Consider the following 140,559-nt stretch of genomic DNA (forward strand, 5'->3'; position numbering starts at 1 on the left):
TAAGATGACAACATCAATTCTTTTTTTCTACTTAAGTTATTGTATAGGTTTTTGTTATTAATCACATAAATATTTGTTTCCTATGAAATTGTCAATTAAGGAAAAATTAGAAAACACAGTTAAGTAAAAAGAAAAACAGTCTCCTGTATCTCACCCTTTAGAAAGAGTTTGTTTAGATATTGGTGCATATGCTTTCAGTTTCTTTTATGCATGCATCTTTACATATAGATCTGATTTAATGAAAATGAGATTATTTAAATATATATAGTTCGCAAAACAAGTCTTAATACATTTTAAAACACTAAGATCATAGAAAATATGTTCTCTGACCACAATAACAAAAGGAAATTCACAAATGTGTGGAAATTAAACAATGATCTCCTAAATAAACAATAGGTAAAGAAAAATCACAGAGAAATTAGAGAGTATGTTGAAATAAAAATCAAAGCACAGCATATCAAAATTTACAGGATGCAGGGCTCATGCAGTACTTAAGGGAAACTTTATACTTGTAAACACGTATTAAAAATAAGAATAATCTCAAGTCAGTAATGTAAACTTCTACCTTAAGAAAATAGAAAAATAAGAGCAAACTAAACTAAAAGCAAATACAAGAGGGAAATAGCAAAGATTACAACAGTAATATACGAAATAGGGAATTAAAAACAATAGTGAAAATCAACAAAACCAAAAATTGATTCTTTAAAAAGATAACAAAGTTCACCAGCTTTTATCTAGATTGACCAAGAAAAAAAAGAAGAAGACTGAAATTACTAAAATCAGAAATAAAGCAGGAGCATTATTAAATTGTCATTATGGGTTTTGTGGTGGCAAGATTCAGTTTCTTTCTCTTTCTCATTTGCATTTTTGTTCTACCAGTAGGTTTTATTTTTTTGTGAATACTCATAGTAGTGATTGTCATTTTTCAGATTCCAGATGCAGACTTCCTGGAGGATTTCTTGGAGAGCTGATCACGTGGTGATGAACTCCCACAGTTTTTGGTAACTACGGTATTGGAAAATACACTATTTTTTTGGAAAATACACTATTGGAAAATACACTAGTTTTTATTCATTTCTGAATGATAGCCTTGCTGGGTTTAGTATTCTTGCTGGCAATGTTTTTCTTTTAGTATTTTGAATACATCATCCCATTTTCTTCTGGTCTGTAGAGTTTCTGTTGAGAAGTCTGCTGTTAGTCTGATTGGGGTTCCCTTACTGGTGACTTTATGCTTCTTTTACTTCTGTTAAGATTCTTTCTTTGTCTCTGAGATTTGCCAGTTTGACTACAATGTGTCTTGGAGAAGATCTTTGGTTGAATCTGTATGTGGATCTTTGAGCCTCCTGGATCTGAAGGTCCATGTGCTCTATATACTTGGGGAGTTTTCCATTATTATTACATTGACAGATTTTTCATGCCTTTTCCTTTCTCTTCCCCTTCTGAAACACCCATGGTTCAAATGTTTGTGTGCTTAAGGTTGTCTGCTAGCTTTCTTAGATTTTCTTCATTTTTTTAAATTCTTTTTTCTTTCTTTTTTTTTTTTTTTTTTTTTTGTCTACCTGGGTTATTTTGAAAGGACTATCTTTGAGATCAGAAATTCTTTCTTCTGCTTTTTCTAGCCTGCTGCTTAAGCTCTTGGTTGTGTTTTTATTTCATTGAGTAAATATTTCAGTTCCATGCGTTCTGCTACATTATTTTTGAAGGTATTAATCTGTTTGTAAATTTCCTCCTTCATATCCTGGATTTTTTTTCTCATTTCATTACATTGTATAACCGATTCTTCTTGTATCTCAGTGAGTTTCCTTAAGATTGTTGCTCAGAATTCCTTTTCTGTCATTTCAAGGATTTCCTACTCTATAGGGTCTGGTATTTGAGAATTACTGTATTCTTTTGGCGGTGTCACATTTTCTTGGGTTTTTGTATTTTTAGTATCTCTACATTGATGTCTGGTCCTCTGGTAGAGAAGTTGCTTCTTCTATTACTCTGGAGTGGGCTTTGAGTAGAGAGATGTCCTCTTCTTTTTCAGGTCTCTGCTGATGACTCTCCTTGTGTTAATGCAGCCTAGTGTCTGGCAGGCCACCTCCATGGTGGCTGTGGCTACTGCTGTAGCATCGAGCAGCTTTTGTGGCAGCCATGGCTGTGGTGGTGGCTGTTGTGGGCCACATGTGGAAGTGGTGTTTTTGGCATGCTTCTTGCCTGCTTCCAGGCAGAGGATGCTGCCCTCAGCTCCTGCCTAGGACCCTGGGCATGCTCTGCTTCTTTACATTTTGATTTCTTGCTATTTATTTTTAGCATATCTCTTTTAAGTTTTTGTGTTATGGTTACCATGAAGCTTACAAAAAACGTGATAGTTATAACAATTTCCACCAAGGCCTGCTGCCCACACTGTGCCCCAATGTTCCCCTGGCAGGCCAGCCTTTCCCCTGCATTCCAACCATTTCCTGTGGGGCAGTCCATGTACATGTCCCTTGTGATGCCTCACCAGTCTCTGGGCAGCTCCTTTCTCTGGGTGGCTGCAGCTGCTCACTCCTATGCAGGCCCAGGGAAACCCTGCCTGTGGTCTTTCTGGCCAGTGGACTTATATTGTGCACTCCAAAGCCCTCCTCTCTTCTGCAGATTCCAAGCAAGTTCACATGAAGGGTGCCACTATGGCTTTGCCAGCTCCTGTTAGCCAATACATGTGCTGAAACCACTTTGCCCCATACCAGTCTGGCTCAGAAGCAGCAAGGGCTCAGAACAATTGGAGCCATCTCTATTTCCTCTTGTCAAGGCTTCTTGCACCTTCATAAACTCCCACAGGTCTCTCCTCCTCTTCCGCCAGCTCCAGCAGTCCCAGGTTGGCACTCCTTTCTTTTTTATAGTTGTAAATTGATACTTCAGGGAGTGAGCAATGCTGGGAATCATCTATTCTGCCATCTTTTTTTTAAAGTTTATTTATTTATGAATTTTTTTTTTGTACATCCTATGATGATGTTGTGGAACAGTTGGGGGGAAGGGGAGAGGGAAAAGGGGCAGGAAATAGGGTAGGAGAAAGAAGAAGGAGGAGGGGTGGGGTTGAGGCCTGTGGCACCCCCCTCATTCCTGCATGGCAGACCAGGGAGCTTCCAGTGGTGGCTTGGTCATTGCTGGACTGAGCGCAGATGTCAGAGGGGTGTGACTGAAGCCCTTGCCTCCCCACCACCACCCCAGCTCAGGAGCCCAGGGGACTTCCTACAGCAGCTCGGTGGTCAGGGGGATATGGCCGAGGTCCTTGGGCCCCCACTACCCTTGCTTGGGAGAGCATAGGGCACTTTCTGCAGTGGCTTGGTGGTCATCAATGGCTGGTTGCAGGTGTCAGTGGGGTGTGGCCGAGGCCCTCAGGTCTGGTTGCAGGTGTTGGGGGGCATGGCTGAAGCCCTGTGTTCTCCCCCGTCCCTGGCTTGGTAGCCCAGGTGACTTGCAGTCCTTCTAGGTTTTATAGGTGTTCTTTGGTGATGTGATACCTTTCCTAGTTAATATCAAACTTTGTCTCTGGTCTGTGGGTATTTTGGTTTTTCTCTCAGTTCTGTGTTGGATTATTTGCTGTTCCTACCACTTAAACTTTGCACTGGAACTAATTTGTTGTCCTTTGCTTACTTCTAAAATGGGGGAACTTCTTGTGGGGACCAGTACTTGAGCTCCATGGTTGAGCTAAGTTTTAGCTTTGCTGCTGATTCCCTGGGGAAAGCTTTTTGTGCAGCTTGGGTTTTAATGGTTGACTTTATAGGCACTTCCATATCTCATGAGATCCAGTACACCTGGGTTGTGTAGAAACTCTGGTCTAAGCCTGAGTCTTTTCACAAAACTGCACCTCCCACTGTTCTATATACCTGACCAGTGTCCACTGAGTGGTCCTACTCTGATTGGGGGGCAGATAAGCTGTCCTTGCTGTGCCCCAGTGTTCTCCCAGTGAGCCCATCTCCCCTACTGCCTGTCTTGCAAACACATCCCGTGGGATGGGCCATGCACCGGTCCCTTGCAATGACTCACTGGCCTCTGAGTGGCTCCTTTTTTTTCAGTTGTGTGGCTCCTCGCTCCTATGTGGGCCCACAGGAACCCTATTAGTGGTCTTGCTGGCCTTGGGGGCCACCAAGGCCCTCTTCTCCCCTGCAGCCTCCAAGCAACTTCATCTGAAGGGCACAGCTGTGGCTTTTGCCAGCTCCTTCTGTGTGCTCCATGCTCTCAGCAGCTCCAAACTTGAAGTGGCTGGGGCTCAGAATGGTCAGAGAAGTTCTTTCTTTCTCTTATCATGGCTTCTCCCACCTTATGTACTCTGTAGGTCTCTCTTCCTCTTCCCCTGATCTCTAGCAGCTCCAGCTCGACTGTCATTGCTTTTTAGTAGTTGTAAATTGGTTGATTGGAGACCGTCTATTTCACCATCTTGACTGGAAGCCTATCCTGCCGTCTCGATGACATCACTCCCTCATTGCATGGGGTAACATTTCTGTCTCTTATGCAAGAGTTTTATTTCTGATATCATGTGCCAACCATCAGCCTCAGATTCTTATGGAGAGAGACCCATATCTAGCCTCCTAGTTGTGTAGAACTGTTAAAGTGTGAAAGCAGTAGGGGGCTATTAAGTTAATGGAGAATACTTGGCATGATCCTAGCGAAAACGGAGGGAGCCCAGAATCGGGGACCTCTTTTTTCTGACAGCACATGCCTATCAAGAGGATAGCTGCCTTTTGGCACCTTCGTGAGTCTAGGACCACAAAATGGAGTCTTGAGCCCACCAAAGGTGAAGTCACTGGTAAACTCCCACACTTTGAGTTGGGAGTCCAAAAGGCTATATCCCAGGACTGAGGATGAATCAGAAGCAAAACATTTCTTGCACATAATTCATCTGGGTGGCCCAGAAAAATTGAATCCCTGACTGTAAATTAAGGTGATCTTAGAATTTTAGTGCCCTAACCGCCCAAGCCAAACCAAATTAAAAACCACTCTGGAGGAAAATATCATCATTCTAGGCTGCAATTATTTCTACAAACAATTGTTCAAATATGTTTTCTGGTATATAATCAGTCAAAGGAGGAGCTAAGAAAGCAAGGATGAGAACAAGCAGAAGGAACAAATAACAGAAATAGAGGCACATGAGTTCCAGGTTCTGGAATATCAAACACAGACTTTAAAATGACTTTGCTTGCTACGTTTAAGTGCATTAAAAAACAAGAATGAAATGTTTGGTGCTATAAAATGCAACCAGATATTTTAAAAATTTAGTACTAAAGATACAGTAACTAAATGAAATACTGCCATTTGCAACAACATGGATGGACCTTGAGAGAATTATATTAAGTGAAACAAGTCAGGCACAGAAAGAGAAATACCACATGTTCTCACTTATTGGTGGGAGCTAAAAATTAATATATAAATTCACACACACACACACACACACACACACAGACACACACACACACACACGCACACAAACCGGGGGCGGGGGAAGAAGATATAACAACCACAATTATTTGAAGTTGATATGACAAGCAAACAGAAAGGACATTGTTGGGGGGGAGGGGGGGAGGGAGAAGGGAGGGAGGTTTTGGTGATGGGGAGCAATAATCAGCCACAATGTATATTGACAAAATAAAATTTAAAAAAATAAATAAATAAATAAAATAAAAATAAAAAAAAATAAAGATACAGTAACTAAAAGTTAAGGGCAGTGTCATCTGCACAGCTGCTCTAGTAAAAATTCCAGGAATTGTCCTTGACTTCTTTCTTTTCTTAGGTTTTTTAGACAACCATCTCCTACACCCAGAGCATCAGTAAAGTCTTGTAAGTCCTACTGCAAGATGTATGTCAAATATTTTTACTATCACCACCATCATCTCTTACCTGGATTCCTGTAATAGCTCCTGAATATTCTTCCCCCTTGTGCTCTTGCCATGCATTTTTCACATTGCTGGATTCAGATCTTTTTAAAACATTAGCTAGCTCACATCTCTCTCCTGCTAAACACAGTTCAGTGTCTTCACATTGCTCCTGAAATCCAAACTTCTCACCCTGGATCATTAGCGCATGATGTAGACTTTGTTTTCCTCTCTGACTTCATTCATGCCATCCTCCCCAGTAATCACTACACCCCAGCCACATTGGCCTCCTTTTTGTTTCTGGAACAAACCAAGCTCTTTCCACTTCCCCTTTGCAGTTGTTCCCTCCACCTGTAATATTCTTTCCCAAGCTCTCGTCATGGTTTGTTCATTCTCATTTTTCACATTTGACCTCAAATTTATCTCCTCAAAGATAGTTTCCATGACCTCCCTATATTGGCTTAGCTTTCTCTATACTCATGTTTTAAAAACAGTTTTATTGAGGATTACTAACTTAATCTCTTACTGGCATTTATATTTACCTATGTAGTCAACTTTATTGGTGTTCTTTGTTTCTTTGTGTGACTCCCTTTATCATTTCTTGTAGGGAAGGTCTACTAGCAACAAATTCCCCACAGCTTTTGTTTATATGAGAATGTCTGAATTTTTCCTTCAACTTTGAAAGATGGTTTTCCCAGATATAGAGTTCTTGTTGACTGGATTTTCCCCCACCCCTAGCCCCTTAAATATATCATCTAACTGCTTTCTGGCATCCATGGTTTCTGATGAGAAATCAGTTCTTAATCTTATTTAGAATCCCTTGTACATGATGAGTTGGTTTACTTTTGCTGTTTTCAAGATTCTTTCTTTGCCTTTGTCTTTCACCTTTTGATTATGATGTATCTAGGTGTAGATCTCTTTATGTTTATCCTACTTGGATTTTGTCAAGCTTCTTAAATGTGTAGATTCATGCTTTTCATCATTTTTGGAAAGTTTTCAGTCATTATTCCTTCAAATATTTTTTCTGCCATTTCTTTTTCTCTCCTCCTTCTAGGATTGCCATTATGCACAAGTTGGCATGTTTGCTGGTGTCCCACAGTACTATGAGGCTCTCTCTTCTTTTTTTTTTTTTTCCTGCTTCTCAAACTGAATAATCTCAAATGAGCTGTCTTACAGTTCACTGATTCTTCTTTTGCCTTCTCAGCTATGTTGTTGAGCACTGCTATGAACTGAAATGTGTCCTCCAAAAATTTGTGTGTTGAAGACCTAACACCCAATGCATCTGTATTTGGAGACAGGACCTATAAGAAAGTAATTAAAATTAAATGAGATCACAAGGGTGAGGCTCTGTTATGGTAGGATTAGTGTCCTTATAGGAAGAGACACCAAAAAGCTGTCCCTCTCTCTCTCCATATGCATGCACCAATGAAAGGTCATATAAGGACACAGTAAGAAGGCAGCTGTCTGCAAGCTAGGAAGAGAGCCCTCACCAGAGACTGAATTGGCCAAAATCTTGATTTTATAGGCTCCAGAACTGTGAGAAAATAAATTTCTATTGTTTAAATCACTCAGTCTATGGTCTTTTGTTATGGTAGCCAGAGAAGACTAACACAAGCCTTTTTAGTTAATTTTTCATTTTCATTTTCAGTTATTGTACTTTTCAACACCAAAATTTCTATTTGTTTTTTCTTTTATAATTTCTATCTTTTTATTGATGTCTTCTATATCATGAGACATCATTCTCCTGGTTTTCTTTAGCTGTTTGTGCATAATTTCCATTAGTTCTTTGAGCATATTTAAGATAGTTGATTTAGATTCTTTGCCTGGTAATTCTATGTCTGAGATCCTTTGGGGACAACTTCTATTAATTTCGTCTTTCCTATGAATGGGCCATACTTTCTTGTTTCTTTTCATGCCTTGTAATTTTTGGTGAAAACTAGACATTTTAATATTATAATGTGGCAACTATGGAAATCTGTTTCTCTCCACTCTCCTGGATTTATTGTTTTTGCTGCTTATTGGCTTATTGTAGTAGTGGTTGTTTTGTAACTTTTCTGAACTATGTTCTTTGTCATGTGTGGCTTGAAGTCTCCATTTCACTAGTTTAGTCATCACCTAATGATTAGACAGAGATTTTCTTAAATGCCTGAAACAAACAAACAAAAAATCTTCCAGTCTTTGCCAAGGAGCTCTGTGTGTGTGTTGGGGCACAGGTTCAACACTCAGCCGTACACTTTACAACTTTGACTTAACCTTCACTTCCTGCTTCTTCAGAGCCTCAAGATCAGAATAAGGTGAGAGCTTAGAGCATGTGCACAGCCCTGAGGATGTATGTGGATTTCTATATTTCTAGAAATATGTCAGAGCTTTTCACAGTCCTCACAGATAACTTATTCCCCAGACTTTTCTCCCAAGCTTTTAGGCTAGTTTGTTGTTTGCCCCAACTGTTATCTATCTGTCACCTCAGGCAGCAGCTAAGACATCAGCCTATAAGTGTTTTCAACAAATGCCTCCCAGGAAGCAGCTTTAGCACTGGATCAGGTCCAACTTAGGCAAAATAAAAACAAAAAGTTTGATTCAGTCTTCCAAGGAGCCACCAGACATGTCAGAACAAATAATGAATTACAATTTTTTGTGAATATGGCTCATTCTGTGCCCTCTGGTACCAGGAATGTGGGTTGTTAGTTTCATGAGTACATCTGAAATGGGGAATGGGAAATAGGACCAAGATAAGTTGAAACACTACAAAGTTCACTGTTGTTACTGAGAATAAGCTGTTTTTCTTGAATAAGCATCCTCCAAGTTGCTGCAAGCCTTTGGTTATTTTCCCGAATTTCAAAAAGAGTTGACTTTCACAGTTTTTGCCCATTTTTTGTTGGTGGAGTTTGGAGAGCCTTACTCCGCAATTTTTGCTGTCATCCTTACCTTTATTTTTGAAAGATACTTTTTCAGGTTGATAGTTGTTGTTTTTTTTTTCTTTCAGTACATTAGAGATGTTATTACACTGTTTTCTAGCTTACATTGTCCCCAGCAAGAAATATGCTGTCATTCTTATCTTTGTTCACATGTTCCTATGGTTTTGTTTTTTTTTTTACCTCTGACTGCATTTAAGATTTTCTCTTTAACACCAGTTTTATGCAATTTGATTATGATGTACCTTGGTGTAGTTTTCTTTATGGTGTGTGAGTGTGTGTGTGCATGCGTGCACACGTGTGCACACGCACATGCTTGGGTTTTGTTACTCTTCTTGGATCTGTGGGTTTATCATTTTTATCACACTGGAAATTTTTTAGCTATTAGGTTTTCAAGTATTTTTTGGCTCCCTCCTCCCTTCAGGGACCCCAAATATAGTTACATTCGACTACTTGACTGCTTGAAGTTGTCCCACAGCTTGCTGGTGCTTCATCCTTTGTTTTTTGTTATTCTTTTATTTCCTATATATTTCATTTTGGATGATATCTATAGTTATGCATTCAGGTTAATTAAGCTTTTCTTCTGCAATGTCTAATCTGCTGTTGATCCTATCCAGTGTTTTTTCATTTCACACAATATGGTTTTCCTCTGTAAAAGTTCAATTTGGGTCTTTTTTTTAAGCTCTTCTATGTCTTTATTTAACATGTTCATCCTGTACCTTCTTGAAAATATGGAGTAAAATCATAATCCCTGTTTTACTGGCCTTGTTCACTAATTCTGTCATCTGTGTCATTTTTGGATCAGGTTTTATTGATTGATTTTCTCTTCATTATGGGTTGTATTTTCCTTCTTCTTTGCCTGCCTGATAATTTCTTATTGGATACCAGACATTACAAACTTAACTTGTTGGATATTTTGTATTCCTATTAATGTTCTTGAACTTTGTTCTGAGACACAGTTAAATTGCTTGGAAACAGTTTGATCCTTTCATGTCTTGCTTTTAAGCTTTGTTAGGTGGGACTGGAGAGTCATCTAGTCTAGGGTTACTTTTTCTCACTACTGAGGCAAGATCTTTCTTAGTACTCTTAAGGATGCCCTCTAAATTATGTGGTTTTCAACTCTGATTTTTGGTGACAGGCACTATTACACCCCTTGGGTGAGCTCCATGCACTTTTTCTTCTAACCATTTTGAGTGGCTGCTTTTCTAGCCCCTGATAGTTTCCTCACACACAGTAGTCAGACGAAAACTTGGGAGTTACCCTCTGCAGATCTCTAGAGTTCTCTCTCTCTCTCTTTGAAATTCACTCCTCCCTGGTACTGTGCCCTGAGACTTCTAACCCTTTATAGCTTCCCCAGATACCAGCTCCATCTCAACTCAGGGAGATCACTGGGCTCTGCCTGCATTTCCCCTCCTTAATCACAGCATGAGAACTTTCTCCAGGCAGTAAGCTGGGGCAATCATAGAGCTCACTTCATTTGTTTTCCATTTCTCGAAGATCACTCACTTGATATTCAGTCTTGAGGGCCAGGGTGTCATTTATTTTGTCCACATTGTTTTGATTAAAACAGGAAGGTAAATCCAGTTCCTAGTACTCCATCTTGACCACAGATCCCACCCTAACTATTCTTTATCACACCGTCTTATTCATTTTTTTTTTCACAGAACATACCACACAAATTATTTTACTCATTATCTCTTTACTTAGCTATCCTTATCTTACTCATCATAATATAAGCTACATGGGGCAGAAAATTTTCCTCCTGCATTCATTGTATACACATTTATTATCTGGCATATGCCTGGCACATAGTGAATTCTCAATAAATATGTGTTGACTTAATAAATAATGGAGCCCACGGCATCCATTCTGTACCTTCCAACTAAGCCAACAGAGGTCTAGCCACTCCTAGGTGGCTCTTTGGGAAAGAAATACATCCTATTACTAAAAGATCCCATTATCATATCTCCCCACTTCAGCCAGTCAACCTCCCTCTCCACATTCTCGCATGTCCCTTTTTTCCATAGAACAAAGGGCCAGATTCTCTCTCAGACACCTTTTGTTTGGATTGTACAAGGAATGTAATTCAATCTGTGCCAAGATTTTATAATTAGGAGATCTCATTGACAAATATGGGTTTCTGGCTTCTCTTGGTCCACCAGAGCTGGAAACACTGGTTACTACTTGGAAAGAGTGCCCCACAGATGTGCACAATCAATTATGTTTAAATAGAAAAAAAAAGTCATCTTCTGACAGAGAACCATCCTGACCACCCTTTTAAAAATTGAAATCCATCTGCTATCCCCCACCCCCAGCTTCTTTTCCTGCTCTACCTCTTCTTTTCTCTATGTAGAAAAATATATGTATCACTTTATAACATTAAAAAAAAAAAGCTTTTGCAAAATACCAATTCTTACCTACCACCTTGGTAACAAACTAAAAGTTTGACAATATACTCTGCTGATGAGGCTTTGAGGTAAAAGGGAACAACTGCTGTGGAGGGGAATCTAAAAATATATTCTGTAATTATAGATCTATTTTCTCTTTGACCTAACAGTCCCACTTTTGGAAATTCGTCCTACAGATATCTTATATCGGTGTATCCCTATTGATAATGTTTTGACCTTTGAACATTGTAAATGTATTATTGATCGAAAAAGTAATGATAAAGATAAAAAATCTTTTACTTGCATTGTCTCTATTTCTTCTTCTTTCTTTTTACTGTTTGCCTGTTTGGTCTTTTAGATGCTGGTGTTATCACTGAGTGATCCTGAAATGCCAATATATAAAAAATAAAAAACAAAAAAAGAGTAAGTTCAGCTGTGAATGACACCTAACCCAGAAGGACATTTAAATAAACTAGACAGAAGTTGATCTCTCTCTTTCCAGGAACCTCAGAAGCGAGCAATCAAGAGCTGTTATGACACTCCTCTTGGGGGGTCTCCAGGTTCCTTGTATGTAGAACTCTGCCATGCATGGCCACACATCCACTGCCATCTAGCCCCTTTGTCTCTAGTCTCATGTCCACATCCCAGACAACAGGAAGGAGGAAAAGAAGAATGTCAACACTTCCCAGAGGCTGAACACTAATCCTGTTTCCATCCATTTCTGGTCAGAACTTCACCACTTGGCTACCCTTAGCTAAGAGGAAGACATAAATATACTCTTTATTCCTGGTGTCGATGTGACCAGCTAAACACCAGGGATTCTATTACTATATAATAAGGGGAAAATGGATACCGAGGAACCACTTGAAGTCTCTGATGCTCCAGTGTACAAAAATACAGAAGTGGAATACCTCAGAAGAATGCAACTTGCTTCGTGGATGATTTCTCTTATTCCAAAGCCCCTTATCCCCATCATACATCCAGATCCTTTCTAATAAGCACTGGGAATCAGTCAGTGTTGCTGGAAGATCCAACATAGAACTCAAAACCTTGACGTAATCAGGAAAATGGGGTGGGGGGGATGAAAAATGGATGAACTTCCCTACTAGCCTGGTAGAATATAAGATTGTACTGGTAATTAAGTTACAATATAGAAAATAAAGGAATTTCTATTTTTCTTGCCTCTGGGAAGACACTAAGCAGGAACATTTGTTACTGCTTTCCCAGACAAATTCTGCAAAACAGAGCTCTAAAGTTGATGGCACACCTCTCAAGGTGGAATCAACACTTTACCTGGGACAACGGGATTGGCTTGTGGGCCAGCTATAGGAGGTTCCCTTGATCCCATTTGGTATGGGAAACAGGCTGAATACAAAGACAGGCAATACAGAGAGACATAATCTTGCAGGAAGAACTCTGTGGGTAAAGTTGGTGTAGTGGATTGAATTATGTCCCCCCAAAACTATTGAAGCTTGAATTGTCTCCCAAGTTTTATGTACTGGAAACATAGTCCCCACTGTGACTGTTAAGTGGGTGGGAAATTCTATTATGGTAATTGAAAGGTGGAGCCTTGAAGAAGTGATTGGATTGTAGGACCATGCAGTAGTGAATGGATTAAAAATGGTGGTCAGAGATGTGGTTCTAAGGGCTTTAAAAGAAGAGGAGAGTCTGTCTTTCTCTCTTTGCTTTCTCTGCTTCCACTCTCGCACAATGTGAGACCCCTGGGTCACTGTTGCCACCACCAGATGGACTTTGGACTTCCCAGCCTCAGAAACTGTAAGCAATAAATTTTGTTTTTCTTTATAAATTACCCAGTTCCAAGTGTTTTGTTATAAGCAACAAAAATGGACTAATACAGTTGATAGGGGAGAGACTGAATTACAAGCATTTCTGCAGCTGTCAATTTCTATCGGCTTAGCAAAACACATACTGCTGTATCATAAGTGACTTCATTGTGAACCTACCAGGTGAAGACACAACCCTGAATTCTCCCTCATTGATTCTTCAGGCAATAGCTGCCAGGAAGAGCAAGAAAAATGATAAACGGCACAGGGACAAAGCAACTGGAAGATAAAGAACGTACACCAGAAGCATGTTGCCTTTGAGCATGTGAAAATTGTGAGCAAATATTTGACCATGACCTAAGAAATTAATGAAACAATCATCCTTTTAAAACAAAACCTCAAAGCCAAAATAAGACATGTAAAGAAGAAACAACATTAGAAGACAACATGAGTTGACAAAACATTTCAACTCAGGAAAGAAGAAATAAACCAACTACAGAAATACAAGCCAATTCAGGAGCAAAAAAGACAGTAAGGAATATAGAAGACAGAATAAAGAGATAAAAAAGAAAGGAAGAAAGAAAGAAAACTCTGTAAGGCAAAATTAAAATCTAAACAAAGTCCAACTACAAACTGTGATGAGATATTTGCAAGACATGATAAGAAGCTAATTTTCTTTCACATAAAGGGAGTGTTTGCTATGACACAGGCTGCTATGGCAAAATACCGTAGACCAGGTGGCTTATCAACAACATAAATGTATTCCTTACAGTTCTGGAGGCTGGAAGTCTGAGATCAGGGTGCCAGCATGGTCAAGTTCTGGTGAGGGCCCTTGTCTAGGCTGCAGATGGTGACATCTTGCTGTCACTCTCACATGGAGGGAAAAGGGTGAGAGAATCTTCTTGGGCCTCTTTTTTAAGAACACTAATCCCATTCATGAGGGCTCCATCCTCATGACCTAATTACCTGCCAGAGACCTCATTTCCTAATATCATCACACGGGGGGGGGGGGGGGGGGTGTAGGATTTCAATATGTAAATTTGGGGAGACACAAACATTCAGTCTGTGTCAAGTGCCTACAACAAATAAAAAAAAGACCAGTAACCCGATAGAATAGTCAAAGAATATGAATAGACAGTTCACTAAAAAATATGCACAAATGGATTTTAAATGTCTGAAAAGGTGCTCATAAACTCACTAATATTATGAGAAATGAATTTTAAATCTCAAATTACAAGATATAACTATTTCATTGATAAAGGTCAAAAAATGTAATAACACATTGGCACGGATATAGGAAAACACGTTTCTCATACATTGTAAAAGGAAGCATAAATTAACCATCAGTGGATGGCAATTTGTCAAAGTCTAACAAAATCTCAAATGCACATGCTCTTTGATGAGCCAATTCCATTTCTAAGAATTTATCCCATAGATTTGTTCTCATATGTATGCAGAGATGAATATACAAAGATATTAACTACATCATTGTTTGTGATAGGAAAATACTGGAAACAATCTAAATTTCTATTAACATGAGACTTGTTAAATTACAGCATAAACATGTTATAGTTGTAAAAAGAATGAGACACATTATATACTGATACATACAAATATGTTACTGAGTGAAAACAGAAAGGGTGATAGTGTTGGAAAGAAAACTAGGAAGTTAGAAGTCAGGGGAAGAAAGAAGATTTAATTTTCATAACATACTCTTTTGTGTTTTAATGTTTTAACCTATGTGCATAACTAATGTGCTTATAGATAAAAATCCAATCAAAATAGTTAATTTCAAAATTCATTATCCAAAACAGTTGTTTGAATCTCAGTGATAAATAATAAGAGGTGGTTATTTAACAACCAATCAAAACCATGACCAAAACAAACTCTTCAGAGACAGCAGCTGTTGAGAAATATTGTGGATTTGTATTAACAACCCCAGTTCTATCCTCCTTGTATCCATGCCCTCTGTCTTTCTCAGGTAACTTTCAGTGGTCTGTCACCAAGGATGGGACATACTTCCCCACCCCTGACACCCATGTGACTTGCTTTGGCCAATACAATGAGGCAGAAGTGATAGGGTGTCAGCTCTGAGATGAGGCTTTAAGAAACTCTATTGTTTCAGCTTGCTCCTGGTGATTCTGCTATCTCCTGGTGATTCAGGCTAGCCCATTTGTCCCGGGAGGTGCATGAGAGACACATGGAGCAGATCTATTCAGTTAACACTGCTTAGCATGCTCAGCCTGGTACAGAACCCCCAGATGACCCACCTGGATGCATGAGCAAGCCTAGTCAAGATCAGCTGAACCCAGCCTCATGACCTGTGAGCTCCAATAATGAATGATTGTTGTTCTAAATGGTTGTTAAGGTGGTTTGTTACACAACAACTGCCAACCAATAGGGATGGTGTCAAGGTATTTTAATCATATTACCTGGGGTGTGTTATGGTAAGGCCAGAAGCAGATCAAGAGAGAGAAACCAGAAAGAATTTTGCAGTTTTGTTACTCACAGGTCCCTGGGGATAACTCAACATGCCATCCAGGGACACTCAAAGGATGTACCAGGGTTGGTCATGAGGCAGAGGGAGAAAGGGAAACTGTGGGGAAGTGCCTTTATTGTGGCTTCTGTGGGAAGGAATGGGCGAGGCAGGGCAAGCAGGCTAGTTTGGCTACTTTGAATAATTCTAGAATTAGCTAGTGTGAATAATTTCTGGGGCATAGGGACTGTCCCTAGTTATCTGGTGATGAGGGCAGCTGTATAGTGACCCTGAGAGTGAAAGCCTGATAAAGGAGGTGATTGGGGATATGGACTTCATTGGCTACTCAAGAAAGAGAACTGACCAGACTCTAGCCAGGGCCTCAAACCTGGATCCTGACTGTCGAGAGCCATGCATCTATGGGAAACAGCATGGGAGTCTGAGGAGAGACACCCCTTGTTCAGCAGGCTGCAGGGGGATCCCACGTGTATGGCACAGCTACATGAAATTTCCTATCTGTTCGCCTTTTGTTACTTGACAAGGCCCTTAAAAATTAAAAGTCCAATCTTTGGCTTGGTATGGTTTTGGGAATCCAAGGGCCCTGGAGTTTCTCAAAGAACATTAAACACATATTAGAATTAATTGGCTTATTTGATAAGGGGCACTGTCAGTACTAAGGGTGTTACAGATATTTGTTTCTAATATAGATGGCTTGATTCTTTTCTGGTCTTGACCCTCCCCTTTAGGCTGTATGTGCATTGACCCAAGATTTTGGAGCGTTTTGCTCTTGTGCGTGTGGTATGAAATCATTATGTTAGATTCTTGTGTTATCCCGGAAGGAACATATTCTTCTATAATAATTATAAGAATGACGCTGTGTACTTGAGAAGGATCATTAAATTTTGCTTTGTTCCTTATGTTGTTCCCGGAAACTTTTGGCAAAAATACAGAAAGTTTCATTGTAAAGTTAAAATAGTTATATAGAGATAGACATAGAGTTTGATATTAATAAGTTTTGTTTAAATCTGTTTGTGATACAGAATTTTTAACAATAATAGAAATTTAATAAAGATTTATAGTTAAATTTTATTATAAAAAAGCATGTTATAAACATTGTAATTTTGATTATGAATCAGAATGATCAATATAGAATATAAGCAATATTAAATTGTTAAACATGATCAATCAGTGTTATTAAAATTAAATGTAGTAAGTATAAGTAAGATTAAGAAAGAGTTAATATGGGTTAAAATACAAGCTAAGAAGGTTAAAGATTTACACTCAGACCAAAAGTCTGACATTTTAAAGCCAAGCATGCTGCTATTGTATAGTTTTCTGGCCACAAGCCACAGGCTTTGGGGTGAACTATTGATGCATGAGTAGATGTTTTTGTCAGAGCATACGGGCTTTGGAACATTTTGACCTTTCTTTTCAGTAGAAATGAAATAAGAAATGTTTTGATTAAAAGATAAATCATTATGTAAAAGACTAAGTAAAAAAATATAAATAAAGCAAGATTCACGTGGTCGTGCTCCACACTTGCACTAGACTTTTGTGGTCCATGTCTTCCTTTCCTTGCCGACTCCACACCACCTATTCAGGTCCAAAGAATCCTGTGGAGCTGGACTCCAGCACCTGACAGTATTTTTAAAAAACGAATACACAAGGTCATAGTCCTTGTGGTCTTATGGATGTTATCTTACAGGATATGTACTAAGTAGCAGCTAGAGGCAGGGGTCCTGGGGAAAAAGTCAGAAAAGGAAAGCATCAAATATGATTACTTATTGATTGGGATTAAAAGTTCATTAAGGGTGCTCCAGTTACTATGGCTGTATAATGAATTACCCAAAAACATGGTGGCTTAAAAAAACATTTATTTTGTTTACAGAGCTGCAATTTGGGTAGGGCTAGAGTCATCTGAAGGCTTTCTCACTCACACTTCTAGTGATTGATACTGGCTCTTGGCTGAGACCTTATCTGGGGCTGCTGGCTGGAACACCTACATGTGGCCACTCCATATGGCTACTTGGGCTTCCTCACAGCATGGTGGCTGGGTTCTCCAAGAAAGAGAACCAGGCAGAAGCCATATTACCTTTTATGAACCTAACACTTGAAATAATGCAGTTTTTCCCCTGCTATATTCTATTCCTTAAGGTAGTAACAAAGTCCCACCCAGGCTCAAGGAGAAAGGAAATAGACTCCATCTCTTGATGGGAGTGTGAGAACTGGTAGAGCATGTGAGACTAGAAATATTTTCTGCGCCTGTTTTTGGAAAATACAATCTGTCACTGGGGATGGGGGAGCACAGGAGAAATACAGTAGGAGGTGTCTCTGAGGTGAGAGAAGTGAGTAGAGGTGATTAAGCTGGGCTGCAAAGAGCCTGAAAGAGGACGTGCTATGGGTCAGATGTGTTTCCCAAAAGTTCATGTGTTGGAAACTTGATCCCCACTGTAACAGTGTTAAAAGAATGGGGAATCCAATTATGGTCATTGAAAGGTGGGTCCTTTGAGAGGTGATTGGATCATGAGGACTGTGCCCTAGTGAATGGATTGATCCGTTCCTGGAATAATGGGTTGATGGTTTAATGGGGTATCATGGGAGTGGTTCTGTTGGTTTTTAAGGACAGCAAGTGAGAAGGTCAGCTCTCTTGCTCTTGTGATTCTTGCCATGTGATACCCTGGTCACCATGGGACCCTATAGAGAGTACCCACCTAGAAGAAGGCCCTCATCAGATGTGCCCGCTGGACCATGGACTTCCCAGCCTCCAAAACTATAAGAAATAAAGTTCATTTATTCTTTTTTTTTTTACTGGTAAGGGGATCGCAACCCTTGGCTTGGTGTTGTCCGCACCATGCTCAGCCAGTGAGTGCACCGACCATCCCTATATAGGATCTGAACCCGTTATAAGCAACAGAAAACAGACTAATACAAGAAGCAAGCAAGCAATGCCCTGCCTGTGGCAGAGACCGAGCTGGGAGAGGTTGGTGGGCAGCACAGAGCTTTCATGCTTGACAGTTGTCATCTTTCTTTTGGGGCGCCTGTGCTGGGTGCTGCTTAGGACTGTTAATGCCAGGGTGTGGTGGGACAGGTAAAGGTTTAACTGGATTGTGGGAGTCAGTGGTACCTGAGGTTGCACCAGGTCCCAGATGGTCTGCCCTGGGCTCAGTCTTCGCTGGTAGGGGGTGTAAATCTGAGAGGTATCATGGACATGGTAGAGCATCGGGTAACGTCCCTCTTGTCAATATACTGCTGATGGGGTGTGGAGCAGGGCACTGAGAGGCAGTGAGGAAAAGGTGCAGGCAGGTGGCTTAACCTCTTTGACCTCAGTTTCCATCTCTGCAAAATGGGCACCGCCTACTTTTCAGGGTTACCAGGATGATTAAGTACAATGATATTTGTGGGATGCTTTGTTCTCAAATAACAGTTAGCAGGTGCTCCCCACAGAGGCTGTGATTGCTATGTTTGGATGTCTCATGAACATTCGTAAAGGACTTTGACCAGGAATAGATTGATTCGCAGGTGTCAACATTACTTGTGACATTCATTCCTGGGAGCATTTACAGGGAAGGCAGCAGAGTTTGGTAGGGGAGATGATCCACTTTTTGAATTGAAACGGACACAACTCAGAGCCGCCCACTCACCGCGGAGGTCTCACTGCAGGGGAGGGGCCTCTGCTTGAAGCTGAGACTGACACACAGCCCCAGATTCCCAGACCGGGCTGGGGAAAGGCCAGGAGCCCCGCTCTTCCCTCTCCCCATGGGCCTCCCCCCATTTTCTCCTCCCTCCGCTTTTCCCCTCTTAGGAGCTCAGCTGAGGGTGGCCTGGTCCTGCAGCAAGCTGCCTGTCTTGTTGGACAAAGTAGAGGAGCGTGGTAGGACAGGGAACAAAGGAGGCAGCACTCAAACGTCGTGACAGTCTCAGAGGCTCCCACTCAAGTACACACTCTCGACCCCGATTCTGTGTTCAGCTGTGAGCCAAAATTGTGTCTCATCTAGACAAGAAAATGTGTCTAGGATAGCAATTGTCTGCACCCTGCCCATACACACATATACCACACTAGACACACCACGCACACACACACCACACAGGCACGCACACACAGCCACACCGCACACGCACACGCACACCCCATCACCCACACCAAACCTCTGGACTGTATGCTAGGCCTGGCAAGCAGTAGGTGCTCTGCTCTGGCCTTCCCTTCCTTTCTCTCCTTTTTTGCCCCTCAGGGACACTTTGGTTCACGTAGGTTCACTTTGGAAGTCTGCAGAGCTGGTTCAAGAGCTCCAAAGAATTTTTTTAATGGTCCTCTGGTTCTCTTACTCCCTCTAAAACATATGCTCAATTCACTTCAACAAGTATTTATTGAGCAACTACTACGGGCCAGCCCCATGCTCACTGCCAGGACAGGCGACTAGGAGCTCTCAATCTTGAGCAGCACAGTCCAACAGAACTTGGGCAATGGGAATGCTCTACATCTGTGCTGTTCCATATAGTAGCACTAGCCACGTGTGGCAATATAGCACTTAAAAGGTGGCTACTGTGACCAAAGAGCTGAACTGTCCATTTTATCAAATTTTAATTTTAATTGCCACAGACGCCAGTGAGTGCTATGTTGGACAGGGCAGGCTAGAAGGATGCAGACATGTGCACAAGAGCCCTGTTCCACCTTCCACCCTGAAGTCCGACAATAGAGGCTTGGAGACCACATGCTGGGGGAGGGGAGCAGAGCATCAGCCCCTCACCTCAGAAAAAGAGGTTAATTTCCACATGGGGATAAGGGAAAGATTCCTGGAGGCGGGGGGTATCTGCCAAAGGGGGATTAAAAGAGCTGGAAGGGGCAGGTAGGAAAGGGGGAGGCTGGAACCCCCTCCTTGGGGGCAAAGGAGGTAAAGTTAGGCATGAAGCTGGACGAGGGGGTGAGGAGAGCTTGACTGGCAGGTTATGCATGGGGTGGCCTGATGCCTCTGAGCAAGGGAGCCATATAGCCCAGCTGAGCTTTAGGAAGCAGGTAACTGTTTCTAACCACACATAAGGGCGGAAGCTGGGCAGCTCTGAGAGGTGAGTGCCGTGGTCCAAATGAAAGGGAATGAGGGAATGAAGACCTGAGTGAGGTGGAGATAAGGATTTGGGGAAGGGGGAGTGTGAGCCTGTCCTCATGGCCATTCCTAGTAGCTCCTGTGCTGTCTTGCACCCCTAGCACCCAGCTAGGTTTCAGTGGATAGAAGGGATCGAAGCACAGAGTAGGTGTCCAGTGTGCAGGAAGGATGGATGAAACTGAGCAATGTCTCAGGCTTGGTGACTGGTGAGAATTTAGCCACGGTGATGAAAGAGGGACAGAGATTCATTGCCTCAGACTCCAGAGAGCTCTGGGCTGAATACTAATGGCTGCTTTCATTGGCACAATGTCTGCAGTAGAAAACAGCCCCAGTCCTGCCCTCGGGGAGATCACAGCCTTGTCGAGGGGTACAACTAGCGTCTTCCGAGGCTCCCGACTGAGAAGAAGATGGCCCCTAATGAAAACAGAGAAATCAGGAAGAAAAGCTGGCAGATGGGGGAGAACATCTTGCTTGGGGCTTCTGAGTTTAGTGGGCCAGTGAGACATCAGGGTGGAGAAGCTCAGTAGGTCCTTGGAAGAAGTGTTGGGTTAGCAAGACTTGATCGTGAAATCCTGAGCACAGCAGAGAAACTGGGACTATGGGAATGTGGAGATGTTCAGGGAGTAGAATCAGGAAAGATGAGAGGGAAACAGAGGACAGAGCTCGAAGAACAGCCTTTATTCCCTCCCGTAGCCAGCCAGTTGTCTGAGCCCCACTGGCACCTGCAGCATATTCTGTTTATCCAGATGCCATAAATCCTTCAGTCCCCTTTGCTCAGCCGAAACTTCACCATCACAGACTCTGGTCTCTGCAATTTGACAACTGGGGCTGAGGGTTCAACCAGACCCGTTCTTCCTCAAATGTTGCTCAGAAAAGTTGATGCCTTTACCCTGTGTTATGGACTGAATTGTGTCCCCCAAAATTCATATGTTGAAGTCCTAACCCCCATACCACAGAATGTGACTGTATCTGGAGATAAAGATAGATTTCTCCTTAAAGAGGTAATTAAGTTTAAATGAGATCATTAGGGTGGGCCCTAATCTGTTATGACTGGTGTCCTTATAAGAGGAAATTAGAGCTCAGACAGGCACAGAGGGAAGACGTTGAAGACACAGGGAGAAGACAGGTATCTACAAGCCAAGGAGAGAGTCCTCATGAGAAATCAAATCTGCTAATGCCTTGATCTTGGACTTCTAGCCTCCAGACTAAGAAAATAAATTTCTGTTGTTTAAGCCACCCAATCTGCAGTACTTTGTTATGACAGCACTAGGAAACGAATGCACCTAGTGTTGCTGGTGGGTGACAGCCTTAGGTAGGAAGGCCTCTAGTTCTCTTCTCCTTATGCCAAATAGGCAGCCCCCTCCCCATTGAGCAGAACTTCCCTGCCCCTCTTTGTAGGGCCCCATGCACACGCACCTACTCCCATCAGTGCCAAGATCATAATAGGATTTTTAGATCCTTTCAGATTTCAGGCTTCCGCTTTATTTTTTTAAATATATCCTATAATAAGGGTAGATAAAACAATGTTTGTCCCTTGGCAAAGACTCCTTCTCAGATATATTTCCGGATTGCAGTTCATTTGGACTAAACTGCTGTGGCTTTAATTCCTCCTGGACACCCTCAGGCAGCCTGTGCATTTTTTCCCTTTGAATTAAATGCAAAGAAGGAACAGAAGGGATGAGACAATCAGCCATATGCATCCTCTTCGTCTGTGGCCCAGTCCTACACACACACACAGACACACACACACACACACACACACAAACGCAAACACACACACACACACAGTCACGCCTGCAGAAATGCCATTCCCTTCCCCTGGCAAGTGTCCTGCCTACTCAAAAGCTGTGCCCCTGGGGCCCAGGCCACATTCTGCATCGTCCAGCACACACAACCTGACAGCCCAGCATCTCCAGCGTCTACTTCTGTTATAACAGGATTTCTGCTGCTTTAAACATTTTACTTGAAAGCCTTGGTGGAAGGAAGATGAGTGTTCTTTCTGGCAAGTGCCTCAGTTGCAGGCCAGATCTCCCTAAAAACCCTAACCTGACCTGGGTTCTTCAGAGCTGAGTTTTGATGAGCCAGAAGGTCGATGACCAAGGTCAGCAATTCTGCAGTTGGAACCGAAGACTCCAGTGTTTGGTATCAGGCACACAAAGTCACCAGAGGACGGACTGCAGGACAGACTGTGTCTTCTACCCTTCATCCAGCTGTTCCCACCTCCTGCAGCAGCAGCCACAGGGGATGAAGTGTCTTCCCCTATCTCTGGCCCAGAAGCTCTGAGTAAAGTTGAAGAAGTCACCTGCCTGATCTGTCGTTCTGTTCCCCACCTTGTGAAATCAAGAACATTCAATGTAAGAGACCCTTGCTCTCCCCTGGATGTGGCTGAGCCCCATGCTGTCGCAGGGGGAAAGAATCCCCGACACCGGGTTCATCACTGTGGCTGTCACCCAGGAAGGTGCACTTTGTGAGCAGCCCAGCCTGTAGCTGACAGGTAATCACAGCTGCCTGGGTGCAGGGCTGGGGAGGGGGGAAGGAGATCTCAGCAACAAAAACCAGGCTCTCCCACCTCCTTCCCATTGCCAAATTAGCACCTGCGAGGTCAGCAGTCAAAATTGTCACAGGACTCCAGAAAATTGGAAGCATGCTGACATCTGCTTGAAGGAAAGCTGAAGGGAGGAAGAAGTTGGAGTAGGAAATGGAAGAAAAGCATTCCTATCCTCTAGAAAACTTCCACCCTGTCTATTTCCGTACACTTCAAACAAACTTACTGGAGATCCACATAGACTACAACTAGAGTGAGAGCCCTGAGGGACAGGCTAGATAGGGTTCTCAGAGCCTCAGTTTCCATCTGTGTAATGGATGGAGAAGTGGCATCTCTCTTGTGGGGGGTTATGAGTGTTCCCTGGGGCAGTACCTGTATGAGCCAGTACTGCAGGACTCAATTCAATAATCCATGATAGGTGTTGTTACTGAAAGAAGCCAGAGAGGGTAGCAGGAGGATACTATCAGTTTCGAGACTCAAGGCCAAATTTGCTCTCAGGGAGTAAGACAGGTGCTGTAGAGTCAAGATTACTAACGGCAGGACATAAAAGGATCCGGTGATAAAGTTCAAGGTGTAAATAATGGACAACCTTACATGCTTAGATTCTCTCTTACTTACAGGTGGCTGGAGGTGCAGGCCAGTTGGATTTGGGTCAGTGGGCTGAGAAGCATAGGAGCAAGCCAGACCTGTGCGGGACCTCAAGAGGGGACTAGAAGAGCATCCTTTCCTCCTGGGTTATCATCACCATGGAACACATGACATTACCTCTTAATATTGCTTTGTAAACACCTGGTTCTTTTATGACAACTTTTTGGACTACAAATATTTTCCCTCTTGTACCTCTCTATTTTGATTTCTAAAAATATCTTTGTTGATTTTTGTGTCCACAGGTATAACCCAAACTATTTTTAAAACTCCATCTCTTACAGAATACTCAAGACCACCACAACCAACAATTTAGAACTGAATTTTTATTTATTTTTACAAAGTGGACTGAACCTTAGAGCCTCTTCTGCAGCTTGAGTTTTCAGTGAGCAATTGATCTTTGCCATATTTCCATATCAGCATCTTTAGACCTTTTTAAAAAGTGTTTCCAATTTTGTACTCTCCCATACACCCCGTAGTGAATATTTATTTGGGCACTTGTAGGAATGTTTCTCTTATATAAATCCCTAAAAGTAGGAATGCCAGTTATATAATACAGTGGAATATTATTCAGCCTTTAAAAAGAAGGAAATTCTGACACATGCTACAAGTGGATAAACCTTGAAGACCCTTGTGCTGAGTGAAATAAGCCAGACACAAAAGGACAAATACTATATGATTTCACTTATAGGAGGCACCTAGAACAGTCAAATTCTCAGAGACAAAAAGTAGAAGGGTGGTCGCCAGGGGCAGGGAGGCAGAGGGGAAAGGGGAGTTGGTGTTCAGTGGCACAGAGTTTCAGGTGGGGGAGATGAAGAAGTTCTGGGGGATAGTTAAACAACAATGTGAACATATTTAACGTCACTGAACTGTACACTTAAAAATGGTTACACTGGAAAATTTAAATTATCTGTATTTCACCACAATTAAAAAGAGTAATAGAAAGGAAACAAAAAGTGGAAATGATGGATCCAAAGGTGAGTGCATTTTTAATTTTAATAGATATTATCGAAATGCCCCTGTGAAAGTCTGCTCTGATTTTTGTTCCCGTTACAGTGTGTGAGAGGGCCCTTCTCCCACAGCCTCTCCAACACAGGTATCGTCAATCTTTTCTCCATCATGATTTAGTAAATGTCAGTGGGGAGGGAAAGAGGACAGAAAATGATACACTCTACTTGAAGCCTAGCAAAAGAATGTTCATCAGCTCAGCCCCACCCAGATACCCAGAGCGGCCACAAAGTAAAATTGGGTTCCTGCTTTCTGCAGGGTAGGTGTAGATCTCTGTGGATGCCTCCGGAAACTCCAGAGTTATTCTAGTTCTCTTCCCCCATCCCACTCCCTAACCTTAAAATGATGACTCCAAGAATCACAGACTGGCCTACATATTTCCCTGAAACAGCTGTCCTGCAGAATCACTAAAACTTGGGTTAAAAACAGTCTCAGTCTCTAAGAGAAGGTTGGGTCCCTGAGAACAAAGCCCTCTTAGAAATGTTCCCAGCTCCATAAAGGGCACACAAAAGCTGACCCAGCTTCGTCCCCGAGTTCCTCATTGCTCATGGATCCCTACCCCCACTATAAACAGATCCCTGTGTGAAATGTTTTCATATTCTTGATCATCTGTGGAAGGGAGGCAGGGAGGGGGCGAGGATAATGCAATTACGACCAAGCTACAGGCTTGTGTCATTATTTCCATCTTATAAATTCCCAAATGGGCTTATCCAAATAAGCTGTCTGGATTCACACGGTCAGTATAAGAAGCCGAATTTTATTCTTAGGTCTCACTTCAAAGATACTATGGTGAAAGTACCCACTTCCCCATTGCAACCCCTCGCCTGATAAGGTCCCATCACACTCAGGTCAAATCAGCAAAGAGAAGAGTAAGTTGCATGTGTCTTAAGCAGAGAACATAGAATTCTGAACGGGGTTAGAATTCTGCAGCACCAGGAGACAGGTTTCTAAACAACAACCCACCTAAAGAACGCTGGGTACCTTGCTGGTGGTCTCTCCCTCCTTCTTAGTGAGTGGGGAAGTGCATTGTCCTGGGTGGTGGGTGGGAGTGTGGATCAGCTGTCTAATGTTGTTGGCAGACCTGGTTTCTCTGCTGCAATAAGGAATTAAAGTCTTATCAGGTTAAACAGAGAGACTTCAATGAACTTGTAACCTCTTAACCATTATGGGGGTTGCTGGGTGGGAAGACAGCCCCTCAGGCCTCCCACCCAGCCTTTTGCTCTACAATCAGAACCTTTGAAGCAGATATACAGTGACAAGATCAGGTAAAGCCGTTCTCAGTTGACTGGGAAAGATATGTGTGGCAGAAAAGACAGCAGTTACCCACTGTGTTGATTTACGCATCCTCTGAATCATGAACTTAAGGATAACCCCAAGGACACAGATTTCAGGCAATTACATGGTATTGGTCCAGGAACACATTTAGGGCACCCCAAACCCCAGAACAGCCTGCTGGAGAAGGCGAGGGAGAATTTGTTTTATTTTAGTGTGTATGCATGTGAAAGAGAGAGAGATGTTAGGCATTCAGAAGATTATGATGGTATCATGCCTGAAGAATCTATGAATGCCAGATTCCTGTCCTGCAAGGACCATGAAGGAAATAGATGCATGAGAAGAAATGACCAGGAAGAGTGGTCCAATGCTGTATTGTTAGCTAACTATTGTGCCCCAAACCTGCAAAAAGAATACATATCCAAGGCCCTCTCCCTATCACATTCCAGTACCCAGGAGCCTCCTACCCAAATAGCCCTGACCCTCTTCCCCGCTGATGTACTGGGTCCAAGGGGTGCAAGGAGGAAGAGTGGCTGTGTCTGGGGAAGAGGGGGATGCAGGTAGGGAATGAGTTTGGATGTGTAGCTGGAATGGCCATACACAGATAAGGGAGGCCATTTACAGTATAGGATGAAGCAAAGGGTGGGAAAAGAAGGGGTGGGGGGAGAAGCCTCCATTTGTGTTCTTATCCCAGGTCCCACAAATGTTAGGAGAAGGCCTGCCCTTATGTGACAGCCAGCAGTGTTGGCTGCCAGTGGACCGGGGGAATCAGAACCAAGGAGCTGAGCGGAAAGAACCCTGTAATGATGGTCAGAGGGACTCACTCTGCCTGCAGGTTTCCCTGGAGATCAAGTTTCAGCTGCTGGTGAAGGCCTGCACAGCCAGCTCATTGCCAGGGTCCACAGGGGAGACTGCCAAGATGACAAACATTTGGTTCCAGGGGTGGGCTCAAGGATCCCCTCCAGGTACCAGGGTCGTATATACTACGGTAATGGGCACTCCACCATGCCAGGGGAAGAGGTGTACAAACCCTTTCCTTCCAATAGCAGACTGTGTAATAACATGGGCTCCAATAGGGAGTTCTCTCTGCCACCTGCCTGCTCACTGGCCTCAGACACCTTCTTTACACATATGTAAATTAGTAGTTACTCTATATTTTGGAGAATTATTGTAAGATTTAAGATATCATAGATGAAACATGCCTAATAGTACCTGACACACAGCACAACCTTGTTTTGATTACCTATTGCAGCATAAAAACTATCCCAAAACTTGTAGCTTAAAACAATAATTATTCATTAATTCTCATGATTCTGAGGGTCATAAATTTAGGCAGGTCTCAGCTGGTGGTTCTTCTGCTCCATTTGGCATCAGCCAGGGTCACCGACTCAGCCACATTCGGCTGGCACCTGGTCTGAAACATCAAAGAGGGCTTCACTCACTGATGATACCTTGGGGCATGGTGCCTCAAGGTACTCGAATTCTTCCATGGCAGCTGGGTTACCCCAGAAGGTGCCAGGTGTCTTAAAGGCCAGACCCGGAAATGGCACTGTCACTTCTGCTGCATTTTATTGAACAAAGCAAGTCGTGGGGGAGGGGAGACAGAATCCGCCTCCAGATGGGTGGACTGACACACACACACACAGGATGGGAAGGAATTGATAGTGGCCGTCCTTGAAGTCTACCTAACCATCAACTCTTTATTCAGCTATGAATTTGTGTTTATCTCTGTATTTTCCTCACCCTTTTTCAAAAAAGGAGGTAGGACTTTAGGCTCCTTCAGTTCAGGAGTGAGACAGAGGCCAGGAGGTTTTATGACCAATAGGGATCTGAACTGACCATCATGGCAATCCAATGGGGAGGTGAGAAAACGTCAGAAGGATGGCTCGATGGCTCAGCTACAGATGCCAGACCAGATGCCTCTGGGCTCAGCTCAGGTGGGAAGGGGAAAAGTTGCCCATGTTCTCAGATACCCTGCCAGCTTGGACAGAGTGTGTCCATGGCAGCCATGGTGAACTGAAGGAGAGAGGCCTCCCTCATTTTGCCCGTACCACCTCCTAATACTTAAGAGACCCCAAGGAAGCAGAGGTCCTAATAATGACTTAGGTTGAATTTCACACTACAGAGGGAATAGGGCTTAGAGTAGAATTTGAATTCATTTAAATAAAATGTGACACTTCTTGCACAACTGAGATTCACGTGTACGAGTATTAACACTGTCGTTAAGCCAATAAATCCCAGGATTATCAAAGCCACACAGAAATCAGAAGCAAACGCAGGAAATTCATATCCAATGCCATTAACATTTAAAAATAAAAATGAAATACCTTGTATTAGTCCACTTTTGTGTTGCTATAACAGAACACCTGAGACTAGGTAATTTATAAAGAACAGAGGTTTATTTGGCTTATGATTCTGGGACAGCTGCATCTGGTGTGGGCTTCAGGCTGCTTCTACTCATGGTGGAAAGCGGCAGCAGCCAGTGGGTACAAGCAGATCACATGGTGAGAGGAAGTGAGAGAGAGGGGAAGTGTCAAGGTCCTTTTAAACAACCTGCTCTTGCACGAAAGAGAACTCATTCAAGACCCCACCACCCCAGCGCATTAATCTGTTCATAAGGAATCCACCTCCATAACCCAAACCACTCCCAACATCGCCAAGTTGGAGATCAGATTTCCACATGAGGTTTGGGGGGTCAACACATCCAAACTCTATCATACCTCGTATATATATTGGGTAAAACCTGGAAATTGCTTTGTTGAGGTTTTAAGAGTGTTTATGGCCCTGGTCATTTTCCTGGGTCTCAGGAGTGATCTCTCTGTTGAGGCCTGGAAGACCCCTTCTGTGAGCTCCAGAGAGTGCAGTAGAAGCCTGGCTTCATCCATCTCCTGGCCTCATCTCTCTCACATCTCCACAAGCTATGTGCCCACCTGGCGGCACTGAACTCAGCCCCTTGGGAGGAGCCCAGAACAATTCACTCCATGGTACTAGGGAAATTAATATCTGATGCACTCTGGCCACCACTGGGAGACCTTGGTGACAATCAGAACCTATGAGCATTAATATTCCCTCTTTCCATGTGATCTGAGAGCAAGTGTAACATAATCTATAAGTTACACAGAGTTCCATGAGCAGGATACTCTTGTGATCAGTGCTGGTGAGGGAGTCCAGGAAACCTGGGGCTCATTTTGAACTGCAAGTGGCCACTCTGGGGAAACTGAGGCAGGCTGGCTAGGGAAAGGTGAATTACAGTATCTTCAGCCCTAGGTTTGGGGGTAGGAGTGCAGGGATGGGATTCCTGCATGTGAACTGCAATGCTCAGGGTAGTTGCCTTGGGTTGAATGTCCCCTCAAAACTTAATTCCCCCTGTAACTGTTGAGAAAAGGAAATCCTATTATAATAATTGAAAGGTTGGGCCTTGAAGAGGTGATTAAGTTGATGGTTTAATAGTGGTCATGGGCATGGTTATAAGGGATTTAAAAGGAGAGTGCATGAGGAGCTCTCTCTCTGCTCTGCCATTTTCTGCCAGATGAGACCCCTGCATTGCTGTAAAGCTACCACCAAAGAAGACCCTCAGCAGATATGTTCCCTGGACTTCCCAGCCTCCCAAACTGTAAGGAATAAATTGTGCTTTCTTACAAATTACCCTGTTCCAAGTATTTTGTTATAAGCAACAGAAATGGACTAATATAGTTGTGAAGGGACAGGGCACTGAAAAGAGAATAAAGCCGGCAGCTTGGAGCAGTGCTGTGCTACACTATGCTATCCACTGGGAATGACTGTGGGCAGCTGCTTTGTCCTGTCCTTGGAGGTCAGAGGCCAGGCTGCCCAGGGTGGATAACAGTAGGACTCACGTTTCCTTGCCAGGCATTGCATTTTCCTATAAGAAAACACTAATGCCAAAAGACAAGTGAGAGGCTGAAGGGAATAGCTGTCTAAATGCCCAAGGGCTGGCACACTCTACGCACTGGTAATGGGCAGGAGTGATGGGCTCCCAAAAAGAATTGCTGGAACTTGTTCTGAGCTTGGTACCCAAGTCTCCAGTAGAAAGAGTGCAGCTGGCATTGGAAAACCCACGTCCAGGTCTCAGCCCTGCCCCAAACCAGCTCTGTTGACCCAGGGTAAGCCACATCATCTGGGCCTCAGTTTCCCCACCACTGATTAGCTAAGGTTCTGAGGTGCTAGCACAGAGCTTGGGATGCTGTCAACTCCCATGTCAGTTTTTCTCTTTCCTTCAGTCACTGGAAGACTGCTCATGTCTCAGAGAATTTGAGGAGAACAAGGCCTTTTGGCTAAGAATGGTCAGGCCTGACTGCTGTCCTTTGAAAGACCTGTTTACAAGGTTGGCCCTTGGCTGGTGTCTGGAACTTGGACTTCAGGAGGGTTCCCACCATTCCCAGAACTGAGGGGTGGCTCACAGTGCCTAAACGGTACAAACAATATGATTTATATGGAATACCTGCTTTCCCTCTGAGACTCTGACTGATGCGTGCTAGGCAGAAGATGCCTACGTGACCAGCCCCTAGTAAAAACCCTGGGTGCTAAGTCTCTAATAAGCTTCCATGATGGGCAACATTTCACACATGTTGTCACAACTCATTGCTGGAGAATTAAGCATGTCCTATGTGACTCTGGAAATGACCCTTGGAAGCTCTCACCTGGTATCCCCCAGAATTTACCCCCATACCTTTTTCCTTTGCTGATTTTGCTTTTACTATAGTAAATCAGAGCCATGAGTACAACTACATGCCGAGTCCTGTGAGCCTTCCTAGTGAACTGCAGAACCTAAAAGTAGTCTTGGGTACCCCTGACGCATATCCCCATCCCAGACTTCCAGGCGAGGCTTGCTACACCAAAGCCCCGCTACTAGACTGGGCCCCAGGACTCAGGTCACTAATGGAAATTACTGATCCTTCTGCTGAATTCTATTCCCCTCTCCCAACCTCCACACCCACAATCTAAGGACTCTTACAAGTTGAGGAGATGGATTCTTGGGGCCTGGATCTCAGGCAGTTAATTCTATTGGACAGTTCAGTTCTGACACTCACATAGAAGGCAGTGGGATCATCTGTCCCCAGTTCTGAGCTCTTTAATCTTGAACAAGATCAAACACTTTGCTGTCTAAGACTCAGCTGTCCTGCTTACCTGACACAAGAAAACACTGACTTCACAGCACCAAGACCTGAGGGAATTCAAATCTATGGCAACAGCTTACAGAACCACTTTGTGTCAGGCAGGAAGAGATCATAAACCAATTTCCCAAAAGGGGAAACTGAGGCCCGGCTGGGTTATTATGTAATGCTACCACCCCATGCAACACACATTTCTACCACCACTGTTTTCTCACATCTCCATCTCTCTCCTACACCAGATCATGAGGCCCCCAATGGTGATGTCACATTTAGGCACTCAGTGTTGAACAGATTTAACCCACCCCAGGTTACACAGCTCATTAGGGGCAGAAGGAGGCTCCAATTCCAGGTCTCCTGCCTCCCAGGACAATGTTCCTTGTTAGGGGGAAGCCCTGGTACATGGCATTGACAAAACTCCACATAGTCCAAATCCTGCATGCTCAGAAGCACCCAAATTGGAAAGTGTGTACAAGGCAGTACCTCAAAAACACTCCAGCCATCTGAGTCCCTGGACTGAGGTATATTTCTCTGTCTCTGGATTTCTTAATTTCAGAAGGCCCATAGGCTTCTGCCCTGGCCTTCATAAACCAGTTAAGCAGAAGGAACCAGCTCAGGATTTACCTCTTTACTCTCTGGGTAGAGATTGGAAACAAACACAATGACAGCAGCGGTTAAGAGAAATGATTGAACTTTATAAAAATGTGATAATACAGCAAGATTTGATTGGTTTTTTCTCTTTCTTTTTTTTTCCCTGGCAAGTAAAGTTTATAAAAAATACCTGGAATAAAAATTAGAAACCTAATAAACCTAACCTAATAAAAATTAAAAACGTAAACAGTTCAAGGAGACAGAGTCATTTAGAAAGACCATAAGGAGAAAGCAATGAGCAGCAAAAGCAGCAGCAACATGAGAAAAGGCTGGTCCTGTTCTAAGGAAAAAACAACCAAAGACCAAGGTGAACCTGACCTTTCTCACTAGGCTTAGCTGAGGGGTGGGGTAAGGGTGGGCAGGAGCCATCAGAGGCATGAAGCCTTCTCAAATGGGACCATACTGACAGCTGCTGGCTCAGTGGGGTGGAGGGGTGGGAAGCAACAGCCTCCTCAAACAGGCCCATCCTCTGCTCTCTTACAGGGCCTACCAGCCATGTGGCAGTGATTCACAGCCAAATCCCAATGGATTGGCATTGTAAGGCTGGCTTCTTCCTCTGTCCACTTGTTCCTAGCCTATAGCTCTGTAGGTCACCATCCCTCTGTGGTGAACTCAGTAAGGGGGAACTCATCAGAATGTCAACCTAAACTAGGGTAGCAAACTTGCCAGAGAGAACCAAGAAAACTAGATGTATAGGGCTACAAACAAAACACTTTTCAGAGTGTCTGCACCATGGCCAAGGCAAAGTTAGGACCACCTTGGAGAAGCAGGTCAGGAACGCCCCCAGCAACATTCCCTAGCCTTTCCCTCTAGGGAAAGGATGTCCAAAGGGCCCTGGGTGAATTATGGACTACATTCTGAAGTAGTCTAGCTGTGACTTGCACAAGTAGCTGAGAATAGTCACAAAAAATGGAAGGAGGGAAGGCAGAAAAGTTGCCACAGAGAAAAAAGGCTAACATGTGTAACATACGAACGATGCTATAAGTGGGCCCAGAGATGATTAGAACGCAGTCTGGGCTCAGGGGTGGCCGGTGGTAGGGATGGACCCTGGGCACACACAGCTCTTGTACGACTTGAGGTTGCAGCAGTGAGGCAGGAGATGAGGGACTCTGTAGAGGGATTTTCTGGCCCAGAGCAGCTGCAACTGAGGTGAGGGATGTCTGTCTTAAACACCTAGTCCCCTACTACTGACTCATGTATGTCATGATGGGGATGAGCCATAGAGCCTGGGGGCTTGGGTTAGGAGTCCCAAGGTCCCTTCAGGTGAGAGAACAATTAGACCCTAAGCTTCCACTGAAAGAGAAATAACAAGTACAAAAAGCAAAGGTGTTGTTAGACTCCCCTACATTTTTTTTCAATGCTAATTCACATTTTTTTCCTCTTTTGCCCCAGCACTCAGAATTCTAAGTCAGGATGGAATGTTCTGAAGGTTTAGGAGCCGGCAGCTGTGTGGACATTAGTATTTTCTCTGCTTTCCACATTTCCGCGAACGCTTTCTAGGACGGAGTTCACCAAAGTCTTCAACTTCATTTTCGTAATTGTCTTCTTGAACGATACCTGTATAAAGAGCAAAAAACAGAAACAAAGTACAGAATGGTGATTTTTTTTCCCCCCACTCCACTGTAAAATATAACATCCTACTAAAACCTAATGTCTCGGGCCAGCCCATGGCTCACTTGGGAGAGTGTGGTATTGATAACACCAAGGCCACGGGTTCAGATCCCTATATAGGGATGGCCAGTTAGCTCACTTGGGAGAGCGTGGTGCTGACAACACCAAGTGGAGGGTTAAGATCCCCTTACCGGTCATCTTTTAAATAAATAAATAATAATAAAAAATAAAACCTAATGTCTCTGTAATCATTGTTTTAAATTAAAGAAATAAAGCTTTCCACCAGGGTGCTGAAGAAAGAGAATTTTTCCTTAGAGCACCGATATTGCTTCCCAAGAAGAGCCAAAGTAAACACCCTTCTCCAGAATTAAATTCTTTTGTAGGCTGGTTCCTCTGGCATCAGAGGCCCTTTAAGTGACAAATAAATCAAGCAAAACCTAAACTCAACCAAATGCCTGAGTTGGTATATCAATTATCTTCCTTTTGAAACAATCAAAAAATTGTAATTCCTAGAAGGGACTATAAGCTAAAGATTTTTTATTGGCACAGACATTTGGGCCAAGTCTCTTCAAGTTTTCCCCAGCTGTGTGGTCTGGATTTTCCAGCAGCATGTAGAATAGGAGGACTCTGGGGTTGGCGAAGTACTTAGAGTAGGAGAAATGTGGTCTGGCTGGGAGGGGCAGCAGTTGGAATGGGCAAGAGGGAAGACATTCCAGATCACATAAAACTTGGCAAGACAATTTTGACTGCCAGCAAAGAAATCTGACTCACTCCATCCACACAAGCTTTAACCCTCTGTAGGAAGATGCATGCAAGTTTCCCCAATGATTTTGCTTGTTTTGTTCACAGGGGTATCTCTAGGCCCAGAATAGCACTGATACATACTAGACACTCAATAAATATCCATCAATTTAGATGAATTATTGACACAGGCAAACATATTTATCAGGGGATGGTTTTGTAATACTTTGTCTATCCTTAGGAGCCACTGTATTGAGTTTGAGCAGGGACTGAATGTCACCTCTGCTAACAGTTCATGAGCAGCAAAACAGGTTTTTAGTGACTAACGAGAGCCCAGAATAAAGGCGCTTACCATCAGATGGGAAACTCATATGCTGTGTCACTCATAATTTAACTCACTGGAGGTGATGCTCCAGTGACGGGCCACTATTGACATTACTAGGAAGCCACCCTTCAGATTCACCAGGGAGCCAGCAGTATCGAGAACCACAGGACTCAAAGCATTACCCGTCCCTGGAGTAAAGGACTTCTTACCTTCTTCCTTTAAGCGGAGCTCTGTTTTCATCAACCAGTCCCGTGCATCCCTGACTGACAGGATCAGAATGTTGACCAGCCGAGTCATCGCTGCCTCTGCTACAGAAAGAACAGGGTGAGTGAAGAGGCAGCTTCAGGGACTAGCACACCTAGTACTGGAGCCAAAGCTCCACCTCCAAGAACTAGTCTTCACTTGTGCTTTCTCTGCGGAGATCCCTCCTTACAAGGGTAAGGACCCAAAGCCAACTTCTGCTGTCACAAATACAGACTACAATTAAATGATAGCTTGACACCATTACCGTGTGTCTGTAGAGACTGCCAACAGTAAACCTTTCAAGGAAGCTTGTGTTCAAAATGTTATTAAACCTTAAACTGGAGAAAATGTATGGATTATAGAATGTTTTTAAATATGTAATTTCACTAATTTTATACATAACTTCCATTCAGTGTTGCTAAGAAATAACTAATAAGGAAGCTGGGGAAAATCTGATTCAAAGACCACATAAGAATTCTTATTATTCAAAGATTCACACAGCGTATGACTTAAGGAGCCTCCTAAAAGAAATAGATCAGCTATGTACTTCCGGATCTTAGTCAAGGGTCTGGCACATAGCAGGTACTCAAGAAATGATCACTGAATGAATGAATATGGAGAACCTTCACGAGTTTTCTCAAGATTTTAAAGATTCTCTCTCTTCTCTTTAGAATTAGTCAGCAAACCATTTTTTCATTTGTAGTGGCCAGAGAAACCATCCCCGCCAAAGATAAACACAAATTTTTGATTGGGGAAGGTGTGGTCCAAATAATGTGGTTTTTCTGTAATTTGAGAATACACATTCCTCACATGTATATATGCTAATGCCAAGACTCCGTCATTCCCAAGTCAGACGTCACTACAAAAAGACTAAACTTTGAGAAGCGTTCGCGAAGCCTGGGTCTAACAACATCTAGGCCCTCATCTCAGCAGGCCCTTACCACCAGCCCAGGCCTTCCGCCTGTAGAGGTCCTCCACCATATCCAAAACTCTCTTGATGTGCTCCTGGACTTTCCTCTGCAGCATGTGGCTGTGCTCTTCAGAGCCTAGGTGACTGCGGATCCACATGCTCTGCTCGATGTCCTGCACCACCAGCTTTCCTTCGTCGATGGCTGGGTCCACCTTCTCATGGAAAAATTCCGAGTATTTCTGGTAGGCCACTTGCTGCCTCTGGTGGCTGTCTAGGCAGATGTGCTGCTCATAAGATTCGCTGTTCCTCTCCAGGCACTCCTTCCCTTCCAGCTCAGCCCTGAAAAGGACCACAGCCTCTGAAGCAGCTCCCTCAAATGTTTTGCTGGGGCTGAAATAGCTCTCAGGGCTGCGGGTGAACTTCACTCCACACAGGTCGCACTGGGTCCTGTCCACATCAGCCTTTTTGAAGTTTCCAGCCCCAGGTTCTCGGGCCTCCTCCCTGAGGTGCTCCACCTGCGTGCTCACTCTTCTCCTCCAGCTGATGCACAGAGACACCACCAGGCATGCTCTCCTCAGCTTCCGCTGGATAGAAGCCTTCCGCTGCTTTTGGGAAAGAATGGCGGCCAGGAGGTGGTCTCGGTCTTCTAATGCCAGCTCATCTGTCTCTTCCTGACCAAACTCACACTCAGGTTCAGCAAAGTGGTCCACAGGGTCCACACAGATCAAGCGGTTTAGTTTGACCTCCTCATGATAGAGGCCACGGACCACAGACCCTTTGGTGTGCACACTGTCCCATCGCCAGTGGCAGTCCATCAGGTACTCTTCATCCCGCTCAAAGAGCAGGTCCTGTAGGGCCTCAGCCACGGACTTCACATTGGCTGCCATCAACACCCGCCTCACCACCTTCAGGAGCCTCTCGGGAACCTGGTTGGGGCAGTCCATGCTCATGAGCTGCAGCCTGGTCTCGAGCTCCTGGAAGTGGCGGTAGAGAAGAGGCTTGCAGTATGGCTGCAGGACTTCCTTGGCATTCACTAGCATCACCAGGCACAGCACCAGTGTCCTCTCAGCCTCACCCGAGACCACATAATCTATTTCACTGAAGGCATCAAGCAGGACATTGAAGTTCACATTCTCATAGCCACAGAGCACCTTGACAAGGTAGGAGAGGTGGAACCGGAAATCCTGAATAGCTCTTGTCACGTCTTTCGGTTTGTATTCCTGAATGATGGAGAACACATCCCCGAGCTCCTTGTCCTTCTTGCTGAACAGGAACTCCCAGTAGTGCAAGAGCGCAATGTAGCTCTTGGGGAGACACAGGATGGCGTTCTTCCAGAGGCGGGCCAGCACCACCCCGCAGTGGACAAACTGGAACTCTAGCAGGGCCACTGTGCTTCCAATGCTGGGGATGAGCGGTTCTTTGCACCTCTTGACAAGGACATTCATGAAACGGAAAAAGAGCCTCTTGTAGTCTTCTGGGTTCCTGTACACATAGAACTGGTCAATACAATTCTCTAGCAGCCGGATGAAGCACAGGTGGGTCTTTTCCATACTCTCATCATCTTTGTTGGGCACCAGCATACCGAATTTCCCTTCTATTCCTTTCATCCTGCTGCCTCTCCCCCTGCCCCTTTCCTCTTTTTCAGACTCTAGAGCTTTGAGTTCCCTGTTGTAGTTGTCTTCCTCCTGGTGGAGCAGCTTTTCAAACTCCTCCGGGTAGTTGGAGGAGAGAAGAAAAGCCTGCATGGCACTCAGCCACAGGTCTGTGGATTCCCGGCGGGTGCGTGCCCTTTCGTTTTGAAACAGAAAGTGGATGTACTCTTTCAAAGCAAACCTGTAGAATCGGAAAGATTTGTAATTTGGTTTGAGGATTTCTTTGCATGCCATGGGGTTTTCTGACAACACTCTCTGATGGAAATGCTTAGGGAAGAGGACATTCAGAAAGGATTTGCAAAGACCATACATATCTGTCGATAAAATATAATCAATTTCTTCAAGTTCTTCAGCTAAGATTTTAGGGAATACTTTTTTGGCTTCCAAAAGCAATCCGTTGATTGCCACCAGGTGCATTTTCGACTGAACCAAACACTTGGCCTCACAACGCCGCAGAGGCCTGTGAAAGTCTTCACAGTTTTCATCCTCACATTTTAAGCCTACAATAAATCTCATGCAGACCCCTGGGTAGGTCTTCCCAAACAGGCTTTGTGTGATCTGACACAGCCTATTCAGAAGGTGTTTGTTTAGGGCTAATTTCACCTGGTCGGTCATTATCAAGAAATGGTCTTTTGTTTTCTTTTCTCTCAAGTTCAAATCCAAGTCAACAATTATTCTTAATATGGGTCCAGGGTCATTCTGAGCTATCTGGCAATACTTGGCATCCACCTGGGAAATCCCAAAAAACTCAAAGCAAGACTTGACCATTTCTTTCTCAGCATTGTTAGTCACTCTTTTGAGGGCCCGGACAAGATTGAGGAGGACTCCCAAGCCCCCTGGAGCCAAGGCCAGAACCTTCTCAGGCTCAGCCTCACACTGGCTGGCTGCTTCATAGAGTGCTTCCACCACTCCGGCTGAGTGGTTGAGTGTGTCAAACTTGAGAAAGGCATCCTTGAGCTTCTGAAAGTCTCTCAGGATTACTCCCTGCAGGAAGTGGGCCTCAGCAATGCCAGACAACTGGCTGGTTTGATAGCAGAGATCAAGTGCTTCTCTCAGAATGGCCTTGGTATGTTCTATGTCGGAATCCCTGGCCACGTTGAGGCGGGCAGCCCCGAGCAGACATGAGGCCTGGAAGTCCTTGTCAGCAGTGAGCCTGGCAGCCTCCAGAAGGCAGCCGTGTTGCTTCATCAACAGGGCAGCCTCTTCTCGTCGACCTTCCCTGTTCAGCAGGTCTGCAGCTTCTGCTATGCATTTCCGAGACTTCAGGAACACCAGCTGGTCTTCTATGTCTAGCTTTGAGAGGACAGCCATCATTTCTTTGATCTTATTTGCACTCAGGTACTTTGCTGCGGCTTCCAAGTAAAACTGACTAGCAGAATAGGAGAGCTTAGAAATGGGAAGGGTCTTGGTCTTTAGCATTTCTTCATATCTGCAAAGACAAAGGTTGCAAATGCCAACTTATTATCACCCAGTCAATACAAATTTCCTCCATACCAGCCAGCCACACACACACACACACACACACACAATTTCCTCTAAACTATAGCACAGAGCAACTTGAATAAAATTCTCACATGTAGATATTGCAAAATAGGACCTAAACTTATCAAACATTTGAACATTTTATAAATGTTTCATTTTACCCTGTTATCAGTAAAATCATAATAAATTCTTTTTCAAAAATATCAGGTATTAGTGTGCTTAATTGATGAAATATAGTAGAGTTGCAACTCAAACAAATGGGAGTTAAGTTTGAAAGTCAATCTATAGGGCAAAATTTATGCATAGTCAAAATTATCCTTGAAAAAAATCCCTTCAGCTTTCTTTTTTTTTTTTTTTTTTGCATGCTTTAGACTTTATTGTAGTACATGAAAATAATTACCAGATTATTAACATAAATTAAAACAAAACCACCACCACCACTTTAAAAAGTATGTCTTGCTATAAATTTACAAAGACAAGAATATGGTTGCTCAGCATGAGTGAGGAAGGTTTGACAAGAATATTTAGTGAGTGTCATTAACTATCATCACTTAAAGTAACAACTGCTACATTTCATTTAATCTACATAATAAACCAAAGAGGCAGACAGGGGATAGGGAGTGCTGGAAGGTAGGGTGGGAAGTGCTGCTATTTTTATGTAAAATAGTCAGGAAAATGCTCCCTCATAAGGAAATACTGTAACGGGGACTTCAGTATATTTTCATTTATTAAAAAAAAAAAAATTATACAAAATATCGGTATATCATTAGCCAAAGACTTCCCTGTCCACAACCTTCAGCTTTCTTAAAAGCATTTCAGGTATAAAACTCTGTTCAGTTTGATATGTGATTAACGATAAAGGATGAAATGGGTTGTATACACATCAGCAATTACATTAGTCTTCCCCTTATTATCCAACTTGTGACCCTTCTCATTTGTATGTGGTTGGATTTGTGTGAGATTAATGAAGCTCTGAAGGACTCCCCTTTATCTTGCTGATCGAAGTATATCCTGTTACATACATACTCACAACACACCCTTTATCTTCATCAACCCCCTCTGTTCATGACACTGTGTCAGAGCTTATAAAGCTCTGGAATGGAATGGAAAACAGAGTCCTGCTCTCAAGGAGCTCCTGACCCAGCACCCAGGCCACTACTTAAGTGGAAGGAGGGCACATGGTCAAACCACCTCAGAAGCAGCATGATAACACCACCAAGGGCAAGCTGTCCCCACAGAGAAGAGGGAGGAAGGAAGGGAGATAGGAGAGAATAAAACCACCTACTTTTCCACTGCAATAGCAGCTTCTTCAAAAAGCTCCTCTTGGCAGTACATTTTAAGAGCTAGATCAAACTCCTGAATCTGCTCAAAGCATCTGAAAGCATCCTTGTAGCACTGGCTTCGTTTATAGAAATAGGCAGCATCTCTTATCTAGGACAGAGTAGAATTTTACTTTTATTTACAGTATGTACAACATAACCTTTTAATCTTAAAAATAAACTAATACCATGAATAATAAACAAGATAGTCATATATCTGTTATTTGTTAGAATCCAGTTAAAAACACTAAAACGTAGATAATATTAAGAAAACTCATTCTTTATAGGGAGAAAAATAAAGTTAAATCCCAACCTCACATCATACACTAAGGTAAGCTCCAGGTGGATGAAAGATCTAAATGTGGAAACTATTGAAGGAAATGCATGAAGATATCTCTGTGACCTTGCAGTAAATAAAGGCCTCAACAAAACCCAAAACATACAAACTTCAGGAGAAAAACTGGTGGATTTGATTACACCAAACTATTCAACAAATGACACATGAAATAAAGTTAATAGGAACCAAATATTAACATCTAGATCTGCACTGTCCAACAGAAATTTCTGTAAAGGTGGAAATGTTCTATATCTGTGCTATCCAATCTGCTAGCCACTAGCCACATCAGAATATTGAGCCCTTGAAATGTAGGTAGTACAACCAGGAAATTTAATTGTTTTATTTTATTTTAATTAATTTAAATTTAAATAGCCGCCACAAGTGGCTACTGACTACTGGACTGGACTGCGGGGGCGGGGGGGGGGTCTGGAATATAAAAAGATTCCTGCAACCATAAGAAAAAGACTTTCCTGGAAACAACAGAAAACTAGGCAAGGGATATAAATTGACAGTTTGTAGTAGGGGAAACCTGAATGACTAACAAATAAATGAAGATGATCAACCTCACTAATAATCAAAGGAATGCAAATTAAAACCACAGTGAGATATGGTTTGCAAAAATTAGAAAATCTTAATCTGCTGAAAATGTGAGGAACACGGAAACATCATGCACACAATGGTATGACCATTTTAGAAAGCAAAGTGGATGTACTTATACTGAAATGAAGTCTATGCATATCCCTGGGGCCAGCAAGCCTACTCCTAGCAATACATCTTGCAGAATGTCTGGCACAGGAATTTAAGGAGATGTGCTGTGTGTGGCAGCCAAAGTTAGCAGCAACCTGGACATTCATCACTAGGAAAGTGGGTAAGTCAATGTAGAGGATGCCCACTCTGTAAAAACACCAGTGGTCAGAAACATGGCCAGACTTTAACACTATAGCAGGGGGTGGAAAAAGGAAAAAACAGAACAAGATGCCATTTAGATAAGCTGAAGTTATATATGTATAGAAGACACCACTATTTACTATTCAATAATGCATGCATTTGAAGACACATTAAATGTATTAGAATGGCTGACAATGAGAAGAGAATGGGAATGGAGACTGGCTGTGAAGAGGAAGAGGATGAACAAAATAAAATGCAATGGGGGTGGGTTTGTCACGAGTAGAAGAGTGTATTCAACTCCTCTTCCTCCCAGACTTCCCACCCAGCCCATCAGCTAATCCTGTCAACTCCCAGGTATGACCCCATTCCACCATACTTAGCACCAATGTGGCAGAACAAGCCCCATCTTCTCAGCCTAAGCCGCTGCTAGACTCTCCTAACTGGCGTTTCTGCTCCTGCTCTTGCTGCCTTACAGACCTCTCAACAGAGCATCCATATAATTAGCTTCATGTCACTCCTCTAGTGAAAACCTTCCACTGGACCCCAACATGCTGTACACAGTCAGTCCTCACCATGACTGCCAGGCCCTACCTGGTCTGTTCCTGCCACCCTCTCCTTCACACCTTACTATGTCTGCCCTCCTCACTGTGCTCTCACCAAGCCGGCTTCCTTGCTGTTTTTCAAACTGACCAAAATGCTCTGACTTTGGGGTTTTTGCCTGTGAGGTTCTTGGCCTGTGATGCCATACAGCTGTTGTTCTCATAATTTATGCTCAAAAGTCAGCTCTCTGACCCCTCTGTCTAAAACAGCAACCCCTGACACCCTCTTTCCCCTTCCCATGCTTGACTCTTCTTAGCCCTATCGCCACTGACATCTTATATACTACCTGCTCACTTAGTTTTCTCTCTCCCACACTAGAAAGGGAAGATCTGCAAAGGTGGAGGCCTCTGCTCTGTTACCTGCTGGTCATCCAGCACCCACGGTGCCTGGCACAGAAAAGGGGTCTACCTGTTTGTGGAATATTTAATTTCATAACTCTACTTGCTGAACCCAGAGACCTCATAGATCAGGGAGCTCCTAGACCAATCTCAGCTACATCATAAAACCCCATACCTGCTACATCTAACCACCCTGTCTCTTTTCCTCTCTTTGACAGTGATGATTACTCAGAAGAAAAATCCCTGTGTGTGAGTTAAGGTCCCATTAGGTGCCATTATGTGCCCAATTCAAGGGAGAGAGGAGAGGCATGGCTCTAAGCAGCAGCTCCCCACTCTGGCCTCCTCTGCTCTGAGAGGACGCCCCACCTGCCATCCACAGCAATGGCCTAGAGAGGTTTCCAGGGAAACCAAGCTGCTCTCCAGAGAGAGGTGGAAAGCAAGCAAGGTGCGAGAATCCCTGAAAGGAAATCTTATACACCCACAGCACCTGCACTAGCATTTCTTCCTAGGAGTAGCACACATTGGGGGCTGGGAACAAGCAGGTGATTTGCCCTGAGGATTCAGGCGAAGGTTGCTGCCAAGCTGGTCAACTTGAATCTTGCCTGTCAGTTCAGGTAATAAGACCACAAGAAGTCTGACGCTGCCTGAGGGCTGATCACCCTTTTAGGGAGGGGCCTGAGCGAGGAAAGAAACCAGACTCTCCTACCTAGGGTTTAGAGCTGCCAGGATATACTGGTGAGAGAAGGTAAATGAAGCTGCATCTCGGGGCCAAGTCTGTAGAAGTGAAGGAAAGAAGGAACACTGTGCCTCCAGGAGCAGGATGGCCTCCACATTTTGAAGGTGCTAAAGTCCTGGAGGAGGGAGCATGGGCTACACTTAGAAGGGTTTCCTGGTCTCCCTCCACCCCACTTTCTGAGACAGAGCTTAGTGGCCTAGGGGGACAGGGTGGGTAAGAGGACAAGGGGTCTCTGGCTCAGTTATGGCAGGCACTGGTAGGCAAAAAGGGGAAAGCAACAGACTTATCCCTGTCGCCTGTAGTCACTGATCAGGGTCCAAGTGGTGGCACTGAAAATTGGAGGGCAGGGGCTAAGGAACTTGGACAGGTTAAAAAACTGTTCTAGTTCCTGAAATCTAGGACCCAAACTTCCACCCACACTGAAACGTCTTCTCCAGTATCCCTATTCCATACCCATCTCCCACATCCTACAAGTCACATCCCATAATAAGCATGCAGTAAGGTAGGTAGCATCAGGAGAGCCTTATGCTCTTTGAGACTGTCTTGAGGCCACACTTCAAACTTCCTGTTAGGTCCTACTCCCACCCCTCCCAATGCACAGGGTGTTCTGAGGATCTGGAAACCCACCTTCCTACTAGAGGGCCATAAAACCTGACATAGGGAGAAATGCAACAGCCTAGAGCCAGACACTCTCAAGCATGGCTTCTCCAACTCCCTGTAATGAAGAGCCAGATTGTTTTAAATTTCCAGTCCATTACAACTGATACATTAAAAATGAATCACTAAGAAAATGGTCACCACTTGGATGTCACAGCAATGCTGAATGGCTATAAAAGTTTCCAACTGCTTATTTTCATCTTCTGTGATACTCTTGCTGCGGACAAATAACAGTCTGTGGCCTGCAGCCAGCCTGCTGACCACTGTGAGTAACTGCACTCTAGACTAGCAGCTATGTCCCACAGAGCTTTCTGCAAGGATGGAAATGTTCTATAACAATGAGCACTTGCAATGTAGCTAGAGAGACTGAGAACGTGAATTTTTAATTTTATTACATTTTAATTAATTTAAAATTTAAATTAAAAAGCCACATGTGGCTGCTGGATTGGATAGTGCAGATCTAGAGTAATTACTGGGAACATAGGAAAACAACCATGTAAATGCCCGGCCACTCACTCAAGCCAATTCCACACTATGAACACATAGAAAGAGAATGAAGGAATATTCTAAAACTTATCTGCCCTTTGGTTTGAACATTTGGTGCAAACCAAATGTAGTTGATATCAGGCCTTGAACATTAACACAGACATGGAGGTACAGACACCCACACAGTCTTCAGAGCCTTCTAGAAACTTGAGCAAGTAGAAAAAGAAAAGCTATACTTCTAGTCAACAGGATAGCCACTTCCTCTTTGAAGGATTGGAGCCCCTTCCTGCCAAAAGCAGAGGTTGAGGGGCCTGTTCCACAGTCTGCTCAACTGAAGCCCAGTTCTCCCAGGAGCAACCGTGGGCTGGGGGCCATACCTTGCCCAGCCTCTCACATAGCTGGGCAGAGAGCTGGAACTCCTTGGCGTAGCTCAGACACTTAAGGGACAGCTTTGGCTCATTGCACTCCAAATAGGTCTTAGCCAGTTCCAAATACTCCAACTGCTTTTCCCTGTGGGAAGTGAAACAAAACAGTATTTCCATGGAATGTAGACCTAACATCAATATATTTAACCTGCTGCTCTCATCAGAGAAAACCTGAAGTGATCCTGAGACTTACTTGGGGCTGACTTTCTTGGATTTCATGTTCAGAGCAGTGTTGTGGGCCAGGGCCAATTTCTCCTTCTCAAAGGCACCTCCCTTTTGGTAACACTTGGCTGCAACCTGGAATAGGCAAAAGTTTGTGATTCCCAGCAAAGTAGTGGAGGTGACATACAGAACAAGAGTTAAAGCATGCATTATATGTTGGAACTGACAAAGCGTTGAGTCTTGCCCCAGCCCAATCTGAGAGGGAGCAGCAGGAAGGTGCAGGTCTGCTAAAGAAAGTAGCCTCAGAGGATAAAGCCCAATAATACCAGCTAACACTTCACACTCAAAGGTTCTTGGAAGTGCCCAGAAGCCATGGAAAAGGTACACAATACTCATTTTTACAAGCAACCGTAAAACTCTTGTTTAATTTTCCAACAGCCACATGCAAGAAGTGTCATCCTTCTCGTTTTATATATGAGGGTACTTCAAAAAGTTCGTGGAAAAATGGAGTTAAAAAATAATACAAATCTTTCCATGAACTTTTTGAAGACTCCTCATAGTAGCAACCTCAGGTCAGAGCCACGGAACAATTGGCCCAAAGTCATCCAGTGGTTTTCCTGGGCTTTGACAAAGTTGGTAACTACAACGGCTACACTGCAGTGCTGGTAGAACAGCCACAGTACACGTACTGGGGATAGAAATAGGGACAGAGATGGTGTCACAACACATCCAGATCCTTGGGGCATGCAGATCTGTGTTACCCAACCTTCTGACTTATAAGGTGGGCAGACAAGTGTCACAGGGGAGTCAGCCTGAACCCCGATCCTTGCCAGCTGAAAGCTGCTTTTCTAAAACAGGAATGCTGACACCATGTCTCAAAGCACAGGCTACAAAGGCAGAAAGTTCACATTCTGCCAGCATGTAGATATTAGGTCTCAGTGCGGGCAAGGGAGGGACTACGTGGCACCTGTTGATCAAGTGGACTGATGGCCAATGTCCCCCTCATACTCTTTGCTCCATCCTTCCCCCATGGGCCTCCTTCCTTTCCCGTTACCTATGCCACTCTCCTTCCCACCTCAGGGCCTTTGCACACACTGTTCCTTCTAACTGAAATGCTCTTCCATCCTTTCTCTGCCTGGTTAGTTCTACAGGTCAATCATTCTATAGGTCTCAGCTCAAGCCTCCCTTGCTCAAAGAAGGCTTCTCTGGCCTCCCTATCCAGGACGGTTGGTTCTGGGAGCAGCTGGTCTCTCATCTGTGACACCTACAACAGCTGGAACTGTGCACTCATCTATGTGCCTGTTTTGCTCACCATCATGTCCCTGGGATCTAAACATAATGCTTGGCCCATAGCTCAGCAGGTATTTGTTGAATGAATGAATCTTGTATGGTGGTTCTGAAACATTCATTGACATGCAGCCAAAAACTCATTAAACCACCTGAGTCTTGAAGTCCTTTAGCAGGGTCAAAATAATGTCTGGCGAGGAGGAGGCTTTTTATAACATTCTCATCTGTTTATAACATTCTCATCTTTTTATAACATTCTCACTGGTTCCCCTAAAAAGATTTTAGATTCAAACATTCAAAAGGTATTTTTAAAGGGATAAATAATTGGAAAGCCATGGGCAACACACATGGGTAACATCAACAGTGTTCTAAAGGGAATAAAAGGCAAGATTTTATATAGTTTTCCAATTTCATACCCATACCTGCTGCCCATATTATACCTCCCTTCCCTCCCTATCACCCACACCCAACCCTGCCAAAAAAAATTCTTGATTTTACAACAGCCAAATGATTAGTATTTCTTTCCAATTTTGACAAGGACTTTATTATAATAAATTTGGGGGCTCTGTCAACTTCTGTAGCTAAATGTCACATATTTATGAAAATGCTCTGCAGACATACCCAAACCTACAATAGCACAAATTCTGTTTTTCTTACCCCATACAATAGACTGCTAAGGGTGGCCACAGTCCTTCACTCCTCTTTGTATCTATCCACACCTGTTTACAGTGTAACTTTCCAGTTTGTACCATCAAGAGTGCTGCCTATTTCCCCTCCCTTCAATCTGGGCTGCAACTTGCTTTGGTCAACAGGATATAGCAGAAGTGACCCTAGGCCAGTTCCTAAGCCAGGCCTCAGGGCCCCTGTGTGCTTCTGTTCACTCTCTTTGAACCTTGCTCAGGCATCATGTGAACAAGCCCAGACTAGCCTGCTGGAGGGTGAAGGACACATGATCCAGGAACCCCAGTCACCCCATCACCCAAGCCAAGAGCCAGCCAACCCCCAGAAGCAAACTTGCCTAGCTGACTAGCAACTGAATGCAGACATGTGAGTTGCCCAGCTAAGACCAGAAGAACTACTCAGCTGAACTCAGCATTGCCAACCCACAGAACTGTGAGCTACATAAATGACTTATTTTAAGCTACTAAGTTTTGAAGTTGTTTGTTAAGCAGCAATAGGTAATGATAAACCACAGATATGAGCTGTAGACCTAAACCATTTTCCCTGCCACAGCAGACAGAACTCAGAAAAGAACTGGGAAGTTCTGGGCATTCCTTCTCCAGGCACGTCAGAGCACAGACACCTCACACTGTGGCTTCAGTTAAGTTCTGACTTGTGGTTTCACTGCACTCATCGCTTCCCATGACTTTCATTCAGGCCCACTCCATGCAATTCCAATGAGAAGAAGGGTAATTAGAGCAGGAGCACAAGCTCTCCAGAGAAATCACTGTCTCAAAACATTTGTTCAGAAGTGACAAGAGAAACTGCAGACACGTTTATTGTAAGGTTTGAGGAGCTGGACCCTTCTAATATGAACACTGAAGCATAGAAAGAGAAGAAAGTGATACTTCCAAAAAGTGATGGAAAGGCGAAGAAAGAAAGAAGAAAGTGATCTATCCAAAACTGAGCTCCAGTTCTTTTCAGAAGCATCACATGCAGCTGCACACATGGGCTGTCCAGTTACCCGGGGTAGTCAAATCTTAAACAAACGTGCATTTTTGTGTGGTCATGCCTGTGGAGGCAGACACTGTTTGTTAGTTACACCCAGCACTCTCTCCTCTATTTCTTGTCTGATGGCAGAACTTGCCTCCCATAAAGGGCTAAAATTGCCAGACAGGATTGCTCTCCAGACTTCCTTGCAGCTATGAGGGGGCTTGTGAGCTAGTACTGACCAATGAGGTTTAAGAGGAAGTCCACTGGGGACCCCATGACAAAAAACAGATCCAGAAGTGCCTGCCCTTCACTCCTGCTTGGGAATGCTGCTGAGGGAAGTGTGGTGCTAGGAGCTGCTGCAGTAGCCATTATGCAACTATGAAGGGGAACATCTCTAACAGGCTGCAGATGACACAATTAAGAGATGGAATGAGACTGGAGCCATGGTGATATTGTTGAGCTGCAGAATCCTAAGACCAGACTTCTTGCAATTGGACTAAAAACAAAACAAAACAAAAACACTCTTTTAGTAGGGTGTTTGGGACTTGCAGGTGAAGACATTATGACTACTACCTCATGGGAGGCACACATGCCATGGTCATGGTGCCCCACCAGAGACCTTGTGATATGTGGGGATACTGCCTGTGGGGAAAGCAATGGGGCCCTTTAATCTGGTTTCAACATTTCAAGAGGTCTACTCCAGAGATAACATTTCCAGGAAGACTGCTCAGGCTCACTAAGATGGCTTATAGCTGCAAATCAGTCAGTGTAGTCAAGTGATAAAGCTTAACCTACACTCACCAGACTCAGACTGGCAGTGAAGTCTATGTCTGATCAATTTGATAAAACAAACCAGAGACCAATCTGTTACTGTGTTAACATGCAGTATGATGACAGCAAAAGCTTGTAAGCATAGAGTGCAGGAGTGAAAAAAATAAATAGACAAATTCCGTGGTGGGGTGAAGGCCATGACCCTTCATATACCTATCTGCACATGCTGGCACTTGTCCAGAATGAAGCATTGTCATACCTACATCGACTGGGGAAGGAGCAGGACAGGGAGCTCTCCTCATTTTGGGATGATTTAGTGTTGCAGAAGAAGTGGCACAAGCACTATTACCCTCAACCTTTTCTGGTGACAAATGTGATGGTGGGAAATCTGCCTGTGAGGCCTGAAGAGGCCATAGATCACAAAGACCCCTCATCCCTTGACTCCCAGTCCATCCCCTTACCTTCCAGCACTGGTGCTTGGCGTAGTATTCTCCTTGTGCAATCCACTCCTCAGGAGTTGAGGTCTTAACAAACATGCTATCATCAAAGTCTAAAATGAAAAAGAAAAGCAGGTTACTTCTCTGGGCATTCATTCATCTAAGCCTGTTGTTATGGGCTGAATTGTGTCCTCTCAAAATTTATTTGTTGAAGTCCTAATCTCCAGTACATTGGAATGTAACCATATTTGGAGATAGGGCCTTTAAAGAAGTAAGTTAAAATGGGGCCCTGAGGGTGGGCACTAAACCAATCTCACCGGTGTCCTTATAAGGAGAGGAAATTTGGACACACAGAGAGACACCAGAGGCAAGTGAGCATAAAGGAATGACCATGTGAAGACACAGCAAGAGAACCATCTGCAAGCCAAGGAGAGGTCTCAGGAGAAACCAAACCTGCCAACATCTTGATCTTGGACTTCTAACCTCCAGAACTGTGAGAAAATACATTTGTTTCTTAACCCATCCAGTCTGTGGTATTTTGTTGTGGCAGCCACAGCAGACTAATACACATGAGTTGCCTTTCTAGTATTCGCTTAAGATATGTTTTAGCTTACGAAGCAAGGTTGATGTGGGTATTGAAGGAGGAGGTGGTGGTAAGAAAGGATTTGGTTTGGTTTTTGAATTTTTATCTACTTACCTTTTCTATGGTTACAAATCAGAAAACAGATAGCGATTACTAACTCCTCCTTGAAAATCCAAAGCCAAGTGGCCCTAAGGAAGCTCCCAAGGCAGAGCTTCAATAAGGATCAAGGTGAAAGGATTTTACAGTATTTCCTAATGTGCAGAATTTGCCCTCAAACAGTGAGCAATGTGACACATTCCCATTGGTGGACACAGACTATTGCAGCCACCTGCTATTGTCCCTTCTGTTGTCCTCAACAGCCTGCTGGTGTCTGTATCAGCCCTCCCATCCTGCAACCTCCAGAGCATCACCAGCAATGGGCAACAATCCCTGCAGGTTCTGAGCCACAGCTTCACGAAGCACATGAAAGGCAGTGAATACCATGATACTGCTGATGGCCAAATCAGAGCTGAAAAGACAGAGATGCCCAGGCCAATGGATATCAACTGGGGGAACAAGGCAGACATGCCAGATTTGTTCAGAAGGTGAAAAAACACATACTAAGCCTCACAGTTTGACACCTCCCAGCTCTTCCTCTGCCTCCATGTGCACTGTTAGTGCCCTGGTGACATTTTATTCCCACAGCAAAAACATATATAATCTCTGAACAAGGCCAGTGAACTCTGCAGGTGCCATGTTAAGGAAACCCAAATTGCACAGTCTCTGCACCCATCCCAAGTTCCCTTGCACAGAGGAAAAAGATTGTGCGCTGAAAGACTTTACCATGTGCAACTTATAACTCATCATTAAGACTGCACTTTTTCTTGCATTCCTAATGCCACCAAGACACAAAAAAAATTATAATCCTTTTTCACTTCGAATTTTTAAATTTTAAAAATTGTCTATCTTGGTGGTCTCTTATACTGAGTGCCAGAACATATTTTGGGAATAAAAGAGGAATAAGAGGGGTATGTGGGAAAGACTGAAAAAAATCACCCACTTGTGTTCCTTTTAGTTGAGGAAGTAAAGGCCCAGGGAGAGAAAGTGGGACCTGAACAAGGTCATGTGGCTACACACTTGGAGAGTTTTCATGAGAAGCCAGGTTTTTTAACTCCAAGCCTTTGATTTTTCCCATCACACACCACAATAGTCAGGTCCTAGGAATAGAACATCTAATCCTGGTCCCCAACCAAGACATCAGCAATAACCAGAAACAGCCTCCATAAAACAGGCTGAGAAATGCTCAGGAAACCAGCAAACCTCTATAGCAGCCAAGCCCTGCTCCTTCCCCTACCCTTAGAGAAATTAACTATGGCCTAGAGGAGCCATCTCAATAACTAACCCTCAAGAAAGACAACAATTTTCTCCTTCATGAAAGGCTAATTACTTCTCTTCTCAGTTATCCTATCAGGAGATGTTCACTTCCTTTTTTAATTAGCTAGTCTTTGTAAATTGTAAAAATAATACATTATAATGGTTTCGGTTTATTAAACCCTACAAACAGCACAGAAGAGCATAAAGGTGAAAAGTAAAAGGTCTCCACATTCTCTGAAAAACCCCATGCCCACCAGTCCTAGAACCAGAGGTCTATAAACACTTTTGTATCAGAAATGATAGGTGTATACATGTATATACATGCATGTTCTCCCTCCAAACTTTTGCTATTTAAACCTCTGTTACCATAATCAGGAACTGAATAGATACAGATAAATTTTCTGATGGATCCCTTACTATCTGAACTTCTGGTACATGTTTGTGAAATTCAGGAACCAAATAGATTCAGACAACCCCGTTGACCCTCACTATCTGAACTCCCACAAACCTAATTTTTGATATACTCACTCAGAAACTGAAGTAGGCTTAGTAGTTAAAGACACTTAGGTAGGTGTTTGTATATACACACATACAGACATACACATGCATAAACATTCCATTTTAATATATATTGATATACATGTACAGTTTTTATATTTGCATAATATAGTTATTTACAAATTGGATCATTCTATCCATACTGCTTTAAATTTTGCCTTTTTAAAATCTAATACATCTTGAACATCTTCCCATATCAGTATATAGCAGTCCATGTTACTCTTTTTAATGGCTGAATAATATCCCACTGAAAGAAATGCATTTAGCCTTTCTCCCACTGGTGGATGTTTTTAGTTTCTCGTAATATAAACAGGGCTGTGATGAGCATCTTTGCACAAGTATCTTTGAAATTCTGAACAAGAATATCTAGATAGATTCCTAGAAGTGGAACTGCTGGGTCAAAAGGTATGTGCAATCTTTATTTTGACAGGTATTCCAATCAGCAGTCCAAAAGCTCATAGCAATTTGTATTCTCACAAGAGGGCCTATTTCCTCTAATCCTTGTCCATGACCCTCACTTTTAAAGGACAAATAAAAGATCGCCCCTGAAGGAGTTAACCCTCCCAATCCCACTATAACTCCACTTTCCCACACACCTTTGCAAATGAATAAGTACTTTCATTTCTCAGATTTGGAAAGGAAAGTGCTTTCAAAAAACTCTACCCTTTATACCTGACCATAAAAACAGTTGAGAAAAACATGCTTCCTCCAACAGTGAGAATATTTTAATGAGATTTTACCTTTGTTTTCATCTGTCTTCACAACTTGGACAAAATCTCCTCTAATGAAATATTTGAAAGCAGGAGCCCGTTTCTCTCGGTTTTCATCAAAGATCCAGAGGTTGACCCGAGCCCGTGTGATGGCAGTGTACAGCTGCTTAAGCTCTCCATTGAGAAGCTAAAGATAAGATTGAGGGCAAAGATGATGAGCTTTTTGTCTATAGCTACAATGTGACACACTTCAATGGGCTTATTCTGATGTTTAAAAAATAAAAAAAACAGATTTTAGAGAAGTCTACCACAGCCGTGAGCAGGACACCAGGAGCTCAGTGTGGCCACAGCACAGACAAGCATGGCTCTAGTGAGACTATGAGAAACTCCACCCCTTTCTCACCTAAAAAGGTAAGTGAGCTCACCATTACTATAGGATGACCCTTAAATCTGCTATAATTTTTTTAAGTTTTAATTTTCAAATAATTATAGATTCACCAGAAGTTACAAAGATTGTACAGATAGGTCCTGTGTACCTTTCATTCAGTTTATCCCAATGGTTACATGTAACACAATTGCTGTGATTTATTTTTAAATAAACCAGTCATACACTTCCATTACAACTATCATTAGTACTAAATTACTCAAGACCTACCCTTTGACTGCACCAAAATTTCTGAATAGAGCTGAGTTCCAGAGATGAATAGAAGGGACAAGCCTCCCCCTTCCACTTTCAAACAGTGTCCCACCCATCAAGCCCAGCGGGAGTTTGCCAACAATGAGGTCTCTGCCCCTCCCTTTCCCATCTCCCACACCCAGTTGTTGATGTACAAGAGGCCCAGTCAAGTGCAAAGCTCCATTTTTCATCTCATCTTCTCTTCCAGGCCTTCCGTGTCCACTGGTTCCATGTCAAATAAGTGTGCGGACACATGGCAGAAATTCACCTTGTACATTTCTGGATTCACCATGAGAGACCGACCCTGAGAAGAGCTCAGTTTCTCCAGGGGCACTTCAACCAATGGCCAGGTATCCTCTCTGGAGTCAGATGATGAAGGTGTGAATGAAGAGATGATCTTCCATTCTTTGTAAGCCTAAGCGATGACAAATTAAAGACCAACAGAATATGCTTTTGAACTGTACATACAACCTCCCTTAGCTTCATGGGAATTGAGCCCCACCAGGGGCCAGGTCTTCAACCCTAGCTGTGAGAAGGGGTCCATCCTGTGGCCTTAGAATGGATGGGAGGGGGCTCAGGTTGCACAGGCAGGAATCAGGGAAGCTACCATGAAAATTCCCCAGACACTTGGCCAAGACAACTGAGAAGCCAGGCATCTGTGACTACTACTTCCAGGAGGAAAGCTAAGGACCCAGGATGTTATTCTCTTTCAACAAGCAGTATGGACAGAGAAATCCTCGTCCCTTCTCATAACAAGAGATGCCACTTAGGGTCAGCAGTTAAGACGTGTGGCAGAATTTTCTAACTAAATTATTCAACCAAGCATGGAAGAAAATGTAGGTACTGTGGGGTACACTGTGCAAGGTAGACTCTGAGATCAGACAGAACAAATTAATATCTCAATTCTTCTGCTCATTAACTATGTAACCTTGGATATATTGTTTATTCTCCTGCTTTGTAAAATGGGGATAACAGAACTATCCAAGATTGTTGAGAAAATAACAAGAGATAATCGGAATCAAGTGTCTGGCACAACACTTGATAAGCAGTTGGTATTTTACCCATTTTTTTCTATTATCTAAGCCCCAAAACCAAGGTGACTTTATAGACCAGGGGTTGGCACATTTTTTCTCTAAAGGGTCAGATAATAAATGTTTCTGGCTTTGCAAGTCACTTGCTCTCTCTTGTAACTACTCAACTCTGCTGTTGTAGTGCTAAACCAGCCTCAGTCACCATATAAATAAATGAATGTGCTATGTTGCAATAAAACTTTATTGCGGACACTAAACTGAATTTCATATAATTTTCACGTGACACAGAATTTATTCTCCTTTGGGTTTTTCCCCTAACCATTTAAAAATGTAAAAACCAATCTTAGCCCACAGGGTGTACAACAACAGGCAGTGAGCTGGACCTGGCCAGCAGGCTGTGGTTTGCAGACTCCAGTAAAACTGAAGTGCCCAGATTACATACAGTATATAGAATCTAAAACTCCTAAGAAATTTCCGATTTCATACTTTACTGTGCCTTGTGAGAGTAGCTAGTTAATAACCCTCCTTGCCTTTACTTTTCTTCTTATAAGATGGTGCTATTTACCATCCATGTAACTTTTCAAGGATGCTGAAAAGATGACATGGATACAGTTCATTACCTGCTTTAAATTACCCCATAACTTAAACTATGTAAATCAGGTTAAATGCCTTAAACACTGTCTATTAAATAGGAATGATTATGTTGCTAATCAATTATGGAATTAATCGCCATGTTCTGAAAAGAGATGTTAATCATGAAATTATTAATTATTTAAATAGTTAGAAGGTTTAAAAAAATTTAAGACAAATTTATGACTATCTTCTTTGTGAAGCTATTTTGATGACAAAATTATTTGCCAAGGAAAGCATGGAAAAGATACAAGTACTTGACATTTGAGAGGATCCTCCTGGCAAGCAGCATGAGCTGCAGACTGGCTAACCTTGAAAGGGTTGGGGAAGCACAATGTATTTTAAAACTGCTGGAAGAGAAGCAAAAGCTGTTCAGATGGCATAGGACTGACCTGTTTTCATGAATCAACCATGTTTTACTTTCAAGATAAAGCCTTTAAGGAGTACGTACATTTACAGCAAGGATACAGGCCTGCAACACTTGTGGCAATAAAAGAAGCAGCATTTAAAGTCTTTCAGATTCTTCTCTTGGAACCCATAACTGTGAAGGAAAAGGCTTGGATTCTACTAGCAAGCCTACCTTTGAGGGGCCTATTCTCTAAGTCAGTTAGACAACCCATAAAAGTTGTTTACAAAGTCCCTCCTGTCTCATTCACACATGAGTGTAAAGAAAGGACTTCTCACTGAGCAGAATGTAAATGGCAGTCACCCTTCCAAGTCTCCAAAGAGGACAGTTTGGGGTTGACTAGGAGAATGACCGCCCCTCCCACAAAGATGAGGCAAATCCTGCAAGAGAAGGGTTTGATGGAACCATCCCTTGGTTCCTTCCCCATCTCAGAAGATGGCCCTGGTGCCCATGTGGTTGAACAGGTAACGACAAATCCTCTAGAGAAAAGAATCACAAACCAGGGCAACAAGGACTCCCTTGCATCCTCCCCACCTGTACCCACACCCATGCCCAGGTAACAGGTGCTGCAAAAAGAGTACCTGCCTGGAACATAAAGAGGGGGTAGAAGAAGAGGCCAGGGAAGGAGGGAGAAGCTCTCCAGTTTCCCATGTCAAATAGCAATTACTGTGCAACAGCCTTCAACCAGTCACCTCGAAAGAAACCCCACACAAGTAGCCAGACCACGTAAGGCTGGGGACATATGTGATCTGTCTTTCCTTTTATTAAAGCATTTCCTCTCATTTGCTTTTGGTCTGGAGGTTGTAAATGATAAACTCGGGGTATACTTTGTACCAGGGAATGCATGATTACACCAACACTGGGAAGCAACAATTTTTTTAGAAGTCTTATTTTATACATAGGATGAAACAGATGTTACCAAAAAATTCAGTATGGGATCGTTTTAATTTCGTGCAATTCATTGAGCCAGTGGTGGGGGCCTAGGGTCAAGACCCTCAAATCTTTGTCATTTCCAGGATCAAAATGAGACAGAATAACTGGATTTTTCTTTCACAAACAAAGGTAACTACAAGTTGCCAATCCTTAAGTCCAGACCTTCTTGAGCTTCTTACTGGCACAAGCATACAACTAGCATTTAATAAAAGACAAGAACAAAGTCTTACCACTTCTCTTTTAGGAGAGCCCCAGTCTCACCAAGACCAATGGACGTATTATTAGAAAAACAAGTTAGTCCTCAGAAATCAAAAATAGTTCCAGGGTTAATGAGTATGCATCTGATTTTATTAGCAAAATTCAATAGAAAAGGAAGTATACTCATTGCAGAAGGTTCTGGAAGTCAATTTGCATGCAAGGATTTAAAAGGAAAAGATTACAATGAAAAAAGATTTAGAACTCAAAGCATCTGAGTTTGTCTCTGGACTCTGCCACCTGTTACGACTGCGGGCAATTTACTTAACCTCAATGACCTTCGTCTTTATCTACAGAAGGAAGATAATAAAAATAAATATAACCTCAGAGGGTTGATGAAGTGACACAATGCATTCAAAAAATACTTTATAAATTGTAAAGCACCCATAGCAATATTAGTTGTAGGTATTATTAAGGCAAACATGACATTAAAACGTGAAGAATCTATTTAAAAGGGTCAGCTCTGGGGCAGATTTTAAAGTGCCAAAGTCAACAGTGTTCCTGACTTAGGTATAAAACAGCCCCTTCAAGCATGCACTATGTGCAATGGGAAGTCTGCAAAAGGGACCATGAAACAGCCAGCTAAGTCCCCAAAGAAGACCCCACAGCACAGTCAGCAGCCAGCCTGAGTCCCAACCAAAAGACGGTAGTGAATACAGTAATACAATCTGGCACAAGGACTCAGGAGCCAAGTCAAAGCAATGGGCTGACACAGAGGTCCGGGGGTTCAACCCAGAGACTCCTTTCTGCCACTGTCTGCATGGGCTGCAAGCAGTGGTAGTGAAGCCATGCCATAAGGGGGCTCCCAGGCAAGGCAGCTGTTCTTATCCCCCACATTACCTGATCCAGTGGGCAGGAACCAAGCCTCATTTGTCTTCCCGGAGTTGTCTCTTTCTATGAACTGACCTTGCCCAGTCTGTCCTCACAGGGTGGACATTGCTAACCTTGCCATCACTTGTAAGGCTCTCCTTAGAGCTTGCTCCAAGTTAGGCATCCCTGGGAGCCAAGGAGAACAGTAGCTAATGAAAACTGGAAACTGGCAGTTGAGTACTAGGCATTCAGAAGACGACGAATACTAGAGAACCAAGGAAGGGCAGGGCACAGGGAAAACCAGCCCATAACATACTGTGAAACAATCCACAGCCATTGTGAAAACCCACATCTAAACACACAAAACCCCACACTAAATGCATGATGCTCCAAATCACAAACAGGTGCCTGTTACAAACTCTCTTAACCTTAATTTCAAATTCTCTTCCCCAGAATGGAAGATCAGCTCATACGCTCCTGTGTCACTTAACAATGGGGATGCGTTCTGAGAAACACATCATTAGACAATTTCATCATTCTGTGAATATCATAGATCATATGTACGCAAGCCTAGATAGTACAGCCTACTACACACTTAGCCTATTGCTCCAACCACCGTCTATATGCATTCAGTCACTGACCAAAGTGTCATTGAGCAGCACATGTTTATACATGCACTGTGTGGAAAGAATTGCTTATGACATACCTCAGAATCAGTAAAAAAGTTGTAAAGGAGTACATCATCAAATTCTAAGCCTTTTGCTTCATAAACTGTTAGCACAAGTGCTAAACCAAGCTCTTCTGGAATTTTCTCCTTTGCCATTTCATTGGCTACAAGGATTACCTGAAGAAAAACAAAAGAACATCAAATTCTACAAAGAAAACCCTGGTAAAGCTCAGCCCATTTCTCTGGGAGGCAGGTAATGTCTTTAAAGATAATGGCCAGCATGGACTTAGTCAGCTGAGCCAGTGGAAATATTAAAACAGAAATATTAAAACAATCAGTCCCTCATGTCTGGAACTCACCCATTCTGGGACAGGAGCTATTGAGTTCTTGTGGAATAATTCAGTTTCTCAAACCTTTTTTCAACTGCAAACTGCCTTTTATTTCAAAACATATAATCTCCAAAAGCTCACCTGGTGGGCTCCAAATTCAATGGGCTGGGTTTTCCTTTTGTTCCCTCGTAGCAAAATTGCCAAGTCGCTTACACTACAAGACTCTAGGACAGTTGGCTTGGGACCATCAAAGAGGCCAGAATCCCTTGGAAGACGATCAAAAGATTCCGGGAAATAGAACTGAAGTAAATCTACCACTCCAGATGCCAGATTGAGAATTCCTGAGTAAAACAGAAAACACGTCAGATATTGTACAACATAGCAACATGGCTGAGTTTTCTGGTTATTTGGCAGGGGGATTTGTCTGAGAAGCAGTATTGGCCCTGACAGTATGTATAACAGCAATCCTATTTCTAGTTCCCATTTGATTATCACTGTGGCCCTGATCCATACTACTCTGGGTGCAGTATATGAAGGGAGAGAAGTGTTGCTGTGCTGACAGGGTTTTGTGGGATCTCATTCCCAACCTATATTCATTTTAGAGAAAATTACCTCATTAAGAAGAGTCAAGGCAGAGATGCAATGCAAACAATTAGAGCTGTTAGAATGCTCATACAAAGGTCTAGTATAGACTCTGGTAAGAAAACAAAAATTATCCTGTCCCCTCTCACTGGTGCTTAGAGAACTGGAAGCAGTGTTACCATGGTAACAGCAGTGCCGGATGTTAGCAGGGGACAGCAATCAAGGCCTGCATCACCCTTTTCCACCAGGTTTGTACCCGGCTGAGAAGACAACACTAAGAAAAATTGTCAGAGCAGGAGAAAGGATTTTCCAAAGAGCTTTCTCCCTGGGTCCTATTTCTTGTCTAAGCGCTGAAGTGACATTGACAGAGACATTGACTGAATGCCTACCATACAATAGGCATCTTCATAAAACTCATCCCATGTAATCCTCACAACAACCGAATGGGACAGATGAAGCAATCACACTTTTACAAACAGGGACTCAGAGGTCTGAAAAGTTAATGAACACCTCCAAGTGATGGGATCTGAAGCTGGATTGAATACAGATCTTCCTGGGCCTCTCCACTACTCTTAACGGGCTATATGCCCTTTGTCTAAAATCAGATAGAATACAATGGTCTAAATAGAACACCATGAAATGGGCATATGTATCCATATGTGTCCATCAGTATTACCAAGTAGTAAAGGTAAACTTTACTATCCAATACTACTATTATTAAAAATATACAATATAAAGCAATTATGAGCATGAGTGGAAACTGCTGAATCTAAGCAAATCAGTTGCTACTGTGGTTCCCTCCCCATGAAGAGCTAGCAAGAGTCAAAAATTTATATTACAGGAGAATCAGAAAAGGGCATGAAAGTGTTCATTACGGGGGAAAACTTGTATCCACTTAAATGTCCTTCTAGGGAACTAGATAAGTAATTTTCGATATAACCCAATCCAAAGAATAAAACACAGTTCAACCATAAAAAGGAATGATGTACTGATACATGCTATAACATGAATATAAACCTTGAAAACATTATGTTAAGTGAAAGAAACCAGACACATAAGACCACGTATGGCATGTTTCCAATTACATGAAGTGCCCACCATAGGCAAATCCATAGAAATAGAAAGATGAGTTGCTGCCACAGAGTGGAAGGAGGTGGGCAATGAGGAGTGAATGCAATGGTTGTGGGGTATTTTTGGGGGGTGATAAAAATACTCTGGAATTAGATGGTGGTGATGGTTGCACAACCTTGTCAATATATTAAAAACTACTAAATTGCACATTTCAAATGGGTGAATGTTGTGCTATGTGAATCACAATCTAAAAAAATAAAAGAATAAAGGGTGGGAGAAATAGTCACCAAAGACAGTAAACATTCACTACATAACAATAAACATGTGTGTGATATGCATATACTGTATGTGTAAAGAAAAAATACCAGAAGGAAATTAAATAAAATGTTGAGTTTTTTAAAACATTTTATGTGTTTTCTAAAGTCTTTAAAATCTACTAGATAATATTTGGGCTTTTTCTGGTTCTACACACAGAAATGTACACACACAGTCTTCCCTCCATCTCAAGAGGGGAGGTAGGAGATGGAGTGTGTGTAATAATCATCTGAATATGTTTTCACAGTACATTATCAGAAAAGAGGAATAACCCCCTTTGCCATGCTCTATCACAGGAATAACCCCCTTTGCCATGTTCTATCCTGCTGGCCCCCAGACCAGTGGCTCTGAACCGTTACACATCAGAACAAGGAGCACATTCAAACTACTCATGCTGGCTCCTCTTTACTGGATCCAATCATGAAAAAGAGGGTGCCATCAGGAGCTACTCCCTGAGGACAGAGAAACGTGAGCTGTGTGTCTTGGTCACCCACTCCGCACACAGTGCCAGGCAGGGTGGGAGCTTACTAAATGTTTCCTGAATGGATGAAGGAAGGCAAGGGCTAATTTTTCCTATTAAAAGTATAAATTTCTTTGTGTCAGTTCTTCCTACACAACACAAATCTCAGGTATAAAACAACTGATGAGCAAGAGGATGAGCTTCTCAGATCTAGCCAGATCCTGTGATTCACAGGCAACATCAGTTAGGACTTCAAGAGCCCTGAAAACTGGGCTAAGATGTGTCATATATGCCTTGTGCTGGAAGGTCCCCCTGGCTTCTAATTGTTTTCTGAATCTTTGGCTAAACAAATAGGAATTTTATTCTACTTTTACAATGTGTGCGTGTATGTGTGCGTGTGTGTGTGTGTGTCCATGTATGAGTGTGTATGTATATGTGTGGGGTGTGTGTGTATTTTCTCTTTCCACCAAGCCTTAGCCTACCTGAGATGCATTTAGAAAAAGAGCATCTGTCAAAAACCTACAATAAGCTTGGCTCTCTGTACTGGCCACCCACCAAAAACACAAAACCCTACAATAAGCATCAGACTGAAATGGTAAAATGTTAGAAATATTCCCATTAACTTCAGGAATAACGCATGCCCACTTGTTACCGCTTCTGCTTAAGGTCCTAACTAAAGAAATATACTAGGAAAAAGAAATAACGGGTATAAAAAAGAAGATAAAAACTGCCTTATTTGCAGAAAAATCCCAAAATCTAAAGGAAGTAAGACTGTTCAGCAAGATTGCTAGATACCAGATCAACACACAAGAACCAAGAATATTCCTCTATACCAGGAACAACTGATTAGAAAATGTAAAAAAGAAAAAATGATAGCAACAAAAAGTAGGTACTTAGAAATAAATCCGTTAGCTGTGTAAAATGTCTGGGGAAAATTATAAAATATTCTTAAAGGCTGTAGAAGAAGACCTGAATAGAGAAATATGCCAGTCATAGTTCAGAAAACCCAATAATATGGCTTGAAACAGGGAACACGGCGCCAGGGCTGCTGTGGATGCAGCCAGGATCCCGGAGGCTGGGGCCGCACTGAAGGCGGCCAGCTGCCCTATTCAGGATTCGAGGTTTCAGGCCGGCATTAAAGAAGATTCCTGGGAGCGCCCGAGCGGCGCCGCGACTGAACAGCCCGAGGCGGCAGCGCCGAGAACACGGAAGGCAACAAACCAGAGACAGAGCGAGCGCCCGACCTGGCACAGCACTGTGAGTGATCCCTAGCACAGCTCTGTTCGGGGGGTGGTTGCCCACCCGGCTCCCGCCTGCACCACCAGGCCACTCACTGCCCCAGTGCTGCCTCCATTTTCCCAGGTGCGGGCAGCTCCGCCCTGATCGGCCATCACTGAGCCCATTTGCTTGGCCTGGCGCGGGGCTTTCCGGACCCTGCGGGCCGGCCTCCTCTCCCACTCCCTCCGCGGTTCTCTGGCGGGGCTGGGGGTGTGGGGCGTCCCGACCAGTGTTGGGAGGGCTAGGAAGTACGGGCGGGCCGACTGTCACTCCACCACACCCTGGACTCCGGCCCCGGTAAACTTCCTGTTACTGGGAGGCAGATACCATCTCTGCGACCACCAGTTTGGAAAAAAGCCTAACGAATTTCTGGTTGGGAATAGTGTGGTAGGAGAGTTCCCAGGTCCGCTAGAACCTGCCGGAGAGCAGGCTGCAGGCGGGCACTAGACTCGGTTTATACCGGGGGGATACAAAGGTGAACAAGACCCGAGAAAGATCTACACAGTGCTACAAAGGCACCCAGAGAGACCGGTCGTCTGTGCCTAGCAGAAACCTGGTAGACTTCCTGGGCGAGGCGGTGCTGAGCAGGGTCTTGAAGGCCCAGCTGATAGACGAGGGGTGCAGAAGACACACACCAGCCCAGCACAGTGTGCACAGAGGGGGGAGACGTGCGGCCAGGGAGGCGGAGACTCGACAGAAACCACACACCCGGTGGGGTCGCCACTGCACGATCTAACAGCCTGGGCCAGAGCACACGGAACGGGGAGAAGTCCTGTACAGAAAGTGAAAGCTCAACAGAGATCACACACCCTGTGGTGCGTGATCCACCAGCCCAGCAGAGTACAAGCTGACCAGAAAGGTGGATCCCCGGAGAAGCCCAAGACCCGAGGCAACCACACACACAAGACACTAGAGGCCAACTGAGCAGTCACGGCGGGAGCCACACCAAATTGGCAACCACAGCAACATCCTAGTTAGTCATTAGTCTCAAACCGGTGGACTGTGAAACCCCCTGCCACAATGAATAAACACCAAAAAAAAGACACCAGAAATACAAAAAATCAAGAAAGTACACCACCAAAAGTTAATAAATCTCATACTCTAGATCCTATAGAACAAGAAGCCCTTGAAATAACTGACAAGGAATTTCGAGTGATAATTCTAAGGAAACTGAATGAGATACAAGAAAACTCAGCTAGACATCATGATGAAATGAGGAAAAGTATACAGGATCTGAAAGAGGAAATATACAAGGAAATCAATGTCCTGAAAAAAAATGTAGCAGAACTTGCTGAACTGAAGAAGTTATTCAGCGAAATAAAAAACACAACGGAGAGTTTAACCAGCAGGCTTGTCGAAGTTGAAGAGAGAACCTCTGAACTTGAAGATGGGCTGTTTGAAATAACACAAGCAGACAAAAAGAAAGAAAAAAGAATCAAGGACATGGAAGAAAATCTGAGAGAGATATCAGACAACCTCAAGCGCTCAAATATCCGAGTCATGGGTATTCCAGAAGGGGAGGAAAATGGAGATTCCATTGAAAACATATTCAACAAAATAGTGGCAGAAAACTTCCCAGGTATAGGAAAAATCACAGATCTTCAGATCCAGGAAGCTCAACGATCTCCAAATGTATTCAACCCAAAAAGGCCTTCTCCAAGACATGTCATAGTCAAATTGGCAAAACTCAGAGACAAAGAGAGAATCTTAAAAGCTGCAAGAGAGAAGCGTCAAATCACCTATAAGGGAGCCCCAATCAGGTTAACATCAGACTTTTCATCACAAACCCTAAAAGCTAGAAAGGAATGGGATGATATTTTCAAAATACTAAAAGACAAAGATTGCCAGCCAAGAATACTCTACCCTGCAAGGCTATCCTTCCGAAATGAGGGGCAAATAGTATATTTCTCAGACAAACAAAAACTGCGGGAGTTCACTACCACAAGACCACCCTTACAAGAAATGCTCAAGGGAGTACTGGGTTTGGTTCCTGAAAAATAACTACCACTGCCATAAAAACCTAAGAAAAATCTAAACCCGCTAGTACAATAAAAATGGCATTCATGAAGAGAAAACAAGCTAACAAAAACACTATCTACAACCTAAGGAACCAACAAACAAAGAAACCAAACAGTAAATCAGAAAGCAAGGAACAAAAGACACCTAAGACAACCAAACAACCAATAAAATGCTAGGAATAAATCAACACCTTTCAATAACAACTCTTAATGTTAAAGGCTTAAATTCCCCAATTAAAAGACACAGACTGGCTGACTGGATCAAAAAGCAGGACCCAACTATATGCTGCCTACAAGAGACCCACCTCACCCATAAAGATTCACACAGACTAAGAGTGAAAGGATGGAAAAAGATTTACCATGCAAACAGAAAAGAAAAACGAGCTGGAGTAGCTATTCTTATATCTGACAAAATAGACTTTAAACTAAAAACCATAAAAAGAGACAATGAGGGACACTACTTAATGATAAAAGGACTGATCCATCAAGAAGACATAACAATCATAAATATGTACGCACCCAATGTTGGAGCAGCCAGATTTATAAAACAAACTCTATTAGACCTAAAGAAGGAAATAGACACTAATACCATAATAGCAGGGGACCTGAACACTCCACTGTCAATATTAGACAGATCATCTAGGCAAAGAATCAGTAGAGAAACACAAGATCTAAACAAGACTCTAGACCAATTGGAATTGGCAGATATCTACAGAACATTCCACCCAACAACCTCAGAATATTCATTCTTCTCATCAGCACATGGATCATTCTCCAGGATAGATCACATATTAGGTCACAAATCAAGTCTCAGTAAATTCAAAAAAATTGGAATTATCCCATGTATCTTCTCAGACCACAATGGATTAAAACTAGAAATTAATAACAAACAAAACTTTGGAAACTATACAAACACATGGAAATTAAACAGCATTCTACTTAATGACATATGGGTCCAAGAAGAAATCAAGCAGGAAATCAAAAAGTTTATTGAAACTAATGAAAACAATGATACATCATACCAAAACCTGTGGGATACTGCAAAAGCAGTATTGAGGGGAAATTTTATTGCATTAAATGCTCACTTCAGAAGAATGGAAAGATGGCAAGTGAACAACCTAACACTTCACCTTAAAGAACTAGAAAAACAAGAACAATCCAATCCTAAAGTTAGCAGACGGAAAGAAATCATTAAGATCAGAGCAGAACTGAATGAAATTGAAAACCAAAAAACAATTCAAAAGATCAATGAATCAAAAAGTTGGTTTTTTGAAAAGATAAATAAAATTGACAAACCATTAGCATGGCTAACAAAAAAAAGAAGAGAGAAGACTCAAATAACAAAAATTAGAAATGAAAAAGGCGATATTACAACTGATTCATCTGAAATACAAGGAATCATTCGAGACTACTATAAACAACTATACGCCAACAAATTTGAAAATCTGGAGGAAATGGATAAATTTCTGGACACACACAAGCTCCCAAAACTGAACCGTGAAGACGTAGAAAATTTGAACAGACCAATAACAATAAAGGAGATTGAAGCTGTTATCAGAAGGCTCCCAACAAAGAAAAGCCCAGGACCAGATGGATTCACAGCAGAATTTTACCAAACATTCAAAGAGGAATTGACACCGATTCTTTACAAACTATTCCAAAAGATTGAAACGGACACAAATCTCCCAAACTCATTCTATGAAGCAAACATCATCCTGATACCAAAACCAGGTAAAGATATAACCAAAAAAGAAAACTACAGGCCGATATCCTTGATGAATATAGATGCAAAAATCCTCACTAAAATACTAGCAAACAGAATACAGCAACACATACGAAAAATTATTCATCACGATCAAGTGGGATTCATCCCAGGGATGCAAGGTTGGTTCAACATACGCAAATCAATAAATGTGATACACCATATTAATAAACTCAAACACAAGGACCATATGATCATCTCTATAGATGCTGAAAAAGCATTTGATAAAGTTCAGCACTCATTCATGACAAAGACCCTCTATAAGTTAGGTATAGAGGGAAAGTATCTCAACATAATTAAAGCCATATATGCCAAACCCACTGCCAATATCATCCTGAATGGGGAAAAGCTGAAAGCTTTTCCTTTAAGAACAGGCACTAGACAAGGATGCCCACTCTCACCACTTCTATTCAACATAGTGTTGGAAGTACTAGCCAGAGCAATCAAGAAGAGAAGGAAATAAAGGGCATCCAGATTGGAAAAGATGAAGTCAAACTGTCCCTGTTTGCAGATGACATGATCCTATACATCGGACAGCCTAAAACCTCTACAAAAAAACTGTTGGAATTGATAAATGATTTCAGCACAGTAGCAGGATACAAAATCAACACACAAAAATCAGTAGCATTTCTTTTCTCCAATAGTGAACATGCAGAACGAGAAATCAAGAAAGCCTGCCCATTTACAATAGCCACCAAAAAAATAAAATACTTAGGAATTGAGTTAACCAAGGAGGTGAAAAATCTCTATAATGAGAACTACAAACCACTGCTGAGAGAAATTAGAGAGGATACAAGAAGATGGAAAGATATTCCATGCTCTTGGATTGGAAGAATCAACATAGTGAAAATGTCCATACTACCCAAAGTGATATACAAATTGAATGCAATCCCCATCAAAATTCCAAAGACATTTTTCTCAGAAATGGAAAAAACTATTCAGACATTTATATGGAACAATAAAAGACCACGAATAGCCAAAGCAATGCTCAGCAAAAAAAATAAAGCTGGAGGCATAACACTACCTGACTTTAAGCTATACTACAAAGCTATAATAACCAAAACAGTATGGTACTGGCATAAAAACAGACACACTGACCAATGGAATAGAATAGAGAATCCAGAAATCAACCCACACACTTACTGCCATCTGATCTTTGACAAAGGCACCAAGCCTATTCACTGGGGAAGGGACTGCCTCTTCAGCAAGTGGTGCTGGGATAACTGGATATCGATATGCAGGAGAATGAAACTAGATCCATACCTCTCACCGTATACTAAAATCAACTCAAAATGGATTAAGGATTTAAATATACACCCTGAGACAATAAAACTTCTTAAAGAAAACATAGGAGAAACACTTCAGGAAATAGGACTGGGCACAGACTTCATGAATACGACCCCAAAAGCACGGGCAACCAAAGGAAAAATAAACAAATGGGATTATATCAAACTAAAAAGCTTCTGCACAGCAAAAGAAACAATTAAAAGAGTTAAAAGACAACCAACAGAGTGGGAGAAAATATTTGCAAAATATACATCTGACAAAGGATTAATATCCAGAATATATAAGGAACTCAAACAACTTTACAAGAAGAAAACAAATAACCCAATTAAAAAATGGGCAAAAGAGCTAAGTAGGCATTTCTCTAAGGAAGATATCCAAATGGCCAACAGACATATGAAAAAATGCTCAACATCACTCAGCATCCGGGAAATGCAAATCAAAACCACATTGAGATACCATCTAACCCCAGTTAGGATGGCTAAAATCCAAAAGACCCTGAACGATAAATGCTGGCGAGGCTGCGGAGAAAAAGGAACTCTCATACATTGTTGGTGGGACTGCAAAATGGTGCAGCCTCTATGGAAAATGGTATGGAGGTTCCTTAAACAATTGCAAATAGATCTACCATACGACCCAGCCATCCCACTGTTGGGAATATACCCAGAGGAATGGAAATCATCAAGTCGAAGGTATACCTGTTCCCCAATGTTCATCGCAGCACTCTTTACAATAGCCAAGAGTTGGAACCAGCCCAAATGCCCATCATCAGATGAGTGGATACGGAAAATGTGGTACATCTACACAATGGAATACTACTCAGCTATAAAAACGAATGAAATACTGCCATTTGCAACAACATGGATGGACCTTGAGAGAATTATATTAAGTGAAACAAGTCAGGCACAGAAAGAGAAATACCACATGTTCTCACTTATTGGAGGGAGCTAAAAATTAATATATAAATTCACACACACACATACACACATACACACACAAACCGGGGGGCAGGGAGGAAGAAGATATAACAACCACAATTATTTGAAGTTGATACAACAAACAAACAGAAAGGACATTGTTGGGGGGGAGGGGGGGGAGGGAGAAGGGAGGGAGGTTTTGGTGATGGGGAGCATTAATCAGCTACAATGTATATCGACAAAATAAAATTTAAAAAAAAAAAAAAAAAAAAAAAGAAAACCCAATAATATAAAGATGTGAATTCTTCCCAAAGAATCACATATTCAATAAAATTTCAATCAAAATTATGAAAGTCATTGGAGAAGTTTGATAACTACAGTAAAGAAAACTATCATAATAGCACACACACAAAAAAAACCAGACAAATAAGACAAATCAAATCAAACAGCGAGCCTAGAAACAGACTCACAGATACATGAGAAAAGCATTACGAATCAGGGGAAAGGACAAACTATGACATGAAAGGTGTCAGCACAACTGATTACCCATATGGAAAAAGGTAACATTAGATCACAAAAAGTTATTTCAATAAAGACAATGTCACACCACATACACATTTTAGATTAAATTTAATCAATTAAATTTACCTAAATTGAAATACCTACCTAAATACCAAAAGCAAAATTGTAATCTATTAGCAGACTATATAGGAGAGTAGCTTAATAACCCCAGGTCAGAAAGAATCTCTTAAGACACAAAAGAACAAAACTTATAAGAAAAGATTCATAAGTTAAAATGTAAAGTATTTGCCCCACTAAAGAGCACCATTAACAAAGGTAAAAAGATAAGCCAACACAGTGAGAGAAGAATCTACAATATCTAAAATCAACAAAGTATGTAAAGGCAAAATCCATAAAGAATTCTTAGAAATCAGTAAGTCTTCCGGTCAAGATGGCAGAATAGATGGTCCCCAGCATCACTCTCTCCCATAAAGCAACCAATTTACAACTACAAAAAAGCAATGGCAGCCAAGCTGAGGCTACAAGAGCTCAGGGGAAGAAGAAGAGAGACCTACTGAGTGCATGAAGGCAAGAGAAGCCACAATGAGAGAAAGAAAAAAACACTCTGACCATTTCAAGCCCTGGCTGCTTCCAGGCTGGAGCTGCTGAGAGCATGGAGCACGGAGCAGGAGCCGGCAAAAGCTGCAACTGTGCCCTTTGGATGAAGTTGCTTAGAGGCGGCAGGGGAGAAAGGGCCTTGGTGGCCCCCAGGCCAGCAAGACTACTAATAGAGTTTCCATGAACCCATATAGGAATGAGGATCCACAACAACTGAAAAAAAGGAACCACTCAGAGGCTAGTGAGTCATTGCAAGGGACCAAAGCACAGCCCATTCCATGGGAAGTGTTTGGAGCATGGGTGGTGGGGGAGACGCGCCCACCGGGAGAACACTGGGACACAGCAAGGACAGCTGATCTGACCCCTGATCAGCGCAGGACCACTCAGAGGAGACTGGTCAGGAATACAGAATTGCTTGGGGTGCATTTTGGTGAAAAGACTCAGGCCCAGACTAGAGTTTCTATACAACCCAGGTGCACCAGATTGCATGAGAGCCAGAAGTACCTATAAAGCCAACCATTAAACCCTGAGCTGCACAAAAAGCCTTCCCTAGGGAAAAAGCAGCAAAGAGCAATTTAGCTAAACCACACAGCACAAGTCCCCACAGGAAGTTCCCTCATTTTAGAAGTAAGCAAAGGACAACAAATTAGTTCCAGTGCAGTTTAAGTGGTGGGAACAGCAAATGATCCCATATAGAACTGAAAGAAAAAACAAAATACCCTCAACCAGAGACAAAGTTTGATATTAAGTAGTAAAGGTCTCATTTCACAAAAGAACACCTGTAACACCTAAAAGGACTGGAAGTCCACTGGGCTACTAAGCAAGAAAGCGGGGAGATCCGAGGGCCTCGGCAATGCCCCCTGACACCCACAACCAGTCGTGAGGATGGGGGACGGGAGCCTCATTCCTGCTTCCCCAGACAAGTGCAGCCAACCCATCGACAACCACAGAGCCCCACAGGAAACGCCCTGGGGCTTTTCCTAGCCAGGACAGGCACAGCGAGTCCAGCGACCACCACCAAGCCTCAGCAAGAAGGGCCCCGGGTTCCCAAACTGGAGTGGTGTTGGGGCGAGGGCTTTTGCCACATCCCCCTGACATCTGCACCCAGCCCGGCAATGACCAAGCCACTGCTAGAAGCCCCCCAGTCTCCCCTGTGGGAATGAGGGGGGTGACACAGGCCACAATACCACTCCTCCTCCTTCCTCCTTCTTCCATTCCATTTCCTTCCCCTTTCCCCTCTCCCTCTCCCTCCCAACTGCTCCACAACAACAACCTAGGATGTAAAAAAATACTGTTAATAAAACTACATAAAAAAATTAGTAAGAGAAACAACTCATTAAAAAGCAAGCAAAGGATAAAAACAGAATACACAATTCACAGAAAATTAAAGAACAGCCAGTAAACACATGAAGATACCACTCCTCAGGGAAATGAAAATTAAAACCACAAGAAGTCATTTTACAGCCACCATGAGAGCAGAGCAAGAGTGGACAAATCTGAAGATATAACATAGAGCCAAAGAGATTTGCTATGGACAGTTCAGTCCAGGATTATATGTCACAGTAAAAAACTCACAGGAAACTAATATCCATCACGAGAAAATGGGTAACAAATAATGGTATAGCCACAAAATGGAATACTAACAGAAATTAGAAATGCATGGACTACAGCTCCACCTTATCAACATGCAGAAAACTCAAAAACATAATGTTAGGCAAAAATACACAGTTACAGAAAGATATGTCTGGTATGATTCTATTAAATAAAGTTTTTAAACACACAAAATAATACTCCATATTGTTCATGGATGCTTGTAGAACATAGAAGGTGAATTTGTTAGCATCTATAAACCATAAAGGAGATATTCTGGTATTGGCCTCATGTTATTTAAAACTTCTGCACCCCAGTTTCCTATTTTGTAAAATAAGAATAATGCCTACCTTGTAGGGTTGTTGTGAGGATTAAGCATGGGAACTATATGTAAACTGCTTAGCATCGTGCCTGGCACAGAGAAGGGGTATTACTGAGAAAGAAACTAAAAGCACCTGATGTCTGTTATCTCCCACTACCTCTCACCATTTTTAAAAATTGTTTTCTGATTTTCCTTGGAAGAAAAGTTGCTTTAAGGATGAATGGCTTGTAACAGGTACATTACTTTATATAGAATAAGCAGGTACTTCCAAAGCACTTTTACAGAAGTTCTCAAACAGTTTAAATGTTCCCCTAAAACGTTTTCATATCATGGCACACTCCTTAAGATAATAACTACTTAAAGGTTCATTTCCACCTAACCACAGCTTGAATTATCAACTTAAGAACAAGTAGTGACAGAAATCATATGATCTCTTGCTCATGAGTGTATTTACTAACCAACTCAAAAATACTACCCTTACTTCAGCAGCAAAAGCACAACAAGAGATAGCTTGCAGCTTCAAAAGCAGCCCAAGCACCTCTGTGGTAGGTGAACCCAACGCCTGGACATACCCGAGTGGGACCTGTAATTCTGGTACAGATGGTGGATCTTCTTGGGCTTCCGGACAGCATACTGCTTGTCTGTGGTGTTTCTGCTGGCGTAGTGGAACAGAGAGCGCAGATCACTAAAGCGGAAGGCCACCCCCTTCATGATGCTCTGGGCTGTGTCCCCAGTAAGGAACATGGCATTGGGGTCATTGATGCATTTCATCAGCAGTGCCAACTCGGCTTGGGTGAAGTCCTGAATCTCATCGCCATAGAGCTCATGGATGGACCATGGGAGCACCCTGAGTTTTGAAAGCCTCTGGGACAGGTTGTACAGAACATCCTCCTCATCAAAATAACCTTTCTGGGACCTGATCTGCTGATATAGACAGAAGAGGCTGTAGATCTCACTCCGGTCTTCTTTGAAATTGGGGGACCGTTTCCTCCCTAATTTCTTATATGCTTCTTCAGTGAGTCTCCCGTAAGGACAACTGAGGGCCTCAATAGAACCCTTCAGAAAAGATTTTATTTCTTTCCAAATCAGTGCAGGGTTGTAGGAGGTTTTCCCTTTAGTCATTTTAGGCCATATCTCATTGGTGAACACCTCAAATGTCACGTACACCCGGGGGTCACTGTCACCTGTACGCATTTCTGCAGCTTTATCCTCCTCACTGTAATCCCCGTCCACCTCAGCCTCCTCCTCATCCTCTTGCCAATTGGGCATTGTCAACTCTTCCTGTGTGGACCATCCCACAATGGTTCTTTTCAAGCTTCCATCTTCATTTCTCAGAAAAAATGGTTTGGGCAGAGAAGCATCAAGCAGGAGGAGCAGCTGTTTGGAGGTGACAAACAGAGGAAAGTTCTCGTCCCTCAGGTCCTGGAGTTTGTGAACACTGGGTTCTAGTGGTTTGTAGTGACTGGTAGCCTTGGCAGACTTGGAAAGCTCAATGAAATTCCTTTGTACTTCCTGGCACAGGACATGGTTCTTGGTCACAAAGATCTGATGTAAATGTTCCAGCTGGTGGGAATGTTCTGACACACACACTTCGGCTGCATGGCTGTGCCCCGCTGGCTCTGCACCAGCTCCCCCTCCACAGGCTTCACTCTCCTGCTCCTCATCGATGCTGTCTGCTGTTTCCACTTCGACAGAATCTTCCTCTTCGTCTTCCTCTTGCTCCACCTCCTCTTCCTCCCTACCTGGACCCTCTTTTCCAGGTTCCACTTCCAACCTTCTCTTTGGCCAGATCTGTTTAGCCAGCAACGGGCTTCCTGCCTGCTCGGCTTTTTCCCAGTAAACATGGAATTTCTTCCACAGCCTGTACAAGCAGCAGGTCGTCTTCCCAGTGCCACTCCGCCCAATGAGGATGATGGGCTCCAGCGGCCTGGGATTGAGGTCAATCACTGCATACTCAAGCTCGCCCACCCGGAAAGGGTACTCCACCGTTGCCGTCATGTCATTGAGGATGTTGAAAGCCATGTTGGTGCTGAAGCTGTGGAACTTCATGATGTTATACTCCGTCTCCACCGCACTGGCTGGAGGGAAGTACTCAGGATCCACATGCTCCCTGCTCTTCTCTGCGTCTGTGTCCTCCACATAGCAGCAGGGTATGCGCTTTTGGATTTTCATGTGAGTTGACACCTGGCTTTTGTTGATACCCTTCAGCTTCTTCCGCAGGACACAGGATAAGCCCCGGTTGTAGGCACTGCAGATGGCCCTGATGGAATCTGACAGTTTGCAGTGATCTAAGACAATGTCCCAGATCCGGATAATTTCTGTGTAGACCCGCCCTGATTTCTCCATGGAGTATATGTTCCGCTCTGCAGCAATGATCTTCTCAGGGTTCTCACTGCATCGAGGGGAGAAGTCAATGGCAAGCTCCCACAGCATCCGGGCTCCTTTGTCCAGCTTAGCTTCGAAGAGCTGGATGCTTCCTTTCAGGTGCTTCAGTCGCTTTTGCAGGCCCTGTGTCCACTCACCATTCCCCAGCTGTTGGATGGCAAGAATAATTTTCTTCTTTATGACCTTGGTCATTACCTTACTGGACAGCTTCTTCAGCATTTCTGAAGTGCATTCAATCTCCCAGGTCATGTTATCAAAGTCCTGGAGGCAGGACTCAATCTCCTGCATGCTCCAGTTGTCTTGATCATCGCTGCCCTCCCTTATTCTGTTACCAGCAGGAATGAGCTGTGAGGCTCCAGGGCCTGTTTGGGCATGTCCTTCCCCTGCCTCCGGGGCAGCAGGATTGTTCCCACTACAATCAGAGCCCCCTGCCCTCAAGATTCGCTGGAGCTTGTCTTTCTTTCCTTTCATGCCAGCTCCTACCTCCAGAGGCTCAGAGCACTGAGGAGTGTCTTCTGGGAGGGATATATCCAATTCAACCTGCTGAATCAAAACCATGATGTCCTGCACAAGGCAGTCTCTCAGAGAGCATGGCCCAATAGTTCCAGATTCCTGCCTGCCCACTTGAGCTTCCGGGCGAGTTTCCCAACTGTCAGGGACCTTGGCTCCTTCAGACAGGGTTTTGGCAGTGACACCACATGACAGTGGCTTAAATGAACCCTGAAACTTGAGTTGAGATGTATGACCAGGGGCAGTGGACCTCGGGAGCTTCCCCGGGTGGGCAGCAGAGTCCTGCCGGCTCCTCCGCCTGCTCTCAGTCAGAGCTTTGTTCCAGGCCAAGAGCAGAGTGTCAGTCTTCTTAATCCGGTGTCGTACATCTTTGCCTTCTTTGTTCTTAAGGTTGAAGTTGATGTCAAACTTCACCAGCAGGTCTATCAGCTTCTTCATGCGCTTCAGCATGCCCTTCTGGAAGAGGATGTGCATCAGGGTGTTCCCATTGCTGTCCTGGATGTTGGGATTGAGGTAGGAAAATTTGGTGGGGTTGGACCAGAACAGATCCAACAGGTGGCTGAGGAAGTTGAAACCGATGTCAGCTGAAAGATAGAGAAAAGCCTATGAGTGCTGAGCCACTCTTCTCAGGAGACAGCAGACCTGGTGTTTGTGAAAGAGCCCAGCCTGAGCATCTAAGAACAGTGAACTCCCCCAAATATCTGATACCATTGAGTAACCCAGTGGTTTTAAACCAAGAGTGATTTGCTCCCCAAGAGACATTTAGCAATGTCTGGAGACATTTCTGATTGTCAAAACCAAGGGGCTGCCACTGGCAGCTAGTAGGTAGAGACCAGGGCTGCTGCTAAACTTCCCACAATGCATAGGATAGTCCCTGACGGCAAAGAATTATCCAGCTCAAATGTCAACAGTACCTCCTGAAATAACTTTCTAATATTCTAGCAAGATCCTTTATATCAGAATCTTGAAAATGGTGTAAATAAATGGAAAGTATTTTGTCAACCACTAACAGCCAACCTTGGAACTTAAGAATCCTCAATCAGTCCACCCCAATCATTCACCATGACAGTCACTTCTTCCCATCATATATGGGTGAGGGGCCAGGAGACATGGGCAAGAAACAGGCCTTTTCCAGATCACTGGTTTTCCCAAAAGGAAAGACCAAAAAGCATAGCATCAGTTCTAATATCCAACTTCTTCCTCAAAGAAAAGACTGCTTACAACATAAGGGCTTACCTTTGATATCTAGAAAAATGTGAAGTGCTGCATGCAAAGGAGTATCACCTTCAGTGAGAGAAATACCATGGGGGTCTGCACCCTTGGTCAAGAGAAGAAAAGCCAATTCGAAGTCCTCTTGTTTCAAGCACATGACAAGTGGGCTCTCCTGGCTCTCCTGGAGACCCTCAGGCAAGGCTAGGAGAGGGCAGAAGAGAAGAGCACTGTGAATTCCATCCATGTGGAGAGGCACAGCCTGGATCACCCTTATAAGGAGGGAGGGACCACTTCTGCCATTTAGTTGCAAAGGAAGAGTAGATGCTGACCTGACTTCCAAGATCTTCCTACCACCAACCTTTCTAGGAGGCAAAGGCTTCCCCAGCACCCTCAGGGCAAAAGCTCAGCTCCTTCAAGTGCCTTGTCCCTGTTCCTTGCCCCTGCCACTTCTCCAGCTCCCCACTTCTCGCAGCTTGCCATTGACTTCTCCCCTCGATGCAATTGTCCCACCACAATACCATAGTTCCCACCATCAGCACTATACTGGAGTGAGGACTGGGCACAAGAATAACTGAAATCCCAATTGCTGCCTTACACCATTCCAGACACACAGTTGGTGATCAGGACGTGAGTGCACTTCCTATATCCTTTGCTTCTACCAAGCTTCTACCCTCAGTTGCTATCTTCCCTGACACCTTTTCACCCCTCACATCACTTCCCTTTTAGCTCAGTCCACACATCCCCTCTGCATTGCAGGCCCCCCAGACTGCCACCAGAAGGTAGAACCATTCACTGAAGATCTACAGCCCTCCTGCACGTCTCCAACAGCTGAGCATTCACCTCTGTGGACTTTGTTTCTAGACCTGATCCTGGGAGATTTTCTGTAAGTGCTTGCTCAATCAAGGAACAAAACAGGAATTCCATGACAGCTGTAGTTTCCAGGCAAAGGAAGTAATAGTCCATGCAAGGAAGGAGTCTGAAGAAACAAATTATAGAAGGCACTCCATCCAGCACCCAAAAGCTGTGGGTGGAGCCAACACCTGAAGGCTTTGCACTGTGTGTGGCACTTCAAGGGCTGAGGACTGATGTGTTATTGCTCCTTATGAAGGGCACTTCCCCTTACATGGTAAAGCAAGCAGAAAACCACACAGCCAAGGTATTCTTCCAAAAGCCTGCATACATTAACTCATTGACTATTCAAAACAGCCCTAAGAAAGAGGGACTATTATCATTCCCATCTTATAAATGAGGAGATGAAGGCATAAATAGCATACCCAAGGCCACAAGTTAGTAGCGGCATTAGTGGGGGTATAGGGGATAGGGGTGGGAGGAGGCTGGAGTTTCTAAATTAGTTTTTTTTTTAAAAAAAAAAAAAACAATCCAGCAAGATGGCTGCACACTCCAGACACACAAGTAGCCATGTGTTATTGTTCTGATTAAAGCAGATGTTTCCACCCACCAATTACTTAGCTGTTTCTTTAAAAACAAGCATCTCAAATCCCAATCTGTTGATTAGAAAAGAATACCTCAAGAGTTGACAAAGATCCACACAGCATATCCAATGCAGGGAAAAGTCTAGCCAGAGGTCAGGAGGCAATGACTACTGTGGACTAAACCTCAGCCAAAGACCCTCCTCATACCTGATGTTTCTCACACAAGAAAGAGAACAGTGGTAACTGGAATTCACAAAAATGCAGAGTTACTATAAGGCAGCTCATTTATCAGGTATTGATCCCTGTCACTGTTTCAAAACAAGAAGATACGCGGGACAGAATAAGGCAGAATTTCATGGTGTCTCCAAAAGCAAAGGAAAGACAGGCGGAGGCCTGGACTCCCTATCTAGACAACTTGGACATCTCTCCAGCACTTATCACCTAGGTATTCTCACCTCCACTGTCTATCAGGAGGCCTAGGAGCTGTGTCTTGCGCTGGTCCCAGGTGCTGAGGTGGGGGATGATGGTACAAATGTCAAGGTCTGAGAAGTTGCAGGCTTTGATGAGGCAATCTCCAAGCGGTGGCTCCCCACTCACTTTGCGGGTCAGCAGCAGAAGCACTTCAGGCCATTTCTGCTTTTCCAGTAAGAATTTGATGAAGGTGTTGGCACAGTCTTGATTAATGTCACAGACCAGGTCCGGAGGAATTTCTTTCAAAAACAGAATTAAGCCACACTCCAAAAAAGGTTCATATGATTTCTCTTCCTCCCCCAATTACAACCCAACATATATACATAATTAACATAGATTACATATCGGTATTTTTAAGCACTAGGGAAACTATAAACAAGTAATTAATTACTTTGGGCATGTCACTTAACCACTCATAAACATTAGTCAGTGTAAGCACCAACCATGCAGCCTTCTTGAGAAGGTTAGAAATACTCTATGGAGAGTGCAGAGCCCAGCCCAGGAGACAGCCTGATTGTGTCTTAAGGCAGAATATTTGAGTTCAGGGTATTCAATTGAGATCAAAAGGGCAATAACCTAACTTAAATTCTGCATAATATTAAGAATGTGTCCTACTGGAGAAACACTGAAGAAATACAGGGAAATATTATAGAATAATTAAAAAGTCAAGAGTGGTAGGGTAACAATAAGAGGATGGTTTATCACTCAATTCTTAATTTTGCATCATGACACATAAGGGCTTCCATCTGATCTTCGATGTCTGGAGAAAGGAAAATGGTTATCCTATTTCATACCACTGGTAAGTCTTAATGATGGAAAACTTTTAAAATAGATCCTCAATAAGCGCATTGCCAGATTTAGCAAATAAAAATATAAACATCAGTTAAATTTGAATTTCAGATGTTCATCTGAAAATTTATAAAAATAAAACTTTAGTGTAAGTATATATTATGCTAAAGTACACATTTTTATACATTTATACATTTTTAGTAAAAGTATGTAGATGCAATATGTGGGACATACTTATACGTAAAATATTATTCACTGCTTATCTGAAATTCGAATTCAACTGGGCATTCTGTAGTTTGTCTGGCAGCCCCACCAGTAAGAAAGCAAGGAAGAGCAGAAGGGAAGAATCAAAGATTATCTAAATAACAGCAACTTGATTTGTATTTGCCAGCTTTTGCTTCCCACCCTTTTCTAAGTTTTCTAAAATAAATATTCATTTTAATGTTTAAAATAATCATTTTAAAATAAGAAAAAAAAAACATATAGGCTAGTCTATCATATTTCAACAGGAATCAGAATAAAAGTGTAAAAGGCAAATTTTTTTAATAGATATTTGCAATTTTTGTCCCCCAGAATCTATTCGCTCGTCTCCTGGTAGCAGCACTCTCGACCCTCCAGCACTCTCTACTGAGGTATGGATGGGATGGGGCAGCATATGATTTGGGCCTAAGCCAGTCAAGACTCTCCATCTTCCTGACTGCAGTTATTGGTTTACAGGGACATATTGTGATCAAAAGTGAAGCCTGGGACTTTAGTTCAAACCACTGAGACAGAAAGATGGGTCTACAACTCTGGAAATGCTAGACAAGTTAGAGGTTAGAGACATGTACTTGTCTCCACAGAGAGTCTGAGATAGAAGCTGACAAGAGGACAGCTAAGTTGAAAGATGGAAGATAATGGGTCCTGATGACATTGGTTACATCATTAAAGCCAGCTGTACCTGAAACCAGATCTGGCATTTCTATTATGAGAGTCAAAAAAGTCACTTATTTGCCAATTTAAGTCTGTCTGTCACTTACAAAACAGAAACAGTACTAAATATCCTACTCTCTGACCAATTAAGGACACAAAGAGGAGAGAAAAGGTAAAAAGAGAAAAAAAAGTCAGAAGAGTTGGGTGGATTACAGACCCACTCAAATCTGGGATTTGGGGGAAGACCTTCGGGAAAATACAAAGAGTAAGAAATAGTGAGGAAAAGGAAAGTAATCTAGCCAAAGTGAGAGAAAAAGAACCCATACCAACACACACAATCCTCCACAGAGAAACAAAAAAAGCACAGGAACACAGATCATAATACACAAGGGTCATTCAAGAATTAGCATTCCCATCTTGTGGCCTCTTATGAGATTTTTACTAAACACCAGTAAGTCAGATTTTATTTTCACAACCCTATGTATAAATGAGGACAGTCTTAATGGGTGACGGGACAGATGACATTAAGTCCAAAAATCAAAGGTTCCCTAGATGTGGTTTGCACAGAATGTCTGCATCAGATAGATCACATACAGGTGGTCTCGTCTTGGGTATGCCATTTATCTTTGACCCACGCGTATACAAGAAAGAAAAACAGGTCTGACAACCTCGCCTCACTTCAACGCAGGACATTGGACTAAGTGCTCTACATCCATTATTCATGAGCTTAGTTCGCCAGCCAAGGCAGTGATAGAGAAAATGAAGCTTAAAGAGGTTAAGTACTCAGCCAAGGTTCCATATCTAACAAGTGGTACAGCCAACATTCGAATGCAAAACTCCAAGCCTTTAAACACTATGATCCTCTGCATACCCTGAAAAGCATTTTTGGCTCCTCTGGCTATGCCTTCCTGCATTCTCTGTAAAACTGAGACATCTCAGCCTATGAAATGTCAATTCTTAAAATGCTAAGTTTCCCCTACTTAAGATTTTTGGAATATTCCCTAATTATTTAAAGTTTGTCATCTAAAGTTTTTTTCCTAGAAATTTCCTGATTTCCCCATAATGAAAAAAATTAACATTCAATTCTACAATAATTTTATACTCCAACATTAGCCAATATTTATAGACAAGAGAAACATCTGTGGTATTTAAAAAGTGATTGTATATTCAAAAAGAAATTCTGGGAGGATACGTGAAAAAACTAGTGACAGAGGTTGCCTCTGGGGATGGGATCTAAAGATTGAAGTTCAGGGATACATGATAGACTTTTCACCAAAGAACATTGTGTGCTGTTTGAATGTTTTACATGTAGATGCATTACCTTTATTTTTTTAATTTAATTTTAAACAAGGTATTAGAAGAGAGTTTTAATGAGCATAAATCATATTTAATACATCTGACTGTTGTGAAAAAAATTACCTTGAAGAGAAGAAAGGAGACGCAAGAACTTCTGAACTACTTCTTGCTTCAGAAAGTTTTTAGGCAATAACTGGTTTCCTGAGTTCATGTATTTCACCAGCTGTTCAGAGGCCTTCCGGAAATTGTCACTCTCACTAGCAGATCCATCACCATTGCTGAGTCCTGCAAAACAACACCAGGTGACGCTTCCACATACAGAGATTGCAGCTGCAGCAGACTGCCAAAATAATCACAATTCTCCACCCCTCCCTGTAGCCACACACTTTGCAATGTGATTTTACAACACCTTCCATGGAGAAGTGGGGCCTATATCTCCCCACCCTCCCTTGATTTTGGCTTGGCTTCATGACTTGCTATGGCTAATAGAATGCAGCAGATGTAATTTTTGTGTCAGTTCTGAGCATGGGCTTCAAGAAGCCTTGTACACTTCTATTGGCTCTCTTGGGACCCTGGCCTCCACCATGTGAACAAGTCTAGGCTAGCCTGCTGGGAAATAAGAGACAACATAGAATAGGAATCAGCCCAGTTGTGCAAATTGAGCCCCCATAGATGTGAGAACCCAGCCAAGATCAGCAAAGACTGCAGACACTTGAAGGAGTTCAGTTAAGACCATAAGTCAAAACTAAATTGCTCACCTGCAGGATTGTGAGCTAAATAAATGCTTACTGTTTTAAGCACTAAATTTTGGGGTAGTTTGTTATGCAGCAATAGATAACTGATATAATAATTCGGGGTGTGACAACAGGAAGATGGCTTAGTGCAATGGCAACATCCAGCTACACACCAGCCACCCAAACTTGTATGTCTTATGGGCAAGTGGAAAAAGCGAAGTTAAGTAAGGAGCCATCTCTCTGGCCAAGGAAGGGATGACAATATCCTCTTGGTTCAATTTATTTGAGAAAGTAGTAATGACTGGATAACACCCATTGATGAAGTGTTGAAAAGGACAAATTTTTTATTTGGTATCAGATTATACACTCAAAAAGCATTCTTAGTTGACATGAAATATTACTGAACAGAGACGGGAGCAAAATGGACATTTGTTTTCACACCAAATGAAAAGGACCTGTCACAAAATAGAAGTGCTATCATGGTTGTAAAGAAAGAGATGAATGAATGTTCAATGTCATGTTCTACCAGAGTGGAAGCACTTTTAAAAAGATTTTAAAGATTGCTTGAAAATGGGAAAAAAATTAAAAGCATACTCTCTTTAGGCACGTTCCCCAGCAACAGACCCTGAGTCAAGGATTTGCGTGCAAGTAGTTTATTGAAGAAGAAGACCAGTAAGGGAATAGGAGATGAAGGATAGGGTGGGAGGAAGTCAAGCCAGGGTTTGAGCTCAGGCCAAATCCTGTAGAGGGTGGCATCGGCCTGATCCCACAGGTGAGCTCTGGAGCATGAGTCACACCTCAGAGTTGTCCCCATGCAAGGCAAAGGAAATGGGCTTTCATATTCTTACATGTATCAGTGACTGGCTACAGCCTGCCTTGAGAGGATGTAAATTCTTAAGCCCTTCTGGTTTGAGGGAGAATGAGCAAAACCGGTTCCATAAGCCCGAAGATATGCCTTGAGGACATGCCTTAGGTGCTGGCTTCTCATAGTGAAGGCACACCAATGTCAGGAAGCACACAGAAATGGTAAAAGGGGCCCAAGGGGACCCAGGCAGAGTCCCAACATTATCTGCTACACGATCTGACATGCATCTGGATCACACTTCAACAAAGCAGTTCAGAAGACCAGAAACACACCAACTTTCGGGGCAAACGCTCATTGTCCTCTAATAAAGAGAGCTTCAAGTGCCAGGCAGAAGCAGGATTCATTACAGCACTGTCCTCCAGAGACGAGAAAATGTCAACCATTGGGCAAAGAAAGACCTACATCACCTTAGCTGGAAGCTCACTCTGAAACAGAAAATGTGTGTGTATGACAATGTCTGGCTAGCTCCCCTGGGCTTTGCCTCCCACCTCCTCCTAAAAATACCTATGAAGACAGAAAAAAATAATGAAAACTCAACATACAAAAAAAATAGGACCCCTGGTGAAAGAGGAATTTCTTCACTACCGAGCTGATGGGAACTTGCTGCTTGTCTTCTTGCACTATGCCATTAAATTTTCGGGAACATCTCTCACCCCAAGGAACATTAGTTGGGAAAAAGGTCACATGAAAATAAACAGAGGCGTACTTAGTTTAACAACAGAGACAACAAGATGCATCTGTATAATAAACACAAGCTCGCATGGTTTAGACTAGTTAAGAAAGCAGTTATAGATCAGACAAAGCTCCAGACATCAAGAAAGAAATCAGAGAATAATATCAACATAAAAACGCATAGAAGGAAAGTTGTTAAAATACTGACAAATGGTATCCCTGGGTAGGAAGGTTGTGGGTGACTTGTTTATTACACTGAACTCCTTTGTTTCTTCCTAAATTTTCTATAAGCTTAATAAGATACAAAAGAAACAGGACACAAAGTTGCTTATACATTATAATCACAGATTTTTTTTAAAATTTAACTATGTAAGTACTGAGCAACAACAACAAAAGACTGAATAAAAAGTATGCCAAAGGGGCCCAGCCTGTGGCACTCTCGGGAGAGTGCGGCGCTGGGAGCACGGCGACGCTCCCACCGCGGGTTCGGATCCTATATAGGACTGGCCGGTGCACTCACTGGTTGAGTGCCAGTCACGAAAAAGACAAAAAAAAAAAAAAAAAAGTATGCCAAAGTATAATTACAATAGATTTTTGTTTTCATATAAAACAATATTTTTACAAATTTTCTACAATGATCATATTGAGCAAATATATAAGCAGATTTGAAATTAAAGATAAAAAAGATCTTCTGAAGTTGCAACAATGCTCAGAGTATTAGAAAATAGAAAAAAATCATTTCAAAGAGGTTTCATTTTTGTCCAAAATCTTTCAAGCTTTAAAAGGCAAAAGTGGTAAGTTTTATTACACATAATTTTATCAATTTAAATTTAAATATCCATCCCATTTTTTAAAAGATAAAAATGTTTAACTATAAATGCATAGATTAAGACTAAATGACCAAACAACAAACACATTAATTTTTCCTGGCAGGTGGGTTTATGGAGAATTAATATTTTCTTTCCTACATTTCATAAATTTTCTTAAAAAAATTAAAACATAGTTTTTATAAAAACGAAGAAAATGTGATGGACATCCTTTAATATTCCATGCCTGCATTAACTGAAAACAGGCACTGTCTTGGTGCTGAGCACAGAGCAGAAAGCAGCTGGCTCCCCACCGGAGGACCAGAGAGAAAAAGCTTCGGAGGCCTGGATTTGAACTCAGTCAAAAAGGCCAAGCCTTTCAGAGAGAATGAGAGAGAAGATCATAAACAATTGTGAGAAAAACAAAGGCTCCAATCTTGCTGTTCTTGGTCCTAAGGAAAGAGCTGAGCATCAACAGCTGCTAGAAAACATGGACATGTTGCCATCTGGTGGTGGCCATGAAAGGCAGGTAGAAACAGTTCTATAACTTGACTATTTAGGATTAAATCCTTGCTCCTCAAAGTGGTCTCTCACATCCCCTGGCAGCAGGTAAGAAATGCAGAATGAGGTACAGCGACCTTGAGGAAGAGTCAAGGGAGAAAGCATCTTTCATCCTAGTCTGTAAACTGGAATGTTCATTCACCTAGGTGCAAAAAGCTCATGACCTAATGGTGCTGTACTCAGAGCCATAGATGTGAAAAACAAAAATCATCAAGTCAGACTCTGGTCAGAGACGGTACAAACTCCCTAGCAGCAGCTTTTCCCAAAGATAATCTGTCCCATTAATGGATGAGGATGAGGATGAGGAGGGAATTAAGGTCCATAAGTATAAAGTAGATCCACCTTCATTCATTGAAATGGCCCAGGGACCTCTCTTCTGACTCTCCCACAGTCTTCTCAGCTACTACTCTGGATAGAAAGACATTTGGGGGATAAAGACTAAAACTACACTGTACAATACAGTGACCACTAACTTACATAAAACTAAAGTTAATTAAATAAAATTAAAATTTCAATTCTTCAGATGCACGAGTCATACACATTTCAAGTACTCAACAGCCACATGTGACCAGTGGCTATCATATCAGACAAAGCAGGTATAGAACACTTCCATCATCTCAGAAAATCCATTGCATGGAACTAAAAGATCTCCCAGCCACATCTTAGATTTTAAAGTTTGTACAATCAGCAAAAACTTAGAAACAATATTCACGCATACAACTCTATACAGCCATATAGATGTACAAAGGAACAATGATATTCAGTACATAACTCCATTCAGAGATCATTACATACAGAGATCATATTCAGAGACTGACTTCTACAAGGACTGCTAGGAGTACTTTGGGAAATACAGGAAAACTCCAACTTGCTAGCCCTCCCTGATAAAAACCAAAAAGAAGAGTATGACAGTTATCAGTATTTTCACTTTTTTGACTCAGTGTTTCTCTACAGTCTTTCAATATTCCTCTAGCATGGCAAGAAAATCTTTGTGGTCAATAGTCTGGAAAACTTTAAAATAATCAAAAATCCAATAAGTTTACAAATAAGTATTGGGCTTTTAGGCTTGGCTTCATCCACTGCCATTACAGGCTACCCAGCAAACCCAAAGGCAAGGCTGAAACCATGCACACTCCTCTCGTGCATGCTTTGATGCCAAGCAAGGACAGCTGAATTCTAATGCATTAAAAGAGGACAAGCTGAGATTCTACTAAGTTTCTTCTCTTGGTTCCAAATCCAGTCTACAGATTTAACTGGTAAAGGAAAGAGAGGAAGGGAGAGCAAGAGCCCTGTCTCAGAAGATGAGGTGTTTTTAGGATTAGCAGATATTCAAAGATTCTATTATATGAGTACAAGGAAACTAAAAAAAAAAATCAAAGCTTTAAAAACAATACAAAAATGAATGACATGCTAAAGACTATAACACTAAATAGAAAATAGACAGTATTCTAAGAATACTGTCTACAGAATACAGTATTCTAAGATCAGAATGAATAAAAGATAAATTTGCAAACAAGTCAGCCATTTCTTATTACTAACTAGTGGTCCTTCTTTGTTATTATTAGTTAAAAACCTGGAAATTCTCTGGCAAAGTAACCTGTTTGGTTACTTTCTTTTTCTCAAACTGTGGAAATCATTCTAAAATTAAGATTATATGTACAAGCTCTCAGAAAGCACTTCACAGTGGTTTATTATATTACCTCACAGAAGAAATCACAATTCATTAAAACATGAGGTCATTTAAAAACTAAACATGATATGTCACAGCTTTAAAAGAATATCCATGAAGGCTGGCTTGTTAGCTCAGCTGGTTAGAGCATGGTGTTATATATAACACCAAGGTCAAGGGTTCAGATCCCTTTACTGGCCAACTGCCCAAAAACACAAAAATAAAAGCAAAAGAACATCACTGGATGAAAAGAAGGCTCCACAAATACATTTCTCTCTCATTCTCATATTCTCATGGAAATGACAGAAGATATTTAAAATAAATAAATAAAAATTAAAAGATAGATGGGGAAGTGCGGTGGGGTGGGGGCATTGTTAAATAAAAGCAGCTTCAATCTCTTCCCACATAAAACTTTTCTAACTCTGGCAATTACAATAATCCCCAGCCTGTGAGACTATCTCCCACCCTGACACACACCCCTTACAGACTGCCTTCAACTTGCTGCCCACTTACCCATTCAAGGAAGGGAGTGTTTCTGAGGAAACACATTTAAATAACTACAGGAAATGCGTACTCACCACCTACTAAGTATTAATTGATCTAGTCCTTCATTCATAAATACAAACCATCCAAGGTCAGAAGATAATTAGGAAAAAGCAATAGCACAAAAGAGAAACAAGAAAATGAATCAACTAACCCCAAAAGTAACAAATAATTCATGAAAGAGAATAGTCTAAATAAAGAATAGTCTCTAAAAAAAATTTTTTTTTCATTAATATTCTTAAATGTGATTCAAGAAGATGTGGCAAATCAAGAATAAGCTGCAAAAGAAAAAAAAAATCAGAACAAGAAAGAGTTCTTAGAAATTAAAATTATAACTTTCCAAATTTAAAAACAAAGCAATGGACAAGTTGAATTATAAAAGGAACAGCTAAAGACTAAGTTAAAGATCTGCAAAGAAAGAAAGGAGATAGAAAATATTAGGGAAAAATAGAGACATGTATTATAAATTCAAGAGGTTCATCCATTTAATAATAGTGGCAAAGAAAGAAGAGACATTGGAGAGGAACAAAATAATAGAAGATTAATTCCTTGAACTAAGAAAGATAGACTGAAAGGGGCCAACAGGTGCCCAGCAAAAAGAACAAATAAGGACCCACATCTAGATACATCCCAAGGAAATTTCAGAACTCCAAAGACAGGGAAAATCCTAAAAGGGAAGAAAAATGATTGACATCAGACTTCTAATCAGTAGCCATGGGGGTTAGAAGACAATGAAACAATTTCTTCAAAGTCGTGAGGAACAAGGTTTTATAGTATATTTCATAAATCTAAGATACCATGGATTTTTGAACACACCAGAAAAGGCTGCCGTATGTCACCGATTATAAAACACATTCCAATTTCAAATATGCTAAAATGTGGGAGGAAAGTACAACTTATTACCGATGAAATACAATGCCCATATTCAGACAAATTTTCAATCAATACGAGGCTAAAATAAAGACATTTTTAAAAACTCCATAAGTCTACTATCCATTCCTTCCCCATGAAAAACTTGAGTAGGTACAGTACTCTAGCAGAACAAGAAAGAAATTTACACAGATAACATGAGCCATAACAGTCATATAACCCCAAGAACTACAAGAAGCACAAAAAAATATATAGTTGACCCTTGAACAACACAGGTTGGAACACAGCAGATCCACTCATATGCAGATTTTTTCAGAAAATACTGTAAATGTATTTTCTCTTCCATATGATTTTCTTAATAACATATTCTTTTTTCTAGTTTACTTTATTGTAAGGACACAGTACATAACGTATATAAAATACAAAGTATCTGTTAATCAACTATTTACGGTATTGGTAAGGCTTCCAATCAAGAGTAGGCTATTAGAAGTTAAGCTTTTGGAGAGTCAAAAGTTATATAAGGATTTTCTACGAGGCAGGGGAGGCGGGTACAGCAGCTACCCTAACCCACAAGTTGTTCAAGGGTCAACTGTATGTGTCTTATTAAACTGAGATGCTTATTGAGTATCACATTTTAAGAGCAAAGTTTTCAGGACATTTGATGATTCTTTCTGTGGGTCCAGCCATGCTACTAGCTGTAGAAAGAGTAACATTTACATGATCATACAAATGCCATTCCCTGGTTTTCAATTTTTAAATCAATCTATAGATGAAGCATGAAAAACTTAGAGTTAAGTAATAGAATGTAAATGATACAAATAACATTACTTGACGAAATCGAACAAGTAGGACTTACACAACCAAGCACTTCATCTTATACAGCAGAGTCTGTCAACAGATGCTATCCCAAATTGAGAAATCAAGAAATACAGATATAAGTGTATTTTTAATTATTGACAGTGATTGTTTCTGAGGAATAGGCTTGATTTTTGTTATCTCCTGTTCTGATTTTTTTTTTTTCTTTTTTGCTGTGTGCGGACATGGAAAATATCACCCATACTGCCAAAGGTGGACCTGGAGAAGTTCTCAGAATGTTGCAGATGCTCTCTAAATAAGAGTTGTCTCATTTTATCTTTCCAAAAATGCAAACAAATTTTTTCAAAGATTGGGGGGTCTCATTTCCATCTACATGTACCAAAAAGAGAGAAACTGTTTTGTATCTAATATGACAGAACCAGTTTTACCCCCAACAAAAGTTAATTCACTAGAAGCTGTACCTGATAAGTCCTTAGAACACGTAGCCAGCTTTTCCAAGTGACTGTTGATTTTCTCGATGGCTTTGAAGTTCTTATTCCTCTTCAGGACATCTACAGCAGACCGAGATTGTCGATCCAGCAGAGTGGGGTCTGCTCCAAAGCGCAGGAGCATCTGCACATCCTCTGTTTGTCCTATGGCAGGCCAAAATGAGAAAGGGGGATTATCATGCTTCCTTCCATAAGGAGATGTCCCCATGAGTGTTCTTCCTCCCAGTTTCCTGCCCAAGTAGCCTGGGGCAAGAACACCAGGGTCCCTCTGTTTACAGAACCTCAACTGCCAGCCTCAGGCAGTACACCCAACTCCCTGAAGCAAGGAGTCCTGTGTGAAGTGGGAAGGACAATAGCTTTTAAGAGGTTTAGAAGTGTGCTCCTCTCTACCTTTCTCCCCTCTCCTTGGCAACAAGCAAGGAGAGGGGGAATCTGGTTACTAGGCAACAGTTACAGCTGTAAGGATAACAGCAAGCTGTGACTTCAGATTTCTTTATTCCCTAGAGAGGAAACAGAATATTCTTCCAGAGAAAAAAGCCAATCTGGGGACAGGGGAACAAAGTAACAATTGCTTTGGCATCAGGGGTTTTTCGTTGTCACTGTTATCACCCTTCCAGCCCCAACCCTCTGGCTGCCAGCTCCATTTGTTGCTCTGACATGTCTATTTGTCAAGCATCAAGGTGTCTCTGTGATCATAGATGCCAAGAGTTTTCAGAATGGAACAGGCAAAGCCCTGGAGGTACACAAAGACCCATGTGGACACAGAATTAATCAAATCAATGCCTGATTGCCGACTTCCATATGTAAGCTTTCTTAAAATTCACCACCTGACAAGGCACCTTTATTCCAGGAATAATCCTGCTCCTAGTGTTCTTCTTTCCCATCTTCCCAGTCACAACTGCCCTTCTCCCACTTAACAAAATTTTTTTTAAAGTCATATTTCCTACCCATCAAGAATCTTACTGTGGTAGGCAGAATTCTAAGATAAGCCCCCAAGATTCCTAACCCATGGTATACACTCACCTTCTCCCAGTTATTCAATCAAATACTAATCTAGGTGATGAGACTTTGAAAATATAATTCAGGTCCCAAATCAGCTGACCTTAAGATAGGTAGATTATCCAGATGGGCCTAACCAAATCACATGAGTCCTAAAGGTCAAAGTTCTCAGAGATGGAAGAGGTCAGAGATTCAAAATATGAGAGGGATTTGATGTACAAGAAATTCTCCCCTGCTGGTTTTGAAGATACAGGGGACCACATGACAAGGAGCGTGTGTAGCCTATAGAATCTCTGTCTGATAGCAGTGACAGAAATAGGGATTCTGCCACAACCATGTGAACTTGAAAGAGAGCCTGAAACTCCAGATGAGAACACAGCTGAAGTCAACACCTTGATTTCAGCCTTGCAAGACACTGAACAGAAAACTCAGTCACATCATGCCAAATTACTGATCTATAAGACTGTGAGCTAATAAGTGGCTGTTGTTTTAAGCCCCTAATATTATTATGATTTGTTACATAACATAGAAAATTAATATAATTACTATAGAACACTGCCCCAAGGGAGGTAAAAATTCCTGTCTTCCAGGGTACCAACCTAAGAAACAATTAAAACTGATGCCTACAAAGCTCTTTTCAAAAGGCACTACAACGCACCCCTATCTAATGCCCCACAAAATTCTATTTTTATGTTTAATAACTATAGAAATTTTTACTATATTTATGTTGTTTTGATAAGCTTTGTAGTAATTTTAGTAATAATTCAATCCAGGAAAAAAAAATTAACCTTTAGAGCCCTACAATCACAGAAATGTTTTAAAGTTAAAGTTATACGAGTATGACTACTTCTGTTCCAGAAGAATATCACTTGATGACCAATAAGATGTTCAAGCATAAAATATACTAGGGAAAACTTCTTATAGAAAAGTAAACTGGAAATATGATCCAAAAAAATGCACAAGTTGATATTTTTGACGATTAAAAAGCTTGTCCATAAATTTTAAAATAAATGTTGGAGGGTATCGAACTGTTGTGGTATTTATAATCTATTAAATACAAGTAAAAAAATGAGATAGTTTTATTTTAAAATATCAACATGTAAAAAATTCTTAAAGTTACCTTTTCTTACAATTACTTAGACTCACAGATAAAAAATTCCAGATGTCAACTTAAAAACAGATAAAGAGGTACATGGTTTTTTAAAAAATTATTTTAGGGGATAAAGTAGCAATACTTGAAGACCACTTGTATACCAGACTTATTTTCTGAGAACAACCCAGTTTTCCTTTGAGCAAGCACCTTTTCCCCCTCAGCCTACCTGATTTGATGGGAGTGTACATCACACAGACAGAAATCTATGCCTGCCACCGTCACATTTTCCACCAATGACTCAACTCCCCACTCCAGGGGCTAACACCTCACCCGGATCTGGCCAATCAGATCATTCCTTGCCAGGATCTCACCAATCAGATCATTCCACCCTACTGGCTCTGTCCCATCCCTGCCTCCAGGGGCCAATACCTCACCAGAACCTAGCCAATCAGATCATTCCATCCTTCTGGCTCTAGTTACTGTTTCGTGGATGACATGTGACCAAAGTCAGATCACTGAGACATACTAGTAGGACTTTTACTGAAGTATTGGGAGGAGGATATCTTCTTTGGCTGTGATTGACAAATTGGAAGAAAATAAGCCTGAAGGTTCTGGTGGCCTCCACTGAAAGAGCCTCAAGAATGAACCTAACAGAAAAGAAAGGCTGTGTCTCTGCTACCACAGATGGAACAGTTTTCAGAACTCAAAGCAGAGCTAAGCAGCAAAGCAGATTCTTGAAGACAGTTTTCAAGTGAGTACCTGGACCAAACTCTGGACTCTTCAGTCACATAAGCCAATAAATTCCCTTTCTTGCCTAAACAAGTTTGAGTGTCTTTAGCTTGAAAACAAGACAGATGCAACTAGCCCTGACCCATCCTCACTTCTTCAGTTCTAGGAGATGACCATTTCTAGGCCTCAGGTCCCACAGCTGCCCTGCTCTGGTGACTCCCTGACACTCTGCATCCCTGGGCCTCTCATATCACTTTGTACCAGAGCCAATGTGACCATTATAACAATGAGAATTGACCAAAATACCAACAGAACCAAAGATTTCTAAGGCCTACTTATGCTGTATTTATTTCAAATGGTGGATTTGAAATTTAGGCCATATTAAAGAATCTGGAGAGTTCTTGACTTTCCATGTTCCAAAAAATACTCAAGATAAATATAACCTCATACATTGTTTGGGGAAACCTTGCTGGAGATCAAGTTAGCAGTAGCTTTCAAAATCCAAACACATACCAATGTGCTAACATATTAAACATATATGTTTTCACTTGCATATGATAAACTATTTGCAGAAGAAAACATAAGATACTAGTAACATCTATTCCTGGCAGTGCTGAAGAACAGAGGCAGGATAGAGATTCTTAAGGTATATCTATTATACCTTTTGATTTTTTAATGTAATCTGTTTAAAATTTAAATAAAATTACAATTTATCCAAATAAATTAAACGTACGAATCCTTCAAACAAGCAATTTCTCAACTAGAAAATCATCCTACAGATATATTTCCATTGATTCACAAAGATATATGTAGAAGAATGGTCTCTGAGCATTGTTTCAATAGAAAAATAAAATAATTTTAAACATCCGTCAATAGTGTATGGTCACAATATAGAATGCTTTGATATATGAAAAAAATGAAAAAGCTATGCAGGTACTATTACCCACATAGCTGGCCAAGATAAAAATATACTGTTCTGTGAAAAAAGCTAGTTGCTGAACAGAATGTAGACTGTGCCCATATTTATATACAAGAAGAAAAAAATTTTTCAATATATATATACTGGCAAGACTCACAAAAAAATGTTTTGGTAGTTAATAACATTGTAGAAAAGAATTTACTTTTTCTCACATATCCCTTTTTTTTTAAAGAAAATGTAATTTTACTAATATTATTTTTTACATTCTAGGATGTTGTTGTGGAGCAGCTGGGAGGAAGGGGGAAAGGGGAAAGGAGAAGGAAATGGGATGGAAAAAGGAGGAAGGAGGAGCAGTGGGATTGAGGCCTGTGTCACCCCCCTCAATCCTACAGGGGAGACCAGGGGGCTTCCAGTGGTGGCTTCGTTATTGCTGGGCTGGGTGCAGATATCAGGGGTGTGTCAAAAGCCTTCACCCCCCACTTTCCCAGCTCAGGAACCCAGAGCCCTTCTTGCTGCAGCTCGGTGGTCGCTGCTGGGTTGGCTGCACGTGTTGGGGGAGTATGGCCGAGGCTCTGGTCTCCCACCCTCAAGATTAGTTGCAGATGTCAGGGGGCATTGCTGAAGCCCCCGGCCTTCCCCTCTTTCTGGTTTGGTAGCCCTAGGGACTTCCAGTCCTTTTAGGTGTTATAGGTGTTCTTTGGTGAAATAAGACTTTTACTAGTTAATATCAAACTATCTCTGGTTGTGGGTACTTTGTTTTTTCTTTCAGTTCTGTGTTGGATTATTTGCTGTTCCCACCATTTAAACTCTGCACTGGAACTAATTTGTTGTCCTTTGCTTACTTCTAAAATGGGGGAACTTCCTGTGGGGACCAGCACTTGAGCCCTGTGGTTGAGCTAAATTGCTGCTTTGCTGCTGATTCCCTAGGAAAGGCATTTTGTGCAGCTCATGGTTTAATGATTGGCTTTATAGGTACTTCTGGCTCTCAAGTGAGCCGGTGCACCTGGATTGTGTAGAAACTCTGATCTGGGTCTGAGTCTTTTCATCAAACTGTACCCCATGCAATTCTATATTCCTAACAAGTCTCCTCTGAGTGGTCCTATGCTGATTGGAGGGCAGATCAGCTGTCCTTGCTGTGCCAGTATTCCCGAAGTGGGCCCATCTCCCCCACCACGCATGCTGCAAACAGTTCCCATGGGACAGGCCATGCTTCAGTCCCTTGCAATGACTCACTGGCCTCTGAGTGGCTCCTTTTTTTCAGTTGTTGTGGCTCCTCACTCCTATGTGGGTCCACAGAAACCCTATTAGTGGTCTTGCTGGCCTAGGGGCCACCAAGGCCCTCTTCTCCCTTGCCACCTCCATGCAACTTCATCCAAAGGGCACAGCTGTGGCTTTTGCCAGCTCCTGCTCTGTGCTCTCAGCAACTCCAGCTTGGACATTGCCGGGGCTTGAAACGGTCAGAGTGGTTTTTTTCTTTCTCTCCTCGCGGCTTCCCCTGCCTTCATGCACTCTGTAGGTCTCTCCTTCTCTTCCCCTGAGCTCTAGCGGCCCCACCTTGGCTTTCATTGCTTTTTTTTAGTTGTAAACTGGTTGATTTATGGGAGAGAGTGAAGCTGGGGACTGTCTATTCCACCAACTTGATTGGAAGCCCCCTCACATATCCTTTTGAAGTGTTTTGCTTTTTTTAACCAAGAACATGAACTTTCAATTTTTTTCCCTTTAAACATATTTTTTAATTGAGATATAGTTCACAGACCATAAAATTCATCCTTTTAAAGTGTATAATTCAATGGGTTTTCATTTATTTATGAAGTTGTAAAACTATCACCGTTATCCAATTCTAGAACATTTTCATCAACCCAAAAAGACACCTCATACACATGAGCAGTCACTGTCCATTCACCCCTCCCCAGCCCCTGGAAACCAGCAATCTACTTTCTGTCTCTAGGGATCTCCTTATTCTGGACATTTCATGTAAATGTAATCATGCAATATGTGGCCTTTGAGGTCTCTCTTCTTACATTTAGCATAATGTTTCCAAGGTTCTCCATACTGTGGCATGTGTAAGTACCTACTTCCTTTTTATGACTGAATAATATTCCATTTTATAAATATACAGCTCTCTGTTTATTCATCCATCAGTTGATGGATATTTGGGTTGTTTTGACTTTTTTGGCTATTTCGAATAATGCTGCTATGAACACTCATGTACAAGTTTTTGTTTGGGCATATGTTTACAATTCTCTTAGGTTTATTCCTCTAGGAGCAATATTCCTGGATCTCATGGTAACTGTTTGACATTTTGAGCAACTGCCAGAGTGTTTTCCAAAGCAGATGCACCATTTTTCTTACCCACCAGCAATGTACGAAGGTTCCTATTTTTCCACATCCTTGTCAACACTTGTTATTGTCCATCTATTTTTATTTTAGCCATCCTAGTGGGTATAAAGTATACTTTAAATTTTTAATATAGCTTTTAAGAAGGTGATTCAAAGAAGTCTGCAACACATGACTCGGCAAAGAAACTAGTAGAATATAACAGGAAGTCCAGAATTATTGGCCTCTCAAATCACTGAAGTCAAGATAGACTTTTAAATAAATGGTGCTGAGACAAATAGGTAGCCATTTGAAAAAAAAGATAAAACTTAATCCTTACATTAAACTCCAATGGATCAGGATTTAAATGTAAAAAAAAAAAAGGCAAAACCAAACAGACAAAGAAAATATGGGTCAATTTCTCTTTAACTTTGGTGTAGGGAAAGGCTTTCCAGTTCTGACTCCAAACCTGGGAGCAATAAAACAATAGATTGATAAATTTGACTATATAATAAGAAAAAAACTGCATGACAAAAAAGGCCAAAGGCAGAAAACAACTGACAAATTTGAAGAAAATATTCATAATATATATCGCAGACAAAGAGCTAATGAGCAAAGAATTCTTAAAAATTGAGGGAAAAGGACCAAAAACGATATAGAAAAATGAGAAATAGACAAGAACATATAATTCAGAGAAAAAGATATAAAAAGGTTCTTAAACATAAGTTCAACCTCACACACAATTAGAGAAATGAGAAAATTACAGTAAGATAAAAATTCTCATCTATCAGACTGGAAAAAATTTTAAATACGACAACAAATTCTGTTGGTGAGGCTGTGGGGAGAGGTGTTGTTGGTGGTAATACAAATTGGTACAACCCTCCTAGATGAAAACTTGATAATATCTAACAAAACTACATATGCATTTACACATATGAATTGATATGTAGTGATTTCTACCGCATACTGTTACTGAAAAAAGCAAAATGCCAAAGAGTATCTATACAATATGACTCTTCAGTGTAAAAAAAGATGTAACAAATGCAAAAGTGTCTGCTCACTACTGCAAAAGAAATCCAAGAAGAATAAGACTGAAATTAAAGAAATTGATTACCTACAGGGGAGGATGGGAAAGGAGCAAAGAGAAAGAGGAAACAGGAAGAGAGAGATGGAGCAGGGATGAGGAGGAAGTGACATTTATGTAAGTACATCTTTTTGTAAAGTTCTAACTCCTAGAACCATATTAATATTTCACATGCCCTTCACATACCCAAAATATAAACACACAAAAGGAGTAGTGATGTGAGGAGAATCCCAAATATGAAATATACACACTAAAAAAAAAAAAAAAAAAGCATAAGTGTCCTACAAATGACTGAGATAACCACAGTAAAGGGGGTGGGAAAGAAAACAACTAATATCTTGACTGGATGCTCTAAGGTTGAAGACAAAAAAACGCTGACTATAAATGAACATAAAAATGGACATAAATCTAGTCAATAAATGGGTTTCTCACAGAGGTATCAGTTAACTAGTCTGAAACTCATAGAACTGAACAAATAAGTAAATATATTGTAGATGAGAGCTGTTACAAATAAGAAAAGGCTAAATGACAATGGCGTTGGACTGGAATCAGAGGTATCAGTCTAAACTCATTGTAGTATAGGCATATGAAGACAGATACAGTAATATAGATGTGGGTATCTTGGGTTGGTATACATACATGTATGTCATAGCTCTATCTGCTGAGAAGGCCTAGAAACAATGACACGCCAATTAGCATGTCACATCTAGTACCAAATCTTGTTTGCTACCCTATTTTCCAACAATAGGAACCAGGGATCTTTAGAGAAGTGGTTGATTCCAGACCTGGTACAGAGAACACTGAGGATGAGCCTGGATCATCTTGTAGTGCCTGAAAGTAAGAAAGTGCTCAAAAAAGGATGGGGATCTGTCCAAGGAACACAGGAGTTAATGTGAAGGAGTGCCTTATGGCTAAAGCTGGAACAATCTGAGCAACAAAATAAATAATGATAGTATTGGATTTTATCACATAGAATAAAATAAATATCCAGGAGTCCATAATGAAATAATTAAATAATTGAATAATAAATAATGGGGAGAAGCAACAGCTCTTTTTTACAAAAGCAATAAAGGTAAAAAGAAAGAATATGTTTTTTTAAAATTGACATTAATCAAAGATCACATTAATAACTGCTACTGACAAGATCCACCAATGGCTACAAAATTAATGAGCAGAAGTTTGAGGAGAAACAGGAAATTTGCATAGTTTCAATGTATCTTCTCCAAGATACATATTATCTGCAAAAAGGAAAGATAGTAACTTTACAGTGGAGAAATCCCACAGATCACACCTTAACCAAATAATCAAGTCTGACATCATAAGACATATTGACATCATGAACCCCTTGATATGACACACTGAGAATAACACAAAATCATTTCTGCAATATCCTTACCAAAAATGTATAACTTCATTCCAATCGTTTAAAAAAAAAAAATCAAACAAATCCAAATTGATAGACAGTCTACCAAGTAACTAACCAATATTCTTCAAAGGGTCAAGGTCGAGAAAGACAAGGAAAGACTGATTGGGGCAGTGATAGGGACTGATAGGGACAAATGAAATGTGTGATCCTGAAACAGAAAAAGTATGTTAGTGAAAAAACTAGTTAAATTGATATGAGGTCTGTATACTATTTGATAGTATTATATCAATGTCAATTTCTTGATTTTGATCATTAAACTTTAGTTTCATAAACATGTTAACATTAAGGAGGCTGGGTGAGGGGTATACAGAAAATCTCTCAAATGTTTTTTCAACTTTTCTTAAAGTCTAAAATTATTTCAAAATAAAACTTTTAAAAAAAAGATGAGTTTCCCTGATGAAAAAAAAGAAAAGGAAGGAGGTAGGGAGAAAGAGAGAAGGAAGGAGAAGAACCCTGTGAGAGTTGCGAAGCCTCACTCAGTGGAGGCCATGGAGGCAGCCTATGTTTCCTTCTACACGAACTAAGGGCCCTCTCTTTATTTCACGTTTATCTTCCCAACTTTCGGAAAGTTGGAAAGGTTTCAGTGTTTATAAGAAATAATCTAAAATTGTGCCTGCCATCCAATATGGTAGCCACTAGCCACATATGATTATTGAAATGTGCCTAGTCCTTATTAGGATGTACTAAAAAAATATAAACTACATGCTGGATTTCAGACTCAGTAGAAAACTGAAAAAATAAAATAAAGAATGGAAAATATTTCAATAATGTTTATATTAATTACAAAGAGAAATAATATTTTGGATACATGAGTTAGATATATTATTAAAATTAATTTCACCTATTTTGTTTTACTTTTTTATACGACTACTAAAATTTTTTAAATTGTATATGGACTGTCATTATACTTGTATTGGACAGCACAGGCTAAAGTCTCAGGAAATGAAATGCTTTCCAAGTTATCAATCCATACAGTTAGGATCCAGGGCATAGCAGGCACTTAAAATACCCAAACACTGCTCTAGTCACCTGGATGTCAGGATACCTGGAAATGTATTTCTTTGCAATTCAAAGAGACCTGTCTGGAAATGTCTTTTCTTGACAATTTGCAGAGTGGGGATGCGTAAGGAGAGCACCCTGATTGGTAACACAGACTTTAACCAAAAATTTCTAGGCTAATGTTACCCTTAGCACAGTGGTGTGCTGGAGCCAGCTCATTCCTGTTCACAAAAAACAACTGCTTAATGTCCAGAATGTTGCAAGCTGGTTAACAAAAAATAATAAATAAATTATACTAAAAACAAAATTAATCACGTCACAATTATTTTACTGCATTTTGCTATTATCTATGATGAGGTTTCTTTACATCTATCTTAATGTATCTGTATGCTGAAAATACAATATAATGATATACTACTGAACATCTCTTCCCAGCTCTGTTCAGTGACATCACGTTGGTGGTATGAAATTGGCCACTGTGGGAGTATTTATGGAAACTGACAAACACTACAATTCAGGGTTTCTTTTTTTGAAAATCAGATAAACATTTTCCAGGACACCACTGTGTTTAGGAAGGTACTAAAACACATTGGGCATCAATGAAACAGGTAATAATAAGTGTTACTGAGGATGAGGAGAAATTGGAACTGTCACATACTGCTGGTAGGAAAGAAAAATGATGCATTCACTTTGGAAACAGTCTGGCAATTCCTCAAAAGGTTAAATATAATATTACTATATGATCCAGCAGTTCTTCTCTTAGGTATATATTATACCTGAGAAAAATGAAAACATACACTCACACAAAAACCTGTAAATAAATGATTATTGCAGCACTACTCAAAATAGCCAAAAAGCAGAAAAAATTCAAACATTCATCAACTGATGAATGAATAAAATGTGAAATATTCATACAACAGAATATTACTTGGTAATAAAAAGGAACAAAGTACTGATGCTACAACACAGATGAACCTTGAAAACATGCTAGTGAAAGAAGCCAGTCACAAAAGGCTATATATTATCTGATTCCATTTATATTAAATGTCCAGAATAGGAAAATTCAAGAGACAAAAAGTACACTAGTGGTTGCTTAGGACTGGCGGGGTAGGGGGAGGTGGGGAATGACTGCTAATAGATACAGAGCTTTTTTCTGAGATGATAAAAATGTTCTAAAATGACTATGATGATGGTTGCTTAATTCTGTGACTGTACTAAAAAGCACTGAACTGAATTATGTAGTATATAAATTATATTTCAATAAAGCCCAAAAAAATCCACAGAACACCCTTTCTCTGTTTCCCTGGATGTAGATTCCTGGGTCCCAGTTCAGCAGGAAATAGCACTGGAGAAACAAGCCTCACTGGGCTCCTCCTGAGAATTCTGAAGAGAGAAAACTGCAAATTTCCTAGGAGGACCCACCAGACCAGAGGCCCCCAGCTGGAGGCCTTCAGGCTGTGTCTAGCCCACAGGCATATTTAGTTCTGAGATGACATTTGAAAATCACTAGATTTCACGGTTTTTAAAAATCCAGATTTCCAACATCCCTTGACATCAGAGAATGACAGCCAGCCTGGTTCCCATGATCAGCTCCACGTTGTGGCAGTACCAGGCTCAAGCTCCCTGCCACTCCCTGTCACCTCCCTTCCACTGAGGCTGACAGTCCATTACCACTATGGAAAAGATATGTTTTTCTCCATCCAAAACAGAAAACAAAGACTGAGGGGTCTGAAAGTTTTAAGAAAAACTGAGTGCCATCAGAGAGCTCTGTGAGAGTGAACATGGTCTTCCTGTTTCCCAGGCTAACAAGGTATGTCCCTGTCAAAAGAACCAGTTTTCCCTTGCATGTGCCAGCCTCACTCTTTCACACAGACCATATGACCCCAATGGGTATGGGAGGATACAATTCCTGTGTTAGATTCTAGGTGCCATTAATGCAGGAACATATCTGTTGTCTGGTTCACAATTTATCTCTTGCAGTTAACACAGATTCAGCATAAAATAAGGCACTTAGTAACTGTGTGATGAGGGAGGAAACTAATGCGGCCAGAAGCCAAGTCCTTGAGTCATTCAACCCCACAGAACCAATTAAAGCCTGAAGAGCACATAGAGCCCAGTGATTCTTCCTTTTCTCACCCCACGTCTTCCTGCATACAGTCTACTCTCCCAATCATGTTTAATTCAAGGGAAAGTTTGGCCCTCTGAGCCTGCCACAGGATGGAACAGGTAATACATAGTGGTCAGTTGTGTGAGTCTTCCAGTTCCTGAAATCACCCAGCCCACAGCACATTCTCCTGCGTCCTGCAGTGTTGCTACTTACGCTTGATGAGGTACCCTGGGGTGTGGGCGGAGACCATGTGAAGGACAGTGCAGCCATCCTCGTCCTTCTGGTTGATGCGGCCTTTCCACTCAGGCTTGTGGTCCATTAACCACCTAAAAAGATGGTTTTCCCCTGCAGGAAATTAAAAAGATTGTTATTGTCTACATACAGAAAATCAGCAAAGCAAGTGTATTGCACAAAGGTAACCAGATGGGGAATCCAACACACATCTCCACTCACCACAAACAGGTATTTGTAAATTGAAACAATGACTTATAGAAAGTTATTCACAGTAATCTTAGGTCAGGTTCCCTAGAAGCTTGAGACAGCAATTCCTATACATGAGATTTATCGAAAGAGATCTCAGGAAAAAGAGAACGAGGAAAGCAGAACAGAGCAGAGGAAGGAGCTAAGCAAGGAAGTGGTTTTAGCTGGAATTGGCTCCAGCCTGATCCCATGAAGCACTCTGGAGTGTGAACCACACCACAGAGTTGACCCGCCTTGGGGCAGGGGGTTGGTCTTTTGTATCCCTGTGTCAGTCTGTCAAAAGCTACCTAATGCCCCCAAGGAGAAGGGCAAGGTGGAGGGAGAAGCTCCCTGGGAAGCAGTGCCTATTGGCAGAGAGCAGTTCTCTGGCGGAGAGGGCAGATGTGAACTGTGAGCAGGCAGCACTGAGGGCAAGTGGGGATGGGGGTACTGGTGGTGAAGAGGATCTGGGAGGGGCACCAACACTTCAATAATCAAGCCAGTATCTCTGATTAGAAAATTACTATATTTTCATATATTTTCAATTATTTTCCCAGACTCCTCCCTTGTAGCTGAGATCTAGGAAAAGCCACACACCTTTGCCAACTCTGTGGACACCATTTGTTACCATATCAAGTTGTCCTCTGAGGAAAATCAGGGATAAACTTGAAGACTTGATCTTACTGATACCACCCGCAACCACAGGAGCTAACTCAGAATAGACACAGTGAGGAATCACGACAGTCCTAACCAGAGGCACACTTCTCAGCATTCCAGTTTCTTAATGTGAAACCAGGAGGATTGGATTAAATTGCTTTTTATCACACTTAACTTTTAAATGTTTTATCCACCAATCCCTGTGTAAGAACAAAATTTCTTTGGATTCCCCAAACATGAAATGTATAATAGCAGGATAAATCTGGCCAAAGATAGGGGTCCAAGGCCTCAAGCCCCTGACCACCCCGTACTCCCCCATTCCTGGAGAGATGATATCACCTAGAAAAGGTAGATTGGACAAGTTCTCTTGGCCCCTTCTGGCTCTAAAAAGGTATGGGTAAATGTCCAACAGTGATGCCACATATGTTTGAAAAGGAAAAACAAACTTCTACCTAAACTGTGAATGTGTGTGTGTGCTAAAGATAAAGCAAAAATATTTTAAATTTTAAATCCTATAACCAGATGCTGAAGCTTTAAAAAAAAAAAAAAAAAAGAATTTTATGAAAATAGCAGTCCTTTAAAAGAACCATAATCAAACTATATCAGCAATAGCCCATGTTTCCCTTGAGTTTCCACACACCCCCCCCGCCCCCCGGCCAGCCACAGCCCAAGAACACAGCAGTAGAAAGAAAGAAAGAAAACCAAACCGGGAGGAAAAGACCAAAGCTGCCTTTGCCAGCAGGAGGAAACTTAAAAGCTCTCCTGGGAGTTCTGCCCAGCAAAAGCTGTCTGTCCCAAGTCTCCTTCTTGGGTCCTAGGGCTCCACCCTGCTGCCAGGATCTGTCTAGGAACACGGAATCCTTTCAGTTTGGGCCTCCTGTAGCTAATAGGTACCAGGAGAAAGAAAAATGATATTGTTTCCCTGCTGTTTCGTTCATCTGAATAATCAAATCTTTTGGATATTCAAATCATTTGAATATTCTGCATTTGAGTGGCTAAATTCTAATCTCACTTGAGAGCAGCAGAGTCCCAGAGCTCAGAGCTAGAAGGGCAGCTTGGAGGGTATGTGACTTGGAGAACACTCACTCGCTTGGATACAGAGTCGCATGAGGGCATGAAGAGGGTATGGTCCTATAGTCTCAATACTTGCACCAATGGAAATGAGCCACTGGACTAACTTGGGCACCTGTTCCATTTTCTCATAAAGTCCAATGAAGACATATTTCTGGAAAAAAAAAAACACACACACACACACACATACACAGAAAGAATCACAGAAGTCACTACATCAATATGAAACTTCAAACTCTTTCACCCACAGTTTGGAATCAGTAAAACCTGGATTAGCTGTGGCTCAAGCCTAAGATTATTATAAATAACAAATCCGTGGTGAGGCAGCAGAAGGGAAAGGTCCCAAATACAAGGCTGAAGTGGTCTGATTTGAAACCATATGTTTCAAGAAGCCACCTTACCTCAAAAAGACTTTTCATTGATAACTCTGGGACATGGATATTTCTTGGCAGTCGGTCTTTTTTCGCTGACAGAAGTAGAAATGACTGATGGGAGGGGAGAAAAAGAGTTGGAATAATAATGGTGTCCACACAGGTTATTAGAGCAAAAAGATTATTTTAGGCTTTAAAACAAACAAAAAGACAATATACTCTCTAACCTTGTCTCTTTTTTAAAGCTACCTAACAAGTTTTTCAGCCTGAGCCATGATAATCAAAGTCTCTCTGTCTAGCCAACTCCCTGTTCTTGCTGAGGGCTAAGGTCTCCCCACATTTCATCAAAACCTGCTGAGGACAGAAACAGCTGATGTCAAGCAATATTTCACAGTACAGTAACAACAGGATTTTTTTTAAAAGTAATTCCTTGCAAAGTTCTTAAAGCTTAGCAAGCAGAAGACTCAAATCCTTTAGAAATAACCCATCCTAATCAATTCTTTAGCACATCAGTGTTTCATAAGCCCCAAATATTGGGGGCCCATTAGACCCTATCAGGTGGTATGCTGGAGCCAACTCCTGTCAGCTAGTGAGCTGATTATGCACATCTCTTCCTGACTCAAGTCCTGTACATCATATTAGTAGCTGGAAATTGACCAGGGTAAGAGTATTTATACTATGGAAATTGGCAAACGCTACAAATCAGGACTTTTTTTCAAGAGAACCAGTTGTTAAACCACTGACCCTATCTAAAGTCACTGAAGAAACTGAATCCCAGAGAGGTCAAGCAACTTTTCCTAGCTTACACAGCACATCCTATTAAGGTCATCGAGGTATGCTATCAGGTCTAAGAATTCCAGGCCCCACTGCCCACACTCAACCCCAGATGACACATTCAGGGTTTTGACAGTCCTGATTGTTGGCATGGCTTCTACAAGATGCCTCTGTTTCCAGTTTGGGGGAATTACCTGAGCCCCACTGCAAGAAGAATGTTAGACCTGCCTCTTGGGCTGGATTCCTGAGCATTTCCTTTTCTGCCTGGGATGACAATCTATTAGGAGCTTCTTGGCTCCCATTCTCTCACTCCATACCTAGGCAATGGAACTCTCTTCCTGTCCATCCCATACTGGGAAAAGGGAACGGGGTTCTTTCCTGGGTGCTATAAATTTCCAGGTGCTATATTCCTGCTAATCAGGCCTAAAGTCCTACTCTTAGATCTACCCTAGCACTTGGAATCACAGAATTTCAGAACTTTTTAAAAATAATGCTAGAAATATCCTCATATATCTCACAGTCAAGCCATCTAATCCAAAGGGAGAACATCCCAAATGTCTTTTAACAGGGCCCTGGATTTCTGACTCCTGGTTCCCCAAGAATCCAGTCTGCTTTCCTCATCCCTGCTGTCTGCCCTCCCACAACCTTTTAATATGGGGGTAAGCTTCAGGGAGCCCATCGCATGGGTGGGTCAGTGGTAGAATTCTTGCCTGCCAGGGAGCCCATGGCTGGACTTTAAGGGGTTTCCCATGAACACTTTAAAACTATACACATAATTGTCTGTGCATGTAGATTGCATTAGATTTCCAATGGAATCCATGACCTTGCCAAAAATTTAACAATTCTCTATTCTGAAGTCATTTGACCTGCCTGGATCTAGAGTCCTTAACAGGTTGCCCTTGCTTTTGGTGACTTTTCTGAACTTCCCAGCTTTAGAAAGCTCAGCAGACCCTTTCTATCTAAACTCCCAGCCTTGGCCAGCCATTCTCATGAGTGCTTACAGCCATCATCAATAACAACTACTATTCACTGGGCACTTAGTACACGTCAAGTATTATAAGACTCCTTAGCCCAGTGCCTGGCACATTGTAAGCCTTCAACAAAAAGAGCTAAAATTATTATTAGGTGTTTGGGCTGTTATTTCCAATTCTCACCAAAACTTTAAAAGAATAGGTTTATATGCTGCAACTAACAATGAGGAAATGAGACTCAGAGAGGAAGTAATTAGCCCAAAATAGAAAGTGGAGGATTAATAATGAAGAATGCATCTGTGTGACACTGAAGCCCAGGCTCCACAGTCCATCTGCTCCTCCATTCCATGGATTCCTGGCCCTGGGTTCAGGTCCTACAACTTCAATTAGCTGCTATCCAAAGGTTAGCAGTCCTTTAAAATTACACAGATATCGTTCTGAGCACCACAGATAGGTCATCTGGATCGACATTAGCTAACGCAGTATAAAAAAGGATTATGAAGATGAACATGTAATTGTTTATTTTCCTCATTCCACATTACCATTAGCATCTGGACTTTACATTTCTTTGATAATAATGGACAAACAGAGCAAGGAGTGAGGTTGCCACAAACTAAGTATTTTTCCCACCTTAAAAGTATGGAAACTGGATGATTAATATTATCTCAACGACTTTCCATCTTTAACGATGTTCCAGTTAAAAAGTTATTGTGGCATCAAGATAAACAAATAATAAGTTACAAATCCCTCTGTGCCCACAGAAAGAAATCATTTAATCAAGAGTGCACTTTCCCCATAAGAGAGCAGTCTCCTTTTACTTACATGCCATAATCCTTTCTTTGCCAACTTTTCTATTACACACTGCCAGACTTCTGTTGAGAATCCAGTAGTAAAAATATGATCAAAGCAGGGCAAGAAACTTTGCAAAACAACGGAGTCACCTGAAAGAAGTTTCCACAGTTTAGAAATTTTAATATGGGGAAAAGCTAGAAGACTTGGGAAAAGGTCCTCCAATGAAGGCCACTCATAGACAAATGGTAAATTAAAGATACCAGAAAGAAAGGCATTTTCAAAGCATAAAGTTCTTTAAAATTGAAGTGGCACTCATTTTAAGTTCATCCATAAAACCAATCCCCTAAGAGTCAGATGGCAGAATGTAAGCTAACATTCACTTAGCTTTTCTATTTGCTGAGCCCAGCGATATTTGCTTATATTTAATTCCTCAAACAAAACACTAAGGCAGTGCCTATTATCTCCACTTACTGAGGAGGAAATGGAGGCTCAAGGGAAGTTACAAAGTTCACATCCTTTAAGAAAAACGTGACATATATTATTGTTACCTGACAGATTAGAAGCTATGAATAATAGACAGGTTTCACAGCATATCATGCACCTAGTTTGTGACAAAAATCAAGACTGGAACCCAGATCTACCAACCCTTTTAGTCAACACACATTCTTCTAACCCAGTGGCCCATCAACCTATTGCACCTCATGATCCTCCAAACACATTTCTCAAAGAGAATGTCCAGGGGGACAAGTCAAGTGTCAGAATAACATGGTACCTCTTCCAGTGTTATTAATTTCAAAAAATAAGTAAATATCAAAACAAACATATGTTGTATGAAAAGATACAAAATTCCCATAAATACATCTTTCTAAATTTAGAAATTGGGCAATGGGCATACATCCACCCTCCAAAAAGGAGTACTTTGGTAGAAAAATATCAAATGCATTGCCTTAAGAAGTCCTGTTAATTGTCCCCTCTCAGGGTGGGGAACAGAATGGAAACCGTCCAGGTTATCTTAAGGGCAGTCACCAAGAAGCAATTGTTTGGAATTCTCAGAACTCTGGCCTGTCTTCTCACACAACCATGACTTTTAGAAGACGGAGAAATGACAGTGAGGAAGTACAGGGAATGGGTCAAACCATTAGGTTAGGAGGAAAAGGACGCCAGTTTTGGCCACTGTTGGCAAAAGGCTGTGACCCATCAGTACCTGTCTAGAGACCTTTTACTTCTCTGTCTAAGGGACTTGGCTTTTACTTCTCTGGCTAGGGGACATGGCTGTGCCTGACTCTAACCCCTTCCCTCTGCCTGCTACTGCTCTAACTCCTCTGTGTCAAACTTGTCAAAATCTGTAGGATTCCATCCACAGACCACAGAAGTTGTTTTCCCACAATAGCAATGGGAAGAGTTGAATCAATAACAGTTCAATCAACTGTCGGCAGTGATTTTCCCACTTTTGAAAGCCAAAGACCATTTTTTAGCAATTCTAACATGTGCCATTTTTTACATTTTAACATCTCTGAAATTGAAACATGTCTTATAATCAATATTGTCTCTCACTGGCAAAACATAAATTAATGGCACATCTTAAATTGGTGCAATTTAAATTTGATTAACTGCAATATTTGAAAACAATGGCCTGGTTATTGGTAAGACTTTAGACTGCACCATCACTGGCAGGGAGCATATTACACTGTGCTTTATAGGTTTCCAGTTTTGCTAACCTAGGTCACTGATAATCCATCTCACAGGCCAGATCACTGGAGTAGTAATCTAACACAGTGATGCAAAAAGTGTCCCTGTATGTCCCTCCTAGACTGAGTGCACGGGTCAGCTGCTGAAACTACTGGGCCAGCTAGTGAACATCACAGTAGAGACATTGAGTACCTGTTATCACCTTTCACAGGACCCTCTGTCGGCCCTTCCAGGTTTTTTCATAGCAAACAAGAACATTTTCTCAACAGTTTGGAGAAATACATGTGAAAATCACAGAAAAGAGCAAAAATCACATATGACATATAGTACACATAGGGAACTCTATGAATAGCAACGTGGAAAATGTGGGTCTGAAACAAAACTCGGGAAGTTTTAAATCATTTGTACAAAAGGACTTAGTTGTTTTTACAAAGGTATGAGCCACCAAAGCTCTCAAAATGCTTTCTAATGTGCAAACCAGTTCCATTCAAACTACATAAATCAGCCACAAAGAAACACCCTGGAATTACCTCCCCAGGAGTCTGAGTTCCCAGGAGAGATTCAAATAAAATAACAAGGACTTTGGGGGGTGGGGGGGAAGTTTCTCCCAGTTCCAACTTACTGCTCACAGTGGTGAAGACCCCAACAAGGAAATCAGCAACCTGTGCTTGGTCTTGGCTGCCCTGCAGAAGTTGCAGACCCTCAAAAAACATGCGAGTGGCTTCATAAGGCTGGAGCAACCGCAGTAAGGAATAGCCAGCTCGGTAGTATCCCTGCAACAGGAAAAAAAGCAAAACTGTAAAGCAGCCCATCTCTTCTAACCTGCTGCAGAAGGAAAAGGCAAGATTGGCAACATGGGGAAATCCAACTTAAGAAATCTCACTTCTATGTAAACATGGGTTTCTAACAAGCACTGGATACATATTCTGTGCCACATTTTTCCTGTCATTTTTTAACTGCCAGGAAAATAATCACTTTCAAATCCATGACTTATACAACATCTAACACAGAGAGAAGGAAGCAGGCCTGGTTCCAATGACATGTGTGGCTTATTTATTTATACTTCAAAACACAGCCTAGGCTAGAAAAGAGGAATGAAAAAATCCTACGACTAGTGTACAGGAAAAGAATGAGATTGCCATGTAAACACAGAAGTTGTTCCCTGCCCCTTTCAATCAAAGTAAACACAATTTCCACTGGGTATATAAGAAAAAAATTGTAATGACAAGCATTGCGATGTACTGAGCTCCACATCATAAACAATACACACAAGGCAAAAAAAAAATTTTTTTTTTAATTTCAGTAGAGAGAAGAAAATTGCAATGATTAATAGAGGAAAATGGTCTAATTTTGCCTATATATATACCATAGGACTCCCAAGCAGGAATAAGATGATATTGCCTTCCCCATTTTCATCATCTGAATCAGCACCAGGGATTCACCAAAATAATTTTCTGTCTGAGATAACAGAAGGTGTTCACTACCTGGCTTTGTAAAAAAGCAAGCACTTAGGGCCGAGCCTGTGGCGCACTCGGGAGAGTGCGGCGCTGGGAGCGCAGCGACGCTCCCGCTGCAGGTTTGGATCCTATATAGGAATGGCCGGTGCACTCACTGGCTGAGTACCGGTCACGAAAAAGACAAAAAAAAAAAAAAAGAAAAGAAAAAAAAGCAAGTACTTAAAAACTCCCCTTAACACCAAATCTCTGATTATTTATTCATTTGTTTTAACCTTCATTTGAAAGTCTAAAGACCTCAGATAACAATCAGAAAAAGGAGGGGAAAATGTGTTTGTGTTTTAGTTTTTTTCCTAACAAGGCAAGCTGGTACAGAATCTTCCATTCCTTTGCCTTCCTCAGATTTAAGTTTCATTCATTATTTTGAAGAGAAGTGAAGAGGATCAGAATATGCCACCACAAAATACGCCACTTTGGCATAGGATTAATTTAAGCCAAAGGCATTTGAGATTCAACAAATGCAAAAAGCCTCCCCAGAGCTTCCTTTAAGTGACTAAAAGCAGAAACTCCTAAGAAGTAAAGTCTACCATAAATCCCCTCTCTCAGGGAAGTTTTATGGCCTTGTAAAAGATGGAAAGTCAGCACCAAGATGGACCTCCACAAACACTGCTAAGACAGCTTTTTTCTTTGTTTGTTTGTTTGCATTAATTTTTATTTTTTAATATTGTATTAAGATATTACTCATCTTGATTCCTGAGTTTTCTGGCTCCCCTTAAATTTTATTTTATTATTATTTTTTTTTAATTTTTATTTTTCCCACCGCCTCTTCTTTTTTTTTTTTTTTTTTTTTTTTTAATTTTCTTTTGTCGATATACATTGTGGCTGATTATTGCTCCCCATCACCAAAACCTCCCTCCCTCCTCCCTCCCCCCCAACAATGTCCTTTCTGTTTGCTTGTCGTATCAACTTCAAGTAATTGTGGTTGTTATATCTTCTTCCCCCCCCCCGTTTGTGTGTGTGTGTGTGTGTGTGTGTGTGTGTGTGAATTTATATATTAATTTTTAGCTCCCACCAATAAGTGAGAACATGTGGTATTTCTCTTTCTGTGCCTGACTTGTTTCACTTAATATAATTCTCTCAAGGTCCATCCATGTTGTTGCAAATGGCAGTATTTCATTCATTTTTATAGCTAAGTAGTATTCCATTGTGTAGATGTACCACATTTTCCGTATCCACTCATCTGATGATGGACATTTGGGCTGGTTCCAACTCTTGGCTATTGTAAAGAGTGCTGCGATGAACATTGGGGAACAGGTATACCTTCGACTTGATGATTTCCATTCCTCTGGGTATATTCCCAACAGTGGGATAGCTGGGTCGTATGGTAGATCTATCTGCAATTGTTTGAGGAACCTCCATACCATTTTCCATAGAGGCTGCACCATTTTGCAGTCCCACCAACAATGTATGAGAGTTCCTTTTTCTCCGCAACCTCGCCAGCATTTATCGTTCGGGGTCTTTTGGATTTTAGCCATCCTAACTGGGGTTAGATGGTATCTCACTGTGGTTTTGATTTGCATTTCCCAGATGCTGAGTGATGTTGAGCATTTTTTCATATGTCTGTTGGCCATTTGTATATCTTCCTTAGAGAAATGCCTACTTAGCTCTTTTGCCCATTTTTTAATTGGGTTGCTTGTTTTCTTCTTGTAAAGTTGTTTGAGTTCCTTATATATTCTGGATATTAATCCTTTGTCAGATGTATATTTTGCAAATATTTTCTCCCACTCTGTTGGTTGTCTTTTAACTCTTTTAATTGTTTCTTTTGCTGTGCAGAAGCTTTTTAGTGTGATATAATCCCATTTGTTTATTTTTCCTTTGGTTGCCCGTGCTTTTGGGGTCGTATTCATGAAGTCTGTGCCCAGTCCTATTTCCTGAAGTGTTTCTCCTATGTTTTCTTTAAGAAGTTTTATTGTTTCAGGGTGTATATTTAAATTCTTAATCCATTTTGAGTTGATTTTAGTATACGGTGAGAGGTATGGATCTAGTTTCATTCTCCTGCATATGGATATCCAGTTATCCCAGCACCATTTGCTGAAGAGGCAGTGCTAAGACAGCTTTTATCTTCCATTAGTTTTTCCCATATATTTACCTTCCCACAGTAGTTTGCAGTCCCTGGAAGCCTAAAAATCCCTTCCCTTTGTCTTGTTCACAATTTATCACTCTTTGTTTAAAATGGTATATAAGCTCTCAGACCTATCCACCTATTTGGGGTCCTCCCTTCTTTTCTAGAAAGGTCCCCATGTCACATAAAAGTTAACATCAAATAAAATTTGTATGCTTTTCTCCTGTTAATCTGTCTCTTGTCAGTCTCAGCCACTGAACCAAAAGAGGGTAGAGAAAAAAAAAATTTTCCTCCCCTACAGAAGACAGCAGGGGGTCTGGAGGTGAAGGAGGAGAGAGACACCCAGGAGCTCTGGTTAAGAATGGAGAGACCCTGGTTGCTGTGCTGTCACGGGCTGCTGCAGGTTTGGCCACTCAAGGAACAACCCTGTAGCATCATTCAGGAATCCCTAAGCTGCTTGGAACAAGCCACAGGCTCCACCTCAAGGATGTGGTCAAACCTAACTACTCCCGATCCTATCCTAGTTAGAGTATGGGAACATCCTAAAATGCCTTTGGGAAGAATTTCTCAGGAATGCACTCCCATTTTCCAAACTAGCCAATAAATTCTAAAGTATCCATCATCCAATAGATGAGGTTTAGGAGTCAGTGCCTACTTATAATGTAAAATACCAAAATCCCTCTCTCAGGGTTGGGGCAATCTATAGGCCCATTGCGTCTGTTTCTAACAGTCACACACAAAATGTAGACCACTGAAGACATAACAACATAAAACTCCTATTTATTGAGTGTCAACAACTTAATCATTAATCCTCAAAGCAACTTTAAGGCACAGGCATTATCTCACTTTATAGCTGAAGAAATTAAGGCTTAAAGAGAGAAAAGTAACTCATCCAAGTGCTGAAACCCATTGCTATGGGTCAAATGTGTCCCCCAAAAGTTCATGTGTTGGAAATTTGATCCCCACTGTAATAGTGTTAAGAGGGTGGGAAATCCGATTATGATATTTGAATGATAGAGCCTTTGAGAAATGATTGGATCATCAGAACTGTGCCTTAATGAATGGATTGATCCATTCATGGAGTAATGAGTTATTATGGGCATGAACTGCTGGCTTTATAAAGAGCACATGAGAGAGCTCTTGCCATTCTCTCACCATGTGACACTCCGCATCGCCACTGGACCTTATAGAGTTCCCACCCTCACCAGATGTGCCCCCAGACCATGGACTTCCCAGCCTCCAAAACTGTAAGAAATAAATTCCATTTCTTTATAAATTACCTAGTTTCAGGTATTCAATTATAAGCAACAGAAATGGACTAATACACCCATACAGTACACAGCAGAACATGGGACAGAAAGGCCTGAGCTTTCCCACTTTATCATGGAGCCTCTCTATAAAGAGAGGCTTGTCTATACCATTAATTTGACACTTGATTATCTGTTGTTTCAAATGGCTCCAGAACTGTTACTTAATTTAATGTCTCTGATTTAAGTGCATGCTATTCCTCTCCCCAGCTTGAGTGCAAGTTACTCAAGGGCTGGGATGGCTTCTTCCCCTTCTTTTGCCTGTCTGAGGCACCAAGAATAGTAAAGATGCCTTGAAGAGTGAGCACTCAGGGCATTTTAGCTGAGAAAATGATTGAATGATCATTTATTGACCTCTGTTAACATTAAACGGTCTTACTGGCCTCTCAAACTTCCCTGATCCCTCCAAAAGGGCTGATTTCTACGGTAAGAAAGTGCTTTCTGAAGAATCAACATTGTGTCATCCATCCAGCTTGCATTTGAAGTAAAGCTTCGCTAAAATGAAGTTTGCAAACATCAAAAAACATGAACAGGTTAAGGGTTTTGGTGTAACTACATCAGAACAGAATGAGCTCCCCCATATTTCCATTGTATCTCCACTGCACACCATCCGCCAGCAGACCAATCTCTCCTCTCTCCTACAAGTGCATTTGGACACTTTGTCATCATTGTTTTTACTCCTCCAGATAATGCTCATATGCCCTATGGGCATCTCTGTCTGTGCAAAGAGAGTTGGAGAAGCACTCCTAGCATGTCCATTTTTAAAAGTAGAGAGGGAAACAGACAGGTTAAGAGGAAGGAGGCAGCAGCCATCACCCCCAGCTACCATCACCCCATACCTTCACATAGGTTGGATCCCACTGGAGACATTCCTTGGCAGCGACAAATGCCTCATTCCATTTCCCAAGGCTGTAGAACGCATTGGATTTGTTGCACAGCAGCACAGCCAAGTCCCTCGGGGGAACCCTGTGAGAAAGAAGAAACCAATGCTCTGTAAAGCAAATACAGAAAACAATCCTTGAAGGCCACCATACTGGTGCTGGCTGCTGCCATCAGGAAGGGGGTTTTAGGGCCGAGCCCATGGCGCACTCGGGAGAGTGCGGCGCTGGGAGCGCAGCGACGCTCCCGCCACGGGTTCGGATCCTATATAGGAATGGCCGGTGCACTCACTGGCTGAGTGCCAGTCACGAAAAAGACAAAAAAAAAAAAGGAAGGGGGTTTTAGCCGTAAATGTCTCAATTATGCCTATTAGATCAGTTCCTCACAGGCCTCTAGAAAACTTTAAGTATTTACAATGTACACATCAGTCCCTCCTCACTCCCAAATCCTTGCTCCTACCTTTTAATGACAAATGTTCTCAACACCATGGCTCCATTTCCCACTGATCCCCATAGATCTTTTCACTTTTTAGAGACCATTGGAGATACTGCTGCAAATGGTGACTGGTCCTGAGGATGGACAGGATAAAAGTTGCCACCAAGCCTTTACAGAGCTCAGACATGGTGTGAAGCACTCCACATGCACATTCGTGCTGAACAGATGCAGCGCCTATATCACAGGAATGGCCTTTCAGAATGCCTGATCACACCATCTCGATGGCCAGCTTTCAGAAGAACAGGCAATGGGTAAGAGGCCTGTGCAGGCCCTGGGAGCAGGGTCTATGGGCAGGGGATTCCAGGGTCCTGGTACCCACAGCATGGACCAAAGGGGAGGCAAGGGCTGTGGGTGCATGAAATCCCAGTCCCACAGACTCCTACTTGTGGGAAGGGGCACAGCCAAAGGGGGGCCCTTTAAAGCATGGCAGGCAGGGGCCTCTCTTGCCTGGGTCTAGGGGTAATACAGCTACAAAGCTGTGAAGAAACTAGTTTGGAAAAAGAAGGAAGATGCAAAATATACCACAATATGTCAAGAGAAGTCCAGGTGCCACTGGAATGTAAGACACATGAGGGAGAAAAGCAAGGTGTATGACTTCTTTTTTATTTAATATTTTAATCGCAAAAATAATACAGATCACTGCAGAAAAGTTAGATGATGCAAATAAGCACAAAAGTAAAGCAAAGTAAAAATCATCTCTATTACTGTCCCCATCCTCAGTCTTTTGTGTGTCCAGCTCCTTTCACCACCATCACTTCCTCTAGGTGAAGGAGTGAGGCCCCAGAAGCACACAAGAGGCAGTGGGGCAGGCAGCGATGATTAGCAAAAGAGCCAGGACTGCAAGTGTAGCAGATACCATGGTGTCCACCCTAGCCACCCTGGCCCTTACAGCCATTCGCAGCTGCAGTGACTGTCAGCTGCAGCTAGAGGCTCTCACCACCCCATTCTCCAGAGATTTATCCTCAGCCTAAACAGATCTGCCCTCTCTCCAGGAAGTTATGTCTGTGTTATGGACTGAAATGTGAAACCCCCAAATCCATATGTTGAAACCCTAACCCCCAATGTGACAGTAAGATGGGGCCTTTGGGAAGTAATTATGCTTAAATGAGGTCATGAGAGTGGGGCCCTCATGATGAAATTAGTGCCCTATAAGAAAAAACACTAGAGAGCTTATTTCTCTTTTTCTTTCTTTCTCTCTTTCTCTCTCTCTCCCCCCCACCATCTTCCTTTCTTCCTCCCTCCTTCCTTCCCTCCCTCCCCACCACATGAGGACACAGTGAAAAGGCAGCCATCTGCAAGCCAGGAAGAGAGCCCTTACAGGGGCAACTTAATATTGGACTTTGCAGCCTTCAGAACTGTGAGAAATAAATTCCTGTTGTTTAAGGCACCCAGTTGATGGTATTTTGTTACAGTAGCCCCAGCACACTAATATAACCCCACTCCCTAGGACAACCTCCAGGGATAAGAAAGCCTACAACCAATGACTGACTGACATAGGAATCAAAAAGTTAGCCCCCTTGCCTCAAAGTAGGACCAGCTCTGTGGTACAATTCATGTTCCAGAGCACCCTGTGGGATCAGGCTGGATTTGGCTCCAGTTTAGACACCATTTCCCCACTTGAAGCAGTCCCCTACACCATCCTGCTTCCCTCAGTCACCTTCTCCTGAGAGTGCTCACTCAGTAAGTCACATGCACCCAAATCTCTATGTTAACTGGCAGTGCAGGAAGGGAAGCAGTAGGTGGTAGGCAAAGGGAAAAAGTGCCAGGAAGGTCCCATGAAAAGCAATATGTCAGGGTCCACGCTAAAGTCCCATTAGTGGCCAGACAGGTAATAAGTGGTGGAGCTGAGATTTGAGCACCACATGGTATGGAGTCAGTCTACAACCATATGCTATACAACACTTCTTCTTTAAGAAAGTTGAATGTTTTGCCCTGAATGAAGAACTCTAGGCCCAGCTCTGACACAATTCTAATGTGTACCAGTATGAGGGAGAACAGAAAATACAGGTGCAAACCAATTACACTCAACTCAACTCATTTACACTCAACCAGAGTGTAGATGCCAAGGTGTTAGGAGGGAAGGAAGGGTAGCATGTTTCAGTAATTTAATTCGATGTGGTGCTCAGTACAAGCCTAGGCTATGTGCACCGCCCCCCCCTCCCCAGGTGCCAACCTCTGCTGTCTCTATGACAACTGTTAGCAAATCATGATCCGGGACTTCCAGAGGTCCTCAAGACCATTTCAGGTGGTCCACAAGGTCAAAATATTTTCACAGTCATGGTAAGCTGAATGTTACCTTTCATGGAAAAAAGGAATTTGTGATTAATGAAAGATGTGGTAGATGTGATTGACTTAAAGATCTTGAGAAGGGGAGGTTATCCTGGGTTACGATAAAATCACAAGGGTTCTTATGAGAGGGAGACAGAGGAAGGCACTACTGCAGCAGAGGAGTAGGCAATGTGATGACAGCACCAGAGGGTGGAATGATGAGCTCTGAAGATGAAAGAAGAGGCCACAAGCCAAGGAATAGAGGCAGCCACTCAAAGCTGAAAAAGGCAAAGAAATGGATTCTCCCTGCACAAAGAGCATCCACAAAGAGCCAGCCCTGCCAACACACCTTGATTTTAGCCCTGTTAGACTCATTTAGGACTTCTGAGCTTTAGAACTATAAGAGAATAAATGTGTATTTGTTTAAACCTCTACATTTGTGGTAATTTGTTACTTTGGCAACAGGAAATGAATACAATAACACTAAGACATTATGCCTTTTTCACACTCAATCTCTCACATGCCTACAGGGAGTTTGCCAGAGGCTACATGACATGTGATATAGCAACAGACAATGCAGAGGTAGAAGAAGCCAGCTAGCTACCTAATTGAGAAAGACATTAAAGAGATTTGCAAAAATGTGCCACTCTTCTTACTAAATTTTTTGTTTTGGAAAATAGTTATTTTTCATAAAATATAACGTATACTGGCTTTACTTGATTTTTTAAAAATAAATATATAATTTAAATTTTTTCTCAGTTTTAAGTTCTAATATGGACTGTATTGATAGCTACAACCGCCGAGCCCGTGGCGCACTGGGAGAGTGCGGCGCTTGGGAGCGCAGCGACGCTCCCGCCGCAGGTTCGGATCCTACATAGGAATGGCCGGTGCACTCACTGGCTGAGTGCCGGTCACGAAAAAGACAAAAAAAAAAAAAAAGAACAAAAGGCATTGATAGCTACAACCTACCTAGACAAAAGCTCTGTGGTAACCTCAATCATTTTTAAGCCAGTCGTGACACTACAATCTTTGAGAACAGGTCTACTAGAAGCTGAAGTGGAAGGGATAGAGGTGGTGTGCATTGTGGCCAGGGAGTAAATAGCATGGATAATTAAGAAAATGAAATGAATGACAAGGAGGAGGTTTGGAGACTTCAGCTATCCCAGGAACTCTGATCCCTTAGCCAGGCAGAGGGGAAGTTTTGTTATGTTTATCAACAGTCCTGTGTTTCACTTTCCATTTCCCCTATTACACACTCATAGTCTCCGTCCAGTTTCTGAGCTGACAATACAGAGAAGATAAACAGGAAGTGAGAGAGAATGAAACAGAAACAAGTGGTATGATAAGAAATGAGAAGAAAACATAAGCAACAGAACCTCCATCTACCAAAAAAGAAAAGGTGGGATGAAAATCCAAACACTTACCCCCACTGGTATAACTGCAGGAGAATCTGGATGGCTTCATCATACTTTCTGATGGCCAGGGAGAAATTCCCGTTCTTAAAAACCTGGTTGCCAGATTCTTTCAACAGCTCAGCATAAGCTGTGGGATCCATCCTGTGAGGAGACGAGGAGAGGCTAGTCTGCCAGGCCCACACAGGGCGGGCTCACCTTCTCATCTGCATTGCTCAGAGTCTGGAGAAGCAGTCCGTCTGTTCCAGCCCCTCCCACCTTCAGAGCACACCCTGGCAACATCTCTCATCACCAGGGACCAGACAGGATGTTCAGACAAGACCATTTCTTTCTCAGTTTCTTTTCTCCAATGCAGAAACAATGCTACCAGGCAGGCAGTGAGCGTTATTCCTGTAACTGGCACTATTCTAACTCTCTCATTTACTCACCACACAGCCCATAAGCAGGCACTGTCCCCACGGTTCAGATGAAAAAGCTGAGGTTCAAAGAGATTCAAGTCACTTGCCTAAAGATCTGCTGTGGCATTTCTTGTTCTGATCCCAGATCTGACCCATTCTAAGTTTCTGCTCCTAACCATTATACCACATCAACTATTGGTACAAGCAAATCTCAGTAGACAGTCCTTCCACTCTTAGGTGGTGGGATGGGGAGGTGCAGTTCCGAAAGCCTCTATGTGCAAGTGGCTAGGACACAAGACAGCAACCACTGCCTCTCCTGCCCTTTTCCTTTCTTAAAACACCATAAAATAAGCCTCAGAGTATCTGTCCCTGAGACTGCCATTGACTGCTTACTTGTCTGCATCCCCTAAGGGTACTTGCCTCTTTCATGTCATAACCCCTATTTTGTTCATTTTTGTAGCCCTATGGCCTAGCACATGGGAGTACTTAAATATCTGTGGTGAAACAATTTGAATGCCAGACCCAGAGAGGATGTGCATTACTGATTTCCTCTGGTGTGGCCTCGGCAGCTGGAGAGAAGTGCCTGGCAGCCCTGACCACATGGTGAGCCTCAGTAAGCATGGTGAACAAAGGCTGGAGAAGAGGACAGAACCTGGGAGAGCCTCAGGAAGCAGCTGCCAAGGAGACAGGGGCAAGGCGGGGGTCAGAACACATGTTCCTTAGGTTTCCTCCTCTCAGGATGGCAGTGGGAAAGGCAAATTGGTGGGGAGGAGCTTAGATAGGTAAACAATTCAGGTGTTTACATATGCCACATCCTTACAGGGTCATAAAATCCATCAGGTGTCTTGTTGACCAACACACAATTCTTGAATAGATAATAATTCTTATTATTTTTATCATTTCAAATATTTGTGGGGGGTTAGGGGGTAGCAGACCCAAGCAGGTCTAAGTGGTGGCTTGTTTTAAACATATGAACTTCTTGGGAATGAAGTTTTTGAACTGCACTGGATTCCTTAGACAGAGCTTTATCAGAATCAGGCACATGACTCTTAAATAAGTCAGAATACAAAATTTGCCTATACTTTTCATTCAATAATCTGTAAATTATATGACTCACATTTATATAGAGATAAATGAGGAGAGCATAAAAAAAAATCTGAAGAACTGATTTACTAGGGAATAAGGATATGTTTCTCTTTCAAACATTGTCGGCCATTTGTCTAATAAATATTTTTTAAACTGGCCATGACCAGACATTAGAACAAGAAAATCACTGTAACAATTGCCAAAGGGTTAATAGCCCTTCTTTATAAATACCTTTCCACTGCAAGAAGACCAACACTCTAACCAAAATGCATAATGGTCCTAAACAGAAAATTCACAAAGGAATACCAAGTAATTGTTAAATATATGGAGAGCAGATAAACAGTATCACCCTCACTAGTGAGCAAAGAAATGAAAAGTTAAGCAACAAGGTATCATTGGAAAATAATTAAAAGAATGACATCAAATGTCAGGGGCACTGCTTACAGGGGAAATATACTACATAATGGATAGATTTAGCCTCATGGATGTTTGCCACAGTGAAAAACTGGAAATAACCCTGAATGTTGCATAATGTGTAAAAGGATTTTAATCTGTTATAGAATATCATCCATACAGTAGAATACCATGCAGTTATTTTTAAAATTATTATGTAAAAGAATATTTAATGACAGAGTAAGTTAGTAAATGAAAAATACAGGCTACATAAAAAAGCATAGAATCCCAAATTAAGTTTGAAATACATAAAATGTATTAAAAATATGCCAAAATGTTAACAGTCACACCACTGGAATTAGGCAGTTTATGTTTTCTTCTGCATTTCCAGTTGCTCTACAATGTACCGCCTTACCAGTCAGACCACGAATGTTATTAAAATGAGTCTCAAGGGTTTAATTGAAGAATTCAACACAAAATATTTCCACTGTATTTACAATACAATAAAAACTATTCACTTCAGGATTCTTTTTTCATACTCCTCTAGAAACTAACAGTCAGCTCTTCATGTTATGTGGGCAAACATCAAATGTATTCACCCACCCATGTTTCTGCTTTTTCTTGGTATGATCATGTCAAAAGTGAAAGGAGGAATACCAACCACCCAGGAGGCTTTTTTTCCTCCCTAACAGGATTCACTGAGAGTTGCATTCTCATTACAGGGAAGAATGTTCTTTATTTCCACTCTAGAACATAGATGGTTTGGTTGTTGGGTCTTTATTAAAAAAAAAAAAAGAAAGAAAGAAAGAAAAGAAACATAAACCACAACTTACCCACTGGCAGTCTATTTATAAGATGAAATCATTAAATACAAGTGGTAATAATTACTATAACAACAATACCCTTCATAGCTGATATGTACTGAGTACCTACTACATGCTTTGCGTCATTGTGTCTTTTCATTTTTACAAGTCCTATGAGGTAGGCATGACTGTGCCATTTTACACACAGGACAACTAAGGCATAGAGAGGTTAAGCTACTTGCCACAATCACACGGAAAGTGGTAGCGCTAGAATTCAAAGCTAGGTGGCCTCACTTTAAGAGCTAAACTATACTCTAAATTTAGAGTCAGCCCCCAGTAACATCATTAAAGAATGTGATATTTTGGCTGGCACTAAGCACTCACTCCCCAGTGCTTTCGGTTTTGTTAATAGTGCACAAGCTACAAGATACATAAAGGCAGTTTGACAGCTGCACTGCTGGCTTTCGGTCATTTTCACTATGGCCCTGTGAGAATTCAAAGTCCAGTTGTTGAGAGTGTTACAGGCTGCCTAGCTACACTCCAGGAAACAGAAGCAAGAAAAATGCAAATGCACTCAGTAGATTTTTAAACAAGTGAGTTTGAAACAGAACAGATCCAGGTTGTTGTGGTTTTTATTCCTTATTGCGTAAATATACACAAGAAATTCTATAACGGACTTACAAGAACACAGCAAAGACTGCAAACAAGGGTAGGCTCTGGGGGAACTGAAATGGGCAGAGAGGGGACTTTACCTTTGTACTTTATCTGGGTACTACATGAATTCTCGACAACAAATCTGTTTACCTTTTTGTGCCTTTTTTTAAAAAATTAAAATTCTTTCAAAAGACCCCCAAAACAGTCAGTGATTGAAGTTCAACTCTGGAATGCTGGGGATAGAAACAGATTCAAGTTGATGCCAGAATGAGTAAGTCTTAAAACTGACTCCTTCCTCCACCCCACAAAAAGTGGCCACAGAAAGTCAAGAATAAGAATCCAAAGTCAGAACTCATTCTGAGAACTCCAGTTTGTTTTCTTTGTTTTACTTTTTTCCTTAAGGGAAGGGGTGCAAATATAGGAGAAGAGTAGGGATTTTCTTAAGAAAACTCACTGAAACTCTTTCAAAAGACCTCTAGAAAGTATGAAGTGCTGGGGCCAAGCCTTCCCTACCCAGGATATTCAAACAGAACAAGACCAGATCACCTTTCCACCCTCACCTCAGCTATCTCACCAGCCTATCCCAACCCACCAAAGCCCACTTAAGTGGCCTGCCATAAACGTAGGACCATCTCAGTCCAGCTGATCCTCTTTGTCCATCAACTTTAAATTATTCCTCTTTAATTTACAGACTCATTTACAGCCAACTACATGCATGCCAAAGACAAGATGGTGATTCTAAAATCACTTGATTAGTCCAGCTCTAAAATGTCCTTGTAAAATTTATATACTAAAAGTCATACTCCCAGCAAAAAGCAAACACCATACATAATTATCTCCATAAAATGCAGGGTCCCCTCACAGTTTCTAACTCCATGCCTGTTTGGTGAAATTTTCACACATTCACCCAACATATACATGCCTCCCAATAGGATCTGTACCTTTGGAAATAGCCTAATCCTAATATTTACATAGCACCTACCCTGTGCTAGGCAAGATGCTAGGCATCAGGGGTTTGATGGCAAAAGGATAGCCACTATTCCCACCTTCCAGAAGTGTATTGTCTGTTAGGGAGATGAACATTAAATAAATGATCACGTGAATATTGCAGTTAAAAGATTTTTCTTCTTATGAAGAAAAACTAGAGGGTATAAGAAAGTATATAACAAGAGAATATAGCTTAGATTGTAGAGGTCAAGGCTGGTCTTTCTTGGAATCGATATTTAAGCCAAGATCCAAAAAATGAGTAGTTAGCCCAGTGAAGAGGAGATAGATATGAGTGTTGAGGCCAAGGAAATAGTGTGTGCAAAGGCTCAGACCTTCCCAGTTCAAGAACTGCCAGTGAGTAGGATGCAGAAGTGAAGCTGAAGGAGTGGGTAATTGCTGCAATGGATGGATGACCAGGATCTTGAAGGCTGTCACAGGGGCTTGCATTCATCTTAAATGCAAATGGGAAAGCAGCACTGTCCACTACAACTTTCCTTGATGATGCAAATGTTCTATTCTGCACGATCGGATACAGCAGTCACTTGCTGCAAGTTGCTACAGTACATTTGAAATATGCTAGGTAGTGGCTACCATACTGGACAGTACAGCACTAGATGGTTTTAAGCTAAGGATTAACGGATCTAAATGATATTTCTGGATCAGCCTGGCTGCAGGCAAGACAGACAAATGGGCTAATATAAAATGAATGCAGGATCAGCCAGTAAGAGTTGCTGATGGAACAGAAGAAAGTGTTTGCAAACTACACATCAGGCAAGGAGCTAATATCCAGAATATATGAGGAACTCAAACAACTCAACAGCAAAAAAACCCACAAATAATCCAATTTAAAAAATGGGCAATGGACCTCAACAGACATTTCTCAAATAAGACATACAAATGGCCATCGGGCACATGAAAAAACTGCTCAACATCACTAATCATCACAGAAATGCAAATTAAAACCACAATGTGATATCATCTCACTCCAGTTAGAATGGCTATTATCAACCAGACAGAGAATAACAAATGCTAGCAAGGATGCAGAGAAGGAACTCTCCCACATTGTTGGTGGGAGTGTAAATTGGTACAGCTATCGTGGAAAACAGTATGGAGGTTCCTCAGAGAACTACAGATAGATCTACCTTAAGATTCAGCTATCCCACTACTGGGTATACATCCAAAGGAAATGAAATCAACATTATCAGAGAGACATCTGAACTCCCATGTTCACTGCATCACTATTCACAATAGCCAAGAGATGAAGTCAACCTAAATGCCCATCAACAGATGAACAGATAACAAAAACTGTGGTATATACACACAATGGAATACTACTCAGCTATAAAAAGAAATGATATCCTGTCATTTGCAGTGACATAGATGGAACTGCAAACCATCAAGTTAAATGAAGTAAGCCAGACACAGAAAGACAAATGCCGCATGATCTCACTCATATGTAGAATCTAAAAAAAAAAAAAAGAAAGAGAGTGGTTCTCACAGAAGTAAAGAGTAGATTAATGCTTACCAGAGGTAAGGAGGGGAGAAGGGTGGGGAAGAGAACTGGTTGCCTAAAACAGATACAAAACTATATCTACCTTAAGTGAATCAGTATATAGTAGATGCAGGTATTGAAACAACATACTGTACCCTATAGATAAGTACAAGTAGATGTTAAAATTCTAAAAATAAATAAATAATTTATCTCAGATCATGTTTCTAACTGAAAAAAATAAATAAAAAACAGAGAGAGTTACTGATGACTTCATGGGAGTGAAAGTGCAGGGCAGGAGAAATCAACTTCAAGGCTTTTAGCCAAACCTTACTTTGCATTTTAGAAATAGGGTTTTGGGTTCATATAAATGCATATACTGTAATACTGGATTTTTTAAACGTGTATGCGTACACATGCATGCACACACACACAGCCTAGCCCCCCGAGAATAACCATTCTGATGCCACTGCATCTAATGGGGTAAAGTATATGATCTATAGAACACACAAATTTGGGAAATACACAGAAGCCTGAGAATGGATCACTTATGACTATCTAGGATGTACCAAACATTAATAAATTCTACAGGAAAATATATCCTGTGAGCCAAATATGGCATCATGAACCCATTAACAGTGTTTCAGCAACAGCAGCAGGGGTGGAGAGGCAACAGCCACAGAGCCATTCTCCGCTTCGTAAGAGAGGAGGTCATCCCTTCTCCAAGACCAGGAAAGATATTTCTCCACTGCAACCAAACAAAATCAGGACATGCACTTCTTTCTTTCTGTTCGTTGGTTTGTCCATTTGTTTGTCTGTTTAAGGGAGCACAGGAAGTGTTGGAGGGTTGGGGAAAAAAGAGAGAGCAGAGGTGGGTTTAAATTTTCTCCAAGTACCATTTCTTTCATTACCAAAGTATTTAGTAAATTTGAGGCTGCCTCTTTATACCTTAATCTGGACATGGGTTTTTTCTCTACAGCATGCATTATCAATGGGGCAATATCACCCCCAAGGGGGAGAAAATTGGTTCTTGCAAAGTGAAAATTTTTATTCGTTTTATGTACAAAGCACAGAGATACATACAGTATAGAAACAGATGGTATTAAACAGATGGTATCTGTTGTATTTAAATTTCATGGGGGGGTGGGGAGCTAAATTAGCTATAAGTCTAAAAAGGTTGTTGGGGGGAGCTATAATGAAAAAAAGGATGAGAAACACTGTCCTAGAGGAAACTGAGGAATGAAAAAAGAGGTATGAAAAGTAAACAAAAGATCTATCTACCGATGAATGGGTAAGCAAAATGTAGTATATATGAATACGTACAATGGGATATTATTTATCCTTAAAAAGGAAGTAAATTCTGGCACATGCTACCATATGGATGAAACTTGAGGATATTATGCTAAGTGAAATAAGCCAATCACAAAAAGACAAATATTTTATGATTCCACTTATTTGAAGTACTTGGAATAGTCAAATTCATAGAAACAGAAGGGTGCTTACCATAGGCTAGGAGGAAGGAGAAATGGGAAGACGTCTAATGGGTATAGAGTTTCAGTTTTGCAAATGAAAAAGTTCTAGAGATCAGCTGCACAACAATGTGGATATACTTAACACTACTGAACTGTGCACTTAAAGATTACTAAGATGGTAAATTTTACATTATATGTTTTTTACCACAGTTAAAAATGTTTAAGAAGTAAAAAGAAAACAAAACAAAAACCCAGAAAGGAAGAAAAAGTAACACTAGTACACCAACGTAAAAGAATATATTCCAGACTTGTATTTCTACTCCAAATTCAACAGAAAGATTACTTATTTTCCTATGAGTACTATGCTACACCAAGATACCCAAAACATGGGAGAATACCAAAGCCTCCCCTGTGTTGTGGTGGTACTGATTTACACGCAGAAAAGTAAAGGTAGCCAAGATACTAATTACTCACAAAGCCATGCTAAGGCTCCTAGCAGGCATCACATGCAGGTGGTATGCAGTATTCAAAGTAAAATTTCTGTGACCATAAAAAAGATCACATTATACTATAAATGTATTTGGGATGATAGTAAAACCATTAGACAACATACATCAACAATTACATGCAATATTAATGAAATGACATACAGTAGGGATCTGTCATATCCCATTATCTTGAACTGGCCCAATTTTTTTCTTTTAACATTTTCATTGAGGTAAAATACTATAATGTGTATATCATGCACTAATCTTAAGTGTTCAGCTCATTTAATTTTTATACCCATAAAACTCCCTCCTGAATCAATAAATGGAATATTTCCAGTTCCCCAGAGGGTTCTCCCTCTTGCCCATTCCTAGTCTGAACCCACCTCCACCACTATTCTGACTACTAGACCATAGATGAGTTTTGCCTGTTCTTGAACCTCATAATTACACAGTGGGTTCCCTCTTGGGTCTGGTTTCTTTCCTTAAATATTATGTGTGTGAGACTCACCTATATTGTTGCATGTATCAGTAATTCATTGTTCTTACTCATGTGTAGTGTTTGGCTGTCACAATATGCCACAATTTATTTATTTATCCATTCTGTTGATGGGCATTTGGGTTGTTTCCAGTTTGATATAATTATGAATAAAGTTGTTAAAAACATTCTTGTACATATTTTTTAGTGAGTATGTGTCTGCATTTCTTTTGAGTACATTCCCAGCAGTGGGATTGCTAGATCACAGAGGAGATGTACTGTTTAGTTTTAGTAGATGCTGCCAGTTTTCCAAGTTGTTGAAAAAACTTACACTCCCAATAGCACTGTGTTGGGAGTATAAATTGCCAACACTTGTCAACACTAGGTACTATTGGCCTTTTTAATTTTAGCCAATGCAGTATCTCATTGTGGTTTAGCATTTTCCTGATGACTAATAACGTTGTGTGCCTTTTCATAAGTTTATTGGCCATATGAATGTCCTATTTTGTGAAGTTCCAAATAAAACCAATCTTGGAGACTTGTTTGTTTTGTTTTTAATAAGCAACCACTAAATGACAACATGACAGACTTATGTTAGCTCATTTTCTTATCAATAATATCACTACTAGACAGAAAGGAAGAGTGGACTCTGACCTCCATCAATCAACTATGCAGCACACAGACTATAATGAGCTAAGGAAGTAAATTTTCTAAGGACACTTTACCAATAGGTGCCTAAGGAGATTTAATTAGAGTCTAGTGATAGCATGGTGCCAGGAAATGTTTTGTACAAACTAAAAACAGTTTAAACTCTTATGGCAAAAACTTGAAAGTTGACCTTTAATAACAATTAATGATATTTGTAACTTAGGAAGCTCTGACCCTCTACCCATTTGGCTACAATGAACCATTCCTGGGGCCTTTAAAGTGGACACTCCTGACTAACTAAGCCCCAATTTTGTTTCCACCTCTCTCCCCTAAATCCTCTTATCCTTAAAAGAAGCTGACCCTACCCCCAATTCCTAAGAGTCTGATGAGTAAATATTATCTATCTGCCAAAGATCAGTTTGGCACTGACTGTGGGGCACGATTCTGTCCCCTGAAACTTAAACAGATGTTTATTGGAAGATTCTGGGAAAGTATCACTCTTCTGAATAAGCTTCCAGAAGATCTCTACATTCTTGGGACACCGTCTGGTGTGGAAGTGAGGCTTCAGATCTAGACACTGAAATGTGCAGATGTGTGGCCCTAAACTTCAGCTGCAGTTGCTTCTGGCCTAAGGATGAAACACACACTCAAAGAGGACAGACCCCAGGGAATCACAGGAAAACAGGTGGGAACCACTGATCTGAGAGAACCTATGGCCTGCCTTATAATCTGGACTTCTATTTATGTGAGTGCATCAGTTAAGCTGCATTTGGCTGCAAGTAACAGAATATGTGACTAACAGTGGCTTGAACTAGGAGGGGTAATTTTCTCACAAAATCAGAAGTCAGGGAGTAAAAGCACAGCTCTTTATCTTTCTGTAACACCATCTAAGCACATTGGCTCTGTGCCTTCATGCTCGTCACTTCAAGGGTGAAGATGGTTGCTGAAACTCCAGGCATTGCATTCAAGGGAGGAAGAAGGGCAAGAGAAGAGCCATCTTGCTCCCTGCTACCACATTCATCTCTTTTATAAAAGAGAAAAATTTCCCAAAGCCATCGAGTAGACTTCTCCATATGTTTCACTGGTCAGCAATAGGAATCTGGGAAAATAAGTATCTGGCTCTATAATAGTAGGTGGCCAGGGAAGAGGAGAATGGCAGGGGCTGCTGGGTTTGCCAAACAACAGCTGTCCCAAAATGAGCCAATAAATATCCTCATCGCTTAAGTTAGGTTTGCTGTTACTTAGCACTAAAAGCACTGTGATTTAGTTTTATGACTTTTACTACTCTATTTGGCTACTATTACTATTCTATTACTATTCTAACTGGAATATTATGTCCAATATGGTAGCCACTAGCCACAAGTATCTATTTACATTTTAATTTAAATTAACTAAAATTAAATACAATTAAAGCTTCAATTCCTCAGTCACTCTAGCCACATCTCAAGTGCTTGATAGCTACATGTGGCTAGTGGCTACCGTATTTGACAGCACAGAGCTAGAATACCTGCATCAGTGCTGAAAGTTCTATTGGAGAATGCAGTTCTAGATAGAATAGTAACCTAGGTGCAACATCTCAAATATTGTTTTTCTACTCAGTAGAAAATTTAGCCTTCAATCCCTTGTGTGTTAGAGTGTTAGATATATGAGAGCTGTTTCCCCAAATTTTGGTGTGCAAAGTCTAAGCTCCAGGGGCTGGGTATTTCCATTCTCCTTGCACTATCCTATTCCCACCTCTGAGAATCATACCATCTTTCTATCCTGCACAACGTCTAATACATAAAGATAAATAATATCTGCAATCAGAAACTAACTTCTCTTGGAATTACTCCTGCACCATATTTTGGCATAAAATGTGGGATCACAGGTTGTGCTGAGTACACCTGACCCATACCTCCTCCAAGCATGCCCCATTTAGTGTCCACAGTATTACAGCCAGAATCCAGTTCATTGCTCCATCACTTTCCCATAAATACAGAATTTTAAGTTTCTATCCTACTTGTTCCCTTGTGAAACAGAGCCTGCAGAACCAAAATACAACCCAATAAAACTGCTATTAACCTTCCAAAGCAAGCATAAAAACATTTTCTGACATGATTTCATGAAGCAGTTTGTTTTTTGTTTGAGAGGGGGATGAAAAAAAGCCTTTTATTCTCCTGGTTTGATCCCTACTTGACTAGCTGTTCAAAAAAGCCTATTTTTTTTCCTAAAAAGCCAATTTTAAGGTCCTATATTTCCCGATATTAGGACCTGACTCACCTCTGACTGACTCACTCTTGTCCCACAACGAACCAGTACTTCAAAACATGTTTTTCATTAAATTCTACATTACAAGTGAAACATTTCACTGTGTGAGAAAACCAGAAACAGGACTCCTGGGAAGGTTAATTATATTGACACCACTTTAAGATTTGATGTTTACAGTCTTAAATTAACAAGGACAAAAATAACTTGTATGTGTCCAACATGAGGAATTAAATATAGATTTTCAAAGGAAAACCAGGGTAATAAGAAAAATTTTAATTAAAAAAAGATATATATACATATATACATTCTCATAACACCATTTTTAAAAGCTCCTTTCAAAATATATACTAACACCCTTAAATATGCAAGACATAAAAGTAAAAAAAAAAAACTTTATTCAAAAAAAATAGTTTTGAATTTTAAAAATGCCCAACATGTTTCTGTTTGAGCAAATTCACTATTACAAAATGTCAACTCTTCCCATATTAATGAATTAATGTATACTTTCTTTCTTTCTTTTTTTTTTTTTTTAAAAAAAGATGACCGGTAAGGGGATCTTAATCCTTGGCTTGGTGTTGTCAGCATCACGCTCAGCCAGTGAGCTAACCGGCCATCCCTATATAGGATCCGAACCCGTGGCCTTGGTGTTATCAGCACCGCACTCTCCCGAGTGAGCCACGGGCCCTTAATGTATATTTTCAACAAAATTTCAATTAAGACAAAAACAAGATGTTTAAAGAAATTAATAAAAGAGCTAAAAGAATCTAAAAGAACAAGCCAGAATAGTCAAGATATTTTTAATAAAAAGTATCAAGAAAGAATCTTCTCTAACATTTTTAAATGTTATCTGCTTATCTAATTGTTAAAATGTGGTACTAACATGAAAGTAGGTATATCAATGGAACAAAACAGGATATCCAGAAATAAATATATACTACAAAAGAATTCCATGTGTGATAAATGTGGCTTTTTAAATAAATTGAAAAGAATGAATCATTTGGTACAATCGATTAAATGTCTGGAAATGAAGTTAAATTTCTACTTCTCATCATGTGGTAGGCCAAGTAATAGACCCCCCCAAAGATGTCTATGCCGTAATCCCCAGAACCTATGAAGACATTACATTGCATGGCAAAAGGGACTTTGGAGATGTCATTAAAATCACAGACCTTAAAACAAGGATACTATCCTGGATTATCTGAGTGAACCCAATCTTTTTTTATTTTTATTTTTTTTTAATAACTGAAAAGGTGTTCTTTATTCATTATATTTCAGTATGGTTTGATCACAGTTAATCAACATATCCTTCAAATTTCATCTTAGTGGCACTTCTGTAAAGTTTACTGATGATCTATATCAGGGGTGGGTAAACTATAACAGTAGGTGGCCTGGTTTTCTAAGTATGGTTTTTCAGCTAAGAATTTTTTTTACATTGTGGGAGGCAAAGAGAGAGAACTGAATACAGAGACCAGACATGGCCCTCAAAGCCTACTCTACTATCTGACTTTTTTTTTAACAGAAAAAGTTTATCCATCCTTGAAAAATCTCTGAATGGATTTCTGTTCATACTAAAGCTAAAACCTATTTCACCAATAAATTCATATCATCAGTTTGTGATGGAAGTAGTCATCACAAAGCCACCCTGACTGCCGTAGAACTGTCTAGACACTAGCACAATTACTTGTTTATGGTGGGAGGAAGAAAGAGTGGGAAGGTTTCTAAGAGAGGATAAGTAAGAGTCAGTAGTTAGCTCAAAAAGATGTGGGTTTTGAGGGGGATGGGGACAATCCAAGGATAGAATATAGTTGAAGCAGATGAAAAATACTGACGAGTACTAAGGAACTTTACAATAAGCTGCTCAAGTTGGAAGGTAACTATTAATGGCACATAGAAGGTGAGAGGCAGGCCTACTAAGAAAACTGCGAGACATGGATCTACTTGCCAAAGTTCACAGAGCAAGGGAGTGGGAGACAGAGAACTGGACTACAACCTCTTCCCAAATCTCAGTTCAGTTCTTTCCACTGCATCACACTGCTCCCTCACCACAGGACAATGTTAACCTGGAAATATACCACTATCAACTTGGGTGAGCCCAACCTAATCACATGAATCCTTAAAAGCAGAGAACTCTCTGTGGCTGGAGTCAGAGAGATGTGGACGAAGAGAAGGACAAGAGAGATGCAGTGGGAGATTTAAAGTATGAAAAAGACTGGGCTCATCACCGCAGGTACTGAAGTTGGAGGGAGAAACAATGATGAGGAATGTAGGTGGACTTAACAGACGGTCCCAGCTGACAGTCAGTAAGGAAACGGGAACCTCAGTCCTATAGCTACAAGGAACTGGAAGCTGCCAACGACACGAATGAGTTTGGAAGAGGATACTTTACAGATTCTCCCAATAAGAGCCAAACCAGCCAATACCTTGATTTGGGCCTCATGACACCAGCCAAGCTTACTTAACTAAGACTTCTGACCTATTGCCGTGAGCCATCCTGCTATAGGGAACGGCATGGGAGCCTGAGTGATACCCCTTGTACTGCAGGCTACAAGGGGGTTCCATGTGTGTGGTATGGCTCCATGGAAGTTCTTGTTTGTTCACCTTTAGTTGCTTGACAAGGCTTCCCAGAATTAAACAGCCTAACCTTTTGGCTTAGTATGGCTTTGGGAAATTCCCTGGAGTTTCTCAAAGGACATGTTAAAATACATCAAAATTAATTGGTTTATTTAAAAAAGCATTGTCAGTACTAAAGGTGTTTTTGATGTATGTTCCCGGTATGGGTTGGCTTCATTTAATTTTGTTATTCATCTTCCTTGTTAGTGATATGTTCATGGACCCATTATGGCTGTAGTCATGCTCTTGTACGTGTAGAATGAAGTTATTATGTTAGAATTCTATCTACATTGCCCCAGGGAGACGGTGGGTCTGGGTGCAGTAATGTTCATAACTAATTGATCATCAACCAGTTACAGATTTCTTTGTTTCTCCCCACTCCCACAGTTTCACTTGATTTACCAAGAACATGTTCTTTCCTTAGTAATAATAAGAATGGTATAGTGTGTTTTTGTTAGTTTGAGTAGGATCATTTAACTTTTCACTTTGTCCCCTGTGCTGTTCCTAGAGCCTATTGGCAGGGAAATAAAAGGTATAAACATTGTAATTTTGATTATAAATTAAAATGATCAATACAGAGTATAAACAATATTAAATTGTTAACCATAACTAATCAATGTTATTAAAATTAAGAGTAGTAAGTATAAGTAAGATTAAAAAAGGGTTAAATTGTAAGTTAAGAAGGTTAAGAATTATAGTTTAAACTAAAAGTCTGACACTCTTTAATGCCAAGCATGCTGATATTGTATAGTTTCCTGGCCACAAGCCACAGGCTTTGGGGTGAACTATTGATGCATGAGTGGGTGCTTTTATCACAACATAATTGCTTTGGAACATTCTGTTTTTTCTTTTTCTATAGAGATGAAATAATAAATGTTTTGATTAAAAGCTAAATCATTAAAAGGTTAAGTAAAAAATATAAATAAAGCAAGATTTTTGTGGTTGTTGTCCACACTTGCACTAGACATCTGTGGTCCATCTCTTCCTTTTCACTGAATCCACACCACCTATTCAGGTCTAACGAATCCTGCAGAGCTGGTCTCCAGCAACCTATAGACTCTGAGATAGTAAATTTATGTTGTTTTAAGCCACTAAGTTTGTGGTAATTTGCTATGGCATCAACAGAAAACTAATAAATATCATATGCCAAAATTAGTTCCAAATGAATAAAGTCAGTGTATAAAAGACACTACAGCAATAAAAAGGAACAAATCACTGATACACAAAGCAACATGAAGAATCTCAAAAATACTGTACTATGTTGAGCAAAAGAATCCATACACAAAGAGCAATACTGTATGATTCTATTTAGATGGAATTCTAGAAGAGGCAAATCTAAGAAATCAGAATAGCAGTTGCCTAGGATGAGAGGGTATTGACTGGAAAGGGACACAAGTGAATTTTCTGGGGGAATGGAAATGTTCTCTATTTTGACTGCAGTGGTGGTTACAATGAGTTTGCTAAAACTCATTGAACAGTACACTTAAACTCTGTGCCTTTTATTGGATGCAAATATCTCATTTTTAAAAAGCATTAAGAAAAAGAAAAAGCACCATGAGAAAACATAGGTACAAATTTTAGATCATCTTCAATCGCTCTAGGAAGAAATTTGGCAATATCTAACAAAATGACACATACATGTGACCTTTGATCCAGCAACTCTACTTCTGGGAATGGATCTTACAGACTTACTGCACACCTGGGAAATGGCAGATGTACAAGATTACTCACTGTCAAACTGTTTATGATAATAAAAGACTGGGACCAAACTGAATGCCCATCAACAGGGGACTGGCTTAATAAATTAAAGTACAGCCCCTCACAATGGAATACTAAACAAGTGTTTTTTAAAAATGAAAATGTTCTCTATGTACAAATCTGGGATAATCTTCAAAATATATTTGCAAAGCAAATGCAGAATAATGTGTATATTATGTTCCCTTTTGTGAAGTAAATAAATAAATAAATAAAGAGGGAGGGGCTGAATAAGAGTAAAAATTTACATTTGTTTGTATATGCGTAAAGAAATTCTGGAAGAATACACCAGAAATAAAATTATTTACCCTTATTGAGGGGTGGCACAGAAAGTGGAGGAGCAAGACTTTTCTTTGTAGCCTTTTTATATTTTTGTATTCCTGAATTATATACATTCAAAAAAGTTTTAGTGCAGTAAAAAAAAAAAAGTTTATGTAAACTTCACATTTGAGGAAGCCATTCTAATGATACCAGAAGCAAAAACCATAAAGTGATAAACATGAGTCCATGAAAATCACATACTTCTGTACATTAGAAGGCCCTGAAAATAGTTTAATAACACCCTAAATCAGAAAGATTATGGGTAGAGAGTCACTCTCACATACTGCTAATGGCAGGAAAAAGTGGTACAGCATCTGTCTACAGAAATATCAAATGCACAAACTTGTGACATAGCTATTTAGCTGCTTGGAATTTATTCTACAAACGTACTTCAGTCATGTACATGAGGATGTTCACTGCCTCATTCTTCATAAAAGCAAAATGTTACAAATCCAAAAGTTCAACAACTGGAAAAGTTTATAAAAAGTGTGGTATAGCTGAGTACAGAAAACTACAGAGTTGTTAAAAACTATGAGGTAGATCTATATAAAGTAAGAGGTAAAGATGTCAAAATATGCAATTAAAGTGAGTAAAGCAAACTGGAGAGCAATTTATAGAGGACCTTAGAGGTCAAGTTGAAGAGCTTAAGGATATACAAGTATGTGAGTGGGTACACACTTGATCTACTGAGAGAAATTCTGGAAGGACACTTAAGAACTAGTAAGAGTAGTGATCTTGGCTTGCTGCCCACCCACCCAACAGAGACGAGGGGCGCGCAGAGCAGGGAGACATCCAGCAGGGGAGGCGGAAGCTCCACAGAGACCACACACACTGCAGTGCTGCTGCACGATCCAGCAGGTAGGCCTCACTGCCACCACCAGTCTCCATCCCTAGCCCGGCCCAGTGCACACAGAGCAGGTAGACATCCAGAAGGGGAGCCGGAAGCTCCGCAGAGACCACATGCCCTGTGGTGCTGCCATGCGACCCAGCAGCCTGACCCAGTGCACACGAAGCAAGGAGACGTCCAGCGGGGGGGGGGGCGGAAGCTCCGCAGAGACCACACACCCTATGGTGCCGGTGCATGACCCAGAAACCCAGCCCAATGTGCACGGAGCAGGGAAACGTCCAGCAGGACAGAAGGAAGCTCCACAGAGACCACATGCCCTGTGGTGCCACTGCACGACCCAGGAGCCTGGCCGAGTGCATGCTCACCAGAGAGGTGGCTCCCCGGAGAGGCCCAAGACCCAAGGGAACCACACACGTAAGGCACTAGTGGCCAACTGAGCTGACACTGAGGTAGCCATACGAAATTGGCAACCCCAGCAACATCCTAGCCAGACAATAGTGTCAAACCTGTGGACTGTGAAACCCCCTGCCACAATGAATAAACATCAAAGGAAAGATACCAGAAATATGAAAAATCAAGAAAGTACACCACCAAAGGGTAATAACTCTCAAGCTCATAATCAAGCTCAAGCTTCTAATCAAATTGGCAAAACTCAAAGACAAAGAGAGAATCTTAAAAGCTGCAAGAGAGAAGCATCAAATCACCTATAGGGAGCCCAAATCTGACTAACATCAGACTTTTCATCACAAACCCTAAAAGCCAGAAAGGAATGGGATGATATATTCAAAATACTAAAAGACAAGAGATTGCCAGCCAAGAATATTCTACCCTGCAAGGCTATCCTTCCGAAATGAAGGGCAAATAGTACATTTCTCAGACAAATAAAAACTGCGGGAGTTCACTACCACACGACCACCCTTACAAGAAATTCTCAAGAAAGTTTTGGGTTTGGTGCCTGAAAAATAACTACCACTGCCAGAAAAACCCAAGAAAAATCAAAACCCATTAGTATAATAAAAAGGGCTTTCATGAAGAGAAAACAAACAAACAAAAAGGCTATCTACAACTCAAGGAACCAACAAATACAGAAAACAAACAGTAAATCAGAAAGAAAGGAAAAAAAGACACCTAAGACATCCAAACAATAATTAATAAAATGCTAGGAGTAAATCAACACTTTTCAATAACAACTCTTAATGTAAAAGGCTTAAATTCCCCAATCAAAAGACACAGACTGGCTGACTGAATTAAAAAGGAGGACCCAACTATATGCTGCCTTCAAGAGACCCACCTCATCACCCATAAAGACTCACATAGACTAAGAGTGAAAGGATGGAAAAAGATTTACCATGCAAACAGAAATGAAAAACGAGCTGCAGTAGCTATTCTTATATCTGATAAAATAGACTTTAAACTAAAAACCATAAAAAGAGACAATGAGGGACGCTACATAATGATAAAAGGACTGATTCATCAAGAAGACATAACAATCATAAATATGTACAAACCCAATGTTGGAGCAGCCAGATTTATAAAACAAACTCTATTAGACCTAAAGAAGGAAATAGACACTAATACCATAATAGCAGGGGACCTGAACACCCCACTGTCAATATTCGACAGATCATCTAAGCAAAGAATCAGCAGAGAAACACAAGATCTAAACAACATACTAGACTAATTGGACTGGCAGATATCTACAGAACATTCCACCCAACAACCTCAGAATATTCATTCTTCTCATCAGCACATGGATCATTCTCCAGGATAGATCACATATTAGGTCACAAATCAAGTCTCAACAAATTCAAAAAAATTGGAATTATCCCATGTATTTCTTCAGACCACAATGGATTAAAATTAGAAATCAATAACAAACGAAATTCTGGAAACTATACAAACACATGGAAATTAAACAGCATTCTTCTAATGACATATGGGTCCAAGAAGAAATCAAACAGGAAATCAAAAAATTTATTGAAACTAAAGAAAATAATGATACATCATACCAAAACTTGTGGGATACCGCAAAAGCAGTACTAAGGGAGAAATTTATCGCATTAAATGCTTACTTCAGAAGAATGGAAAGATGGCATTCAACCATGGTGAACAACCTAACACTTCACCTTAAAGAACTAGAAAAACAAGAACAATCCAAACCCAAAGTTAGCAGACGGAAAGAAATCATTAAGATCAGAGCAGAACTTAATGAAATTGAAACCCAAAAAACAATGCAAAAGATCAATTAATCAAAAAGTTGTTTTTTTGAAAAGATAAATAAAATTGACAAACCATTTGCATGACTAACTAAAAAAAGAAGAGAGAAGATCCAAATAACAAAAATTAGAAATGAAAAAGGTGATATTACAACTGATAAATCTGAAATACAAGGAATCATTCAAGACTACTATAAACAACTATATGCCAACAAATTTGAAAATCTGGAGGAAATAGATAAATTTCTGGACACACACAAGCTACCGAAACTGAGCCAAGAAGATGTAGAAAATCTGAACAGTCCAATAACAATAAAGGAGATTGAAGCTGTTATCAGAAGGTTCCCAACAAAGAAAAGCCCAGGACCAGATGGATTCACAGCAGAATTTTACCAAACATTCAAAGAGGAATTGACACCAATTCTTTACAAACCATTCCAAAAGACTGAAACAGAGGCTATTCTCCCAAACTCATTCTATCAAGCAAAGATCACCCTGATACCAAAACCAGGTCAAGATACAACTAAAAAAGAAAACTACAGGCCAATATCCTTGATTAATATAGATGCAAAAACCCTCAATAAAATACGAGCTAACAGAATACAGCAACACATATGTAAAATTATTCACCACGATCAAGTGGGATTCATCCCAGGGATGGAAGGTTGGTTCAACATACACAAATCAATAAATGTGATACACCATATTAATAAAATCAAACACAAGGACCATATGATCATCTCTATAGATGCTGAAAAAGCATTTGATAAAATTCTTCATTCATGATAAAGACCCTGTTAAGTTAGGTATAGATGGAAATTATCTCAACATAATTAAAGCCATATATGATAAACACAATGCCAATATCATCCTGAATGGGAAAAAGCTGAAAACTTTTCCTTTAAGAACAGGAACTAGATAAGGATGCCCACTCTCACCACTCCTATTCAACATAGTGTTGGAAGTACTAGCTGAGCAATCAGAGAAGAGAAGGAAATAAAGGACATCCAGATTGGAAAAGATGGAGTCAGCCTGTCCCTGTTTGCAGATGACATGATCCTATATATGGAACAGCCTAAAGCCTCTACAAAAAAACTCCTGGAGTTGATAAATGATTTCAGCACAGTAGCAGTATACAAAATCAACACACAAAAATCAGTAGTATTTCTATTCTCCAAAAGGGAACATGCAGAAAAAGCAATCAAGAAAGCTTGCCCATTTACAATAGCCACCAAAAAAATAAAATACTTAGGAATAGAGTTAACCAAGGATGTGAAAAATCTCAATAATGAGAACTACAAACCACTGCTGAGAGAAATTAAAGACGACACAAGAAGATGAAAGGATATCCCATACTCTTGGATTGGAAGAATCAACATTATGAAAATATCCATACTACCCAAAGTGATATACTAATTCAGTGCAATCCCCATCAAAATTCCAATTACATTTTTCTCAGAAATGGAAAAAACTATCCAGACATTTATATGGAATAACAAAAGACCACACATAGCCAAAGCAATTCTGAGCAAAAAAAAATAAAGCTGGAGGCATAACACTACCTGACCTTAAACTATACTACAAAGCTATAATGACCAAAACAGCATGGTACTGGCTTAAAAACAGGCACAGTGATCAATAGAATAGAGAATCCAGAAATCAACCCACACACCTACAGCCATCTGATCTTTGACAAAGGCACCAAGCCTATACACTGGGGAAGAGACTGCCTCTTCAGCAAATGGTGCTGGGATAACTGGATATCCATATGCAGGAAAATGAAACTAGAACCATACCTTTCACCATATACTAAAGTTAACTCAAAATGGATTAAAGAATTAAATATACACCGTGAAACAGTAAAACTTCTTAAAGAAAACATAGGAGAAACACTTCAGGAAGTAGGACTGGACACAGACTTCATGAATACGACCCCAAAAGCATGGGCAACCAAAGGAAAAATAAACAAATGGGATTATATTGAACTAAAAAGCTTCTGCACAGCAAAAGAAACAATTAACAGAGTTAAAGGACAACCAACAAAGTGGGAGAAAATATCTGCAAAATATACATCTGACAAAGGATTAATATCCAGAATATACAAGGAACTCAAACAACTTTACAAGAAAAAAACAAGCAACCCAATTAAAAAGTGGGCAAAAGAGCTAAGTAGGCATTTCTCTAAGGAAGATATACAAATGGCCAACAGACATATGAAAAAATGCTCAACATCACTCAGCATCTGGGAAATGCAAATCAAAACCACACTGAGATACCATCTCACCCCAGTTAGGATGGCTAAAATCCAAAAGACCCTGAACGATAAATGCTGGCGAGGTTGCGGAGAAAAAGGAACTCTCATACATTGTTGGTGGGACAGCAAAATGGTGCAGCCTCTATGGAAAATGGTATGGAGGTTCCTCAAACAATTGCAGATAGATCTACCATACGACCCAGCTATCCCACTGTTGGAAATATACCCAGAGGAATGGAAATCATCAAGTCGAAGGTATACCTGTTCCCCAATGTTCATCGCAGCACTCTTTACAATAGCCAAGAGTTGGAACCAGCCCAAATGTCCATCATCAGATGAGTGGATACGGAAAATGTGGTACATCTACACAATGGAATACTACTCAGCTATAAAAATGAATGAAATACTGCCATTTGCAACAACATGGATGGACCTTGAGAGAATTATATTAAGTGAAACAAGTCAGGCACAGAAAGAGAAATACCACATGTTCTCACTTATTGGTGGGAGCTAAAAATTAATATATAAATTCACACACACACACACACACACACACACACAAAAAAAAAAACCGGGATGGGGGGAAGAAGATATAACAACCACAATTACTTGAAGTTGATACGACAAGCAAACAGAAAGGACATTGTTGGGGGGGAGGGGGGAGGGAGGAGGGAGGGAGGTTTTGGTGATGGGGAGCAATAATCAGCCACAATGTATATCGACAAAATAAAAATAAAAAATAAAAAATAAAATAAAATAAATAAAAAAGAGTGGTGATGTTTAGGGAATAGATCTGGAATGGGGAGAATGCTCCTGAACTATGGGAGAATAAATTTACGTTGTTTTAAGTCACTCCGTTTGTGGTAATTTGTTATTAAGCCCTAAGAAACTAATACAACACTTCTCTGAATATATTCACAGAATCATATAAATAGAAAGGACTTAATAAAGTGAGATGGTTGGACTACAATTCTAAAGCAAGGAACCTAAGGCTCAGTGATTCGGGGGCCTGAGCCAGGTCACACAGTAATGAGCTCCAGAGGTGAAACCCGGGCTTACTACTTGGCCTCCACCCCAGCAGCCTGGTCCACACCATCTGTGGGTGAGCAGGAAAGCAAGGACTGGAACCCACGTCTTGCTCCTGGTCCACAACAGTTCAGATTAATAGCATATGGGCTGTGGTGATCCCTGTGTGTTACTTGAGTGTAATCCCTGCAACATTTACAGAACCTTTGGTTTGTTTACTCAGCAAAGAGAAAACATTTGGTAAAACCACAGCCCTAGTATTTGCCTGTTTTTCAAAGGGGTTCCCTGAAATTACCAGTCAGTTAGGCAGCTACAGCTGAGAAAATCTGTGAGCCTCAAAACCTTGCCCCACATCCCAGGACAGGCTAGGCTGTGAGGATGAGGGGTGGGAGAAGTCAGTGCTGGGACATCTGAAAATGGCCCCAAATCTTTTTTGACTGTGATTGTTCCCGTGGGAAGAAGGGCATCTGTTCACAGGCCCTAAGTAACCCTTTTCAGCTAGAGGACAATGTCACCGTGGTAGGCATGCTCTGGGACAGCTGCTCATCTCACACAAACGCCTTCTCAGGGACAAGCCAAGGCACACAGAGGCAGGTTCCAGGACCCTGTGTGTGCTCCATGTACCAGACCTGACAGGCCAGAGCCCTTCTCTGGGAGTTTTTTGAACTGGAACTTTGGAAAGAGTCTTCTAGTGGTAGAAGCTGGGTGGGAGGCTCCAGAGGGGTGCGGCCTTACTTTCCACACAGACAATAAGCCAATCTGGGGTAAGAGAACATGATACCTATACCCAGAGGGAAGAGACGCAGAAAGAGAGGTTTCTGGAGCCCCACAATTCCACATTCCATGGCCCCTGAGGGCCAGCCGCCCCCATGCCCCTTCTGTAGTTACTGAAACACCAGCACCCTTCCAGAGCTTTCCTCTTTTTTGCCTAAGTAGTTTGAGTTGTTTTTCTTTCATTCATTAGTAATGAAGGAAGCAAGCAAGAGTGACTCACTTGTTTCAACCCTCCCTACAACTTCACATTAGACAACGGTCTATATCAGGGTGTCCTTCCTCCACCCTACCCTGGATATCTCTAGTCACAGGATTCCTTCCTGCAGGGCCTGACAAGGCATCAGAATCCTTTGAACAACATTCATTCCAGGTGGCCACACATTTATGCCCCAAGTGAATCTTACATGCCATTCCCAGTTTGCATGATAGCAAAGACTTGGGCCAAAGATCAACTTGTGCATCCAAGCCCAAGCATCCAGTGTTCCCCAACTAGGAAACAACAAGCCAAAGACACAAAGTCAACTGTTCTCGACCTCACACTCAGCTTTGCCTCCCCTAAGAAGAGAGGCATAGCTGTTCTCAAGTTGGGTTCACACACCCCCTCCAGAGATATCTTCCCCACTAGCCTGGATTAATACAATATCGGCCTTTTCATTGCTCTCCTTGCCTCAGCCTCACCCAGCTCCAGCTCAGCCTCCTCACCACCATCAGCAAAAACAGTCCACAAATCCATCAGGTCATGCGCCGTGTCCAGGTTAAAAAAGGCTACAGGATCACCTAGGCCTCCCACCCCACCTGCCTCTCAAGCATGATTTCCATTCATGTCAGCTATTCCCCAAGGGACTTTCAAATTCTCTGGGCCTTTCTCCTTTACCTACACTAACTCCCCTGCAAACTTCACTGTCTCACAGCACGCCCACCCCAGCAGGGTAAAGGGTCATAATCACCTCTGCTGCTCTGAACGTCTCTGCAAGGCCTTGTCTGTAGCTTTTATACCACCTACCATCCTAAGTTATGATTCACTCATTCTTTTGACATATATTTCCCACACAGCCTCTATACTTCAGGTGCTGTGCTAGACACATTTGTTTTACTGCTTTCCCCAGCAGACTGAGCTCTTAAGGCAGGAACTAAGTCTTAGTAAGGCCTATTATTTCTGCAACCCAAAGGCTCAGCATTGTTGAATGAATAAATGATTCTCTAGCCACTTCTTTACTTATCAGAGATTGATGATTAAACTGGAGGAATGGGAAAGAAAGAAAAGTTTGGGGATTTTAATTCTGATGATTTCATTGATGGTATTGGACTTCTGGCTACCTCTCCTGGAAAGCCAAGAATTGTTGAATTGTCAACAGTTCCCTCGGAGAAAGATGCAAACTTAATAAAAGCCAACCACACAAAGTATAAACCAGAAACAACCAGATAAGTCCAACCAAAATAAAATCACCAAAGTTGTTGGCTACTTGGGGAAAACAAAGGAGAAAGATGTTTACAAATTAATAAGCACGGGCTCAGGATTTAATGGCAAACAAACAAGGCCACATGCAATTATAGTTCTGGAGATAAAGAAATGTTAAAAGTAAATAATAACCCTGTCGATCAGTGGTTCTAGGATTTTTGGAACTGGTGAACAGTAACATTTGCACACACAAAAAAGAAATTAAAGGCAACCTATGATAAGGTTGCCAACTTTTTATTTTGCCAAATAACATTTTTTAAATTAAAAAAAAAAG

The 140,559-nt window shown here is 41.4% G+C and overlaps 1 protein-coding gene across 1 annotated transcript; it reads right to left on the reverse strand.

Annotated features, from left to right (window-relative positions):
• Positions 1 to 33,195: 33,195 nt before the first annotated feature.
• TRANK1 (tetratricopeptide repeat and ankyrin repeat containing 1) lies at positions 33,196 to 116,026 on the reverse strand. Its single transcript, XM_063115320.1, has 23 exons — positions 115,896 to 116,026; positions 111,669 to 111,795; positions 106,569 to 106,719; positions 104,288 to 104,406; positions 101,751 to 101,834; positions 101,365 to 101,503; positions 99,376 to 99,507; positions 87,464 to 87,634; positions 79,590 to 79,751; positions 76,454 to 76,708; positions 74,590 to 74,766; positions 71,031 to 73,937; positions 57,882 to 58,081; positions 57,451 to 57,588; positions 52,948 to 53,094; positions 52,034 to 52,190; positions 48,824 to 48,912; positions 44,683 to 44,786; positions 44,442 to 44,574; positions 39,989 to 40,134; positions 35,601 to 38,650; positions 34,626 to 34,724; positions 33,196 to 33,296 (listed from the first exon to the last, which is right to left on the reverse strand). Exons 1-23 carry the CDS (start codon positions 116,024 to 116,026, stop codon positions 33,196 to 33,198), a joined length of 8,919 nt encoding a protein of 2,972 aa, XP_062971390.1.
• Between the last annotated feature and the right edge of the window lie 24,533 nt (positions 116,027 to 140,559).

Source organism: Cynocephalus volans, chromosome 11, assembly GCF_027409185.1.
Source record: "Cynocephalus volans isolate mCynVol1 chromosome 11, mCynVol1.pri, whole genome shotgun sequence".
NCBI lineage: Eukaryota > Metazoa > Chordata > Mammalia > Dermoptera > Cynocephalidae > Cynocephalus > Cynocephalus volans.

What these genes read in the sequence shown, in the direction of transcription:
- TRANK1 (XM_063115320.1), bottom strand. Translation starts at nt 116,026, where the DNA reads ATGGATCCCACAGCTTATGCTGAGCTGTTGAAAGAATCTGGCAACCAG. An exon ending in CCTCCTGATAGACAGTGGAG is followed by an intron (nt 74,767 to 76,453) that starts GTGAGAATACCT and finishes GCCCTCTCCTAG; the next exon opens with CCTTGCCTGAGGGTCTCCAG. An exon ending in GAAGACAGATGAAAACAAAG is followed by an intron (nt 48,913 to 52,033) that starts GTAAAATCTCAT and finishes TTTTCATTTTAG; the next exon opens with ACTTTGATGATAGCATGTTT.